The sequence below is a fragment of the Aedes albopictus genome, chromosome 3 (genome assembly GCF_035046485.1).
Source record: "Aedes albopictus strain Foshan chromosome 3, AalbF5, whole genome shotgun sequence".
NCBI lineage: Eukaryota > Metazoa > Arthropoda > Insecta > Diptera > Culicidae > Aedes > Aedes albopictus.
Window position 1 is genome coordinate 181,427,526 of NC_085138.1, and position 121,896 is coordinate 181,549,421.

A 121,896-nucleotide genomic window follows, 5' to 3' on the forward strand; every position below is an offset into this window, starting at 1 on the left:
TTACGTCCATACGGGGGCAAAGCCTGATACTCAGCTTAATGTTCTATGAGCACTTCCACAGTTATTAACTGAGAGCTTCCTCTGCATATGATCATTTTGCATGTGTATAGCATGTGGTAGGCACAAAGATACTCTATAACGAAGGAAGCTAAGAAAAAATCCTTTACAAAAAGTTCCAGTACCGACCGCGAATCGAACCTGTCACCATCAGCATGCATATACTGAATAATCACGCCTTCACAACTGTGGATATACAGATCGGACTCGATTATCCGGGGATTCAATTTACCGGGGGCCCGATTATCCGGGGCTCGATTATCCGGAAAAAATGGCTCGATTATCTGGGGAAAAGTTTGTTTTTGCTTTGTTTACAAAATTTTAGATTACAATATGTCGAAAAATGTAATAAACATCAAATACAACACCTGCAAATAGGATTTAGCCTATTTAAAAATTGTTTTGTTTTTTTCACATTATTCATCAACAATTTTATTTTGAAAAAACATGGTTATAAATTATAATAATAACTTATAATAATACCAGACGTTGAGTTTAAGTACTACAACGACATACATGTTAGCTGCTATGTTTAACGAACAGTTTTTAATTGATTCGATTATCCGGGGTGGAATAATTTTAGAGTCACCCGGATAATCGAGTCCGACCTGTAGTGGTTTTCTATCGTCATGATGTTTCATGTACATCATCTTTGTAACTGTGAACAGTGCCAGTCATCTCTCTGGTTAACCTCTGGCCACTGGAATTTGCTCTGAAGAAACCTATTCCGAACACATTTTGCCCATGGCTCCTCATGTTTTTTCACCTGGTTTATGCTAGGTATCACTCAAGTAATTTCCGTTCAGTTCATTATTTTTTCTTTACCGGAATGGTCAAGAACTTCAACACAAAGAGCTTCATTTGATTTGATGTATCTTCTCAGTTCCGTACTGGAGTCAAGAAGAATCAAAAGCTTCCTCATTTCTCGAGCGATTCCTTACCTGAATTTTCCACGCATCGAGATAGGCCAAAAAAGCTTGCGAACTGCGTACTTCTTATAATGCAAGGACGCTGCACAGTGGTTCCACCATAGGTCTAAACCTTTGACTACAATCAACTGTGATATCGTTGTGGTAACATAAAGTTTATTGATTTTTTTTCTAATTCTAGTAATTTTTCAAAAAATGTTTCCCCTTACGATCTCTTCGGACGTTTTTTTTATAAATCTTTCCTATAATATTAAACAATGATTGAACTGACGAATTCAGTAGTAATTTTTATACATTACATTTCACTATTCTCAAGCAGCTGTGAGTACCGTGGATCGCCCAAACTAATATTAGTATACATTCATAACTCGATATAACGTAACAACATTTTTATGCTCGTTACGATATATGAAAGTTACGTTATTTCGAAGCCAAAAAAGATCCCCCCCCCCCAATTCTGTTATTCACTCAACAATGATTTTTAGCCTTGTTTAAATGTTTTTTTTTCATTGATGTATTTTATATACCTATCTTCAAAAGTCAACTTTATAGTATACCTTTTTATATCTAACTATTTGAACCAATATCGCATAAAACAAGATTCTTTTTCATTTTTACATTCCGAACTGCTCAAGCGTCAAACGTTACCTGTTCATGTAATTAAAAGTAACAGATCCCCTAGCAGGTAGCGTTGGAGTGTACATCATTTCATTTTCAGCAGTGGAAAATTCAAAGTTTCCTATACGATAATGCCTCCTAGAATTCCTCTTGAGATTCCTCCAAAATTCACTCGGGAATTCACCCAGGAATCTCTTAATGAAATACCTTCTGAAATTTATCCTGAAATTCTCGAAGGAGTTCCTCTAGATTTTTTTTCAAGGATTCAAACTCCTCCATTTATTCCTACTGGCTTTAATCTGCTAGGATTCCTCTAAAAAGGACTTTGAAAATTACTGACACCGAAAACTATCATATAACTGCGAAAGTGGTCGTATAACGCTAAACTGGTTAGCAGACTTGGTTTCAGGAGGAGCGTTATATCATAAAGACTATTCCGTGAATCACGCTTATTATTCAAATAGCAAAACATTGGAACCATAAAAAAGTTACGTTATATCGAGGTAAAAGTTACGTTCTACTGAGTTACGTAATATCGAGGCTACGTTATACCGAGGTATGACTGTATACAAATCAGTTGGTAACCAAATTCACAAAACAAAAAATTTCGGCTCCGTGAAGCAAAACAAAACTATTTTCTATTTCTTTCTATTCGAAAATTACAAAACTAGATTGGACATATTTTTATACAATACAATAACACTTTGGGAAGCAAATATGTTTCAAATTAACGGATTCACCATGCTATAAGTGAAAATTATAAGCATGACCGCCCCATACAGAGTAGGAACCGTGAGCGCTGGTCTTTTTCACGGTTACTTAGGGTAAATCGCCAATTATTGCACACCTTGGAAACTCGCTAATTGTTGCACACTCCATGCTTTTCTTATGAGGTGTGCAACAATTGGCGAGTTTTTAAGGTGTGTAACAATTGGCGATTTACCCTAGATGATGGATATGGAAAATCATGAAGCTAGAGCCGTCGCATGCCTAGTTTTGGCGTCAAAGCCAAAATGTCCACGAAACAGGTTCCTCCAGGGCACATTCCGGTGGCCACGGGTTGGCCAGGGAGGGCACTGGTCCTTTTCATGGTTACTAAGATGATGGATATGAAAAATCAGGAAGATAAAGACGTCGCATGCCTAGTTTTGGCGTCAAAGCCAAAATGTCCTCGAAATAGATTCCTCCAGGGCACATTCCGGTGGCCACGGGTTGGCCAGGGAGGTCACTGGTCATATTCATGGTTATTAAGATGATGGTTATGAAAAATCATGAAGATAGAGCCGTCGCATGCCTAGTTTTGGTGTCATGTTCAAAATGTCCTCGAAACAGGTTCCTCCAGGGCACATTCCGGTGGCCACGGGTTGGCTAGGGAGGTCACTGGTCATATTCGTGGTTACTAAGATGATGGTTATGAAAAATCATGAAGATAGAGCCGTCGCATGCCTAGTTTTGGTGTCATGGTCAAAATGTCCTCGAAACAGGTTCCTCCAGGGCACATTCCGGTGGCCACGGGTTGGCCAGGGAGGTCACTGATCATTTTCATAGTTACCAAAATAATGGATATGGAAAATCATGAAGATAGAGGCGTCGCATGCCTAGTTTTGGTGCCATAACTGAAATGTCCACGAAACAGGTTCCCGCGAGGGCCATTCCGACACCCGGGACAGGACCAGATCGTGTTGACCGGTTCCACATGTCCACTATCAGACGCGCATTATCCAGTTGGACATTTTTGCTGAAGACACCAACATTGTATCTAGTAAAGCATATAAACCATAATTGAAAGCGTATGCCGTGTACTGAGTACACGACGCGACCGGTCGTGTAACTTTTTTTGATGCGACTGATGGAGGGTTAAATGCAGACGAGTGCACTTTGTTAGCACAAAGATGGGTGCCGAAGTGATTTCCCATTTGATTTTGCTGGTAGTTCGGCAATGGTGCCGGGAATTTGCGCTGAACTATGTGCAGTAAACTCGTTCAAAATCAACTTTGCCGGCAATAGGGTTACCAGACGTACTCTTTTAAGAGTACATGTACTCTTTTACAGCAAAAAATTCGGCGTACTATATACATATCAATAAAAATAACCTTACAAGTAGTAAAAAAATCAGTGTGCTACAAATTAACGATAGGTCTAATCTGCAAAAGAAAGGCCATCTTTATTTTCCCTTTCTTCCATCGTAATCACACCAAATTATTCAGATTATGATTTGCTCCTTGCTGAAAAATGTTGTTAAAATTGTCGTTTATTAACCCATATCCGCCCAGCGTCCTATTTATAGGACAGATGCCCCGAACGCCCAGCGTCCTATAAATAGGACAGTCCTTTGGTTGTGAATATCTTCAGAATTATGCAAAATGTTAGAATACTTTCTTCAGAGAAGATGTTCTCCACACCCATACCTTGCTCATTGTGGACAATATAGTATGTGACTGGTTCACTAGGTGGCGTAAACGATGCTGCAAAGAATGCACATTGTCACGATCTGTGAGCATCATTTCCAATGCGAAAAAAAAAGTTATTTCCCTGAAATCTTGACAATGGTTAATAATTTACAGTTCATTTCTTCGGCAGAGTTGTTAATCACACATTCCTTAGGATGTGGAGGTGGTAGTAAGGATATTTAAATGCAAGATGGCGGCTTAGGTTCCAAAATGGCGGTCAAAACTCCAGAATATATGCTTTTTAACGACAATGCTGCTTCGGATACTATGCAATATGGGTATCTATCGATCTTCACAAGTAGAACTCAAAAATGAATATACGACGCCATTTTGGAATCAAAGATGGCGGATCATATTCAATATGGCGGCCATGAAATGGCAGTTTGATCTATAATACCATGCGATATGGGTATCTATCGATCGGGCTTGATGAGTAGAAGTCAAAAATTGATATTTTTGAATTCCAAGATGGCGGACCATATCCAAGATGGCGGCCACGGAATGGTAGTTTGAGCTATGATACCATGTAATATGGGTATCGATCGATCGGGCATGATGAGTAGAAGTAAAAAATTAATATTTAACGCCATTTTGAAATCCAAGATGGCGGACCATATCCAAGATGGCGGCCACGGAATAGTAGTTTGATCTATAATACCATGCAATATGAGTATCGATCGATCGGGCATGATGAGTAGAAGTAAAAAATCGATATTTAACGCCATTTTGAAATCCAAGATGGCGAATCATATCCAAGATAGTGACCACGGAATGGCAGTTTGATCTATAATACCATGCAATATGGGAACCGATCGATCGGGCTTCAGGAGTAGAAGTCCAAATCGATATTTTACCCTATTTCGAAAACCAAGATGGCGGACCATATCCAAGATGGCGCCCATGGAATGGTAGTTTGAGCTATGATACCATGCAATATGGGTATCTATCGATCGGGCATGATGAGTAGAAGTAAAAATCGATATTTTATGTTATTTTGAAATACAAGATGGCGAACTATATCCAAAATGGCGGCTACGGAATGGTAGTTTGAACTATGATACTATGCAATATGGGTATCTATCGATCAGGCTTCATGAGTAGAAGTCAAAAAACGATATTTGACTCTGTTTAGAAATCCAAGATGGCGGCCCATATCCAAGATGGCGGCCACAGAATGAGAGTTTGAGCTATGAAACCATGCAATGTGGGTACTATCGATCGGGCTTCATGAGTAAAACTCAAAAATGAATATCCGACGCCATTTCGAAATCCAAGATGGCGGACCTTACCCAAGTTAGTGGCCACGGAATGGTAGTTTGAGCTATAATACCATGCAATATGCGTATCTAAAGGGTAGATGGTAGGGTAGCGGGTAGGATAAAAGGTGGAGCAGACGGTCGGGTAGAGGGCTTGGGTGAATGATAGAGTAGAGGGAGTGGAGTAGAAGGTAGGGAGAAGGGTAGAATAGAGAGTAGGTTTGACGGTAGGAAAAATGTTAGTTTAGATAGTAGGGTAGACGGTACGATTAAGCACAATATAGACTAGAGGGTACGGTAAAGGATATGGCAGTGGTTATAGTAGAGGATAGTTTAGAGGGTAGCGCAGATGGTAGGGTTGAAGATTATGATAGAGCGTAGGATAGAGGGTTGGAATAGAGGGCAAAGAAGACAGTAAGGTAGAGGCTAGAGAATAGGGTGAAGAATTGAGATAAGATTAGAAGGGCTGAGGTTCTTTTTTTTTTAGATACCTTCAGGGATTCTTTCCAGGATTTCTTCAGGCATTCCTTTCGAGAATCTTCTCAGGTTTATTCCTTCAGATATTACTTCTGAGATTGCTGTATGGGCTACTCCGGAGCTCTCTTCAGGGATTTTTGCAGGCGTTGTTTTGGAAAATCCTTCAAAGATTCCTTCCATGATTCCTGCTGTTATTCCTTAAGGCGAAACTGGAAGCATTTTCTCATTTTTTCGGTTTATGATTTTTATTAAATAACAAAACAATATTTTCAAAATTGGATTTCGTGCACATGTAGAGCATGGATCAAGGTATCTTCTGAATTTTTTGTGGTGGAAAAGGTTTTCCATTTTTGCAGAAACCATTTTTTTTGTGAAATTTTGTTCAAAAATGATTTCTGCAAAAACGAAAAACATTTTCCACTACAAAAAATTTCAGAAGATACCTTGATCCATACTCTACATGCGCACGAAAACCGATTTCGAAAATATTGCTTCGTTATTTAATAAAAAATCATAAACCAAAAAGTGAGGAAATGCTTCCAGTTTCGCCTTAAGGAATCCCTCCCGAAAAAAAAATAAAAATATATGTTTCTTCCGAGATTGTTTTCAGGCAACCCTAGATCATAGACCATAGACATCTTCTATGGTTCTTGCAGGAATGTCTGCTCAGCTTCTGGCCGGCATTGCTGTCATGATCTCTCTAAGGCATACATCAGGTATTCTTTACGGGATTCCTTCAGGAATAACTACAGCGATTTATGCCATTGAATTGCTTTATAAAATCCTGAAAGGATTCTTTCAGAAATTTTACCCAGCATTCTTTCACGGATTTCTTCTGGAATTACTTCACAGATTCATTTTAGTATACTTTCAAAGTGTTCTGTCGAAACATATTCAGGGAATCCTAATAGAATTCTTTCTATGAGCCGGGATCCTCGCTCGGGATTTATACAGCAATTCCTCCTGGGATTTCTGAGCATATCTGGTTAAAATTTTATATCAAAACATGGAATGATGATGAAGCTGGGCGTGTTAGTAGAATACCTGTAAATACGAGACACCGGAGGCGACCATATAGTTGAGGTCGAAATACGTATCTGTCAAAGGAGACAAATTAAATGGAACATTGCTTAACACGATTTTTTTTTTAAATATAAAAAAACTTCTGAAAAGTTTACGTATGGTGAGTACGTAAAGAGAGTTTGAGGGGGGGCTGAAGGAAAAACTCAATTACTTTATTAGAAATAATTATCTGTGTAAAATCTAACTTCTAAAGTATTTTAACGTTTGCTTATGCCACACATAGTGAGCTCTCTTTATTTGATTTGTGTAAAAAAATGAGAAATGTTGAACACTGCAGTCGAAACTACATGAAACTATAAGAACCATGCATTGCATACTTTTAGGCGTTAATCGGGTTATATTTCTGCCCCAATTTATAAGTCCTTTTTCTATTGTTTTTGAGTGGTTATCATCTCTCTCATTTGTTTAGAGCTGCATTTTGTCTACGCGGATCAGAATATAACGATAGCGTAGAAGTTGTGCTGAAGTAGAACTCAAAAAAATTATCAGATATTGAGGACCTACAATGAAGAATCTTTTTGGAAGTACACCATAGACTTCCATTTTTTTCATCAAATCATGCTTATTTTATTGGAACTTGACCTTTGATAACAAATTTATTTGAAGATTTAAATTGTGAGACACCTTGGGCGTTAACGGGTTAATTTGCTTTGCAAAAATGGCTCCACTTTGACGTGCAATAATCGGAAGAGTAAATAATAACGAAAGTATTTTGTTTCTGTAATATGTTAGCTTTTGAAAGCAGGCTCAATTTTTTAAACTGTCTTAAACGAAACAGTGAGTTACATTTTCCATTGAGTTTTTTTTAAGAAGTTTGTAATCTGTAAACGAGATTTTAGCCCTTTCGAAGAGAGAACTCATATTTTGCGAGTTTTTCGGGATTGAAATTCGATCCTAAGTCCTCGGCAAAAGCGTCACGTGTTTTAACCATTACACTAGGTTCGTTTCACAAAAAAAGATAGAAAAAAAGTCTTAATCCGAAACCTATTGCACGAAATTACAGTTCTCGCTCATTCTTAACGAAAGGAATTTGAAAACAAATTATTAACACACAAGTATTTGGATTGGTTAATAGTTGGCATGAATACTGAAAAATTGTGAGATTGGAACTGCTGTAATAACTATCCAGTGATGTATTAAGTAGACATAACTTCAGTTTTTCACTTCGTTAGAAAATTTACCTACCTTTAGGTGTCAAGTATGGTTGACATAATTTAAACATTAAAAACTTCAAGAGTGTCAAATTAATCGAAAAAAAAATCAATATTTACACAATGACTGTACTCTTTTGTACTCTTTTATCAGAATTCTTAAATGTACTCTTTTCATGTGTGAACAATATGGTAACCCTAGCCGGCAACAAGTTCACGCAATAAGGTATTGTTAGATTTCTTGAAACGTAAACACCGCGCGGTCGTTGAAATGTTTCAAAAAGAGGCTTTGCACAAAAGTTCACGCAGTCTATCGTTTTCAAAAGGAACAGCTGCATCGTAGGAAACGCCGTAATGTTATTTCCCATAAGGATGAAGTAAACAGGGAGTGAAAACCGCGACCGTACCTTTTGGAAGCGATAGGCCGCATGCTCTTTTGTGCAAATTCCTCAATAGCTAATTCAGACGAAAGAAGTGGCCGAAAACGGTCCACAGTGGCTGATTTCGTCATTTTAGCGCGCTTAATTAATAACTTTTTAACAATGATGTTTAGCGTTATTGTGTCTTCGAGAAAGTTTTTTGCTATAATAAGGAGCTTCTTTTGAACTATTGTAAAAAATGATCAATCCCCCTAAAAGTGAGATAGAAAATTTATTTTTTACATTTTTCAAGATACAAGGTTGGTGTCTTCACAAAAGTTGTAGAAAATGTTATTTGGAGCAACTTTGCCAAAGACGCCAAGTTTGTAACTCCGTTACTTTTCAAGATACGTTACGTTTTTTATCATCAGCCCCTTGAAAAGGGGTTTTGCGCAATAACTTTCGAAGAATTGATTCTACATTTTTCGGATGTCCTACAAAGTTATAGATAATGGTAAAACGCATAACTTTGCCTTACACGACATTCCGCTAATTTCAAAAACAAAATAGTTATAACGGTTTTTGAAGTTTTTTGGGCCATATTTCAAGCATGTATAACCTAGCTATAGGCAATTATATGCAAATTTCCTTTTACGCATGTGAATATACAAGTAATTGCCTCTCTTAGAAAGCCAAAACCATCAAACTGTAAGAAACTGTAAGATGGTTTTTGTACAGAAACTTTCAACCATCTATTTTACTTTTATATGTGATTTATTCATATCTTCAACATATTTTTTTTGAGAGTTCATGACAGCTTACATTTTTATTGTTTTTGTAAGTGTGTGAATATATAGAAAGGATTGTGATGCATTCTGCAACATTCATGAAGTACGTTACATGAAAACTTACCATCTACTTCTATTTTGTAACTAACTGACAGTGCTGCACGTAGTCCACGAAAAACGCATAAAGTGTTACTTTTTTTGTCAGATCACGATTAAACAGCACCTTACTGTAAAGTAAAATGAGATTTATAATTAGCTATAACTATTGTAGACATGTACTAGAGGGAGCGTTCACAAAATATGTCACGCACAAGTTAAGGATTTGAGAAAAAATGGCACTTCGTTCACTCTTTTCGTGGACTACATGCAGCACTATGAGTTAGTAAGAAAGTATAAGTAGATGGTAAGTTTTCGTGTAAACTACTTCATGAATGCTCCAAAATGCACCACAATCCATTATATATATATTCACACACACGTACAATAACAATAAAAATGCAAGCTATCATGAACTGTCAAACAAATATGTTGAAGATATGAATAAATCCCATATAAAAGTAAAATAGATGGTGGAAAGTTTCTGTACAAAAACCATCTTACAGTCTCTTACAGTTTGATGGTTTTGGCTTTCTAAGAGAGGCAAATACTTGCATATTTACATGCGTAAACGGAAATTTGCATATAATTGCCTATAGCTAGGTTATATATACTTGAAATATGGCCCAAAAAAGTATAAAAACCGTTATAACTATTTCATTTTTGAAATTAGCGGGATGTCGTGTACGGCAAAGTTATGCGTTGTACCATTATCTATAACTTTGAAGAACATCAGAAAAATGTAGAATCAATTCTTCGAAAGTTATTGAGTAAAAACCCTTTTCAAGGGGCTGATGATAAAAAACGTAACGTATCTTGAAAAGTAACGGAGTTACAAACTTGGCGTCTTTGGCAAAGTTGCTCCAAATAACATTTTTTACAACTTTTGTGAAGACACCAACCTTGTATCTTGAAAAATGCAAAAAATAAATTTTCTATCTCACTTTTAGGGGGATTGATCATTTTTTACAATAGTTCAAAAGAAGCTCCTTATTATAGCAAAAAACTTTCTCGAGGACACCATGACGCTAAACGTCATAGTTAAAAAGTTATTAATTAAGCGCGCTAAAATCACGAAATCAGCCACTGTGCGGTCGTTTCGTTGTGAATTTAGGTAATGCACAATTTTGTTTACCTGTAGTGCCAATTGTTTACCTGTAGTGCGTGTCTATAGGGTAAAAAACCCTATAGACACGCTTAAATTTCCATTCCATTTTATTCAATCTTACGGTCTCATATTCATCCTATTCGAAAACAAGCAATTACGACACCGATTGATTCCGTTCTTTTTGTTTTTATGCGTGCTCACTTCCAACAAAAAATACAAAAATAAGAAACAAAAAAAACAGCGCTTCAATCCTTTGTTTTTCGTAGAATGAAAATGGGAGCCACATTCTTAATAAGGGAACCAATACCTTATTATAATTTTTTAAACTCAACATTGTAAACATGCTCTATATTGCAGTATACTGCAGACAACCTGTAATTTTACAGTCCGATGGAAAATTTTGTTGAAAGCGATGGAGGTCATTTTGTTACAGCTTCCCGATGTAACAATTTTGAACTGTGTAGTACTCAAACAGGTTCAATAACAATACTTAAATTTGAAACGTTACTCCACAGACAAACAAACGTAGCACTTGGAATCGTTTCCGTGAAAATGCATCGTCCCGTACAACAACATCGATAGAAGGCGCTAGTGTGAAATGTCAAACGTGAAGAGAAACGATGCGCCCGCCTTTGGTTGTGAAGGCTACAAAATTTATCGTTAGAAACATGGTCTCCGGAAATGTTGCTAGTGTTACGTCTGATTGTCGTTTGTTATTATGTATAGCGGATATGGAGTTCCGATGGGAAGCTCGGTTGGGTCGCGTTTTACGATGGGAAAAGTGAAAAAGTGACGCGATCGTGTGGCAGTTGTGGTCTATTGTCTTCGATGCAGACAATTTTTGATTAAGTGAAGGCGGGGTTGCGGTCATCTGACGAAATTGGGTGAGATCATTCTGATTTTTTCTTTATAGAAGGAGTCGAGGTAATTTTACCAATGCGGTTTCATTAAACTCCTTTAAAACCACATAGAGTGCCGTAACAACTACAAATTTATCCTGCAGCTCTTATATTGACTTTATATTGAAGCAATAAAAATGTAAGAAGAAAGTTATTCAAGTGCACAATAATTTAGAAAAATAATACAGAATTGGCAAAATGACCTCAACGTCTGATCACAATATCCACACTAGACTACTTTCGTTCGAACATGATGATAATACGTGAATAGTAATCTAAGAATGAAATGCTCAAATTTGAATGTATAAAACTCACAGCGACGAAGATCAAGTTTGTTAAGTTTTGCTTTAGGTGATATGCGTTGCGTTGCGTGGTAACGGAGTAATTCGTAGATTGCATACTGAAAGTTATCATGCTAAAACTTTAATACTCCTTTTCCGATGGCTATGCTATTTGGGAAGGAACAGCTATCCAATCAGAGGTTGAAGTAAAAAAGACATGAAAACTTCCATTGCCGATCACGCCCATCTTCTCCGTTACGAGGATAGGAAAGAATGTGATGATATGACACCTACTTTATGAAAGGCCAGCGACTCACCGACGCCTCATAGGTGTCAAGGAGTTGGATATTTGGATTGGGTTGATTTGGGATTCACTTTAAGCGAGCGATAAGATTCAGATTGTGTAAGTGTATTTGAATTGATCATGTAGATGTATTGATGGGAGTGTAAGTGATTTAGTATATTTTAACACCAACGTTGGAAGTGACGTAGCAAAGAAGTTTTGTCATTCCATGGGCCTTTTTGCTCCCAGGAAGGGGGCACAGGCATTTACACTGTGTCCTGGCTAACAAGCCTAGGCTTAAGCGCCATTGATCGCTCTCTGAAACGATAAGAAACACGTTATGTGAATGGGAAGGGATAGTAGGGAAGGGATAATATCTATTTATCGAAGTGCCAGCAATCCACCGACGCACAGTGGCGGGGCTCCATACAAAGGTCGGACAAAACCTCAAATGTTAACCGAAATGGCTTAAATTCACAAGATATGATGATTTTTGTGCCCTAAATCTATTTCTGATATGGAATTTTTCATATATTTTGATTTTACTATGTTAGGGTGGTCCAAAATTTTGAAATCTGCTGATTATGGGAAGCATGTAAAAAGTTATCGATAATAAGCGATGTGATTTTTGAACGTAGATTTTGATAAACCTTTTAATTTGGGGGTTCTTAAATCATGTAATGGTGTTAAAAATAACTGTAGTTGTGTATTTTTCGCCGTTAGTGTGGTCCAAAACCTTTAAAACTACATAAATCATTAAAAAAAATGCGATCACCCTCGCTTTCTTTCAATGAATCAATTCAGATGCACACCAATGTTGGCTGACAAGACGCGGTCTATTCTCAGGGACCGTCCATAGACTACGTGATGTTCTACCACCGACGAAGTTCTACGGCGGGTACGCGGAGGTTAATAAACGATTTAAAATGGGGTCAGATAGTGACATATAGTGATCTGCGTAAAATTTGAACTGCTTTTCATCAATCTCGTTTCAACTTTTTCATATATGCAGTTGGTTGTAATATACATTGATTTCTGATATCACTTGTCAAAGCAACCAAAACAACCCCATCTATAAAGAATTGACAAAGGTGTTGTTGATAAACGATCATCAGAGATGGATAATTATATTGATGAACAGTAGAGCACCAGCAAATATTTTCAAAATCTATAATGTCGTTCAGTTGAAAGGTGTTCTACGAAAACGCATGAATAACATACAATAAAACTTTAAGTTTTTAAAAAAATATAAGGGTTTTCAATAAGAAGCGTTTTTCACGATTGCTTTTGCCTTTATTTTATTTTTAAGGTTAAAAGAGCTAGTTGTATTTGGTGGTCTTTAACAATGCGGGATGTGGGTAGTGTCTCAGTAAATAAAGGCTTAATCAATCGTAGTCATCATTCCCCTCCTCTCCAGCTGACTGTTTTTAACTGAAGCACCCACCTTCTTGTGTTTTTATGTAAAAACTAAAACATATTTTTAAAAAAATAATAAAATAAATTTCAAAAATGCTGAAGCTGTGGCCATCACATTTATTACCCCCACCCCTTATTCCGCTCCCTTCCCCCTATGACCACGTGACTTAGTGAGATCTCTTACTAGAATGAGGATTACACTAATTTGTTAGTATTCTGAAGTCAATTTGAATTATGTTAAGATAAAATATAAACTTCAAACAATATCACTTCTTCCTCAACCATGCGGCTCCATCGTGACTTGATAGAAAAAAAAATCGCGCTTAGCGCAGAAAAGCGCAAACAGTGACTTATATAGCCAAAAACTAGACAAAATTACACGTTAGATCCGGGATACGGCGTCGTTTTCTGACGTTTCCTAAACAAGTACTGGATATCTTTAATACGAAGTTTTTCTCCAAAATTTCATAAAAGTCAATATTTTTGCATGCTGTTAAAACATAATAATTTTTTGATTGGATTCCAAAAAAAAACTATGAAATGTAGTGGCTATTCATGCTCAAAAACACCAATAGTATTGTTACATTATCAAAGTCTTCCTAAGTTTTACAACGAGCTCATGAAGAAAGCTCAAAAAATAAAATCATAAACACTAGTAAAATACCACAGAAAACCTCAAATTTGATAAAATCTACAAGACTCAATTTTTGACCAAATGACTTGAAAATTTGGGGTTTTCTTAGTTGAAGTTTCCTTAATGGAAGAAAAATATCAGAAACATAAAAAATTGAAGTCGATTTTTGAGGTTTTGTCCGGCTTCCGGCCATTGTGCGACGCCCTCGTAAATCGAAAGGAGATGGGATTTTGTAACGGGAATGATCTGGAATTCAGTATATATAATAATTTTTTATCTGTATTAACGAGATTGTTAGCCCTACCCAAGTAACCATGCCGTTGAAGCTGTACGTATTGCATATTTAAAGCGCATATGTTGATATGCATTGGCCTACATTAACCATTAAAGTTGAATTAAAGTAGCAAGTAATGCCACTATTGCTGACTCACGATTATACTGGTATAATCGTAATTCAACAATACTGGCACCACTTCCCACTTTAATTCAACTTCAATGGTTTATATAGAGTAATACATGCCAATATATGTGCGTTATTTATGCAATTAGTACAGCTTCAACAGCGTGGTTACTTGAGTAGTTCATCTCGGGGCCCACGCTTTACTTCCCTTCCGAAGGAAGAACTCACATTTGTGAGTTTGTCGGGAGTAGGATTCGATCCCAGGTCCTAGGTGTGATAGTCAAGTGTTCTAACCATCACACCAGGTCCGCTCCTCTACAGTATAATTGTGTTATGCTGGAATTTGTATGGAATGTAATAGACACATTCTACCGTGACGTTACAACGTTTTGACGCATTCGTAGTCAGATTTTCCACTATAACTTATGAAAACGAGCGTAAACCTCTAAATATTTTTTCATATTCGGATTCCTTGTAAAATTTCTGATATATTTGACCTATTGAACATTTAGTTTTCATTAGAAAAACGTGTTCAAAATGCGTATTTGTAGCGTGACGTTACAACGCGCTAGAATCCGACCCTCTCTAACGCGCTACCAACATCTTGAAAAATCTGCTCGGATTTTTATGATATTCTGAATTATTTTTCCACCATTGAAATTTATTGGTTTTTTCTTTAATTCAATGGAATAAAACATTTAAATTTCGGATTTGTTTTTGGATAATCGACTTTTACATTTCGTGACGTTACAACGCTCGTTCAGTTTCAAACAGGGTTCTGCTCGCGTTGTAACGTCACGAAAATGCACATAATGTTAGAATCAGAATAATCAGCCAAATTTACCAGAATTTGTGAATACATCATTGCATTATCTTCACTGCTTCAAGGGGAACTTTATTCTACTGAAAATCCGTTTTGTGATAAATGGCTCGGAGGGCCAAGTTATTGCTATCAGTAGTATGAATACTCCTTCATGAAGGTTAATGACACCGGCACCCATCTTCGCTTTAGTATCACCCATACTCTTCTAGTTTTGTCCCAAAGACTGGCGCGCTGAGATCCACTATTTTACACCGCCAGGTATTTAAAATTTTCAGCATATAACTCATCACGCCGTCGAGATAAGACACATTCTACCGTGACGTTACAACGTTTCTACGCATTCGTAGACCGGTTTTTCATAATAATTCATAAAAACGACTGTAAATCTCAAAATTTTTTTGTCATATTCAGATTCCTTGTAAAATTTCCGATATGTTCGACCTATTTAACATAAAGTTTTCATTAGAAAACCTTGTTTAAAATGCGTATTTGTAGCGTGACGTTACAACGCGCTAGAATTCGATCCCCCCCTACCGCGCAACCAACATCTTGAAATATTTGCTCGGATTTTTATTTTAAACCGAAAATTTCTCCCACCATTGAAATTTAGTGGTTTCTTCTTCAATACAGTGAAATGTTTTACATATACATTTCGGATTCGTTTTTGGATTTTTACATTTCGTGATGTTACAACGCCCGTTCAGTTTCAAACAGGGTTCTGCTCGCGTTGTAACGTCACGAAAATGCACATCATTTTAGAATCAGAATAATCAGCCAAAATTGTCCGAATTTGTGAAGATATTATTGCATTATTTTCACTGCTCCAAGAGCAACTTTATCCTATTGAAAATCCGTTTTGTGATAAATGGCTCGGAGGACCAAGTTATTGCTATCAGCAGTATGAAAACTCCTTCATGAAGGTAAATGGTACCCATCTTCGGCCTAGTACCACCCATATTCATCTAATTTTGTCCCGAAGACTAAACCGTTGATATTCATTACTTCGCACTGCCAGATACTTGTTTAAATTTTGCAGCATAAAACTAATCACGCCGTCAAATTAAACATTTTTTCAATAATTTATGCAATGTCATTGATTCAATTAAAAACGCTTTAAGATGTGCGAGCAGTTATTGCACCAAAAACATACCTGAGGATCTGCATACCAGTTAGGAGCATCAATTTCTGTGATTCCAGAGACAAATAGACCTAATTCTAACAAAAAAAAAACAATCCTATATATGTCAGAGTCATAATTACATAGAGAGTTAGTGTCTTTGGCAAAGTTGTTTGATAATTCAAAAACTTACAGCTGATTTATTATTGGATGTGAGATTCTGACACATTGAGCGACGCTAATTAAAAGTTAACAATAGTTTAGAAATGATTAGAATTTCTCAAAAAGTTTTCATCAAATTTTGACTAGTTGAGAAACTATTTTTTGGCAGAATTTTTGGGCACTTTATTAAAAGTTACAACATGTTGAATATTTTCTGAATAAATATAAAGTGCATGATTTTTTAAAATTTCAACTACCACTAGTCAGTTAGAAACTTGAACCAAACGGCTTTTAAACTGGCTGGTCAAGAACTTTCAATTGATAGGCCGTATGATTTCATTTCAAATCCTTCCAATAGGATGCGCTAGAGGGCATACACATTTTTAGTTTTACTTATCTCAGGATCGTGATTATTTGGAAAGATGGTTGCATCATTAAAGTTGTTTGGTAGATCAAGGACTTTCAGATTAACAGCCGTATGGTATTAATTTCTGCCACACGCAGTGGTGGTAGTTGCTAATTTTCAATTTTGTATTTTTTTTAATTACCCAAAACACATTCAACTAGCCGTAATTTTTTATAAAATATATCAAAAATTCTCAAATCTTGACTAATAGTTCCTCATCTTGTTATCTGTAATTTCTACAAATTGGACTTGATTGATAAGCTCTACGCAAAGATGGAGCGCTTTAAGCAGAATCATATTTTTAACTGTTGTTCTATTAACTCTTATATCTTAGGAATAAGAGAATAAAATCAAATTAAATTTTTAAAGTTAAGAATAATATATTGATCTTTGATTACTATTTCATTTGAATACAATACGTTAAAAGTGAAAAAAGTTCCAGCTTGTAGAATACTTTTCAAGAAATTCTAATCCCTTTCCTGCTTTTGCAAAATGAAAACTAACGTCTTCTAGTGGCAAAATCTCGCATTTATTGGTTAATCAACTGCAAGTCCTTTACTTACCAAACAACTTTGCCGAAGAAATCGTATTTCTATATAATAGGGATCCTGAGATGTATGAAATTTAAAATTTGTAATGAAAATGAAATGAAAATCCAACAATCCATCAACTGTAAGTCTTTGACCAACTTAATAACTTTGTCAGTGTCAGTGTCGTCAGTGTTTCGTCTGTTGGCCGCTGATATTACAGAAATTTTCGGTTTGAGTGGTGTTAGATTACGATTTCAATATTTTACAATATCACAGTACAATTACATCGTAGATTTTGGCCAAACACCATCTGCCCCGTCCTTCAAAAATCTACGTAATTTATGAACGGTCAATGGTACGCAATTTATAAACGATATCTTGAAAAAGAGCTCATACACAGCGAGAACGAAGCTGTTTTGAAAATAGAACTACGTTTGTCCAATTCAGAAGCCGTCCAAGCCAGAAAGATCTGGTCTTTCCCACAGAACTTTTTTTCGTGACGTTACAACGCAAACTTCAACCAGGTGAAACTCAGGCTTCCGTGAACCGATTTTCTTTCTTTTAGTCTCATTTGAAAGATCTTTTCGAGTACAAAGAGCATACAAAATTTCATATTTGTAACGTTTTCCGTATCTGAATAAAATTTAAAAATGTTGATTTTTCGTGACGTTACAACGCAATAAAAACTCATACTATGATCAGCCATATTTCAGAGTTGTAAGATCTTCCGATTAAAAATCTTTTTATGTTTAAAAATCCACATACATTTATCTACAAATGATGGAAGACTTTTGAAAAATCAGTGTGTTGGTGTTTAAAATACGACAGTTTGGATGAAAAGTGTGCCTAAAAGACTTAAAATCACGATTTTAATGTTAATCTTAATCGTCGTTCAATTTATATTTATTGTCATACTAATATTATGCCGAGTACATTTTTGGATGGCCAAAGTAATGTAGAATGTAATAAAAATGTCAAATATGCCATAACTCAACTTTGAAAAATTGGTATTGAAGATACGGGGCCCGTAGAATGTGTCAATAAGTGAAAAATAAAGTTTCAAATACATTATTAAAAATAATTTACCTTTAATCGCTGAAATAGGAATTATTAGGAATAAATTTTCAATGATGTCATTTTTATGACGTATTTGAGTTCAAAACAAACGAAATCAGATGAATATGATGCAATAGATTTAAAAACATGATTGTTATCTTATTCGGCAAACTTTAATGTTCACTACTTGTTCTAATAGCGGAACTATTGATTAGCATTCAAAATACTAACCCAATCAATAAGAAATTGAAAAAAAATCGATTCGATCAATTTTGAAAAGCTAAAGCGTCGATTCAGAACATCGATTCTGCGCACATCTATTCAAAAATTCTTATTGCTGATTCTTAGGAAGACTAGTTGTTTCAATAGTGGAACAATTGATAAAAAAAAACTTTTCATTCACAACTACTGTTTTACGTTAATTTCGAACAACTTGGCCAAATTGCAATAACTTTTGTTCAAGTACCTTTTCGGGAAACACTTTCTTGGTATAGAAATAATAGTCGTTGACAGTCGTGAGAAGAAAAGGATTAAACAGCTCAATGGATGAGGCTAGTCCCTCCTACAATTCTTATGTCGTTTTTGTTTTTGATTCAGTTCCAACCTGGGTTGGAACTGGATGAGATCACAGTTTCAACCCCAACCCGACTTCGGTTTCGCTTGTACTAAAGTTTGTTTGTTTACACATTTTTCGCCAATCCAGTTCCAACCCAGGTTCAAAAACGAATTCGACATTAGTTTCGTTGTATGGTGAAATTACTTCGCCTGACGATCTGGTCACGGTCACAGCAAGTTCCTGGTCAGTCACGAGTAACATCGGGACACGGGAGCAATAATCCTTCTTAAGTTTTGCTTTAAGTGATATGAATGCTTAATTGAAAATAGTTTGAAATCGACGCAAAAAACTCAATAAGTAGCTTAATATTATCAAGATCGTTATGGTATTACAGTGTACGGATGATTCAATGTTGTTTTCATGCATCTTCAACCAACTTTCAGGCGACCAAGTTAGGTGATTTGCGTGACAAAACAAGCGACAAGTATGTAGGGTTAGTTTCGGAAGTTTATTTTGTCACAACAGCGTTCTTCCCGAGCAGAAGGGAATACCTTGCTCATACCGTGCAAAGAGCAACCTGAGCTCTAATATCTGAAATTGTTATTTCTATATTATTCTACTACATTTTATGAGAACTTCATAATAATAACTGGAGGTATTTGAGCAATGTATAGTATTGATGTGGTTTTGTTGATTTAGCAGTGAGTATAACTCAATAACAAGTTTTGTTGTTACATCATGGAGCTATCGAAAAATGAACTTAACATAATCATAAGAAACGTCATCACTTTGTTATTCAATACATTTCGGATAAAAAATATAGCACATGAAATTTCAGGTCTGCGTTCGTTATTGGAATAACAAGACTTTTTATTTTCTAGGTGTGATTCATACAACATTATGTTATTCGTTTTTGTTATTTTGCCTCTTATTACCACCTAATGTAGGGCATGTTGAAGTATGATAGTATTTAGGAAAAATACCTTTATATGTTATTCATAGAATAGACTTGTGACAAAATCATGCGACGTGCGAAGGACATCAAAACTTCCGCCATATTTACAAACTTAAAATCTCTTCTTTTGAGATTGTTAATCAAGTGCTCCGCGTAGCAGTTTGTTCCCAAAAAGTGCACCGCGAGACAAAAGGTCTGAAAACCCCTGTTATAGTTGGTATTAAAGAAATATCGGGTGTGTCTTCTTCAGGTAAACGAAATTCCTGCAACAGTCTTGTTTGGTCGGAGACGAACCAGTCTCGAGCTGAAAGTCTCGATAATAAAGACAAAAAAAAATGTTTGGTAACTGCCGAGTATCCTACTGCACATCCCATAGGAATTCCGACAAATGTTCTGAGCTGATCTTTAATACCAGTACCTACTTTATCAAAATAATTTTGTCAGCATACATAGGCTAATTTCGAAAGGTACCTACATAGTAGCATTTTTCTTTATTTTAGGATTCGATCGTACAACTATTGGCATTTTTAATAAAAAAAACGGAACCTTGTAAACAATATTGCATGGTTTTCTTGCAAGCAATATTTAGTACAACGAAAAACTCCACAAGATGGCACTCGTTAAAGTCTATGCTTAAAAAGAACAGAACATATCAGCTTAAATTTTACTCTTTATATATACACTTCAAATAAATACTACTCAAAACTCAAATTAAAGTTCACACGAAGGTCTACCATCTACATCAAGCCACTCTGTTATCTTTATTATTTTCTTCAAAAGTATAGAACAATTTTTAGTTCTACTCTGACTAACACTTGGTGTCAGTTATTATTGACACTGAGGAACACTGAGGATAACAAGTTGTACCGTAATCCGGGGTCAAATTGATCACTTTAAAACAACTTTTACGGATAACATCAGTGCCTGTTCAAATATTGCCAAAAGAATTTCTGTAAAACCAGTACCCGGTGGATCTCCATGGAACCATGTGACAGAATTTTGTTCAACAAATTTACACTTCAAGTTAAATAACTTCAAATATCAAAATATTGGAAATGCCACTTTGGGGCGAAATTGATCAGTATACAATTAAGCATCGGTTGGAAAGGAAAATTTCCTTCTTCGCTTAATTTTGCTCTTCTAAAACCGAATAACGCGTTTAAAATCTTACAACTAGTGAGTTTATTACTTTAAATGCAAAATAAAATTTTGAGATTTCCCCTTAAACGCCTAAAGGTAGGCAATTTCATTTAAAATAAGTGATTTGTAACACAAAAAATGACTATTTCTTCATAAAATGAACTTTTTATAACTATTTCATTTTCTGATTAGCTGCATTACATCCCTACCAAGGCTCCACAAAAATGTTAAAACAGAGAATTCACGGGAAGTCCTATTAGCAATTGATTGTTTAGTAGCATTGATTTCAGCTAAATGTGAAATACATTGCAAATTCCTTGAAAAATTAAGGCAAAACTAACATTTTCTAAAAAATTAAAAGTCTACACTCATCTCTAGACATCTACGAATCAGATGACGTTAAAAGTTTAAAATCATTACGACGCTTAAGAGTTCCTAGTATGGAATTACAATGTAGTACTCGAGTGATCAATTTCACCCCGCTGATCAATTTGACCCCGGTTTACGGTACTCGAAATACGCGTATCTGAATAAGCATAAAAAGGCGTAATTAAAAGGTTCAAAACTGATTATATTCATTCGAACATTTTGCCGTTAGATAGTTTACAGTAGGTGTTAAGTAGCATAAAAAAGCCAAAATCCCAGAGCTATGGAAAATCATGGACAAGAACGGTTTCTCCGGAAAGCTCATTAGACTGATGAAAGCCACGATGGACGGTGAAAAAACTGCGTAAGGATTAGGGGCGATCTGTCTGGTTCGTTCGAATCTCGCCGGGGATTGCGACAAGATGATGGATTCCCATATGCCTGTTGCTCAATATCGCCATGGAAGGTGTTATACGTCTAGCTGGACTCAACAGCCGACATGAATATTATTGCAAGAATATTTGGAACGGTGGCAGAACTATACACTCGCCTGAAACGTGAAGCAACAAACTGCCGTGTGTAGCATAGTTGTCCCATGTTTTATAGGAATCCCTATTAACATGGGACAATTATGCTGCACACGACAGCAAAGATCGGACTGATGGTGAACGCGGCAGAGAGAATTGAGGACTGCTATTAACTATTTGGACCTCAAATTGTTGCTGTGTTCAAGTGGGACTATCTTTCACATTACTAAATAAAAACAATTAGCTTCAGGTTTTCGACTGTTTATTTCAAATATTTGTTGGATCTTAAATAACATAAGCACAGCTATTACAGATTTCGTTTCTTGTATGAAATATATAAGCTTTCGTTTCGGAAAAAGGTGACCATAGTGGTTTTCAGTTATTTGTTTGATCGGAAATATTTGTCGATTGAGCGACAGTTTGTTAAGGTGCCGCAGCTTGTACAGGTTGTTTAGGGACATATTACTGATTATAAGTGTTTGTGTGTGCTGTTAGGGGTCCATATAGATACGCACAGAGGTTAAACCTGCTGCTAGAAATTTGTAGTTTTGGAAAATAACGTTCCACGCACGCGGGAACCGGTTCAAGATAGTGTTCAAGTCTTGTTTTTGGTGCGTTTATAACGTCACAATCATTATGGCATCTACATTTACTCGTAATCTGTTCACCGGAACGAATCCACTTTTGTCCAGCCTGATCAAAACTATTGTTTATATGTTTCTCGTGTGTTTTTGTGTACTTTTAAAGTGAGTTTTACATTACTTTTGGTACCATGTCTCTACCGTGCTATCATTACTTTGTCAATTGTTATGAGGTAGTATTTTCGACCAGATTCCTATTTCCAGTGTACACTAACTCTAGTGACAGATCACTAACAATCTGTTTTGTTACTCGTTTTCGGCATACAGGTACCTACAATATGGTTTTCGTAAAAATATTTAATGTTCTCTGTTTCATTCAGTCCATGCGCCATGTTTGTTTCACCGCTGCTATCTCGTTTGGCTTTACTTAGAGGGGAAAATAGTGTGGAGGATAATAGATATTTAATAATGGATCAAAATACAGAGTGAAATGCGGGTCCATAGCAATACGAGGCTAGCTCAGTGAGCGAAACACAAAATCGTAGCATAAACTGTAATGATTAACGATTCGATAGTCGAAAGTGAAGCGATTCGGATCGGATAACTTTGAGGAACCTTCTACATCATTCATCTTCGTCGGTATTGGTTTCAAAAATAGAGCCAAGTGGTTTTGAATTTAGTAAGCCTAGTCTTAACAATATGCAAACATTTTACGAAACTAACCCTACTTCTATAAACGGGAAAACAAAAAGACACCCACTAACAAAGATAATCACAGATGTTGTTTATAAAGAAAAAAAAATAGAGGTGGAAACATGAACAAAATGACTGTTTATAAAAATGTTTACAGCTTTTGGAAGTGAGCAAAGTGTTTCAGCAGCACATGATATCATTAAATGCAAGGTGGAACTGTTGAAAGGTATGTTGTGTATTGTTTGTGCCAAATGGGTCTACCCCGTTAGGCATGAAGTCATTTGAAAATTTAAGCATTTTAAGACGTTTCAAGCACTGTTGTAAAAATAATAATGTTCACAAAAAAGACTGTTATTTCGAATGGACATTATGCCAACCAACTATATGTATACCAAATGGCATTATGCCAAACGGCATAGACCCGTGTCGAATATGCGGAAAATTTCTGCGTCTCCTTTGAATGGTATAGCAAAACCATGAAACCGAGAGATATCACTGCAAACGAAACAACTTCCTCCTAGCCAAAAACGCATTTCCAAAAAAGTGAAAACTGTCCTTCGCCCTTCCGTCGCACTCCGTGTTTAAGCAATAATCGTTACAACTTTAATATTAGCTCTCTGTAATTTACAGAACAAAACGCATCATTTTCACTTTTTTGAAGTAAATGAAATTTTAAAAACTACTTATCTACGGTATATGTTCAGAACTTTGATTGCGTTGGATATTTTTTTTTTCAACAAGTTGACCAAATAAATGTGAATATCAATAGTAGTAATTTTCGCCAACTCTGTAACACTCGAACCAACTGTGCTTAAACTTATCACTCGGGCTTGGTTAAAATAAATCATCTTATTGTTATAATTATACAAACTTGATACTTAGTCATACTTCATAATATGAATATAAAAGGTACATATGTTACCATCAGCAGTTTATCAATCGTCATTCCTATTTGGAAACTTAGAGGTCCACACCTCAGCGATGCATCATCCGTTCAATACAGTAGGTTATACATTGTTACACAACGTTATAGTTTGCAATATTTTCGAGCATTTAATCTCAACAAAACGTAAGGAGCACTGTTTGCCTGTCTTTTCATCTTTACTCGAACGTGCAGAGCAATCCTGAGCTCGATTCTACCACAGTTTTCTGAATTTATCACCCGGTTGAACCGCTACCAGATATCACCTCAATCGATCAGCCAGTTACACTGACTCGTAGGGACACGTTGTTGGCTCTCGATAGAAAATAATGTACTCATTCCCTGATATTGGCCACGTCAACGCTTCTCCGAGGAGAAGCGTATCCGCTACTATGGCCGCGTTGTGCTCCTCATTGCGTCGTACAAAAAGAAGGAAGTATCCAATATTATCCATAAATAAGGGGCAAATGGTCTTCTGCGATGCTCTCGCTCTCTACGCTAGTGATTACAAGTTCTGTAAATGATCTGTTGCCTTAACGTCTAGTATTATCTTACAGTCTCATCATTCAAATCGTTTCATCGCGTCTCCCGTCGTCGTCGTCAATCAATACCCTCTAAGGCGAATTTAGAATTCTTCCAGCACTTTGTCGATATTGACGCTGTTTCCAGCTTTGATGACCTCCAGTATTTTGTTGACGAATTCCGTTGAGTTTCCGGCAATTTTCAGTTCTGAAAAAAGTCATGAATTAGGATATAGTCAAGAGTATGTTACCTTTTTGTAAATTTTGTTGTAAAGCTTTCTGTCATCATGAAAATTTAAAATCCTAGTTGACGCAAGACGGCCGAACATCATATGGCAACATGATACCAAAAACTGGTAGAGAAAATCCAACATTCGACCTAATTGCTGAACTCTCTAGTTGTCGACCTAATTATCGAATCCACTGGTGTGCAGGGGCGTACAATTTCGTTTCAATGATACACTTTCATGCAACATTTGAATGAGTCACTTCAAGTGTTTCATACATTTTTCTAATGACTCCGTCGTTAAAAAATACTTTTCCACTCATCGTAGCACTCGGTAGTCTCCCACCCGGTCGCATTGCTTGTGCTTCACCCGTCAGAGCATAAGTGTCTCACTGGTGCGCGCTAGTCTCTCAATGGTTGCGGGCGCCTGTTAATTCGATTTAAGTGGTCGAATTTGTTATCCTCTTTCATAAAACATAATTATCATTCTATTGGCGTGCACCACTATTTAAAAATGTGGTTTAAATAGTGTTTTTAGCATGTTGAAGTATTTCAATGACTCATAAATGAAACGAAAATCCAAGTGTATCATCCCATGTTTCATACACATTTGTTTCTGTAGTAGCAACGAACGAGTGTGTTGCTGGGTGAGAGATGAAGCATCACAGCAGTCCGTTCGCATGGGAAACGATTTGCTACAGTCGTCGTACGTCATGTTTTCCTTTCGAAATTGCACGACCCTGCTGGTGTGCATGTTTTGACATTCAGTTTTGTCGAAGACCACGTTATTAAAAAGACATGCAGCTGCAGCTGGAAATCGGAAGTCACTGTTGGCAGCGCTGCTCACGGATCAAGATGGGACTATTCATGATGGTGTGAGTAAATTTTCATACTAGCAGCAACACCTTTTTATACAAAAGAACCTTCTTAAGTCAACAGGCAGCGGTGCCGTCGGTGACGCTTATCGTTACTGTGGGAAAATAGTAGAGTTCCATGTTTTCTTGATAAAGTAGTCTTCGGTTTTGTCCACGTTTTACCAATACAACAACGAAAGTTTTTGTTTTGAAACTATAGATTTGTGATGTTTACAATCAATAATGTTTATCGCTTGAATACGTCACATTCGACTTTTTCTCCCGCATTTCCATTGTCTATGCACTTCGTCTAACAGGTTATGGGCCCAGTGAAAGTTGCGCGAATAACGGTATACCGGATCGAAAAAAGCATTGAAAGTGACACCCGTTTGACTGGTGCTTGTGTAATTTTCCACCAACAGTAATAACCCTGCAATAATGCATGCGCAGAACAGGTTTGTCCAGTTAAACAACCGCAACTGGCAAACTTGGAAGTTCAGAATTTCTGCTGATAAGGGAAGAATTGTGATACGTGATAGATACTCCGAAGCCAGAGGCTAATGGGAGAAAGATGGCAAGAAGGTTCACACGATGAAAATCGAAGAAAATCAGCATGGTTTGATGCAAATAGAAGGATCAACCTCATGAGCGTAACCAGAGGGGACATGGGGTCAAAATTTTAGCCAAATCAAGATTATCAATAATTCAGGATTCCCGAAAAATTCACTCAAGAAATGAAATCATAATTATCAAACTTTTTTTCCCGAATCCTACAAGAAATTTTGTCAAGTATTTCTCTATAAGCACCCCTTAAATCTTATCATAGAATTTAACCAAATAACAAGCTTGGATGAATGGCAAAATTTTATGATATATTTAGAGGTTCCTCCAGTGATTGCTCCAATGACTTTTTTTTTTCGAGGGTTTCTTCAGGATTTTCTCCAGGGATTCTCAAAGAAATTTCACCATAGATCCTTTTAGGTATTTCTGCAGGTATTTTCTTCGAAAATTTCTCCCGTTCTTCAAGAATTCCGTGAAAGGTTGTTCCGATAATTCCATCTGGAATTATTCGAAGCATTTCAGGAGGAATTTCTTTCAGGAATTCTTTCAGAAATTTTTATCAGAGATCATACAGACATTAATCCAGAAATTCCTTCTAAATTTTGTACAAAAATCCTTTAGAAGTCCATCCAAGGATTCGTTTATTAATTCGTTCTGAGTTACTGAAGTTATGGATTCCACCAGATCCACGAACAGAATTTGTTTAGAAAGCTCTCTTGGAATATCCAAAAATCTTTATTCTATTACTACCAGGATTCGTCCTGGGGTTTCTTCAAGTATTTTTCCAAGATTTCCTCCCAGGGTTCCCTCAGGATTCACTCTGGTTTTTTTCTGGGATTCTTGCAGGAACAACTCTAGGGATTTATTTTAAAAAATCCTTCAATGATACTTCCAAGAACTCTTCCTGGGATTCCTACTGAACTTCCTTTTGGAATTTATTCAAGAAATTCAAGGAATTCCTACAGGAATTCACTTAGCAATACCTCTTGAGATTGCTTCCGGGATTCATCCGGGGGTTTCTTCAGGACTTTCTTCAGGGATTCCTTCAGGAATCGCTTCAGGAATTCATCTAGGAGTTCCCCCACGGGCTATACTAAGGATTCCTTTAGGGTTTCTCCAAAAATTCCTTCTGCGATTTTTGCAAAACTTTCTCTTCAGATTTCTTCAGAAAATCTTTCTGAGATACCTTCTAGGATTCCTTCAGAGATTGCTCCAGGACAGGGATTCCTCTCAAAAATCCAAAAATTCCTAGAGATTATTGCAGGGCTTCTTCCAGGAATTCCTCTAAAGATTCCCCCAGAAATTCCTCTAGGAATTCTTTTAAAGCAATCCTCCAGGAATTCCTTCAGAGGTTTCTCAAAAAGTTCCTTTGATATTCTTCTAGGAACTTATCCAAGCATTCCTCAAGAAACCTTTCCATGGATTTTTCTAAGAATTTCCCCAAGGGTTCCTCTCAGATTCGCTCCAGAGATTCCTTCAGGGATTACTCCAGGAATTCCTTCAGGGATTCCTCCTTAAATTCATCTAAAGATCCCTCCAGGAATTGCTCCAGGGCCTCCTTCAGGAATTCCTCCAAGTATACTTCCAGGCATTTCTTTAGAAATTCCTCTACGAATTACTCAGAGGAATCCTCTAGGGATTTCTCCAGGGATTTCTCCAGGAATTCCTCCAGGTATTCCTCATGGAATTCCTCCAGAAATTTATGGAGGGATTCCTCCAGGAGTTGCTCCAGTGCCTCCTCCAAGAATACTCCAAGAAATATACTAGGGTTTACTCAAGGGAACCTTCTAGGGATTTCCCTAGGGATTCCGCCAAGAATTTGTCCAAAAATTTATGAAAGGATTCCTCCAGGATTTCTCCATGAATTCTTTCAGGGATTCCCCTACGGATTCCTCCAGGAATTGCTCCAGGGCTTTCCTCAGGGATTTCTTCCGAGATTCCACCAGAAATTGTATCAGGGATTCCTCCAGGGATTCCTTCAGGTATTCCAACACGAATTCCTTCAGGAATTCCTCCAAATATTCCACCAGGTATTTCCTCGAGCATTCGTCAAGAATTCTTTTAGGCATTTCTCCAGAAATCCCTTCAAGATTTTTCCAAGAAATCCTTCTGTGATTTCTTCAGTACTTCCTCCGGAAGTTTCTCTTAGAAAATCTGCTTTGGATTCCTTCAGAAATTCTTACAGCTTACCCTTTAGGAATTTCTCCAAAAAATCCTCCATGAATGCCTTCAAAAATCGTTACAGTAATTCCTTCAGGAGTTTCTCCAGGTATTTCTACAGGAACTCCTGCAGGCATGGCTCCAGAAATTCAACCAAGAATTTTTCTTCCAGGGGCTTCTCCAAGAATTCCTTAAGACATCTCTAGCGATTCTTCCAAGGATTCCTGTAGGAGTTCCTCCAGGATTTTCTTCAGGAATTCCTCCCACTGGAGATACTTCTAGAACTTGCTTCAGGGATACCTCCAGGAATTCCTACAGGAGATTGTCCAGGAGTTCCTCCTGGAATTTATCCAAAAATTGCTTTAAGGATTACTCCAGGAATTTATTCAGGCATTCCACCAGAATTTTTTTCCTGGATTTTTTTTCCAGGAAATTCTCCAGGGGTTTCTCCAGTAATTCTTAAAGAGATTCTTCCAGAAATTGCTTCAGGGATTCCTCCAGGAAATTCAACAGTAATTTCTCCAGCGATTCCTCCAATAAGGCTGATACAAATTAAATTTTGACTTTTTGTCTCCCCCCCCCCCCCTTCAAATTTTTTTGGCTGGATTTTGCATTTTGAGGGGGCAGATAAAAAAATATTTATCAAATTATCGGGTCTTGCCAAAATATCTTTAACAAATCCGATGAGTTTTTAATATTTTTCAGAATAAATGCTTTATTATTTTACCCCCCCTCGACCAGCCAAAGAGTGGTGGGACAAAAAGTTAAATAAATATTAGCCCAGTCAACCAGTGATCGTATAAGATGTTGTATAAGATGTTAAAGTGGAGGCGATATGCGTACATTTGACATGCGCCTAAATGGAGGCATGCACGTATATGGCCTCCACTTTATCATCTTATGCAACATCTTATACGATTACTGGTTGTTTGGGTAGTAATGGCCAATTGCAGTAGGAATTCATCAAGGGATTTTTACAGAAGTTTCTTCAAGGATTCCTCCTGGAATTCCTTCGGGCATTCAATCCGAGATTCCTCCAGGAATTCTTTAAGGATTGCTCAAGGAATTCATCCAGGTATTTCTCCATAGCTTTCTCCAGGAATTCCTTCAGGAAGATTCAGGAAATCCTCCAGATATTCCTACAGAAATTGCTCCAGTTCCTTTCTGGGATTGCTCCAGTGGTTCCTATAGGAATTCCTGCCATGATTCCGCCAGGAATTGCTCCAGGGATTTGTCCAGATATTACTACAGGGATTATTCTGGGTATTTCTTCAGGAGTTCCTCCATGGATTCCTCCGTGAATTCCTTAAGGATTTCCTCCAGGGGCTTCTCCAGGAGTTCCCAAATAAATTCCTCCAAGATTTTTTTTTCTGGTATTCCTACAGGTGTTCCTTCAGGGATTCCTCCAAGGATTCCTCTACATATTCCTCAAAGATTTCTCCAGGAAATTCTTCCAAGAATTCTTTCAGGCATTCCTGTGGTAGTTCCTTCAGGCATTCCTGTGGTAATTCCTTTAGGCATTCCTCCAGGAATTCCTGCAGGGATTCTGCGTGGAATTGCTTCAGGGATTTGTCCAGATATTTCTCAAGGCAATTCTCCAAGCATTCTATCAGGCATTTCTCAAGGGATTCCTTTTGGAATTTAAAACATTCCTCCAGGAATTCATTCAGGAATATTCATATCTTCCTCCAGGAACTCCTCCAGGGATTTTGCCAGAAATTCCTCCAAGGAATGCTCCGGGAATTCTTCCAGGAATTCTACTTTTCATTCTTTCAGAAATTTCTCTCGTGATCTCTTCAAAAACTTATTCAGGGATTTTGAAAACTTTAGAATTTTAAAAATTCTTCCATCATCACCCAAGAATTTCTCCTGAAGCACCTGAAGATTTTTTAAACTACTTTTAGGATTTCTAATAAAAATTTCTCCAGGGATTTGTATTTGAATTCTTTATGATAATTTTAGAAGAATGCATAAAAGAGCCAGGAAATTTTCCGAGAAGTCATCCAGGAGTTCTTTCACAATTTTCGCCCAGAAATCCTTTAGAAGTTTTTGGTTGTTCGAGGGTTCGATTGTTTGGAAATAACGATTGGTGGGAGTTTGGCTTTGCAGTTTAAAGTTTTCTAGAACGACCGTTTAGGACTCGTCCCTACGTTTCGGCTATTGTTGGTGCCTTCTTCAGGGGAAAAATCATGAATATCGTTCACCGTCTCATGTCTTTGCTAATAGTGTTGTCGTGTTATTTTGTGGTAGTCCTAAACGGTCGTTCTAGAGAACTTTAGACTGCAAAGCCGAACTCCCACCAATCGTTAATCTTTTGGAAGTTCATGGACGGGTTTGTTCAAGAATCCATCCATGAATTCCTTCAAGAATGCCTCCTGCAGCTCCTGCAAAAGGATTCCTTCAGAAATTCGTCCTTCGATACTTTCAGGAATATATCTTAAGATTACACTAGTTTACAGCATTTTTGAACTCGGTAAGCTGATGATCGTTTTTGGTGTAGAATCATGCCCTGAGTTCGAAAACGTGAAGGAAAAAAATTACAGTAGAGCGAAAATTTTTTCGACTTTCCATACAAGATTGATGATTTGAAATCGATTTTTGTTCTATTTTTAAGCAACGTCGCTCACTTCACACATCTCATTCTCCGTAATCAATGCTCCAATTGAGCTGAATTTTTTACTGTAACTCGCCTACATATGGTATGTCAAATAAACGTTGAGAAAGAATTTTTAGATTGTTTTTTTCTTATTGAAAAAAATACATATTTTCAGAAATTTGGCTAAAATTTAAGGATATCGTCCCTAAAACTCGCCAATATATTGAATTTCATCAATCTGACGCAAAACCTGCATTCAGATGATCTAATGGTACCGTCGTGCGGGGTTACTTTTGAAATGCGGGACTACTTTGGACACTTTCGAATATGGATTTTTTGAATTCGAAATATGGTTCAAATCTGTTTGATGTCTTTGGGACTATTACGAAGCAATAGTTTTCCCTCCATTTGGTTGAAATTATTTTTCAAACAGACCGTTTATTGCTTGGCAGGACGCGAAAATACATCGAATAAATCAATAAAATATACATAACGTATCAGAACATTTGGTCTGTAAGCATTGTTTCTACAGTTCATAAATTTCAAAGGGTTGATCAATTCATTCAAAATATATCAACGTAGCATATACAATCGAATATTTGTATCGTTATACATTATAAATGACCATTTGACCCAAATAAAGGATTGATGGTCCTTTTTTTCAGGCTATTTATATAGCAATATCACGCTGCTCATAATACCAAAGGTAGCACGGAACCATCTTCAAACGCATAAATTTATTGAAATCATGTCTGATATAGTATACTACAGTATTGGTACAAAGTAGTTTTCTAAATAAACCTAGAATTTGAAATGCAGATTTGTTTTAGATAAAAATGTCCAAAGTAGCCCCCATCTGGTTCTATATGAGATGTGTCCGATTGGTGTATGAACAACTTTTTTGTTTATTGATGGATTTAGTTCAAATTTTGCATACATCCTACATACATACTCACAATTATTATGTGTAAAAATTGTGGAAATCCATTCACTACTCTGGGAGTTATAATGTCATAAAGTTGAAAAAGCATGAAAAAGTGTAAAAAGAAGCCCCGCACGACGGTATTGTATTCAGCTTTTAATTTATGGAAAAAGGTTTGAAATTGGTTGAACAAAACGCAAGATATTTGAATTTTAGTAAATTCCATATTTTTAAAAGTTGTAAAACTCGATATTGAGCTAAAACTCAAAAACCGCTCCACTTAAAATTTTTTGAAGCACGGTTTCGAAATCAGTGCTAAATTATGCTTCAAAAATGTTGGTCGTTGACAGAAGTTCACGACTTTCGTTTTATTTTGTAAACTAGTGTTATTTTTTCCATGGTAGTTATCCATAGATTTCTTCAGGAGTTCCTCGCACGTTCTTTGGAACTGCAGAATGGCATCATAATGGTGAATTGTCGAGAGGGGAATAAACGAAACCAAGATTTAGGAGAAGCAAGCAGTGCAGCATAAGGTTCAGGCAGAGCACCTGGAACCCGATGAAGAATCTTGCGGTTGGGAGGCTGAAGAGGAAGTTCTTGACGACAAAATCAGAGGCCACTTCGAATCACAAAAAGTGTGCATCCGGGGCATTTGCGCGATATTGGGGGGACGTTATTATATGGCTGTCAAGCAAGAACCTACAAGCTATGAGGACATGGTCAGGAGTTCCGAGAAAATGTTGTGAAAGGTTGCCATGAAAGAAAAGTTCGACTCGCTCATGCAGAACGGAACATGGAAACATGTGGAGTAGGATTGAAACAGAGCTTCATGTGTCGAGTATCTTTTCTTCCATCTTCAATCGCGAGGAGTTCAACCATCTTGTAAACATCAATCAGCATGCTACACACCGTAGTTTAGAAACCCACCACCAGAGGAACTGGTTACCATCCATGAGGGTGGCGTATTGGGGGCTATTGAGAAATTTAACGGTAGGAAAGAGCAATGGACGAGGAACGAGGACATGAACCTCATGGCAATCAGCGGCTTGGTGATCATTCACTTGCCCAGACCACAGAGTTTGTCGACCAAGACAATAGAAATCTAAAAGTTTGAAGTAGGCGAAAAATTTTGAGAAAAGAAGTTGAAGTTTTAGAGAAGTTTGTGGAAGTGATCAGAGCGAGTGCCAAGTGGACTCGATTAAGAATTAAGAAAGTAGGAGATAGAGAGAGTAAGGGGCTGTTCATAAACCACGTAGACCAAAATTTGGCCATCTTAAACAACAAGCTACTTAAACTATCTTAAACGACAAGCAAATGTTTTTTTTTAACTTGTATCAACTCACTTGTCGCAGCGCTGACTAATGTGTCCATCTTTTTTTTCTGATCCTCCACTGGTTCGGACGGTACCTGGCTGCATTTGGTCACTAGTATATGCTTCATCTGCTTGATGCCACTCAGCAATCGCTCTGGAATCAAATCAGAAGTTTTAATATATAGATGCATTATTGCCACCATACGCCGCACTCACTATGTTCCGTTTCCAGTCCGTACAGTTTGATCTTGTTGGCTTCGTGCTGTGCCTTCTTCTTCAAGCGACAAGCCCTCGATGCCAGTTTGTTCTTCTCCTTCCTGGTTTTCGGCCGTGCGTTGAACGGCAGCTCGCTGACCGGCGTCATGTCGTTGATCACCCGTCCGAGCTTGTCCAGCTCCTTGCCGATGCTGTGCAGCTTTTTCGGATTCGGTGTCAGATCGTTGCCGTCACCTTTGCGTGCCTTGCCACTGTGCTGTAAACGAAGGTTCTTAAGAGAATTATCAAAGAAAAAATAGTTTTAATTGGCATCGGATCCCCAGACAGCGCGACGGTGGCCATCAGCGTCTAGATGGGACGACGGCCATCGGATGCGAACACGTTGTGTGTGTGCCGGTTCAGGCTACAAACCTTTATGCCGCGTACAGAGCAGTTGGGGCTGAAGACCGGATCGGTGACCTCGTTCAGGAAGTGCGGATCCTCCGTGTGCGTCTTGATGACCAACCGCTGGCCCTTGGGGCCCTTTGCTTGCACGTTGTACTGCCAGAAGTATCGCTTAGCCTTGGAGCTGCTTGGACCGCTGCCAGATGCCTGTCCCATGTCCTCTAGATCGGATCCCTCTGCAAAAGATATTGGATGGTTTTCAGCAGGGTTGCCAGAAACAACACATATAAAATGTATTGTTAAGCTGTAAGGAACAGAGTGCAGCTCCCGATAAACTCCATTCTACCGATCGTTACTTCTTAAGCAAAACTGTACAAACTCATAGCATTCCGAGAAGTATAGAGGAAGGAGAAGTAGTCCGTTGTCTAGTGTTGTGCTTCCTTCAAAGAGCGAATAGCTCACCGTAAGCCGTAAACGTGTAAGTATTTTCAAGTATTGAAAGATAAGAACATAGCACGCTCGGTATTGCTGCAGTATTGAACCCGACAGCAACGATACAAACAGAGGAAAAAGCAGCAGACCTTTTGCCAGAAGCTCAACAAGTCCCGCGAAGACAAAATCTGACTTTGTCGATACAACCTGAACTATTTAGCTTTAAACTTCAGGACATGGTCTGAAATAGCTGCACTCTGTTCCTTGCATTCCTATGAGTTTTGTTCCCTGCTATTGCGTTTCTGCCAATAACGACGAAATTTGAAGCTTTTTTATCTTACTCCATAAATCATTCAAACCCCCGAAAAGGCGTTAGTTACGCTCACGAAATGTATGTAAACGCCAAACAAAATCAAACTAAACCCCAACAACTTACCGTCTCCGCTAGAAAAGTCTTCGTAATGGTCGCTATCGTCGGAATAGCCCTCGTCGTGCGAAAAATCCGGTGCCTCCGGGCTGAGCACGCTTCCGGTGCTGAGCGACGAAGTGGAGCCAGCCTCCGCCAGGCTTCCCGTGGACAGCAGATGCGGACGGGGTTCCCGACGTTGCCACATCAGGACGTCCATTCCCATGTGGGTCGGTGCCGAAGAGGACAGCCGTGACATGGTGCCACCGCTCGTGCCACCACCGCTGCCCGCCCCACCGATACCCGAATGACTAGAGCCGGCCTGGCCGTGCATATGGTGTAGCATCCTCCGTCCGCTGAAACCTCCCGGGCTAAGCGAAGCACCACTCATCAGTACGGACGATGAGTTTCCCGGCACCGATTGTCCGAGCAGCATGCCGCTTCGGTCCGCGGTGTTGCTCATCAGCAGCTGTTGCAGCGTGGAATACTTCGGATTGTACTGGACTTGGCCGACGTTTCCCGGATTCCTGCTGAAGTTGTTGTTGGTCACATTTTGGTTTTTGGTCTTGTCGGTGGATTCCAATTTTAGCAAACGATTGTTGTTATTCATGGCATTCATCTGGAGCTGTTGGTGTAGCCTGTTCTGGAGTGGAGGGGTTTGCGCTTGAGAGTATCCCAGCGAGGGGCTGGAACTGTGGCTACCCGGAGAGAAAGTTGCAGGCGAACTGATATTGGTGTTGGTAGCATAGGGAGAAGTTGAAATTCGAGTTTGTTCATCGTAGAGTTCGCCCATATTTGGAACGTGTAGGTCATTCACATGTTGCATGTTGGTTCCAATCGTCATTATCATGTTGTTGTTTGCATTGGAATTTGGATTGGAACGAAGAATTTGCTGGGGTAGGCTAGGTGAAAGGTGGATTGCACTGCCACTGCCACTGTCGGCGCTGAGGTTCGGCGATGGCTGACTCAGAGGAGGATTTAGTAGCATCAGGTCCTCATGTAGCAGATCGTGGGCAAAAATGTCACTTAGCGTTGGGTCACCAATGAGATCGTCCTTTTCGAGCTGGTAGATATCGTCTTCATCCATGTGAAACTGTCCTTGCTGACCGAGTGCGTTTGTGGCGGAAGAAACCGTTGACGAGGGTGAGATGATCTGTCCGAACGAATCCGTATTCCATATCTCTGTGTTTCCGAACCCGTTGATGTTGATCGTGCCGATTTGGATTCCTTCACCGACGAGACCAGCGTCTGAAATATTCTGCAGTGTGAAAATCGTGTCCACCGGCGTCGAAGCGCTCAAGTTGGAATTGGTGGACGTGGTTATGAAACTGATGTCCTGCAGCATGTGTGGCGATTGAGATTGGTCGATTTCGATGAAGTAATCGGTCGGATCGGTAATCATCCGTTGGTTTGCATGGCGCGAAGGAATGGGAACGGAAGCCGTGGTCAAGATCGGATTGTTGCTCAGTGCGTCCATCATGGATGTGTTGCTCGAGGACGGACTGGGAGAAACGGACTCTAGCTTGATGGTGCTGGTGCTGCTCACGCTGGATTGATCGTAAAACTCCGGAATGGTGGAGAAGCCAACATTAGTGCCTTGAGCGTTTCCGATACCGCTCATATCCAGGTTTATATAACGGGAACTGCAGCAATGATCGTTTTATGATTTCAAAAATTGATTCTGTAATGACATAAGAAAAAAAAATGAGACAAATGATTAGATGTGTTAAACTGATGTTTAATTAAAGCTTCTAGAAGAATGTTTACGATTGTTTCTGAAAAAAAAAAACCAAAAAACCATCCACATCAACCTCGGGGTCGAACAGTGAGCGGTACAAAGTGATAACAAAAAACGTGTTTTCTTCATGGAGGTAGTATAATTGCTGAAGTGCGAAATGTATGGATCCGAACGATATGCGCAGGTTTTGTGCCACTGGCAATAATACGCTGCATAACATTGCGCGTTTACTGCTTCGAAAATTACTCGTTGTACTCACAATAAAATATTGTGAAAGACGCGTCTGTTTGTCTAGGATTGCCCACAAATTCTTCAAACAACATTAGCGCGCATTCTTTCTTCGCAACAGTAGTGCTTTGAAATCCACTACTTTCGTTCATCATTCAACCTCTGATCTCACTATTACATAAATTCATCGATCACGATATGAATTTCGAGCTTGAATAGGATTAGTAGATTCTCTCAAAACTACCTCCACTCATCGTTATGGTAGTGGTGCTAGAACTCGACCAGCAGCCGGCGTGCTTCCCCATCATGTAATGGTAAATCCGTAGGTACCATAGCCCAGCAGCGGTGGAACACACGCAAGCAAAAGCCTTGAACTTCACCAGCTTCACATATGGCCGGACGACGACGCGACGGGTACATTGCGCCTACCCAGCAAAGTGGAAAGTGACTGTGCGGGATGTTTTGGTAATAGGAAGTGGCGGCATCAACCCCGTGCCTAGCTTCTTCTATACCTATCGACCGACAGACCGCACAAAGCACGTTGTGTAATCACCACAATCAGTATAGAGTGGTGCCGCCGCCACCACCGCCGTCGATGCGATGCGATGAGGGTATTTAAAAGAACACGCGCCTCCATCAAACCCACAGCAATGCAAGTTTGTTTCAGCTGATGGTGTAGCGGCGGCGCAACGCGGCAGCGTTTTTGAGCTTGAGCATTTCTCGCGCTCTGGTCATAACTATTTATTTACATTCACTGTAGGAGCGCGTGGCTGGTGGATTTGCTTTGTTTCCGTACACTACTAGCAGCGGAATCAGAACCGGAGTGCAATTTTTCTCTACGGATGAGTACGGCGGTTTTGAGTTCGTGCCAATTGGCGATCGCAAAGAAAGACATGAACGGCAAGCATGAACATTACATTGTTGATAAACTTATGCCGTTTTTCTTTTTGAACCTGGGTTGGAACTGGATTGGCGGAAAATGGGTAAACAAACAAACGTCAAACAAACTCAAACAAACTTTAGTACAAGCGAAACCGAAATCGGGTTGGGGTTGAAACTGTGATCTCATCCAGTTCCAACCCAGGTTGGAACTGGATCAAAAAGAAAAACGGCATTAGAAAGTTTGTGATGTCAAAGGTAAACTATTTCACTGCACTCTCGATACTATCATAGGATAAAAGTTGAAATATATTGGCTCTGGATCTGCACTGCAAATGTGTTCGAAATCTCCAGCAGATATATTTCCACAAGAGTTTGGTCGGAAACAACCGGAAGAGTTTCCCAAATTTAGACAAAAAAAAGTCAATACGCCTATTAAAAAGAAAAATATGAGTTTCTTTTAGAAACGGCTACGCTGTCTTTTAACAGTAAAACGATGTTTATTAACTGCCCAACGTTTCTGCCGTTTTTCTTTTTGATCCAGTTCCAACCTGGGTTGAAGCTGGATGAGATCACAGTTTCAACCCCAACCCGACTTCGGTTTCGTTTGTACTAAAGTTTGTTTGAGTTTGGTTGACGTTTGTTTGCTTACACATTTTTCACCAATCCAGTTCCAACCCAGGTTCAAAAAGAAAAACGGCATGATAAAGTTGAAACCCAACAGTCGAGCCTCCAATAGCATCAAAAATATGAGCATGTGCGTAGATTCCCGTACAATTCGCTGTTGGTACTCCGTGATTTACCAGAACAATCAAGATTGCATAAGGACCCGACAAACGGAGCTTAGAAGTGGCTTACCGACTCGATTGTACATGTACACCTTCGAGAGTTTTAAACTTTATTAAGTCAATAACTGCGCCAGCCACGCCCTTACGGGCATCGAAGTAGGGAAGGAATGTTAGTATGACGTGCGTTGCTACAAGATGCCGCGATCACCTCTGCATTGGTGCAGAGGAAAGGAAAACCACATGCTCTGGATTCACTTAGAAAAGTGTTGGAGTTGAAGCAATCCGCGTATTTAAGCGTCTAATGAAATTTGTCATTCCACTATCGTTACTCAACCTATCAAGACGACCTTCAATTCCGACAGGTTTTAAAGCAGTTTTGTTGTAACAGATGATCTTCTAAAGAAGTGCTGAAGCTCTTTCCGGGATCATAGCAGGCCATGCACGCGAGCGGCTGCGTTTTCAAAACTGTCACACGTTTTCTTTGCTCCGCGTTGTTTTGAACATGGCCGCACAGTGGTCCAGATTTGAAAATACCTGGCAAAAATTTCCAAATCATAGTAGTCTGCTAGTTTTAGCCTAAACGAATGTATTGGAACATGATTTAGCGCTCAATTTCATTTTAATGACATTTTTATTATTTGTCGATTTCTTCGAACCAAATCCGAACAAAATGAATGTTTTCCATACAATTTGACTATACACATATCATCATGGCGCTATTGTTTTGGCAGCTCTTGGCAGTTGCACTTTTTCTTAACCGATTCTGCATACATAAACGAGCATTTGAACGGAATATCCCCGCGGGGAGTAGTGGGGAGCGATTTGTAAGACACTTTGAAGTCAAAGTGTAAGAATTTCTCGTACTAATGGCATGCAATGGCAATTTTGAAGCCAAAAGTGTTGTTTTGATCTCTTGCTCAATTGCAGATGTCTCATACACACAAGAACATACAAATAAACTTTTGAAAGCAATTGAATTACTTATATTAACATAATTTTGTAGTGGTTGAACATACAAAATCAATATTTCCAATTTTTTTAAGCGCCAGTCAGTGCCCCTGTTATTAAGGGGATGAATGCTCGATATACTGTACCCCATTGAATACATGTTCAAAAATTGAGTTTCTGCCAGCTTTTCTCAAAATTGGACCATTGTGGGCCGGCCGATTTGAGGGTGCTATGCCTTTGGCAAATTTCACCTCGGAAACTGTATGCAAATTGATCATCGGTGTTTAACATATTTCTCTTACCCTACGATATAGCGGGTCGCGTAGTGTTGAGTAGGATAATTCACGATTGTGTTTCGCATGATTTTCGTGTAATTTCTAGTGATTTTGCTGCCATCCGGAAAACGCAAATGGAAGTCAACAATTCCATCTCGAGAGCACTGGAATCAGTATATTTTGGTGAGTTTGTTCCTGTACCCTTGAAGAAGATTGAATATACAATCGAAACGTCGGGCGTAGAAAACATGCTTTAGTTCTGACCGCTCTAAAGACTGAAAGCCGAAAAAGTCTCCCGGTACGAACTCCCAGCAGTCGAAAGCATCCAAGTTATATCGTTTTGGTGCCTAAACGTTGACCAAACGTATCCTTTCCCGTGCCTCCTAGGCCTGAGAGGACGTAGAGGTCTCTACAAATCTTTCTTAGGTGTCTAACTAATCTTCCTTTCTCATCCCCCAGCTGTCGCAAGGACGTGCCCAGGACAGCTTTCGTCCGTTGGAGGATTACATCAATTTTGTCTTAAAGTCAGTAATTAGCCCCAATGCTCTGTGCTTTGGTTACGGACGGTAAGGAGGATATTCTCATAACAGCGGCCTGGAATTGTACCACGAATTTGTGCGACTTGCCTAATGCTAATGCTAGGTAGTGAAGCTCTTTCCATGGTGGTGAATTCTGAAATCATAGAAGCTGGTAGCGGAACAGGATTGGGAGCAAGCGTAGCGGCTTTGGATTACCGGGTAGCGCGAACCGGCATTAGCAGTGTTGCCTTGACAGATCGCTGATGCTGAAATACTATGCTCCCATGGTACTGGTAATGGAAGGAGCAGCAACGATAAAAATATGTTCTACAGCGGCGAACACCACCCAGTCAACCAGTGATCGTATAAGATGTTGCATAGGATGTTAAAGTGGAGGCGATATACGTACACCTTTCATGCGCCTGAATGAAGGCATGCACGCATATGGCCTCCACTTTATCATTTTATCCAACATCTTATACGATTACTGGCCTGGGCAAAGACGCCTTAGAGGCGGCGATTCGAGCAAGGGTAAGGACGATTGCTATTACACTCCGGATTGCCCGGGCAAGCCTGGATCGTCAAACCGCAACAATGCAATGTGTGCAGTTTTTGGCGAACTGTCAACCGTCAACCGAATTGAAAGAACCGTCAATTTGGAATGTGTTGAAGGTGACGTTGCGGTGCGAGATGTACTGGAGGTACCAGAATTGACGACAAACTTGTTAAGTTATGTATGAATAAAATTAGTAACAGGGACTTCAGCGTGCTTTTCATCAAGGTGTCAAGTGATAACTCAAAACGGAGAAGTGTTCGCATCGGCTGTTACGGAAAAAGGTTTATAACGACTCAACCGACGGGAAGTCAACAAGACATACACAGTCACTGGTACGACAATGTGACACAGGCGAATGGGGCATCTTAACAAGTTTGGTTTGAAGAAGTTCCAAAAGTTGGCGGATGTAATTAAATTCAAGAGTTCGGAGGTGTATATCCAGAAAAGCATTCACGGGATTCGTGTCCCTGTAGTGACGGGTCGAGCCAAACATAAGCAGGAGTTGGTGCACACGGACGTGCGTGGGCAGTTTTTGAAGTTCCCTCGATCGGTGGTAGCCGACGATGCGACAAGAAGAGTGGTGATCTACACATTGGAGACGAAAGATCAAACGCTAGAGGCATACGAAGAGTTCATGGTTATGACGGAATGTCAGACGAATAATAAACTGAAAATTCAGCGATAACGGAAGTGAGTATGCCTATTCCAGGTCCAAGTGATGCGACATCAAAAGACATGCCCATACAACCCCACCATATTGGGCCAAGGACGAAGCATACTGAACGACGCAAATCTACCCAAGAGATTTTGGCGGTTCACCTCATCAACAGCAGCCCAACACGAGCGTTGAAAACAGCAATTACTCTTGAGGAAAAAGCATGGACAGACAAGAAATCGTACTTGGGTTATTTGAAAGAATGTGGAGCAACAGCAATCATGGTCCAACCGGAACAGAAGCGAGTTTCTATGGGATACGCTGAAGATACGAAGGTCTATGGGGTGTAAGACTCGAAGGCCTTGTCGGATGTAGTAGAAATTTTTGATATGTAATATCCCGTGCAGATAAAAGTGGAGCAAACAACTGACCGAGGAACCGATTTCGGGAGGAGGAAACTGGATCTGTGAACAACTCAGCTGACCAGTTCGCTAATGCGCTCCCACCGCAATCTGTAGACCCAGCTAATCTAGAGCATGAGTTTGAGCACAGCGGCCGGTAGCGCCGATTTTCAGGCAAGTATAGTGATTACCTGTCATATATGTAGCTGTAGCACATATAAACTAACGAAACGTTTCTCGATAAACCAACCCGATCCATGAGATGAGCAATCCAACTTCGTACAATGAGTTATTGGAGCGATCGGACCGGGACCTATGGATAAACGCTATGTGTCAGGAGATCAAAACCCATGAGACCAACGGAGCTTGGGAGCTTCATGTACTACCGAAGGAGCAAAAACCCTCCGTAATAAGAGGGTATTTACCACCAAACGAGGCGTTGATGGACAGATCGAGCGGTACAAAGCCCGCTTGCCGATGCGCTCTAGCGTCTGGGGATACCGGGTACCTGTACAAGATTCTCGAAAGCTACTTTCAGAATCGTGTACTAGTTTGCGACACGGAGGTGGGTCGGAAGTGCTTTCACATAACCTCAGGAGTCCCGCAAGGTTCCATCCTGGATCCGGTGTTATGGAATGTCATGTACGATGAGGTGTTGAGGTTAGAGTACCCAGTGGGAGTGGAGATTGTCGGATTTGCCGACGACATTACGCTCGAAGTCTACGGTGTAACGATCGAGGAGGTGAAGTTGACTACCGACCACTCGATCAAGGTTGTGGAGGCATGGATGCGGTCCAGGAAACTGGAGCTGGCTCACCATAAGACAGAGGTGACGGTTGTTAACAACCGGAAGTCGGAGCAGTAGACGGAGATCAGTGTAGCAGAGTGCACTATCCTGTCAAAGCGCTCCGTCAAACACTTAGCGTGATGATCGACCATAAGCTTACCTTCGGTAGCTACGTCGACTATGCCTGTAAAAGAGCCTCCCCAGCTATAGTGCCACTGTCCCGGATGATGTCCAACAGCTGTGCGGTGTACGTCAGTAAGTACAAGCTTCTGGCTAGTGTCGCTACGTCCATACTAAGATATGGCGGCCCGGTTTGGGGCACGGCGCTAAGTATCGAAAGCTACTTAGCTGGAACGTACTTATAGGTTGATGTGCCTGAGAATTACAAGCGCGTACCGTGTCACACGACGCGCTCTGCGTTATCACTGGTATGGAGCCTATTGCATTGGCATCTTTAGCAGGGAGGACGAAATGCGCGGCACAAGAGGCATACGCAGGACTGCCAGGATGGCCCTCATGGTCAAATGGCAGCGCGCGTGGAACAGTTCCACCAAAGGATGGTGAACCCATAGGTTGATACCGAGGGTAGATATTTGGATTAATAGGCGCCATGGGGAAGTTACATTCCACCTAACACAGGTCCTTGCAGACCATGGTTGCTTCCGACAGTATCTACACCGTTTCGGGCATGCGGATCCTCCCGAATGCCCAGTGTGCAATGGTTTAGAGGAAACGGCGGAACACGTTTTGTTCGTGTGCCCGCGTTTTCGCACAATGCTTGACAGCATGCTTGCCACATGCGGGGAGGACACAACTCCGGACAATTTGGTCCAGAGGATGTGTAGGGATGAGTTTGGCTGGAACGCCGTTTCAACGGCTATCACCCATTACGTCTGGGAGCTACAGAGGTGGTGGCGCGTGGACTCGGAGAATGGCTAGTCCAGATGCAGTACAAGAAGTGGTCCAGGGGTTCGGAGTCGACTTCGTAGGTCATACCGGAGCCCTGCGGTCGAGATCGACCCTTACAGCGATTAAGTGGCCGCGGAGAGGAAGTCCCGGTAGCGGTGTTGTCGTGGCGTCGGTCTATTGGGTTTGATCCGAGCCCGCGGTTGGAAAGGGGTTTCCGGCAAGGGTCGGGGCAGGTGGAGACTCTGCTGTCAGCAACCTTCTGGTGCAGCTGATAGGGCCTGGAGGGTAGTGATACCCTTCCTTACGGGCAGGTCAGATCGGGTTGCACGTGGGCATCAGTTCTTGATGTCTGCAAAGCAGTTGGGCGCGGGTGGGGTTGACCTTGCCCGCCTTCCGAGGACAAAGGGAGTGGCGAGGATCACTCGGGAAACTGGCTAAGCGCAGCATGTTACCGCGATGGACTCTCCAGAGCGAGTCATCGATGTTCGTTGCTGCTAGGCTACGCAGCTAACCTTGAGGGTGCGATGTGCACTAGCCCCTCTCTGAAGCAATACCTTCTTGGTGGTTCCGGAGAGACGTAGGGTTTGGCGACCATAGGAATGTGTTTAGTGGGTACGAGGAAAGAGTAGTCCTGGCTTTTACTATTGTTGTAGACGGCCTCTGCCCCACACTATACCCTATCCTTGATGTTAGGGTGTCTGTTTGCAGATTATCCCCCTATGGTTTAGAAGAAAAAAAAAGCCCGGTGTGTATACTAGTGTCGCTTCGTTCATACTAAGGTATTACGGCCCGGTTTGGGACACGGCGCTAAGGTACCGACAGCTACCGTAGTGAGCTGGAAAGTATGTTTAGGCTTATGTATGTGCCTCAGGGTTACGAGCGAGTACCGTACCGTGTCACACGATGCGCTCTATGCGTCATCAGTGGTATGGTGCCTATCAGTCCCCTTATCGAGGAGTACACAGAGTGCTTCTAAAGGCACGGTGCAAGATGGTCAAATGGCAGCACACGCTTGGGACAGTCTCACCAAAGCACAATGGTTTATTTTCCCATTTTCACGCTCTTAATTAATAGCTCGAAGGATTGAGGAGATAGAGCAATGATGTCTTCGGCAAAGTTGACGGGAATGACCAGCGCCATCTTTAGACAGTTAGAGTTTTCGGATCAATCCCCCTAAAAGTGAGATACAAAACTAATTTTTTTAAATTGTTGAGATAGAGGGTTGACGTCTTCGGCAAAGTTGTAGCATTTTCAATTCCAAACAACTTTCCTGAAAACGTCAATGTTGTAATTTTCACTCCAATGGAGATAGAGGCCTGTGTTTGAAAGTTAACCCCAAAATCACGTTTTTAAGTAAAACATACATCTGTTGAATTTTTAGACCCATACAATGTTCTGCAAAGTTGTATGAATCAATAAAATACGCAACTTTGCAGAAGACATCGAAGCTGTAAGAATTAAATGAGACGAGTTAAAGATGAATTTATGATTTTTTTCATCCACTTTTAGGGATAAATATCTTTTTTAGGGGCAAAAAGGTGCAGCTGAGGATACCCTTATCAGAAAGTACTTCTATAGAGCTTTTAAATAAGGGTTAGTTTGTCCGTCCACGATCGTCTACTGAGGAGATATGGCCATAATAAAAAATCGCCTTACTACGATTTAACTGCATTCAAATCTACGTTGACAGAAAAAATCATGGCTACTATGATCAAATAATATATAGTCTTCTCTAAACGAGTTTGCGCAACAGTCCTGAATGTTTTCAACACCAAATTTGTTCTAAAAAACGTTTTCCACTGCCTTTTTATAAGATTTCCACTATTTAGGACGAATCCCATTCATTGAATAAAATATTAGGATTTATCGGGGTTTAATACGCTCTCACAGAGCCAACAGAATTCTTCTATAAAGCAATTTGAAATTTTATACGAAGAAAGTCAACACAATGAACTTTTATTAAGATAAGACGAAAGTTGGTTTAATTTATATTTCATCATAGTAGCCATGATTTTTTCTGTCAAAGTAGATTTGATTGCAATTCAATTGTATTAAGGAGATTTTTTATTATGGCTATATCTCCTCAGTAGACGATCGTGGACGAACAAACTGACCCTTATTTGAAAGCTCTATAGATGTACTTTCTGATAAGGGTATCCTCAGCTGCACCTTTTTGCCCCTAAGAAAGATATTTATTCCTAAAAGTGGATGAAAAAAATCATAAATTCATCTTTAACTCGTCTTATTTAATTCTTACAGCTTTGATGTCTTCGGCAAAGTTGCGTATTTTGTTGATTCATACAACTTTGCAGAACATTATATGGGTCTAAAAATACAACAGATGTATGTTTTACTTAAAAAACGTGATTTTGGGGTTAACTTTCAAACACAGGCCTCTATCTCCATTGGAGTAAAAATTACAACATTGACGTCTTCAGGAAAGTTGTTTGGAATCGAAAATGCTACAACTTTGCCGAAGACGTCAACCCTCTATCTCAACAATTTAAAAAAAAATAGTTTTGTATCTCACTTTTAGGGGGATTGATCCGAAAACTCTAACTGTCAAAAGATGGCGCTGGTCATTCCCGTCAACTTTGCCGAAGACACCATTGCTCTATCTCCTCAATCCTTCGAGCTATTAATTAAGAGCGTGAAAATGGGAAAATAAACCATTGTGCAAAGCAAGGTGGACCCACAGGTTGTTTTCGAGGGTAAGTAACATTCCACATGGCGCCTTTTGGGCCATGGTTGCTTCAGACAGTATCTACACCATTTTGGTCTAGCGGGTTCTCCCGAATGTGTGCACAATCCCCTACCTCACACTGGATGAAGAAGAAATATACATGGAGCAGCACAAGGAATTCACCGTGCATCCTACGAAGCTCTGAAGATAGCCATGTTAAAACAATCCCGCCGGGTATCGATGCGACCCTGTAAGAATTTGGACGAATCTTACTAAAAACTGCGACAAATTGACGGACTTTCATGCCTAATCTTCAATATCGCTCTGAGAGGTTAATTTCGACGAGCAGGACTCAACATTTGGGGTCCAATTCCTTGAAGTGTTGTAATAGTAGAATGACTCTAACTCATTGATACGAATTTCACTACCCTGAACGCCGAATGGTGAAGTACACCCTCTAGCAGCAGTTCATAATTTTCTTCCTCGTGACAATATACAAAAGACGGCATACAAAAGAAAAAAAAAACTAAGGATCTCGCGGAAAATGTAGATCCAATGACGCCTGGCTAGAACTATCAATGCAAGGAAAAAAATGTCAAGGAAACTTTTCCTCGGTGTCGCCTACTCACTAAATATATTGTCACCGTTTTATTTTTAGCCCTCTGCTTAAATGTGGAGCAAAGAAGAGTATGGGCCGCATAGCAAATCCATTGTGAGTAAATACACCCACGGTACTGTTAATGAGCTAAATGACAACTACGACGATGACGAGGATGACGATAATAGCTTGAGATCTTGCCGAATGTGAAAGGTTGAATGGTTGTTGGAATGAAATTTGGTGCAGTTCTAGGTCCAAAACTTTACCAATATCACTCAATTATTCGAGTGAATTCGAGAGCTTACAAAACAATTAAATGTTCGTCAAAGCCAACCAGGAAAACAAAACACAGAATAATCTAAGTCTACTGCTATCAAACAGAGTTTCATAAGGTCCTCTTATCAAAGATAAGGCACAGGAACGTTGCATCACGTAAAATCAGAAAAAAATAAACTAGGTCAACAGAAGCCTGACTCGTTCGCACCCATTGTTGTGCGAATCTGTTGTGTTTGGCAAATTCCACAAGAGAAATGTATGCAAAGCGACCAGTTATGCAAATGACACGACACGAGTTTATAATAAACTTGTCTTCTTTGCAACTATAACAGAAATGATCCCAGTATTTCACTGAATTCACCCAACACCTGCCACATTGGAAAGTTTCCGATTCGTCCTTGATACAGTTTGTTAGCACCTTCATCAGTCCACCCGCTAGCCGCGCTAGTGCACACTTGCTGATCTTACGTTATAAACAACTCTAATCAGCGCTAATCTAACCGTCGTCGTCGTCGTCGTCGCCGTCATATGATGTTATGTGATGGCGATCAGCATCCCCCTCCCGCTCCTGCTCCCACCAAAGAATATGTAGTTCAAATTAGAACGTCTGAAATTCCAATCCTGACGCCACACCACCACCACCACTGCCATTGTTGATCATAACACCCCACTTACATCAACGGAGCTACTTCTGGTCCCCAAAACACGTCCTCCAATACAAATGAGCACGCTTGTGTGGCGGCAGCCAGCGGCTATCCGTTGGGGCTGGTTTGACTTGCCACTTAGTATTCTTCTCGATCTGTTCGTCGTGGTTCTTGTTTTGCTTCTTTATGTTCTCGGTTGGGTTATGTACCCCACCTCAGTATATGTATATGTTCATTCACTTGATATATTTTTTCACGGGTTTCCACTTTTCGCAAGGGGTCACTCTATTTCCGCATTTACTTCATGTTCTATTTTTAAAGATTTTCGTCTCGAAACAGTTGTAACATTTTACGATTCTGTTTAGTGGCACAACGAGCAGTACTTGTGCGAACTTTCAAAACAAAAACAAATTAATCACTCCTCACTGGGCTGGCAATTGAGCTTTTGCACTCCTTCACGTTCACTTCTGCCTTCTGCCGCGGGCTGATAAGATAAGCTGACCGTTGGTTATCAGTCGTGGCATGAATTGGCACACATCAGCTCATTCAGCTCTTCAAACGTTTCCTCGGGCGGCCTTATTTATTCAACTCACAAACACTCTTGCTCGGGTTTTTTTCCTTTGTCCCACAAGTCATCCGAGTCTCTACTTTTTTTATTTGCTAATCAAATTCGAAACGATTCGAAACTGCGCGAATTCAAATAGTCACTCGCCAAATCGCGCGAACGCCTGTGCAGCTTTCCAAAATTCAAAACCCACAATTCCGGCTTGGACTGTCGCACACTTTCAAAAATATCGAACGCCCGAACACGTGCCCTCGCGGGCCAATCGATAGCGCTCAAACAGCTGTGCAAGGCTGCTAATCACCCCCAAATGGCAACACTATCCAGATCCTTAAAACAGCGTTCAACTTGCTTCAGCACCACAAAATGTCTTCAACTTATTAGCAAGCACTGTGCACTCCACTAGTTCGTATACGCCAGAAATAAAACGCGACTTGTGTTTATCAACGCCTCAGCTCGACTGATTGACGGACGACGAGACGAGCTGAGCGAAACCGATCGCGAATCTTCGCGGTCAACCTGCGCTGCCTGCCAGCAGCAGTACACACACAAACCGCGGCAAATCGACCAAACCGACAAGCGAAGCCGCGTGTTCTGTGGTGGTGGTGCGCGGCTGTTCTGAGGGGAGAGCTCTAAAATGTTACTTCGGGAAAAAACGATAAGCTATTGGTCGATTTTGGTGTCGGAATCTACTCACGGAATAGGGGTTGTTACCGGATGATTTAGGAATTCAGTCTACGCTAAATTTCGATCGAGAGCAAATGAAAGTACTTGATGTTCATTGGCGACCAGGGCTACTGACGTGTCAAGCCTCACTGTTAACGGACAGTGGACTTGGAGCAAGGTGTAATCCATCATCGCTCAGCTGTGGGACCCTAGCGGTATAACGCCTAGAGTCATTTCGTGGGCCAAGTTACGGGTGCAACTTCTGTGGGTAGCAGTGCAAAGATGGGTGAAATTGTATTGTGCCTAGAGCAGCCAAAATCTACCAGGCAACTGTGAAAATCTTGAAGATGGAAGATGTGGAGACCTGGTTGTAGTTCGATTCAACGGTGGGCGACAAGGAACGCAAGGCCGCCGTCTACAAAAATCTGACGGAAGAGATCATTGGCGAGGGCGTTAAGGTGAGGGTTCTTACAGTGGAAGTGACTCTGAGGTGAAAAACCTAGACATGATCACTAAACGTGGAAGAGCTTGTTTCGGCATTGCGGCAACAGTGCGAGGTGCAGGCGGCCACTGTACTGCAGCCGTCAGTCTACGGAAGGGCCCGGCAGGGACATAGGTGGCCTTGGTATAGTTACCTGTGGCGGACGCTAACAAGTCCGTTAAATTAGGGAAGCTCAAGGTGAGCCGATCAGTATGCCAACTGTCCTTGCCCGAGCCACCGGAGGTTTGCTTCAGGTGTCTGGAATCAGGACACAAGTCATGAGATTGGCAAAGGCTTTGACAAAAGCAAGCTGGGTAGGCGATGAGTTGGCGAAGGCCACAAGACACAAGGCTGTACGTCTACCCATGTTTTTGATTTTTTTTTGCGGGGAATCCGTGAACAGCAATCACCCAACGAGAGGTCCATGGTGTCCGGCCGTTAGAAGAGCCGCAGCTTACAAATCACAGTGCAGGTAACGCAGTTGAACCTGAACCACTGTGACACAGCCCAACAACTGCTTTGTCAGGCAGTTTCTGAGTGGGAGACTGATATCGCCATCATACCGGACTCATACCGAGTACCCGCCGGTAACAGCAATTGGGTCGCGGAGATCGGAGCAAGCAAAGAAGCCTTCTTCGAGGATCTCTGTCAGAGTACCAATGTGAATCCGTGGGGTGATGCCTACAGGATCGTGATGGCCAAGACGAGAGGTGTAATGGCTCCTACAGAGCAATCTCCAGAGATGTTGGAAGGGATTATCAAGGGGCTTTTTCCCCGTCATGATCCGATGGAGGCGTGTACGCAAAATATGCCAACGCAAGCGAAAAATAGGCAACAAAGAAGGCACGGCAACAACGCTTTGTTTTTTCGTTAGCAGATAATGACAAAATCGCTCCCAAGTTTGTTCACAACAAAAACGGTAGGAATATTTGTCTCGTTCTATTCACATCGTGATTTTCGCATTGTTTTACAACTGAAACTAGACTCTGAGGTTTGCAAGAGTCCTCTTTCGTCCAAATGTTTATGAATTCGATAATGTGGGTCGAAAATTTCAGCAGAAAAAACGAAATATCAGCACACGCACGGCAAGCGATGTTTGTTTTATTGCTCTCATCACCTGACATGCGTTTGTTGCGGAGCGCCTTTGTTACCGACATGCACCGCTTAGACCAAGCCCACTCGTGGGCTTAATACTACACACGCAACAGCACGTCGTTAACGATTTTTAATTTCGTTACCCACCCATTTTCGCACCGGTCGTTCGTTTCCATGTGAGTAAAATAATGATCGGTCGCCTTTGCGCACCGGTGGTCTCTATTCTATCCGTACCATCGGTTTTTTGCACTTCTGTAAATCATCGCAATATTTTGTGTATTTCTATGGTGTTATTGCAAATCTTATTCAGTATAATCATCTGTGCTCATATTTTGAAAGAAGGGGTTTTGGATAAGACTGAAAACAGTTAGTAAAAATTGAACTCAAATAAATAATTCTCTTGGAAATTTGTACCAGTTTTGGTGCATTTAAAGATATTATTTTCTCAATAATGTATGATTGTATTTAATCTCGGAATTCAAGCAATCTTTTTTTAAATTATGTGTTTGTTGCTTACTGACAGTAAGCAACAAACACATAATTTAAAAAGTTACTGTATGACTTGTAGGTTGATTTTTTATCTAAAATAATATCCATCTCTTCGATATTCATGTTGCCTTTCTCGCAAGAAATTTATCTGAATTTGAGATTTTGAGCATCTTTTTAATAATTAGGTTTATTGAATAATTACATCCCTTGCATTTCCAACACATTTATAACGTAGTTGTCTCCTTTACAACTTTGCGTAGGTTAAGATTTTTGAATACTGGTCATACACACTTAATTTTGATTACCGAGTTCGGTAATTTTATGACGAGATTAAAACTGCTGAGCACCGAGCTCGTTCAGCAAAAATGCATTGTTTACCTTTTTCATACGATTTTGACAGTTGTTTTACTGAACCTCAGTAAAATCGATTACCGAAACTACCGAGATCGTACTGCTGTTATAATCTCGTCAAAAAAGTACCGAACAGGCAATTCAGAAATAAGTGTGTAGTAGAAGCTTTCTTCTAACAGTCTGCGAAATGTTTGCGCAACCTTTTTTCATTAACGTGTATTTTAACTTCAGCTTGTTCTATACTCAGTCACAACCTTTTAGTTACAAAGCATCAATCGGAAATCTTAATATATATTGCGATCCTTTGGATGCTGGTATATGAATATTTTGTTGGAAGCAGATTCTATGCGCTTGAAGTAGACTGCGTATTTGTCAAAGTACATAATGAGCCCACTATCCTTTTTGGCACTTCATACAACAATTGTTGTATTTTAACATATAACATCTTGCTTTTTCTATAACGAGGAACCTACAATATGGCAGCAGTGTACGCAGAATATGCCACCGCAAGCGAAAAATAGGCAACAAAGAAAGCACGGCAACAACGCTTTGTTTTTTCGTTAGCAGATAATGACAAAATCGCTCCCGAGTTTGTTCACAACAAAAACTGTAGGAATATTTGTCTCGTTCTATTCACTTCGTGATTTTCGAATTGTTTTACAACTGAAACTCAACTCTGAGGTTTGCAATAGTCCTATTTCGTCCAAATGCTTATGAATTCGATAATGTGGGTCGAAAAATTCAGCAGAAAAACCGGAATATCAGCACTCGCACGGCAAGCGATGTTTGTTTTATTGCTCTCATCGCCTGACATGCGTTTGTTGCGGAGCGCCTTTGTTACCGACATGCACCGCTTAGGACAAAGCGTTTGTTTTTCGGCGTGATCCGTTTTTCGTACCCTGTATGGCAGTCCTGCACACCGCCTATTTTAATTGATGAAACTTGGCAGCTCGACTACATTTTTTTAGATTATTATTGGTATGATTAGAGTTTGTTTTTACAAAAAAAAAAAATACTGAAGTGTTTCTATGATATCTGAATTGAGTTAGGTACAGTCAAAGCATCTTTGAAAAATCGTAACTACTCTTATCCAATCTTATACATACGCAGCCAGTACGGAATCACCCTGGAAAGCAATCGTGTTACTTTTCTTGTCAATATTGGTGCTTGCAGCATATCATAGATATGACACATGCATCAAAGCGGCCAGGTCTACTGCGTTGTATTTCCGTGCAAAGATGATTCTTCGAAATACTTGCAGTACACAATATTTTCTTTCGGCAAGGTACTTCTTGAATTTACAGGGGAGGAAGGATGCGTGGACATATTGTACCAAACGATTCAGATAACATGTTGATGAATATGTTTTAAATATATGAAAATGTGGATAAAAGAGCTGTGAATAAATGTGTAATATTGGAAAGATCTCCCCAATTGCTGGGTTGTTTTTATAAATTGCTGGGTTGTTTTTATAGATCTAATGTCGAACCTCCTATTCTGTATGATCGGTGTTATTCGCATGGGGTCTTCGCAGATTTTTTCTGCTTTGCCTTATTGTTTCTACAAGGGTGAAGTTACCCATTTCGCAAACTTTCTTCCTAATGTCTCGTTTGTTTAATTTATATTTTTAAATTTATATTTAATAAACCACCCATTGACCACCACCATTTTTAAAAACAGCAATCAAACCAAAACACCTTTGCCTTTCTCGAAATATTCACGACAAAACGAAAGGCGAGGCACAGCTCTTTCAAAGCGAGGGATCTCAGCCCGGAAAGTGAAGAAAGAAAACCTTGTGGTCACTTATTACCGTCAAATGGTATCTTTTCGGGTTAGAAAATACGCACATCTTCTCACCGGAATCTGCGGCAGATGACGATAATTTTGGAACTTGTCGGAACAAACTTCGCGAGTTATTTATTTGGACATTTTTCTAAATGTGCGAAACCAAACTTTACTTGCTGCGTAGCAACCCCGGCTCAAACATGTACGTGTTAAAATAGCAAAACTCACTGAATCACTATACATTTCTTCAAATATTAGTTTCGAAACGAATACGGCAGCCAATTAAACGCCCCATAATAAATTCAAAAGTTTCCATAAATAATACGAAAATTGCCAATAGATAAATAGGGGTGGAAGCAATAATAAACTATAAAAGTTCCATAAACAAATCAAAAAGCGCATAAATAAATCAAAACTTCCCATAAATAATTGATTTTCGAGCAATAAAAAATGCCAGAATCTCCACAAATAAATCAACAATTGCAATAAAAAACTACATTTTTTCCAACAAAAAATTTCGAACATACTACATTACAGAACTATTATGCTAGAAAGACTGAAACTATGTGTGCAATTTAAAAGACAATCGCTTGCTGTCCGAACTCGCTAACGCTCGTCGGACTTTAAAAAGGGATAACATCTCTGTTCGCATTCTACCGGGCAAATTCTTGGATCTGTGGACTGCCTAGATCCGAATCGACGCAGCTACGGCGCGTCGCATTTCGGAAACTTCGGCGGCCTTCTGCCGCCTCAGTTCCTCAATCCTCTATGCGGCTTCGCCGCATGGCTCGGCCGAAATTTTTACTTTACACATTGTTTCGTATATATGTATTGCTAAATTTTCAATTGCTTTTTTGATGTTTTCCGATTGGGAATTTTTGAATTATTTATGGAAAAATCAGATTTATTTATGGAAAATTTAAACTTTTCTGGTGGAAAAAATGTAGTTATTTATTGAAATTTTTGAATTATTTGTGGAAATTCCGACATCTTTTATTGCTCGAAAATCAATTATTTATGGGAAATTTTGATTTATTTATGCACTTTTTGATTTGTTTATGGAAATTTTATAGTTTATTATTGCTCCCACCCTTACTTCTTTATTGGCAATTTCTGATTTTGGTATGGAAAAAGATGAATTTTCTATGAGTCGTTTATATTTTAGCCGATCGGCTGAATCAAAAACTAAAGGTGTGATTATGAACAATCGTAACTATTTTTATAAGAAAATCAATACATTTTCGTTATGCATGATCCTAAAATTGGCGAAGAAGGGAAAACTTTATTCATAACATACTTAAGCAAAGCTTGTCAATTTAAACCTATTATTTTTCTGCGTTTGTATTGTCACTCTATCACAATTGTATGTCAGACAATTTGTTGTGTTATTCGTGTAACGATCTATGTTTTGGTTGAAAATTTCAAAGCAAGTAAAAATATTTTTTTTAAATATTTGATGCAAACTAAAATAAACTCCTACCTATACAAAACAAGAAAATCATTCTCTAGAAACTATATACATACCTGGCAACAAATCCATACTCATGTTCTTTCGTCTCCTCTTTACGCTACCCAGAGAGCTAAACGCGAGAGAGCGCACGAGCCTACGGATAGAGACCGTACTTTGCGTGTCTCTATATTCTAAGCCCCGCTACGAACCGTACGTAAACTTTTCGCTTTCGAGCCCTACTTAGCAACGACCGGTGCGGTTCGTTTCTTTGTTCGGGGCTCTACTTAACGTTAAAACGCTTGATTGAGCCCATGAGTGGGCTTGGTCTTAGAGGACAAAGCGTTTGTTTTTCGGCGTGATCCGTTTTTCGTACCCTGTCCTCAATAGAATGTTGAGGCACACCGAGGGTGCTAATGGTCTATTGGTCTCTCGAGCAGCCAGTTCGGCTTCCGGAAAGGGAGGTCGACCGTAGACGCTATCTTGTTGGCTACAATGACCGCCGAGATAGCGCTCCAGCGTAAGAGGAGGGGGATTCGCTACTGTGCACTAATGACTCTGGATGTAAGGAACGCGTTCAATATTGCCAGTTGAGCGGCCATTGCCGATGCGCTCCTACGTTTGGGAATACCCGGGTACCTGTACACTAGAGTGGGTCAACGTTGTATGGAGAAACTTTAAATTTGACCGCATCAACCCGGAACAAAGCTTTTTTGACTCCTTTTTGCGTCCAAAACAACTGTGCAGAATTTGGGAGCGATTGGTTGCGTCCCCGTATTCCGCTTTGCGATTGAAGTTTGTATGAAATTTAGTATGGGAAAACGTGCTTTTTTGCATTTTTCTCATAAATTGAAATTTTTCGTCTAAAACTATCTAACTAATGATGTTGAAGCATAGCCTAGGATATGCCGAAAAACTTTGCCGAAGACTGCAAGGTGATCCGACACTTGTGAAAAAAGTTATTCGTTTGGTAACTTAGGCCAAAAACTGAGATTTTATTATTGATGTTATTCCTTTACATGTTAAATGATAAGCACCACAAGGCAATCTGTGCGTTATAACTTTTTTCACAAGTGTCGGATCACTTTGCAGTCTTCGGCAAAGTTTTTCGGCATATCCTAGGCTATGCTTCAACATCATTAGTTAGATAGTTTTAGACGAAAAATTTCAATTTATGAGAAAAATGCAAAAAAACATGTTTTCCCATACTAAATTTCATACAAATTTCAATCGCAAAGCGGAATACGGGGATGCAACCAATCGCTCCCAAATTCTGCACAGTTGCTTTGGACGCTAAAAGGAATCGAAAAAGCATTGTTCCAAAAAATCGACTTTGTTGACCCAGTCTACTGTACACCCAAGTAACACACTTGTCACCGATGAGTAACGGCGGCGCAGGTTTTTGTTGCGCAGAAGTCACTGTGACTTACTTCTAGCAAGTAAGTGTTTATTTGTTAGAAGTAAGTCACAGTGACTTCTGCGCAACAAAAACCTGCGCCGCCGTGACTCTTCGGTGACAAGTGTGTTACTTGGGCCAGATTCTTGGAAGCTACTTCCAGAATCTAGAACTAGTTCACAACACGGACGTGGGTCGGAAGTGCTTTCACATAACCCCTTTCACATAAGTCCCGCAAGGTTACATCCTGGGTCCAGTGTTATGGAATGCCATGTACGATGAGGTGACGACATTACGCTGGATGTCTACGGTGAATCGAAGAAGTGGAATTGACTACTACCCACTCGATCGTGGTTGTGGAGGAGTGAATGCGATCCAGGAAAATGGAGTTTGCTCACGGAAAAACTGAGAAGAACTGTGAACAACCGAAGGTCGGAGCAGCAAGCGATAATCAATGTAGGGGATTGTATTATCACTGCGAAGCGCTCCGTCAAACACTTCACAGTGATGCGAGGGCGGCAAAAAGTCAAAAAATCAACTTTCAGATACGGGTCCTGTATTATTTTTGTACTGTTTCTATATATTTCGAGAGCTTATTACCAAAGTTTTAAAAAGATTGGACCGAAATTGATTTTTTTACAGCATTACAAAGCATGAGTTGAAAAGTGTTGCATTTTTATTTACTTTGTAAAATGTATGGGGAAACAAAATAAAAATCAACTAAGTTTTCAAATATGAGGACGCAGTTGGACACATTTCACGCTATGCTTATTTTGAAGATTTTCATGTCGTCTTTCAGAAAATCAATGGGTCATCTTGCGCAAACTTGCGCAACATATGTTTTAAGTCTCTTGAACATAGAGTATGATACAATATTTAGTACAAAATAATACCGTCCGTGCCTGGACTTGGTATGCATATCATTGTAGTCAGGGCAAAAGCATCTGTTAAAATGTGTACATTTTTCATTTGTAGCTGAGATTAGCGATGCTAAAACGATTTCATTGAATTTCTGTGATATTCACTTGAGCCGTCCAAGCTCACACGTCCTAGAGTTTAACGGAGCCGTACATGCAGTTCGAATGCAGGCAGAGTTCAGTCGTTAACTCTATTAGTATACTAGGATCAATATGACCCAAAATCGAATATAAAACAGGCATATCTTAATTATTTATGCACGGAGACTTATTATTCTGGGGTAACATAAAATGGCATCAATTCGATAAAATTTCGATAAAGTGTAAACCGTACGAGCTGAACAAAAAACTTACAAATATACAAGGGTCATATATAAAAGCGGAAAATCAAACCCTTACAGCCCAGTGACATTTTAACCAAACAACACCATTTTATATATCATTCGATTGACAATTTTGTTAAGAACTCGATGTTGAAGTGAAAAATTTATTTGTGGTACATACAATGATCACCGGGAATCGACTACAAAGTATATGGCAACATAACACTTACCGCATCTTCAACCATTTAGGTTGTATAGGAAACCTGGTTTCAAGTAAAGTTAAAAAAATATGTATTGATCCCATAGTGTATTCTGCTGGCTGAAACATGGACAAATCATCGATAGCGGTCGAATGGACAAAAGGCCGAATGAACAAAAGGTCGAATGAATAAAATTTTTTAGTAAAATATGCTCTCAGGGGGACAAAAGGTCAAAGATCAAAAAGTCGAAGGTCAAAAGGTCGAAAGGTCGAAATAAATTAAATAACTAGAAAAAAAGGTCGAAAGGACAGAAGGACGAATGGACTAAAGGTCGAATGGGCAAAAGGTCGAATGGGCAAAAGGTCGAATGGTCAAAAGGTCGAATGGACAAACGGTCGAAACAAACAAAATAGTACAAAAGTTTGAAAGGACAGAAGGACGTATGTTAAACTGATAACATAAAGAAAAGAAACAATGCCGATGCGACCATCTTTTTCCTGCTTCATGTTCTCACTGCAACTTGACCTGCATCTCTTCAACTTAGAGTTCTTTTAGTACTTCCACAATTATTGAATGAAGGGTTTCTTTTGCTTTCCATTGTATTGTATTTGTATATTGCATAATAAGCATAATACCACACTATATCCAGGAAGTCGACATTTTTTTTTCTGATCGGAATCGAACCGCTAATCTGGGCTTATTATAATAGTTGGTGTTTACCTGGTATAAGTGTTTTGACGAACTTATACCTCTTTTGAATGATGGCTGTTGTCTCGAGTAACTTGTTTTTACAGTTATTGGCATGATTACTAATACTTTTTTTTAATAGTATTCCATATTATTTTAAATAATATTCTTTCTAGTAATGTTCGAAAATAATTAGCGTACTTAAAAATAATACATTTGTTTCTTATATTTGTAATCTTGAATTCTGTCAAGCTATATAGTCCCAGAGATTTTTTTTAATTGATCTGTCAATATTTCCAAAGAAATCTCCTTGAAAGATCCTCCTTGAAAACCTTCAGAACGCGCGCGAGTGTGCTTCTTAAACTGCACCGCGCTCACGCTATATACGATGGGCGGGGTTTTTTGGTAGTGCTGTACTTTTTTTTACAACGCCACGCGTCCTGAAGGGTTGGATAGATGAGCAGTTCCTCCACATAATACTTTATATATATCCTTCTTTAATTCATAGCCTGTTCTACGACATTCTTTGTCATAGTAATGGTTGGAATTTAAAATGGCAATATTTCAATTAAATCTTTTTTCTTTAATCCATAGGCTACCTTTCAAGTAATATGGTTTCTGTCTCGAATTGCAATGTAGTACCTTTTGCCTTTTCTACCCTTTGTCCATTTAAAATTTTATCCATTCGACCTTTTGTCCTTCAACCTTTTGCCATTACATTTTTTGTGATATATTCAACAAGCTTCTTCATAATTATCATCGTCATTAAAAATCGATTCAGCCATGGATATAAGATGAATATTATTCTTATTTTTTCTGTTTTTTATTAGGATAAGTCAAAAAGAAAAATTAAAAGTTTGAAAACAATTACTGATCAAACGAAATGTATAACTAATTTAAATGTTATTGTTGTAATGATTAATTTATACCACACCAACTGATTTATATTTCTATAATTTTAAAAAATCAAGCTTTGTTTTTGCTCAATATAACACAAATATTAACAATTGTTTTATAAAGCCCCGATTTAAGAAAATAATCTTAGACTGTTTCGTATACTTGCACATGTTCATCCATTTGACCTTTGAGTAGAGTTTTGTTTTTTAGATGGCCATCTAGAAAAGGTGCTGAAATGACTACTAATGAACATATTTTTAAAATTCATGAAGAATGGTGTGTCGCAGAATGGTATTCAAAAACATTCAAAAAATGTCCTTTTCCCCCAGGGAACCAGGATTCCGCAACGGTCCTGAATGTGGCCAATCTGGCCCAAAAGTCCGTAAATGCCTGCTACTGGAAAATCATGAAAAATAATGTGTCGCAAGATGGGTTTCAAAAATATCCGAAAATTATCCTCTTCCCCAAGGGAACTAGGATTCCGGAACGGTCCTGAAAGTGGCTAATCTCGCCCAAAATCCCAGAAATGACTTCTAATGGAACGTGTTTTCCAAAATCTTGAAAAATGATGTGTTGCAAGATGAGTTTTAAAAACATCAAAATATTGTCCTCTTCCCCAAGGGAACCAGGATTCCGGAACGGTAGTGACCAATCTCGCCCAAAAGTCCGGAAATGACTTCTACTGGACCTATTTTTCAAAATCATGAAAAATGGCGTGTCGCAAGATGGGTTCTAAAAATATCCAAGAATTGTCCTCTTCCCCGGGGGAACCAGAATTCCGGAATAGTCCTAAAAGTGGCCAATGTGATTCATGGGATGTCAAAATGTCTTCTTGATAACTAATTCTAATAAATAACAAAGTTTGATCAGCTGTGAAGGTATATAATTCATGTTAAGACTTTTCGCCACCTTTTGTATGGAGCCGCATCACTGTGACTTGGGGTGATGATCGACAATAAGCTTACCTTCGGTAGTCACGATCATCACGCATGTAAAAGAGCCTGTACAGCTATAGTAACACTGTCCCGAAAGATGCCCAATAGCTCTGCGGTGTATGCCAGTAAGCTGAAGCTTCTGGCAAGTGTCGCTACGTTAATACTAAGAGGTGGAGGCCAGGCGTGGGGTACTGCGCAAAGTACTGAAAGCTACCGTGGTAAGCTGGAAAGTACTTATAGGATGATGTGCCTGAGAGTTGCGAGCGTGTACCGTACCGTGTCACACGACGCGCTCTGCGTCATCACTGGTATGGCGCCTATCAGCATCCTTATCAGGGAGGAATTGGAGAGGCATACGCAGGACTGCCAGATTGGCCTCCATGGTCGAATGGCAGCGCGCGTGGGACAGTTCCACCAAAGGAAGGTGGACCCACAGGTTTATCCCGAGGGTAGATAGTTGGGTTAACAGGCGCCATAGGGAAGTAAAATTCCAGCTGACTCAGATCCTTTCAGGGTTGCTTCCGACAGTATCTACATCGTTTCGGTCATGCAATTTCTCCTGAATGTTCGGTTTATGCAGGTTTGGAGGAAACGGTAGAACACGTTTTGCTCGTGTGCCTGCGTTTTTGCACAATACGTGACCGCATGCTTGCTACATGCGGGGAGGACACAACTCCGGACAATCTTGCCCAGAGGATGTGTGGGGATCAAGGTTGCAACCATTCATTTGCGAAAATTTACATTCATTTGCTATTATCTCAGTTCAGAAGCATGCTATCGAAAAACAATGTATGGATGAATTTAACCTTGTAGTTTTTTCTGAAGGTTTGCCGAATAACATTGGGGTCGCACATGCATTCAAAAGTCGTGAACGAGCTGTGAAGGTAACTTTCCACAGCGTGAATGAAATTTATATTCACCGCGTGGAGAGTTGCCTTCACAGCTCGCTCACGACTTTGGTATACGTTTGCGACCCCAATGTTATTCGGCAAACTTTCAGATGAAACTACAAGGTTAAATTCATCCATACATTGTTTTTCGATAGCATGCTTCTTAACTGAGATAATAGCAAATGAATGTAAATTTTCGCAAATGAATGGTTGCAACCTTGGTGGGGATGAGTTTGACTGGAATGCCGTTTCAACGGCTATCACCCACATCGTCTTGGAGCTACAGAGGAGGTGATACGTGGACTCTGAGAACGGTTAGTGCAGACGCTATACAAGAGGTGGTTCAAGGGTTCGGAGTCGGCTACGTAGGTCATACCAGTGCCCTGTGGTCGAAATCGACCCTTATAGCGATTAAGTGGTCGCGGGGAGAACATCCTAGTAGCGTGGCTGTCGTGGCGTCGTCGGTCTACTGGGTAGGATCCGACCCCACGGTTGGAAAGGGGTCCTCGTCAAGGTCGGAGCAGGTGGAGGCCCCATGTCGGCACGCCCTTCTGTGTGCTGACTGATAAGGCCTTATTTGCGGGAAGGTCAAATCGCTGTGCACGCGGTATCAGTTCTTGATACTTGCTGTTCTGTTGGAAGTAGGCTTGTTGTCGGCCCCACCTGCCTTCCGAGGACAAAGGGTGTGGCAAGGACCACTCGGGAAACTGGCTAAGTGTCAGCGTGCTACCTTGTTGGACTCCCCAAAGCGAGTCATCGATGTTCGTTAGTGCAGGCTACGCAGCTAAACTTGAGGATGCAATGTGCACTAGCCCCTCTCTGAAGCAATGCCTTCTTGGTGGTTTCGGAGAGACGAAGGGTTAGGCGACATGGGAATGTTGTTTAGTGGATCGAGGAAACAATAGTCCTTTCTTTCATTTTTATACATATTTTTTTTGTAGAAGACGGTCCTTCATCCCACACTATCTTGACCTTCAGTCCTGAGAAGGGAAAATAGATAATCTATGCCCAAGGGACACAAAAAAATTTCCTCTATGAAAAGTTTCTAGACCAACCGAGAATCGAACCCCGTTTTCCGCATCCCAAAATTTCAAAAAATGCCCTTAAACCACGTAATCAAGAAAATTCCCTTAAAATGCCTTCAATTTTTTTAAAAGGTACAGCCATAAATTCAACTGATTTTCAAAAGATGACAGCGGGTTTCATTTTTATGATTACTTGACAAAGAAAAATCGTCATAAATGAAAATCATGGGCAATTTACATTATTGGGATGAAACAAGTTAACCCTCTAATACCGAACTCCGCCTAATGACTTGGTATAGTTTGAACATTTCAGTATTGTTACTTTCTGGGGCAATCAAAAATTTTAAATTTTTGACTGATATTGAGGACTTTTTGTATATCTTAAAATGATTTTTGGTGTTCATTGAAGCGTATTTTTTTATCATTGAAAAATTTATGTGTGGAGCGGGCCTGGTTGGATGGTTAAAACACATAACTATCACGCCGAGGACCTGGGATCGAATCCCATTCCCGACAAACTCGCAAATATGTGAGTTCTTCCTTCGGAAGGGAAGCAACGCGTGGGTCCCGAGATGAACTAGCCTAGGGCTAAAAATCTCGTTAATACAAATAAAAAAATATGTTTTGGTCACCTTTCAGATGTTGTTTTTTCTTTTGTATGGAATCATAATAATTAACATATATTAAAATTTTCCTCGATCATTCCAATTCAATTAGAGTAAAAAAGTTTAAAGAAGTTTAATATACTCTAAAGTTATTTCCTCAAAGTAACAAGGAAAATAAAATTGTTCATAAAAAAAATAAAAATTAACATATTTCAACAATAAAATTTTAAATTATTTTATTTAAAAAAATCGGTTTCCCAAATAGGTTTCCAGGAAAAATATAAAAGTTTAGGGATGTTCAGATATAAAAGTTAGAAAAATCACAAACCAAATTTAACAAATTAGCGAATTAAAAAGAATTGAAGATGTTTCAATCAAAAATGAAATTTTGATAAAAATGAAAAAATTTTAATATTAGAGAATTGAAATGCACTCGTGCCTCACTTGTGGAATCTGACCCCTCGTTCCCCAATCGCGCATGTATACAATTTATATTCATTCATTCGTTTGCCTACAATCTCACTGTTTGGTCTCTGGCAACGTGTTTATCAGTCAATATTTTTTTCTTTCTCCTGCCTAGGGACGACGATAGACTTCACGCGATAGGCCGGACGAGTTAGTATCGACAACAAGGGATTACTACTCACACCGACCGCGAGCAGCTCAACCTGCAATAAGCTGTGTCAGCCTCACCGCCACGGTTCGATGTCGTAGTCCACTATATTTGCAAATACCTTAACGTGTTGGTGGTATTGAACACGAAAACATTACACGGACTGAAAATGTGTAAACAAAACTATTAAGAAAGTAAAAACTGAGTGCTGCTCTCGATTTTGCGAAAAGAGAACCAAGCGAACGTTGATGATCAATCTCCACATACCTAGAACAGGCGGATCGGATATGTACCACGGCACACATTAGACACTTGGTTGGTTGGTTGGATGTGTTCGGGGCGTTCTCGATTGAGATCGTTTGGGTATTTCCCACTTTTTTTCGCATTGAATTGCTAAATGGCATCGTCAATTTACTGCAGAAAGCGTCTGTTGATTTGAAACTGATTCCTAGAGGGTGGTGAGATGCGAATGAAAGGAAGCGTAACAGCACATAAGTGTTTATATTTTTTTTTCCAATTTTGTACATCCAAATATGGTTTTACCAAATTATCCCGAAAACCATTCCCAGAATACCATTCCAAGGAAACCCAGTTTCCAGTATTGATTTCCCCTAAATGAAACCAATTCTCGGAAATCAATTTTTCAATAAATCGATGCATTATTTTTAAAACAGACTTTTACATCATGGTTTTTAGAGGAATGGTTTATTTATTGTCATTCAATTATTTAAGAGATCTTTAGCTCATGGCTGTTTCATCTCCTACACGAAAAATGAAATGGGTAGGTATCGATACCATGCTGTCTTCTTTAAAATATAACATTTCATGCTCAACAGTTTTTGGTGATCGAAGCATGGTCTAAGAAGGTGGCTTCCAGGAAAAGCAAATTGACCACCACTTGAGCAATTATTGAGCTACCAATCCATTCGCACAATCTTAAATCTATGAGTTTCCTACGTAGTTCTTACATAAAACTTGTCAAAACATCTTGTTAAGGAATTTATAGAAATATGCTAATGAAAAAATACCTTCCACTTATTCTTCCACAAATTTCTGCACAAACCCATACTTTTGGAAAATTATCGACGCATTTCAGCTGTTACAGGGGATAGACAAAATGATCGGGACAGGCAAAATTTTCACTTTTCAAAAATTGTTCAACTAGCATTAACTATTCGAAAAGTCCATCAAATATTCTCAAAATAAGTTCATCAATTAGTTGTGTATCAGTGGTCCAAATTTGGAAAAGATCGGGCTATTTTCCATGAAGTTATAAAGATTCTTGGAAAAGGTATAATTATTCGATAGCCAACTTTGAGCTGTTATATCTCCGGATTCAATGAACCGAATGCAATGAAATTTTGACCATTTATGACTTATATATTGAACTCTGAAAAACATTTGACTAAACTTGATTTTTTTAACAGCAGAAATAGTAATAGCGAATTCTTTTGTTTCACGATTTTTTAGTAAATTGGTCAATTTTTAATATGCATCCCATTACTTTTTCAAATTAATTGGCGGCTGTGTTGTTCTTTTTTCTTCAAAACACATTTATAAGTCAATTAGAGGGAAAATAAATAAACTATAATTTGCATTTTGAATTTTGAAACGATGTTGAAGTTTTGGATAATTTGGTGTTTTATTAGAAAAATAATGTAACCGTTATAATTTTCTTCCGTGTTAAGAATTTTAAGTTAAGTCAAAGGATTTTCATAGCTCATTATATAAGTCATAAATGGTCAAAATTTCACTGCATTCATCGATTCCGGAGATATAACAGTTGACTATAGGATAATTATGCCTTTTTCAAGAATTTTTATAATATGGTGCCAAATAGCCCGACCTTTTCCAAATTTGGACCACTGATACACAACTAGCTGATGAGTTTTCAGTGAAAATTTGAGAATATTTGATGCACTTTTCCAAAAGTTACAGCTAGTTGAACTTTTTTTTAAATGAAAATTTTGCCTGTCCCGATCATTTTGTGTACTGTTTTGCCCAAATTTTGAGCATTTTTCCATAGTTTTCATAGGGTGACGCTAGAACGAATCGTTTTATCGCTTATTACTTTTGTGTTTCAATTTTCTCATCAAAGCTTTCAAAAACGCACATTTTCGTGCGCTGAGAATGTTGCTACGTCATTCCGTGCAAAAGGCATTGATGATTTTCTAGAAAATATAGGCACTTTTCAACTATTTTTTTTTCTTGAGTTACAAAAATAACACCCCTCTAATGTTTTGATATGTTTTCTTCTTTCGAATGCTGGAAAAAGATTTTTTTATCTTTGCCCCAACCCGTAATATCGCTTTTTGAATAAACTATGAGTTTTGAAGAAAAACGCTCATAACTTTTGAACCAAAAGAGATAACGATCGTCTCACGAAACGACGCGTGTTTCTTGGGCGACTTTGATGAGAAATTGAAACTGAAAAAGTTAAGGCTAGAAAACCTGTTTACCTGAATCACCCTAAGCTAATTCAAAAATATATCTCTAATTCGGTCAATTTTAAAGCTACAAAAAAACTGTCTTCAGCAAACTTGCTCAAAATTGATAGATCTACAACTTTTCCAAAGAATGTATATAGCTATTCTTGCAAATAAAAAAGTTTGGTTTCTAATTTCGTAGAAAATTTGGACCACCCTAATTTTTATATACATTGGAAAGAGGGCATTGATTTGAGGAACAACTTTTAGAAGACCAAGTCCACGCTTGTCCACGGAGAGGGGGGTTGGGGGTTCGTCAAATGTCCACGTGGACAACATTGACATAAGAGTTAAGAAATAAAGATTTACAAACGAAATAAATTATGTCGCATTATTAATGAGATTTTCTTCAACAACAGTTCCTTACATTTTATATTATTATACATGATTTTTTAGTTGGACGTGACTTCTTCAAGGAAAAAAAAATCATGATATTGACTCATTATTATTAAACATTTTTTTGAGCTTCCTTTAAAATTTAAGATGTTTCTATAGGTTATTGAAGTCTAAATCTCAGAAATATAATTAAGTTTTGACTATACTCTATGCATTTTTCGAAAGTTGCTGTAATTCTTGTTTTTGTAAGATACCGTGATTTCGGGTGAAATTCATCAGTGGGGTGAAATTGATCGACGTGAGGGCAATTTTTATTTGTCAAAAATAAAGCTTTGAACTTAAAACAATTTGTAGATAATGACCATCATCTGGCTCAAGGGTTATTGAATGATGAGTTTACATGTTTTCCAGCTAATTAGTCACATATTTCGGTATGAAATTTAATATTTTCCGAAACTGCGTGTTTGGCGAAATTCATAGACACTTTCAAACTTTTGCTACCGTAGCTGTATCGCACATGGAATAATTATTCGAATGAATGTTCATAGCTGCCGAGTGTTCGCTAAACCCGATTCCGTCATCAAAAGTTCTATAAATATTGATATTTACGCATAAAATTGTACTTTTGCTAAAGTAATGACTTGCTTAGCCCGTTAACGCCCAAGGTGTCTCACAATTTAAATCTTCAAATAAATTTGTTATCAAAGGTCAAGTTCCAATAAAATAAGCATGATTTGATGAAAAAAATGGAAGTCTATGGTGTAGTTCCAAAAAAATTCTTCATTGTAGGTCCTCAATATCTGATAATTTTCTCGAGTTCTACTCCAGCACAACTTCTACACTATCGTTATATTCTGGTCCGTATAGATAAAATGCAGCTCTAAACAAGTGAGAGAGATGATAACCACTCAAAAAGAATAAAAAAAGGACTTATAAATTGGGGCAGAATTATAACCCGATAAACGCCTAAAAGTATGCAATGCATGGTTCTTGTAATTTCATGTAGTTTCGACTGCAGTGTTCAACATTTCTCATATTTTTAACAAATCAAATGAAGAGAGCTCACTATGTGTGGCATAAGCAAACGCTGAAATACTTTAGAAGTTAGATTTACACAATTATTAATTTTTTTTTATTTTAATTATTTAAATTATTTCTAATAAAGTAATTGAGTTTTTCCTTCAGCACCCCACAAACTCTTTTTACGTACTCACCATACGTAAACTTTTCAGAAGTATTTTATATTTAAAAAAGAAAATCGTGTTAAGTACTGTTCTATTTAATTTGTCTCCTTTGACAGATACGTATTTCGACCTCAACTATATGGTCGTCTTCGGTGTCTCGTATTTACAGGTATTCTACTAACACGCCCAGGGTCATCATCATTCCATGTTTTGATATAAAATTTCCACCAGATATACTCTACTCGGCTTCTCCACTTATGTTTGTACTACTCCATGATTGTTTATTCGTGAACAATATGTGAATTTTATGGTGTTATTCTGGGCACTATCTAAGTTACATCGAAAAGATAATGTGAAATCCCCGAATAAATCCCGGGAGGATATATACAGAAGGAATTCTGAGAGTCATATCTGGTAGAGTTCTGAGGGAATCTCAACTGAAAGCTTGGTGGGAATCCCTGATATAATCACAGATGAAATCCTGGGAGGAATTGCTGTATAAATCCCGAGCGAGGCTCCCGGCTCATAGAAAGAATTCCATTAGGATTCTCTGAATATGTTTCGACAGAATACTTTGAAAGCGTACTAAAATAAATCTGCGAAGTAATTCCAGAAGAAATCCGTGAAAGATTGCAGGGTTAAATTTCTGGAAGAATCCTTTCAGGATTTTCTAAAGCAATTCTGGCAGAAATCCATGAAGTTATTCCTGAAGGAATCCCGTAAAGAATACCTGATGTATTCCTTAGAGAGATCATGACAGGAATGCCAGCCAGAAGCTGAGCAGGCATTCCTGCAAGAACCATAGAAGATGTCTCTATGATCTAGGGTTGCCTGAAAACAATTTCGGAAGAAACATATATATATATATATATTTTTTCGGGAGGCATCCCTTAAGGAATAACAGCAGGAATCATGGAAGGAATCATTGAAGGAATTCCAGCATAAATCCCTGAAAGAATGCAGAAAAGAAAAACTAACAGAATCCTTTTAGGATTCTCCAAAAAAAACGCCTACAAAAATCCCTGAAGAGAACTCCGGAGCAATCCATACGGCAATCTCGGAATAAATATCTAAAGGAATCTCGGGAATGACCCTGAGAAGATTCTCGAAAGGAATGCCTGAAGAAATCCTGGAAAGAATTCCTGAAGGTATCTCAAAAAAAACCCTCAGCTCATCTCAATTCTTCACCCTATTCTGCAGCCTCTACCTTACTGTCTTCTTTGCTCTCTATTCCAACCCTGTATCCTACGCTCTATCATAACCTTCAACCCTACCATCTGGCCTACCCTCTAAACTATCCTCTACTATAACTACTGCCCTATCCTTTACCGTACCCTCTAGTCTATATTGTGCTTAATCGTACCGTCTACCCTACTTTCTACCCTAACATTTTTCCTACCGTCGAAACTACTCTCTATTCTCCCCTTCTCCCTACCATCTACCCTATCTTCTACCCTAACCTTCTATTCCACTCCCTCTACTCTATTATTCACCCAAATCCTCTACTCGACCGTCTGCTCCACCTTTTATTCTACTCGCTACCCTATCATCTACCCTTTAGATACGCATATTGCATGGTATTATAGCTCAAACTACCATTCCGTGGCCACTAACTTGGGTATGGTCTGCCATCTTGGGTTTCAAAATGGCGTCGGATATTCATTTTTGAGTTCTACTCATGAAGCCCGATCGATAGATACCCATATTGCATGGTTTCGTAGCTCAAACTCTCATTCTGTGGCCGCCATCTTGGATATGGGCCGCCATCTTGGATTTCTAAACAGAGTCAAATATCGTTTTTTGACTTCTACTAATGAAGCCCGATCGATAGATACCCATATTGCATAGTATCATAGCTCAAACTACCATTCCGTGGCCGCCATCTTGGATATGGTCCGCCATCTTGGATTTCAAAATGGCGTAGAATATCGATATTTTACTTCTACTCATCATGCCCGATCGATAGATATCAGTATTGCATGGTATTATAGATCAAACTACCATTCTGTGGCCGCCATCTTGGATATGATCCGCCATCTTGGATTTCGAAATGGCGTAAAATATTGATATTTTACTTCTACTCATCAAGCCCGATCGATAGATACCCATATTGCATAGTATCCGAAGCAGCATTGTCGTTAAAAAGCATATATTCTGGAGTTTTGACCGCCATCTTGGAACCTAAGCCGCCATCTTGAATTTCAATATCCTTGCTACCACCTCCACATCCTACGGAATGTGTATACCAAATTTGATTGAAATTTCTTGACGCATTTCAGAGTTATGCCTATGTTCCGGCATACATATATACTTACATACATACATATAAACATACAAATAGACAAACATACAAACATATAAACATACAAGCATATAAACATACAATCATACATACAGCGACTTTTGTATGTATTGATTAACAACTCTGCCGAAGAAATGAACTGTAAATTATTAACCATTGTCAAGATTCCAGAGAAATAACTTTTTTTTTCGCATTGGAAATGATGCTCAAAGATCGTGACAATATGCATTCTTTGCAGAATCGTTTACGCCACCTAGTGAACCAGTCACATACTATATTGTCCTCTATGAGCAAGGTATGGGTGTGGAGAACATCTTCTCTGAAGAAAGTATTCTAAAAATTTGCATAATTCTGGAGATATTCACATCCAAAGGACTGTCCTATTTATAGGACGCTGGGCGTTCGGGGCATCTGTCCTATAAATAGGACGCTGGGCGTTAACGGGTTAGTATGAAAATTGCATACTTTAAGGCGTTTTCTTTAGATTTATTAAACTTTAAATTTAAATAATTAAGAATTTCCTATACTCGTATAAGTTTTGCATAGCTTTTCGCATTCTGGGGTGGTCAATTTAGATGGAAAATTTATTTTAAACACTTACAAAAATATTTTCCTAACTGATCAATTTCACCCCGAAACTAAAATTTCTGATTTTTAATTTTTAATGATATTTATTGCAATAAAATGATTTGCAGTAAAAGTTTCTACCTCGTTGACTGATGAAATCCGTGGCCGCACTTGTTTAAAAGTATTGAGTTTGACCATATCGATAACTATTTAAAAAAAATTAGAAGCCAAAAACTGTGAAAAGTGATCAATTTCACCAGAAATCACGGTACTGAGAAATATAATCTTATCTCAACAAAAATCTAAAATAAATACTTTACCTTAAAAGTTAGGTTAAGTTAAGTTAAGATTCTCAACATAAAAAAAAATATTTTAAAAACCACCGTCTTCAACCAGAGATTGAACAGACTGAGCAATCACTTACATTAGGCGATGGACATCACACGAAACATCCAGTGCGGAATTTTCCGTTTGACGAAAAATTTTCACCGACTGGAGCGAGAATCAAACCCATACTCCCACAAACATTAAGCTCAATTATAAACAATGTTGAATTGAAAACTTGTAGCTACCTGTTTTGTTCCTCATTGAGAAAGACTTTAAAATGAAGTCATTCAAAAAGTTTTCTTCCTGATTTTTTTATTTTTTGATGTTTGTATTTTATATAACTCTATAGAATATTTGTTATTCATAAAGTAATTAACTATAGGTATTTAAGACCATGTTTACGAAGAAAACAGAAAACATTATTCAAAAAAACTTTTCAAAATAAATTTTCTGTTTATTTTAGATATATTAATTAAAACATGTTTTTTTCGGAAGTCCACGTGGACATTGGGGGAGGGGGGTAGGGGTCATTGAAAAGTCAACGCTTATCCACGGGGAGGGGGGAGGGAGTCAAAAACCATGAATTTTCTGACCACGTGGTATATGGACGGCCCCATATTTGTCTAAAAAATCATTTGAAGGCGCTGAATGCATCTTTCCTCGTAAATCTGGTTCGTGGACCACTGTGCAATGTTCATTTATTTCATGTTAATTTATGTTCGTCTTTTCCCTCTGCCCAAGAAATTTGTTTCTTTCTGTTCTTAGCATTATGGCCCAACTGGAATACGACCTGGTGTTCAGCTTCTGTATAGAACGTGTGTAATGAAGACTTCCACAACTATTAACTAGAAACTGTCCTTTCCAACGTTACTGAAATTGTCAAAATCGGTGTTGCAAAAATTCATCTCATTCATTTGAACACTAACCAACAAATCTTTTCAGTCATTTTTCCTTCTATTCATGTTCAAAACGACTTTATTCAATCAGAGCACTAATCAAATGAGAAGCGAATCCTTGTCAATTGATTACCTGTGCATAATATTGAGCATAGTATTGAGGAGTGACCCCAAACTTCTGGCCGATGACATCGAGGGTTAATTTACCCAATAACATTCTTTTCTAGATTGCTTAAGCTAAGTTCGTTAAAAAGCAGATGAAAGCTAATAGAAAATAGGTTATATTACCGCCTTCATCTTAAAATTTAGTGAATCCAATTTCCAGCGACACTGCCGTAAGTTTGTATTCATTTTATAAAACATTTTACAGGTTTAGGTTAAGGTTTCATACATTTTTTTTCTCTAAATTATGTTCAAAATTTCTTTGATTTATTAACTTTTGAATGAGATGTAGGGTTTTGATATTGGACGCAAATTGGCGGAGATATGGGCCTAAAAAAGGACATGTTTTTTTTACTTTAGATCGGGAGTGTATATGAAATTGAATTCAAAGTCCCTGTTTTTATTCATCAATAACTTAACCTAATTTACAGCTCTTTTGTCCACTAGGGCACTGCGTGAACGATTCCAATTGGCAGCTGCACTTACACTTTGTACAGCGCCTAAATGTATTCTATTCTAATTCTGTTATAAGAACTGGTTGCTTTTGCGCTTCTATCACCCTGTCCATGGCAGAATGATGAGCAAGAGAATATTGATGGGTGGCTGTTGGTTGTTCCTCATTCCAGTTCGGTTGGGGGTCCATTGTGAGTTCCCGTTCGCCGATGCCTAAGCATCCGGGTACGTTTGAGCCATGGGCTCAGAAGAGGGTCAGTGTCCGCTGCTCTCAGGGGGGAAGAGCAACTGGCATCGAACCCATGACCATCTGCTTATGAAGCTAACGTGTAACCATTTGCGCCACGGGCTCCGGCTATAAAATCAGTAATACGGTAACGGAATATTGTTCCCTAAAATAAAAATAGAATAGTTTCCTTAATAAAGAACATCCTCTAGGTAGATCAAGAGATATCTATGTCCAAAACATTTTCCAATTTCAGGAGATTGTCTTGAAAATGGGTTGGGCCTAAAATCTGAAACATTGACTGAGTCCAGAAGAAAAGATCCCGGAGATGTTGGAGAACTAATCGGATAAAATTGGCCCAGAAATTTAAAGAAAACTCTTTGGTGTATGTTTATTATTTGTGCCAAATTACATAAAAATCGGTGGATTACTTCCACAAAAATGAGCTGCATTAAAGATTGTTTGTACAAACTTGACAAATGTTCATACGCATGACAGATGATTCTTTTTCGCTACAGTACAAAAACAATATGAATGAGGATGAAATATCGTAGGCAGTTATGATACACATACAGACACTAACTTGCAAAATTTCATATATTTTGATCAACTGGTTTGAAAACCATCAATGTTGGAGGAGTATTTGTAAATATTTGCCATACCTTACCTGTGAAATATATGCATACAGTCAGGTTTTTTTACGCGTAAAAAAAACTCAGTTCAAAATTCGAAAAACCGCGTAAAAAAAGTCTCACCATTTCTCGACGAATCATGCAAAAATAAGACGATGATTTTTTTTTTGTATGGAGTTTTCATTTACGCAGCCGCGTATAAAAAGACCTGACTGTATTCATAACGTTTGAATGTGCGAACCCAACAAGCAGAAAGTGACTTAAGTCAGAAGCATACGGTGGGCAGGGCATGTTGCAAGAATGCCGGATAACAACCCTGCAAAGTGGGTGCTTGCGACTGATCCGGTTGGCACAAGAAGTCGTGGAGCGCCTAGAGCACGATGCGTTGACTAGGTGGAGTGTGGCTTGGCGAGAATTGGGCGTAACCGAGGATGGAAAGCGGCAGCCTTATACCGAGTATTTTGGCGTATCATTGTTGATTATTTCTCATCCTAAATGTTGCATTTATTGCAAATAATTGTATGTACTAAGTACATTGTACTTGTACTGCAACCTCCATTAAAAGTTATCATCAAGTCCCAACAAAACTCCATAACATGGAAACGCATGGTCGTACACAGCTCAAAATGCACTGGGTCAAATATTTGACTAGGAATGAAATGAAAAGCAAACAAGTGTCTTTATTTTCTCCTGTTAAATGTCAAAACGCAATATTGTTGAATGCTGAACTTTAAAAAGCTTTAGCAGAAAATAATGTACCCGCCACATATTCATTCATCAACATTCGTCAAGTCCCACCTTCTATTCTTCCCACGCCCCAAGTGCATACTTTCACTATCATAGTCATCGGACGTTGGACGGGGCAGGGGCATTCTCCGACAAGACAACATCGTCAACGCGTCTATCGTCTAGTCATTTGTTTTGATCATCTAATGGACGGACAGGACACCCACACACCGTTGCAAAATATGAAGTTATCAAGTCTAAGAATCTCTGTCGCATTCATTTATTCCGCTTCTAGTTTTCCCCCTCCCAAAGCTCACGGAACCGTCGTCGGAACCCACCACCAGTTGAAAGGTTGTTTATGCTGCTGGCTGGCAAATAACGCCGCAGTCGCACCCGATCTGTGTGTTATTTTGTTTTCGCACAACCCATATACGCCGCGCGACTGACGTCATAGTGGTGGTAGAGAGAGGGGCGCGCGCGTGGTTGGTCCTGCTGAGTGGTGCTAGCTGGCTGGTTATTACACATTGAGCCGCTCTGCACACACAACTCGACGCGCCAGTTGTTGTTGTTTTGCTGAACTTATAGAAGAAGAGAAACAAGGTGTTTTTTTTTTCTGGGGATTTTGTGAGTGTTCAAGCGTGTCCAGATAGTAGGAAATTGTTTTGAACTTCGTTACAGTTCTTACGGGTCCAGTAGGGTGAAGAAAACACTGCAATATCTGACGCAAACCTTTCTTCCTAGTTTTACAGTAGGATCTAATGAGCTTAACAAAAACCGGAACCAATTTTAATAATTATATATGTTAAAGAATTAAGCAGCGCAAGTATAAAGGTGAACCAAATTTGTTTTGTTTTCGCCACTTAAAAAAATTGAAGTACACATTGACACAACACACACACATTCATTCATTGTCTCACCATGAGTGATAAGTTTTCCACACATGTCACGTGTTGATTGCAAAAGATTACTTGGGGGCTCGCTTCGTTAGTAATAAACAATTTGCGCTTTAAAGAAATTTCAAAACTAGATGAACGGCATGGGAGATTATTACATGTTTACTTTAATATTTTGTCGATCGTCTGAAGAAATGCTTTTAACATAGGACGGAACATAGGAATAAACACCGTTATAAGTTCAAAACGCATGCGTGTTTAAGTATGTGTTACTAAATCCTTAGTATAACTCGGCTTAGCTTATCTTGTATTGACTTTATATGTCGATTTATTCGAAATGTTCAATTCTTTTAGAGAATGAAAACATTGGCACACTTCACTTTTTTCTCAAAGCTGAAGTAGCGTCAAATGTCATTTTTTGCTTAGACATTCGTTTAGCCGAGGTGAATGAAAAATTGGTTTTCAATAGAATTTTTGTAATTTCGTGAAACTTTTTTGAGGATATACCCTATGTCTTTTAGTTTATGACGTGTTAGCAAGATAATTGACCTTAAAGTTTATTTATTTGTGAAATATTACAAAAATTTGTCCCGATAGGGAGAAACCAGGCTTGTCCGCACTGAGCGCGTGAAAATTCTGCTCTTTTGATTTACACCACCAAAACCATTATATTTATGCAATCTTCCTATCTTACCAGATAGAAGGATGTTTGAATATCCTAAATGTCATTTCGAACTGTCAAAAAATCGCACCACAGTGCCGCACTGAGCGCGCAAAGAGAAATTCACTGGGGTGAATTCACCCGGGTGAAATTCTCTTTGCACGCACAGAGTGGCACTGCGGTGCAATTTTTTGACAGTTTGAAATGACATTTAGGATATTCAAACATCCTTCTATCAGGTAAGATAAGAAGATTCCATAAATATGATGGTTTTGATGGTGTAAATCAAAAGAGCAGAATTTTCATGCGCTCAGTGCGGACAAGCCTGGGAGAAACGATGATAAATTAATTTATTTGAGTAAAATGCTTTCTTTAAACACTCCAATGTAAGCTAGATTAGTTGTTTTTAAAATATGACAGAGAATTATTGTTGGAAATGTATGAATTATTGCATAAAATGTCGTGAGAAAATAAAGTATATAGGTTTTCGGTTGGTTAAACATAAAAATGGGATTGATGAAAGCTAAAATAAATAGTTTTGTGTAGTAATAAAGACGTATCCTAATGCCTCTGAAGTATAACAGTATAATACTAGAATGAATTCTAAGACTGCCAAGCGAAAGCACTGCAAGAAGAGTAGGAATTTTTGAACCCTGTTTATTTTAAAGCAGATGTTCATACAAAAATGCATGACATGGTCAAAATATTGGCTTATTTCATTCAATCTGAAGAAATATATTACACTAGTTTACAGCATTTTTGAACTCGGTAAGCTAATGATCATTTTTGGTGCAGAATCATGCCCTGAGTTCGAAAACGCAAAAGAAAAAAAATACAGTAGAGCGGAATTTTTTTCGACTTTCCATACAAGGTTGATGATTTGAAATCGATTTTTGTTGTATTTTTTAGCAAAGTCGCCCTCTTCAAACATCTCATTCTCCGTAATCAATGCTCCGATTGAGCTGAAATTTTTACTGTAATTTGCCTACATATGATATGTCAAATAAACGTCGAGAAAGAACTTTTAAGTTGGTTTTCTCTTATTGAAAAAAATACATTTCTTCAAAAATTTTTGGGAATTTTGCTAAAATTTAAGAAGATCGTCCCTAAAACTCACCAATATCTTGAATTTCATCAATCTGACGCACAACCTGTATTCACATGATCGAATGGTATTGTATTCAGCTTTTAATTTATGGAAAAAGATTTAAAATTGGTTAAACAAAACGCAATATATTTGAATTTTAGTAAATTACATATTTTGAAAAGTTGCAACACTCGATATTGAGCTAAAACTTAAAAACTGTTCTACTTAAAATTTTTTGAAGGTCGGTTTCGAAATCAGCATTAAATTGTGCTTCAAAAATTTTGGTCGTTGACAGTAGTTCACGACTTTCGTTTTATTTTGTAAACTTGTGTTATAAATGAGTCAAAGATTTGAACCACATTCATTGATTTGTTTGAAAAGAACGTCTAAATTATGAAACAAGTAGTTCATGCTATAAATTTGAACACTTTGGGTGCCATTTCTCAAAATGTGAGGCGTCCAATGTATGTTATTTCAGCCAGAAGTCTAGCAGATATTGGTACTCTTTTAAAATCTCCCATTGATTGCCATGATTCTTTGAGAATTCCTCTAATGATTTTTCAAAGAAAATCTCCATGGATTCCAATTGAAAATCCTCCCATTTCCGTCGGAAATCCCTCAACCGGATCTTTTGGAAAACCTTTTAGCTACTTCTGAAAATTTTCCAGCGATTTCTTTAAAAGATCTTCCAAGGCTTTTTAAAGAAAATCTTCCAAAGATTTTTTTTTGAAATTTCGCTTGAAAAACCTTTAGAAACTCTGCCAGGGATTCTTTTAAACACGCAGAAAAAAAGCATGGTAAAATCAAAAATATTTCAGGTAAATTCAAATAAATTGTCAATTTGTTCTGGCAACAAAAATAAAACTATTTGGAGCAAATCGAACGTCACATTTGAAGCAACCCGCATAAACGATAACCATAAGATTTGCTTAACCGCCTATTCGGGATACAGTTCGAACAGTATGCGGTATTGTTGAACCGTCTAAATTACGGTGCGTGTATTGTGTTACAGGGCCCATATAGCCGAGGCGGTAAACGCACGGGTATTCAGCATGACCATGCTGAGGGTGACGGGTTCGATTCCCGGTCGGTCCAGGATCTTTTCATAAAGGAAATTTCCTTGACTTCCTTGGGCATAGAGTATCTTCGTGCCTGCCACATGATATACACATGCAAAATGGTCATTGGCAGAGGAAGCTCTCAGTTAAAAACTGTGGAAGTGCTCATTGAACTGAGAAGCAGGCTTTGTCCCAGTGAGGACGTTACGCCAAGAAGAGGAGAGGAGGAGGTATTGTGTTGGTTTATTAGGGAAATTCAATCCATTTTTGAAACAAACATGCATCTTCTGACAGGTTATGTTAGAAACAAATGTAAAAAAAATGTTTTTTTTTTGTGGCAGGTCGGCCCTACGGAAATATTTGTTTTCCAATTAATTTTACAAAGTCATTTACTTCTCTAGGAAAACCCACTTCCCGTGTGGCACTTTCAATGCCAGCATCATGTAGATAACATACGCTCTCGAAATCAATGAGACTTCGTGGAAACTTTTGGTGAAACTTGACTTTTTTTGCAAGAGGAAATCTTGTTTGGTGCTGCAGCTGGAACTTGAGAGTTTTGTTTATGTTCTCGACGGCGGAACGGGGGGCTCTTCAATGGGTATTGTAGAAATCAATATGTAATTGAGTTAGTTTTAAAAATTAATATTTTAGTTTTAAAAATTTTATCAGTTTACCGAATAAACATGAATATTTTTGTTTCAAACGAACGAAATTTGTCTCCGTGAATGATTTCTTTTTAAATTCCCCTTGCACTTTCTTCAAAAATTCTTCCACATATACATTCAAAAATTTATGCAAAATTCCGGTCTCCTCCAGAAACTCCTTCAGGAACCACTCCAGGGATTCCATTGGAAATCCTCGAAGAAATGTCTCCATGAATTACTTCAGAGATTCATCCAGAGATCCACGCATGATTTCTATCAGAAGTTCATGCATGAATTCATTCATGGGTTCCAGCAAAAAATCCTTTAGAGATTCCTCATGAATTGCTCCGGGTATACCCTTATGTATTTCCCAATAAATCCTCCAAGATTTCCTACAGGGATGCAACTGGGAATTTCTCTGCGGATTCTTTCAGATTTCGGAATGTTCATTTCACATTTCGGAATGTTCATTGAAAATATTCACCCAGCCAACACATGATCGCATATGCTGTCAAATAAGATGCTAAAGTGGAGGCGATATGCAAACACTTTACACGCGGTTAGATGGAAACATGTACGCATATGGCCTCCACTTTAGCATCCTATTATACGTCATATACGACTTTGTGTTGGCTGGGCAGCCTCATTCTTGTTTACGGGCATATCGACTTTCGAACGTATTTGGCTATTTCCAATCCGTATCGAAATTTTCCAGATAACTCAAGAAAGATCTACAGAGGCTCCTCTAAAATCACTGTAAAATACAAAAAAAAAACATGTCAATACGTCGGAATGTTCAATCAAAAGTAGTCACGAAAACTTATCTGATTTGTCAGATATCACGCGATAAAAGCTACAGTTGAAAATCTTCAAAAACTCTACTTTTTAATAGGCCTAAAAATATATAGGCCTTTAAGTTGAAGTGGAAAATGCCATCTTGGGTTTGGTCACCATTTTGGATTTTATCATGATAACGCGCTCTTCACAATCTTTGCAACCACCGATCTTACACCTGAACTTACTATTAGAAAGCTGAAAGTTTCAGCTTATGGATTTTGACCGAGAGATTATGCGATTATCTAATAATGCGTTAAGATTTAACGTTTATAGCTCCGTTCCATTCTAATAAACCGAAACAACTTTTTTAAATACCGTTTTTGTATAAGAGTTCATCAGGATATGTATCATCAACTACCATGCGTCTCCTTTTCCTTCTATTATTGCTGCTGTAAAGAGTTCGATGGATCTTCCACGTATTTCATTAAAAGCAAGAAGGGAAAATTCCAGCAGGCGTATCGCCTCACGCTCACGCGCTTTTTTTGCTTATTTGAATACGAATTTTGGATTAAATGCAGGTAGCTCAAAGCCAAACTTGCAAATATCGGAGGCACCCATAAAAACAGCAGATTCTAATGACATAACTAAATATATTTGCTTAGACAGCGCGATAAGTATCAATTCCTTACATGATACATGGTCATAAAAACAAAACTAAAACTGTTAACAACGACTTTATTTATTTACTTACAATAGTATGTTAAGAAATTGCTGCAGTCGTCATCTCCTGTGAACTGTAAACAACTATGCTAAATTGGATAATTTAATTGCAGTATTCCGGTATGTTATTGTAAAACTGAAAATGATACTGCAGAATAACAGCATCATTAGTTGCAAGTAACGCAAACAATTTAAATTTAGTCTAAACAAATCATTACTGCATAACAGTAGTAGGCACGAACAAACATCGCATTAGTGCTCCATCCCACGTAGACGTGGGTCGCGAAGTTCATCAATGACATACACCACTAACGATAAGCCCGCCCACGGTTATGAATCCCTATGACGATGTCTGGCTGGCACGGCGGCGCGGCCAGGACAATACAGTTGCACGTGTTCTAGTATCCTTGAACACGAACCCCAATGCTCACGCTTCATCCCATTCCAACCCCCATCGAAACGCCAACGCACACCTAACAGCCACCACGCTTTCTTCCGTTCCGTTTCGTTCGGTTCAGTTGCGCATGTTGTTTGCCTACGTCAACAAAAGGCCATCCGTATGGTAAACTGTTTGTTTTGAGAAATCATCCGTCCATATTCATGTCGGTGATTGATGGGACACTACATCCTAACAATAACCACCGCCCAACCGACCAACCAACCAGTCAGTGCGAAATTCGAACCCAAAGAGTGTCCAAAACTCCAAACGTGGCCCAAAAGTAACCGGACCGCGCCGCGTGCCAATTGCAGCGGCAACGTGCTTGTCGGTTAACGGATGGCCATGAACTTGGTCGTTCACCCGATCAGAAAGGCATAACAAAAATCTAACAAAATTATATCAGCGGTTGATAGATACATCAACGTTTGTTATATTTAGATATATTTGACAAAAATTATTTGAAAACCTGATTTAATTATATCAGAATTATAACAAGGTCAGTTATAATACAAAAAAAAATGATTTTGATCATCTTTATATGAACATTATAACAAACTCAGTTATAGTTTTGAAAATGCAGTTTATGTCAAATTAATATTTTATAGGTGGTGTTTGATACGCAATTCAGCCGCTGTTTTGTGCTACCGCGCTTGTAAAATATAGGATTTTTGACAAGTTCGAATCGTGATCCAGACCTTTAAGAAAATTCAGGTTATTCATTAAATTTATTTATTGACATACTTGTATTTAGATTCAGGGTTATCCCTTATTGGAAGTTCAAAATCGATTTTTTGATAATCTGTGCACCTTGGCTAAAACTGTTTTTGCAGCCGCCGGGTGGGAGTTATCATGTATAAGCCGCCTTGTACAAATCAAACACGCGCAATATTTCCGCAATAAACTGCGGCTGGTTAACGTTGAACAATTCGTCATTGAAGTGTAGAATTAGCTTTGTGTTAAAATACACATTAATAAAAACAAAAAAAAGTCATTTAAATCATCGTCATCATTTGAAAGCAGTTTTTTCGATCAAAACAAAAGTCTTTGCCATGAAAATATATTCACTGTATTCCGCATGAGGAATAGAATGCAGTGAATATATTTTCATGGTCAATATTTTGATTTACAGCGCGAAAACTGCTTTTTATTTTCCGAAAAATGATGACGGATGCTTAAGCCTTAAGATCATCAGTATCTTAGTGATGTTGCCACAATATTTAGGTCCTTAGCGAATGATACTATATAGCATCGCACAGCAACGTAGTTAAAAAAAATAAGAAATGAGTATCCCAGCAGTTGTCATTGTAGGTGAGCCACACTAGAGTATCTAGTCAAATTTAATGCCCAAGACAAAATGGCTATAATAGTTAAAAAAAAATTAGCTTTAATTCGATGAAAAACCAGCCCATACTAGTCCAGAGCCATGTAGTTTGACATACCAGATGAAATAAACACATATAAATGATGGTATTGTAGAGAAAATTAAAAGTTTTATTTTATCATTTATGAAATTTAGCGACCTGTGTACTTTTCAGTGGTTTGAAAATTTTGATTGTCTTCTGTATCAGGCGCCGTCTTTAGAAGGTTTGTGACCAAAAAGGGTTTTTTTTCGAATAACTTTTCAGAAAATTGGCCTGTTAGAGATCATGGAACGTTGAAACATAGATTGGTTAACGTCAAATGGACGAAAATGAGGTTTGAAGCTGAAAAACACTTTCGCATTTTTTCCTGCCGCATACTGTATGCAGTGATTTAACCCTCCTAATATGTTAGGTTTTTGCACCACGAAGGCGTAGTGTACGTTCAGCGTGCTTGTCTGGGTCATATTGACCCCAACTTCCTACTAGGGTTAATGCAACTCTCAAACGGTCACATGAAGCTATGATAAGTGAGGCAACAAAATGGATATGAAAAGGATGACTTTCATTGAAACTGTTACCATTCCTGAAGTTAGTTTTAAGCTTCACAATCCTCCATAGGTTTTGCAGTTTGTAGTCCCATTCAAGATTATTTTAATAAATTATTCAGAAATTTGCAGTTTTATCATTGTTATTGAATTAACATGATACAACTGAAACAATTAGTCGTCTGCAAATGAAAATCACCTTAGTTTTTGAAGAATTGATTAATAACAAAATAATTTGTGGAGCTTTGAAATTAATTTGATCACGCCATGTCGTTAGTCACGTTTCATTGCCATGCAATTGACATCCATATTAATTCAGAAGAAATACAGCTTCTTGTTATCTGCAAATATGTGGTGTGGATATTACATACTCAAAGATGAACGAAGGCCGTTAATGAATAAGGCTCACATTAATGGTCCTGAAACCGATCCTTGTGGCACTCCCGATAGAGTACCGATCGGGCTTCAATGATTTCTTTTAACTTCCACAATTTTAAAGCGGTTATTCAAATAGGATTTACTCAATGAAACAAATGCCGAAGCAAATGCCGAACACGTGCTTTCAACTAGTGGGGGAATTTCTTGTTTAAACTATTTTTGCTGAAAATAAAAACATTATATGAGATCACGAGGCAAAGCAAACGCCACGGAATTGCTTTATTATGCCAATTCTTGTACCAAGTACCATGTAATGTTTAAATTGTGCTTTAAACACTTCATTTTTTATTTCACAAGCCATCTAAATCTGACAATCTCCAGAAATACACACTAACGCCACGAAGCGGTGAAATTTGCATAGCTTTGCCGTAGGCAGGAACTTCCTTGATGGTGAGGAACATTAGATAATTATTTAATAACACATGTCGAAATGTTCTGATTTAATTGCTCGCTAGAACCAAGAGAAGGTGAAATTGTATACCACTCTTTTCACTATATAAGAGCTATTAACTATCTCTACAACTTTGATGAAGATACGACATTTATTTCTGGTCTGAATCATGAGATAAAGCATGCCAAAATGCAGAGCAAATTCTTGAGTTACATCTATAACCAAATTATATCCTGTTTTGTTATAATATCCTAAGATGACGTAATTGCGATCAACTGTATCGAGAACACTTTTATGTGACGTCATATTTTCTCTCCACTGTATGTTGGACAAATGAGTCTACCAGCTGCTAAAACGAAGAACCACTTGATCATATACCGCCCTCCACTTCAAGTACTGCAATGGCCTCATTGATAAAGGCGCCGGATTGCAGATGAAGATGGCGTCCTTGGTTCGATTCCCGTCTGGGTGAGGGTTTTTTTATATACTAAAACTTCTCGCTAAAAATAAATAACACTCTTAAAAATATTACCCAAAAATGAGTTAAAATTTACCCAACTCAATTTTTACCCAATATATTTATATCTAATTTATAACAACATGTGTTATAATTTTTTGATCATTCCAATTTTTATTATATCTCACGTTGTTATAAATTTGTTAAAATTGTATCAACACCTGTTATAATTATGTTATGGCTAGAGCAATTTCAGTTATATTTTTTGTTATTTTAACACCTAACCGGCGAATTTTATAACTCATTCTGTTATGAAAAATCTTTGAAATAAATAACTCAATCGGTTATAATTTTGTTACGCCTTTCTGATCGGGCACTTTTGCGGAGGTTTTGTTTTTTTGACGAAACGATGTCCCCAATCTGTCTGGTAGGCTTTCGGGGATCCGTAGGGCCTCTGGCCATGAAATGCTTACCGGTGCGTACTCACATTTCAACGGGCCATTTTTGTAATTGTTGCAAAAACAGGGAAAAAAAATCGAATCATGTCCCCATTTTTAGATATGAAGACAAAGGAAAAATAAGCTGCGAGCGATGCAATTTGAGCGCTAACTGTACTCTAATTGGTTTGATCGGGGACATTTTTTGCTATGACTGGTCGCAGACTTAACAGTGGCGTTCATAAATTGATCATGGTGTCTACATTTTTTGATCGAATGTTCAACCCTAGTAGGATGTTGAGGTCAATATGACCCAGACAGGCACGCTGATCGTGCACTACGCCATCGTGGTGCGAAAAGCCTAGCATCTTAGGAGGGTTAAGAACAGCAATCCCCAGTTGAGGAAAGTGTTTAAAATCTACCGATCATCTTCAAGAAGCAAAACACGTACTAAATGTTGTTATTAACAATGACGGATCATGAAAAAGTGAATAAAATTGATCTTAATACCCAATCAAATAATAGCTATTTATGCTACAAGTTGCAAAATGACTTGCAAAATAATGATTTTTTCGGCACAAGTCGTACATTTATCCAACGAGGCTTGCCGGTTTGGATAAATATGACGAGTGCAGAAAAAATCGAGTTTTGCAACGAGCTGCATACAACATTTTTTGTAATTACGAAAAATACCCATTAAGTATAACATTTCTCGCAACACAATCATGTATCAGGAGGAATCACGTGCGAGCATCCATGCGCATCAGCGCATCAGTGTAGTTTTTATTCAATCAGATAGGCTATGGTATAGCATTTGATCGAGCTCCCGTTGTCAAACAGTTGTTTGTTGACAAAGGCAGAAGTCGCTAAAGTACCTCCACGCTCCACCAGCTTCGTTCTCACCTGATCTGCCATCGGAATCGGAATAAAAGTCGTCTAGATTCGCAGTCATGCTGTAGAGTAGATGTAGAATCACCAGTCGAATCTACGGATAACATGAAATTTAGTGCAAAGTGTGTGCTGGCAAAAGTGCCGAAAAGTACTACTTTTCGACACCCTTAAGAGTGCCGAAAAGTAGTACTTTTCGGCACACTTGCATGAAAAGAGAAAAGTAGGCCTTTTCATGACACTTCAGCCAACTGAAAAGTGATAATTTTCAAAACGTAATTGCAAAAAGTACTTATCGATCGCATAGGTATATTGTATATCGCTTTATTTCTTCCCGATGGTCCTCCGTCTTCTTTTGGCCAGCAATGGATGCATATAAAATGGTGAGTTTGTTTCATTCTGTATTGTTATTCGATGAATTTGATACAATAATCCTCTGATGCATATCTTGCAAGCCGCTGGCAAAATAGCCATTGTGATATACGTGGATGGATATGTATCGATAGTGCATATTCTTAAGAACATAGTTGCAGGAGCTCCAAAATGACAGCCAGTATGGCAGTCATTTGTCCCCCTATTCCTTCCTACCCTCGCCACTTGATCAATGTGGCACGGTAGTAGGCTAACAAATTCTTCAAATTAAACTAGCTTACCTGCTTAAAATGCACTTAGGTTGCTACTTGTGGTAGGCAACTATGTTTCACGCCCGTAGGAAGGTACTGCTAATAACTTTTCACAGTATTTCTTCGATTTTGTGCCAAAATGTAGCACTCGCTGCACTTTTTTCTTTAATTCGAGCACAGACCACTTTTTCAAAATCACTTCAGTTTACCTACCAAATTATCCCAGCAATAGGAAAAGTTCCGCTTATCGAGAAAAACTACGCGATTCTCACATTTGTGGTAAAAAAAATCGATTTAATTGCGGTTTGCGCGAACGGAAAAGCCTCCCGAGCAAAGTCTGATAGAAAATTGAAAACTAATTTTGATGTTGTGATATTGCAAATTTTGATAACTCAGGTTGCTGTCGTTTTGGTCGTTTTAACGGTTAAAACATCAAAAATGAAAGCAGAAAAATGTTCCTGTAACATCAAATTGAAAAAAATTCCTGCTATCGATGATAGCAAGTTGATAACTGTTTTTGTTATCAGCGCGAAAAAATGAAAAATCCTTAAATGTAGCGTTTTTTTCTGTTAATATCAAATCTTGAATGCAATAATACAATAACATTTATGATATATCCCTAGAATTACTTTACAAAGTTTACTAAAACATTTAAAAAATAGTTTAACATTCAATATTTACATTAATTTAAAATGACAGAAAATCGAAAACAAAATTTGAAATCAAATAAAGTATAGATAAATTGATATCAAAATGTGATATCAATTTGATGCTGAATACAGATCATGTTTTCGATTTGCTGTAATTTTGTTATTGGACTTTGCTCAGGCTACCGTTGAACTGAGTGGTGTTATACAACGCATGATGAAATTGATCAACTTGCTGTCCACGTTTACCATCGAACAAGGCTGTTTTTACATTCATGACAACTTTTCCGAAAATCGTATTGCCATCGTGATATCAATATGTAACAGAACATTTTTTTTTGCTGTTAATGAGATGTAATTGCACTAATCAATTCTACCCCCCACCACGGTAGTTTTCTACGGGTAGATAGAAGGCAAGCGGAGAGCAGAGAGGTGAAAGTTGTCAAAAAAAACCTAAATAAAACGACGCACAGTGAAATAAATGTAGAAAATACTGGACACAGCTTGGAATTAAATTAAGTTTTGAAACGTTTTTTTTTTTTTTGATAATGAGTTTTGCCGGTAAGCTGAAAAACTTAAATGTGTGTAAAAACAACCGAAGGCATGCTCAAAGTTGTGACTTCATACTTAGTATGATTTAGTTTGGCAGATTTGTGTTTGCTTCTTTTACTAAGTTAGAATGCACTGTGCGCCGTGTAGTTTGTTTTGTTTGAGTGGGTGGTTGAGAGGGTGATTTGCGTTGGAGGCAGGCTTATGATCTCAAGCAACCTTCACCTTAAAAAATAATTTGCAATCCGCCATAACAAGTATGGGTCGAAGTTCTACTCGGTTACAAACATTGCAAGATAATTCACGGAATTCATGAAAATCTTTATATGGTTCGCCACTAAGGTGATGAACTGCTTAGGTAACCACTATTTGAATAAGCCATACAACTTATTACAGTTCCATTTACTGCCTAACAAAAGCAGCTCAAAAGCATAACTGCTTTGAAATAACATAAGCGGTGCAGTTCAAAAGTTTTCGATACTTGCATTTCAACTGCTTGAATTGTCTTTGCTGTAAACATGCAAACATATTGAGTTAACTCCGAGTCGTAAGTTTAACCCCAGATCACTACTGAAATAATCAAAGCAGTACCACCTAGCACTAGCTGGAGTGTGGAAGGACGCGAAAGCGATGGGTTGAGAGAACCAGAAGCAGACGACAATCTATGTTTGTTTTGATTTGCTCGATTTTGTTACGATTCTTTGACATTTCGCGACGACCTTCCTGAAGGTGTTGCACTAAGACAGCCCGTTATTTTGGCAAAACCTCCTGTAAGCGAGTACTGTAGGCGTATATACGGCCAACCAACAATAAACGCCTTGTGCTGTTCTAAATACTTACTGGATGCTTGGATAGTTAGTTACAAAATCGTGGAAACATTCCAAGTATCAACCGATTGTTTTTCTTGGGAAATTAAGTCATTTATTTACTGCTATTTTTATTTTGTTATGGTTTATTTGATATTTATTTACTGGGAAATTTCAAATTCGTTATCGCAGTTATTTATAGAAAATACCATGTTTTATGGGAAAAATACATATTCGATATTTTTTTTATTGCATGGAAATCATTCATTTATGGGAAATTTAGATGTGTTCTTACATGTTTTTTTTTATTTGTTTATGCAACTTTTGTTATTTATTACTGATTCCACTCTTATTTTTTTTGCTGGCACTTTTGGAATTATCAATGGGGAGTATGTTATTTATTATGGGACGTTTAATTGTCTGCCGTGATTTCATTCATTCATTCAGATATGTTCCTGAGAATTTTTGCAGGATTCCTTTAGAAACTCCTGCTAGAATTCCTTCCGAATTGTTTACTGGTATTCCTGCAGGTCTTCACCCAGGAATTTCTACAGGGACTCCACAAGGAATGTATCCAGATAAGGTGGCCCACACTTGTATGAAAAACAAAAATTTCGAAAAATGCCAAGTCTTACCTCCTCAATCAGTTGTTTCGGACTCGCAGAAGCTACGTTCAAAATTTGAGCAAAATCGGTTGGGCCTAAGGGGGCGCTCAAAACGCTTGAAGTTTGTATAGGAAAACATGGCCAAATGTACGCAGAAATTTTAAATTTTCGAATTTTGCCGCTAGGTGACTCTGTAAGCGTTCAATAATCAAACCCTTAGGTATTTTTGTAGGTGACTATATGCCAAACAATATTGTCGAAGACCGCAAAGTGATCCAACGTCTGTGACAAAAGTTATACTCTAGGTAAAGTGATGATAAACTTTATTGTTGTTTTTCTAATACATGTAAAGGAATAATATCAATAATGAAATCTCAATACTTTGCCTAGGGTATAACTTTTTTTACAGACGTTGGATCACTTTGCGGTCTTCGACAAAGTTGTTTGGCATATAGTAACCTACAATAACACCAAAGGGTTTGATTATTGAACGCTTACAGAGTCACCTAGCGGCAAAATTCGAATATTTAAAATTTCTGCTTACATTTGGCCAAGTTTCCCATACAAACTTCAAGTGTTTTGAGCGCCCCCTTAGACTCAACTGATTTTGCTCAAATTTTAAACGAAGCTTCTGGGAGTAAAAAACAACTGATTAAGGAGGTAAGACTTGGCATTTTTCAAAATTTTTGTTTTTCATATAAGTGTGGGCCACCCTCCAGAAGTTTCTGGGGGATTTCCTCGGTAATTCCTACTACTGCGTTATGAATTTATCTAAGGATTTTCTTCTTAGCATTCCATCAGAAATTCTACCGGGGATTTATCCAGAGATTTCCCCGCAAATACCTCTAGAGATTTCTTGAGCCAAATTTCTATGGATGTCTTTAGTTATTTCTCCTGATTTTAATCAAACAATTTTTAGGGAATTTTTCCAGGAATGCTCTATAACCTTCCATATAAGGCTTTTTCTATGTATATATTTCTCGGGGGTTTCCCGAGGGATTCCTTCAAGACTTCAACGTGATATTCCTACATGTATATCTCTTGCTATTACTTAGGAATTTTCTCTTTTGATTTTTTTGGAATTCCTGCAAAAACTCTCCTAGAGTTTATTGCTAGGAATTCTCTTGGAACACATTCTAAAATTTGTAAAGCTATTTCTGCTGGTATTCCTCCAGGAATTTCTCCAAAAATTCCACCAGAATTTTTTTTCAGCAATTTTTGTGTATTTTTTCAAGAAATCATTTAAGGAATTCTCCAATGAATTCCTCTATGGATGCCTTTAGGAAAGACGATAGGGATTCCTCCAGAAATCGCTCAAACAGTTCATCTGGAAATTCCTCTAGAAGAGGTTTATAAAGAAATTACTAGCGGGAATCCTTCCAGAATTCTTGTAAGGTTTTGTCCTGTTATTCGTCGGCTCATTTTTACATAAAATATTCATCGGGTTCCTCCAGAAATTTCAACTGAAATTTCACCAAAAATTTCTCCAGTGATTCGAATTGGGATTCTTTTAGTTTCCTCGAGGGATACTTCCTAAAGGTATATACCTTCAAAGTTCTCCGTAAATTTCTTAAAAGAATTGCAGCAATTTGTATAGGAATCTAGAAATAATGTTGGAATTCTGAGGTTTGATTGTACTCAGCAAACTCACCACATATTCAAATCGAATCCCAGAACTGCTAAACATTTACCCCATCATCTGCGCAACTATTTTTTCTAGAATTTTCTCGAAAATTCCTGCTAGAATTTTTTCTTGAAATTTATCTTAAGGCTCTTCACTGGAGTAGCCAAGGTTCCCGAGCAGAAGGGCATACCTTACAAATACAATGCGAAGAGCGACATGTGCTCTAATACCTAAAATTGTTATCGCTGCGTTATTCTACGAAATGTTATGAGAACATCACAATAACAGTTGGAAGTTTTTGAGCAGAGTTTGGTATTGATGTAGTATTTGATGGTATAGCAGTGAAAATAACCGAAGACCAAGATTTGCTATTACATCATGAAGTCATTGAACAAATGGAACATTCAATAACAAGAAATGTTATTAGTTTGTTATTCAATAACTTCGGAATAACAAATACAGCACTTGAATTTTTAGGTATGCATTCATTATTGAAATAACAAGACCTGTTATTTTCTAGGTTTTATTTATACATAATTTTGGTATTCATTTTTGTTAATTTGCCTCTTATTACCACCTAATGAAGGGCATATCAAGGTATGGTAGTATTTAAGATAAATACCTTGATATGTCACTTGTTATTTTCTTCTGCTCGGGTTTTGAGTACCCGGTCCAGAATCAGATTTATGCCCCCATGAAAAAAATACATTTAATTGTGATAAAAAAAACTTATGAAAATAGAGTATCGTGCCACTTGGGCGGTGGCTTCTATATTCGTCTGTTTTCCACTATAAATCAGTCAATTTTGAACCAATTGACTTGAAATGTTGTACACGGGTAGATACTATACCTATCTCACTGCATTCCAAAAGTTGTGTCAATTGGTTCAAATTTGACTGAGTTATAGCGGAAAACAGACCAAAATATAAGCCACCGCCCAAGTGGCGCAGTTCCCTACTTGTTCTATACACTGAAGTTTGTTTAACGACGGTAATGGTACCACGTAAAAAAACCGCGTAAAAAACGTGTTATTTCAAAAAACGTCGTAAACTGACTTATTTTGTATGTGACACGTTAGGAAGCCATCCAAAAATTTAGAATTTTGAAAACTCAAAGAAGAAACCCCATAAACACATTCTGATGTACTTTGAGCAAACTATTAGGGAAACATAAAAAAAAAAAACTAAATATTTTCTGGAATAAATTTAGAAAATTAAACACTATTAGAGTTCAACCAAAGTAGCTTTCAAGTAAACACTTTATCTTTGAAGAACTGCACAAGCAATTTGTCGGAAAGGCGCGCAAGAACATTTTCCTCGAAAATCCACAAAATATCTGTTGTGTGAGCCCCAGAAACATATTCTATGATAATTTTCTGAAAGTATCAGCGAAGTATTCTGAAAATATCATCTCAAAAAAGCATTTTTTAGATTAACGGAGCTTTGACAGTTTTTTTAATGCTTTTAAACTTTCTGGAAATCTTACAAAACAGTGAATGAAGAATCTGGTAGTACCAGAGGGGATACCAGAGAACATGAAAAACATTATTCAAAGGATGTGTGAAAAACTGGCAAGTAAGATAAAATTCGCGAATAATATAAGAATGAAAAAATGTTCTACGATTCTGGATGTTTATAGAAGTACTGATCGAGGTACATAATAGCCTTAAACTCATACGATTGAGGCCCCAAAAGTTAAAAGTTTTGGTATCAAGAAGTAAATACATTTAATATTGTTCTAAAATATGTTTTTAAAAATGGGTCTCCTAAATTTGAGCCAACGAGGTCTTCCAAAAGCTTAGGTATTTCAGTTCCATTCTGAAGTTTTGGATTTCTATAAGAGATAATAGTTAGTTATTGATATTAATAAGACATCTATGTGCTCTATACCAATCATCCTAAGTAGCCCAAAGAGTAATCAATTTTGAAGTATTGTGCAAGTTTCTGAGAGTATAGATACAGAAAAACATGTGTGTAACCAGTCTAAAAAAATTGTATGCGTTATTGTGAGAAACCTTCACTAATAAACATTCTTAATCTAAACTTAATTCAAACTATAGTACGAAACCTTCCCTGATTCGGAGGCCCCCTGAACTCAGTGATGCGAACCTTCGCAAATAGCATTTTTACTTTTCTTTCATCGTTTTCACACTAGATTTTTAAATCTAAACCTTTGTTCTGAATACATTGTAAGTAAATTTTTAAATAGACTTAGTAATTTACTTATTGCGGAAATTTTGCGAGAACAATTCTTTCACTTTGCATAAAACGTTTAGTTTAAAAAATGCAGAATATTAATTCTGAACTTTAGTTTTTAAGATTTAGGAAACATTAGTATCTCGGAATGACAAAAAAACGCGTGTCAGATTACTTTTGACTACCACTGTATCCGATCTGGATGCATAATAGTGACACAAGCAATTTATTTTATTAACAACAGCAGAATTGGTTTGATACTTTTGGCGTAGCGAGTCGATGGATAGTAAATTGACTCCAAAATGTTCAAACGAGATAAAGTGATAGTCAATGTTTCAATTGATAAATTTAAATTTGGGCTTGGAGTTCACATGGCATAATAGATGAATGATATCAAGAAGAAACAGAACTCAAAGACACCGCAAAACATAGGGCATCGACCTACCCGGCTTCAAATAGGGATTTAACCTTAAAAATTGCATAACCTCATCCCTCCTGAAAGCGTGAACAATCCAAATTCCCAATTCATTCGATACAGAAAACCAGAACAAAAAAAACTAAAATAAATCTTATCACCCTTCCGAGTGCAATTCCTGTTAGAATAGAATACAGAGGGGTTGCCGAAATTCCTGTGCACTTACTTCACCCCAGCAGGAACCTAGCGCAATGTTTAACCTGACTGTCCCATCAACCCAGTTTCCGAAGACCCCTCGCGATTTTACCTCCACGCGCGCTGCTGCTATGAGAGATTTCTTTATACTGTTGTACATCAAAGGAGGGGTTTTATAACTTGCAATCAAAGGGGTGCTGCTTATTGTTTTCCTAAAGAAAGCAAAGTTTTCAGGGAATTCAAGCTGTATTTTTTTTTTTTTGTGTAGTTGGACTGGTTATTAAAAAAGACAGGTAAAAGTAATTATAACCTTAAAGATTACTGCCTTTATGGTGTGCCTACAGATCTATTTTTGGAACTCGCCCTTCCAGTGAAACAGCGGCTGTCGTTTTCATATTTCGTTTACTGCATAACAGGAGCAGACAGTTATGCAAATTTTAATTGAAGGAGATTTATGTGTTGGTTTATTCTACTTTCTGACCAGAATTACATAACACGATTATAACAGAGTTTCAACTGAGTTGGAAATGAAACAATAGAATTTTGTTCTAAGGATTCTTCTCTGGAAATACAGGTCGGACCCGATTATTCGGAGTCAAATTTGCGTTTGAAATATTTCAATAGTAGATACTGTATGTTAAATAAATTTTTCAAAACACATTATAGTGATATCTTACATATTTTACATTTTTCGAGCTAGAAATTTATTAAAAATGTTTATGCAATTCAGTATTATAATTCCTTTTTTATTCTACCCATTTCAGTATCATAATGACCTATTTTTCCGTACCGGTTCATAATGCAACTGAAATGAATTGCATAATGAAAAATAGTTGCAAAATGTTCATAATGCAACTCATTTGAGTTGCGTTATGAACATTATGCAACTTAAATGAGTTGCATTATGAAAAAAAATCATTGCATAAAATGTAGTATGGAACTCGTTGCAAAACTCGATTTTTCAGCACTCTTCGTATTTATCCAACTCGGCAAACCTCGTCGGATAAATGTACGACTCGTGCTGAAAAAATCAACTTTTTGCAACTCGTTACATACATAACTATTAACTAGTTTGCTATGCAATAACCAAAAATAGTTTTGATTGTGTTATATTAAAACATGTTTAATTAATAAAATTTTTGTTATAATCAAGTTAGAATAAAATATAAATTATATCAATAGTTCGCATATAGCAACCTTTGTTAAACAATTCATAGTAACAAACTCACAACTTGCCTTAAAATGACATTTGGTCACCTAGATTCTTAATCAAATTACCTTTGTGATTGAATCATATTAAAGAAAAGTGAAAACCAGTGCTGAAAATGTCATTTCGACATATAGAACTTGAGAATATGGTATATGAAAAACTTGTGCGTTTAGAGAGGTTCTACAAGAAGGTCACGGAAAAACTGCCTATTTCAAATATTTAAGGTAAATGTCACGGACTACCTTCGAAAATGCCAATTGTTATTCATTCACTTTTTCCGTGACTTTCTTGTAGAACTGGTCTAGCCGCACAAATTTCCCATATATGTACTATATTCTCAGGATCAGCTTCCAAAATGAGCTGTAGGTGGTTGAATTTAGATATGTCAACATGACATTTTCAGCACTGGTGAAAACTACATTCTAGTTATCTATGACATTCAAAATTTTCCCTTCAAATGCATTTCCCTTTTTTATCCTTTTTGCCTCCTCCGCCAAACAACAAAGAAAAGGGATGGCATGTCGCGACGTTGACGGGTCGGCTGGCTGGTGGCAGCGAACGATGATTTGTTTCCAGACCGTCCCACAGAAGGCGAAAACATAACATTTCAGGAGTGGAAACAATCAAAACATACGCATGCGCGGTGATTTTCCATTGTGTTCAAGATGCGACATGGATTTCTCCGAACGGCCTTAGTGGGCTGGGGGCGGGAATGCCACGTCCTTGTAACTTCTAATCAATGTAACATAAGACAAAAATGAAAAGTTTAATCTTTTCTTTTAATTGTGGATATCGTCCTGCAAAATCAACGTTAGCACCTTTCATTGCACTGACGGTGACTAAGCCTACTAGGTATGTCCTCGGTTTCCTGCAATAGGAGTAGATACAGCTAAAAAATGTGATTTTTTTTTTCTGCAGGTTCACGTATTTAACACAGCATTTGGCAAAAGTAAACGAATTTTGATTGTCGTATCATGGGACAAGTCTGAAGGACTATATGTTTCATGAATTATGGATTACATACTATTTTTCAACGATCATGGAAAGAGTTGACTGATTTTATTATTGTTATTAATATTTATTAAAGACACTTTACCACTTATGTGGCATTCGTGTCTGTGACTGATTTTAAGTTGTGCCTTAATTACACAAAATTGATTAAAAAAGCCATAAATTGGAACTGGTCTTTGTGAAACGAAAGTTTTTTTTTCTTCATATACCATCAAAATCTCAAAAATGGCCAATTCCGAGAAGTGCCTCTATTACTGGAAATCGTCGATATATTAATCTCAAGCACATTCTCCTCCATTTGAGAAATTTGTGCCATCGATATTATGATGGTAAAACAGCATCCGTACAAAATTTGTTCTTAATAATATACGGTGCTGACGCTTGACTTGAAATTAAATGAACTTTGAGTGTCAAAGTTGCTCAAGTTGACTTATTGATGCTTTCCATGTAACTTTGGAAACCGCTGAAACAGTGGTCCACTTGATCGGGTAGCGTCTTCAGGTTTTGGTGGAGTGTTTGGTTTTGTTAACAGTAAGCAGTTAGCAGTGATGTTGAATAAGATGACGAAGTAGAATTCTTGGAGGAATTCCAAATGAAATCTGTAGAAATGTAGGAATTCATGAAGCAACTATTAGATGAACTCCGGAATGAGCGTAGGGAGAAACTCTTGAAGAAATCCTTACAAAAATTTCTGAATAAATTTTCAGAAAAAAATCTTGAAGGTAGCTTTGGAGGAGTTATTGAAGAAATCTGTGATAAAATTCGTGATGGAATCCATGAAAGTAATTCTGGAATGAACCTTCGGAGGGTTTGTCAAAGCAGTTCTTGGAGGAAGTTCTGCAGGGATCCATGAAGAATTTCCTGAAAAAAATCTGGAGGAACATCAGAAGGAATCCTTGAAGCAATTCCTGAAAGATTCCTTGGATAAATTCGACAGGCAAACCTCAGAGGAGCCAAACTTTCGTAAGAGAAATTTCTAAACAAGGGCGAGTTTCTGCAGAAATCCGTTGAAAAATTTTGAAAGAATCTCTGAAGCAGGGGTTTTAGTGCTCTAAGGAATCGATAGAAGAATGTACAGGACTTAGGTATTCTGATTCAAAATTTTCGATGGAATTGTACCTACCTTGATACCTTGTTGGCTACAAAGTAACTTTACTCCAATGCCGAGCGTATAGTAGAGCACCATCTTCGTCGGTCTTGGGCGATGTTCCTCCAGTTTCCCCGAACGTGTAGGGATCGTAGATCTTCTTCAACCGCGTGCAGCCAGCGAGTTCGCGGCCGCCCACGAAGCCGCCTACCTCTACCGGGTTCTCTGCTGAATATTGTTTTCGCTATTCTTTCTTCCGACATTCGCACTACGTGTCCAGCCCACTGAAGTCTGCCGTATTTTATACGTTTCACAATATTCGCATCTTCGTACACTTGGTACAACTCGTGATTCATGCGTCTGCGCCACACTCCATTTTCTTGTTTCCCACCGAGAATTGTCCGCAGCACTTTGCGCTCAAAAACTCCAAAAGCTTTTCGGTCTACCTCCTTTAACGTCCACGCTTCGTGACCGTAGAGGGCAACCGGAAGAATCAGCGTCTTATACAGAGCGAATTTTGTTTGCGTTTGCAAGTTACGGGACCTAAGCTGGCTACGCAATCCGTAAAAGGCCCTATTCGCAGCTGCAATACGCCTTTTCACTTCACGGGAAACGTCATTGTCACATGTCACAAGTGTTCCAAGATAAACAAATTCTTCAACAACTTCAAACACTTCCCCATCAATCACTACCTCAGCACTAACACCACTAGGCCTGCTTCTGTCTCTACCCGCTATCATGTACTTTGTCTTGGTAGAGTTAATCGTCAAGCCTATCCTCGCTGTCTCTCTCTTCAGAGGAGCATAAGCTTCCTCCACTGCCCTACGATCGATGCCGATGAGATCAATATCGTCCGCAAAACCGAGGAGCATGTGCGACCGTGTGATGATAGAGCCATTCCTCTGCACGCCTGACCTCCTAATCGCTCCTTCGAGTGCAATGTTGAACAATAAATTTGAAAGAGCATCCCCCTGCTTCAATCCATCCAAGGTCACAAACGACGTAGACACTTCGTCCGCGATCCGAATACTTGATTTTGATCCATCCAGCGTTGCGCGTATCAGCCTAATTAGTTTCGCCGGAAAACCATGTTCTGACATTATCTGCCAAAGCTCATTTCTTTTCACTGAATCGTACGCTGCTTTAAAATCAATGAACAGATGGTGAGTCTGCAAGTTATATTCCCGAAATTTATCTAGGATCATCCGCAGGGTAAACATTTGATCCGTCGTTGATCGGCCCTCACGAAAACCAGCCTGGTATTCGCCGACGAAGGACTCCTCAAGAGGTCGCAGTCTGTTGAACAGGACACGCGACAGTATCTTATACGCCGAATTTAAAAGGGTAATCCCTCTGTAATTGGCACACTCCAGTCTGTGCCCTTTCTTGTAGATTGGGCATATGAGGCCATCCAACCAACTAGTGGGCAATTCTTCATCCTCCCAAATCTTTATAATAATCTGATGGATTGATTGATGTAGCTGCTCGCTTCCGTGCTTAAGAAGTTCGACCGGGATCTCGTCCTTCCCAGCAGCCTTGCTGTTTTTCAGCTCCTTAAGGGCCTTTTTAACCTCATCCAGTGTTGGTGGTTCCACTGCTTGACTGTCATCCATTATGTTTATCCTGTTCCTGGGTGCTCCTTCGCTGCTACCATTCAACAAATCTTCGAAGTGCTCCTTCCACCTGGCTGCCACCATTGTTTTGTCTGTCAGCAAATTTCCTTCCCGGTCATTGCACATGGCGGGCACTGGCGCAGTCTTGTGCCGCGCGCCATTGACAGTTGCATAAAATCTCCGCATATCGTTCCTGTCCATACTTTCCTGCGCTTCAGCAATAACACTCTCTTCGTGTTGCCGTTTTTTCCTGCGGTGGATTCGTTTCTCTTCTGCTCTTGCAACCCTGTACCGCTCTCTGTTCTGCCGGGTACCGGCCACTAGCATTCGACTTCTGGCGGCATTCTTTTCGTTCGTCGCTCGTTGGCAGTCCTCGTCAAACCAACCATTACGTTGGCGTCGCTGAGCGGTACCAATCACCTCTTGCGCTGTTGTTGTCACTGCTTCGTGGATACTTCCCCACAAGCTGTTGACATCTCCAGATCCGTTGGTCTCTCCTATCCTCTCGTCTAGCTTCTGATGGTACTGTGCAGCAACCCCTTCGGCTGACAAGCGCTGGATATTGAAACGCATCGTCCTGTTGTTTCTTGAACTCGTGACGCTGGATAATCGCGCCCGAATTTTAGCGGCTACAAGATAATGATCCGAGTCGATGTTCGGGCCTCTGTAGGACCTCACATCTATGACGTCCGAGAAATGTCGCCCGTCGACCAGCACGTGGTCTATCTGGGAGCAAGTGTCACCACTCGGGTGTCGCCAGGTGTGTTTTCGGATATTCTTACGTGCGAAGTAGGTACTGCTGATTGCCATCCCTCTAGCAGCAGCGAATGTCACAAGGCGCAGACCATTATCATTGGTAACAGAATGAAGGCTTTCCGTTCCAATGACAGGCCGAAAGAAACTTTCTCTGCCAATCTGCGCATTTGCATCTCCGATGACTATTTTGACATCTTGTTTTGGGCACTCTCCGTAGGCCTTATCAAGGCTCTCATAGAACTCATCCTTCATGTCATCGGGTTTGTCGTTCGTTGGCGCATAGATGCTGATCAGGCTGTAGTTGAAGAACTTGCCCTTCATCCTCAACACACAGATTCGGTCGCTTATCGGCTTCCACCGAATAACTCGCTTCATCTGCTTCCCGATCACTATAAAGCCAACTCCACGTTCTGCCTTATCGCCGCCGCTGTAGTAGATGTGGTACTTGAATGAAGTGTTGGCGATGGGATCTGTAGGAATTCTTCTCGTCTAATCAACATAAACGCACTTTTTTAAATTCTCATTATTTTTTTTTATTTCGCATACCAGCGGAGCTTCGCAACAACTGTTCAACACAACATCTCACACAAAACTGACTCATTCAACGTCTTGTTCATTCTCGCTCCCTTGTTGTCGTCATCGTCGTTCTTCTCGTCATTCAAGCACCCGGATGCCACACACACCAGCGCACCAAACCGAAGCATGTTCCCGTTATCGAATTCGTTCACAGCATGCTAGCGCGGCTTGATTCCGCTCTCCCGTTGTTTGCCGTAAATGTAAACACTGATGCAAATCCTGTAGCTTTTTCTACTTGAATTGTTATTGAAGTATTTCCAACAAATTAATTTATAAAGCATCTAATCTTGTACCAAATAATTCATTTTATCTATCTATCTTCCTACATCCTCCTTCTCCCCTACTCTTGAAAACAGATGTAATATGATGAACTTTTTATGATTTTGCTCAATACTGTTACAAAAGTCCTAATTTGAAACATTTAAAATTTGAAAGATATAAAAAAATAAAAAATAAGCTGCAAAATATATGTTAATAAGAACGGAATCCTGAAAATAGAGAAATAAAAGAATTAAGTATAGTTCAAATTTAAAAACGAATACCAACCATTTATTATTTTTGCATATCATAAATCACACAAGATTGTTATAGGACAGATCTTAATAATGAAAAATCAAATATATGTAGTTACAGTCCCGATTCGTTCGTTGAAGGCTCGTTAGATGGGCTGTTACGATGGTTGAATGTTCAGACACATTTCATGCCATCTTTCAGACATATCTAATGCCATCTTTCAGACACATCTCATGTCAACTTCCAGACATATCTAGTGCCATCTTTCAGACACATCTCATGCCATCTTTCAGACATATCTAGTGCCATCATTCAGACACGTCTCATGCCAGCTTTCATACATATCTAGAGCCATCTTTCAGACACATCTAGTGCCATCATACTGACATATCTAGTGCCATCTTTCAGACTCATCTCATGTCATCTTTCAGACATATCGAGTGCCACCCTTTCAGACACATCTCATGCCATATTTCAGACATATCTAAAGCCATCTTTTAGACACATCTCATGCCATCTATCAGACATATCTAGTGCCACCTTTCAGACACATCTCATGCCATCTTTCAGACACATCTCATGCCATCTTTCAAACATATCTAAAGTCATCATTCAGACACGTCTCATGCCAGCTTTCATACATATCTAGAGCCAACCTTCAGACACATCTAAGGCCATCTTTCAGACATATCTAGTGCCATCATTCAGAAATATCTAATGTCATCTTCCAGACATATCTAGTGCCATCATTCAGACAGATCTCATGCCATCTTTCAGACACATCTCATGCCATCTTTCAGAAATATCTAATGTCATCTTCAAGACATATCTAGTGCCATCTTTCAGACACATCTCATACCCTCTTTCAGACACATCTAGTGCCATCTTTCAGACACATCTCATGCCTTCTTTCAGACATATCTATTGCCATATTTTAGACACATCTCATGCCATCTTTCAGACATATCTAGTGCCATCATTCAGACACGTCCCATGCAGGCTTTCATACGTATCCAGAGCCAGCCTTCAGACACATCTCATGCCATCTTTCAGACATATCTAGTGCCATCTTTCAGACACATCTCATGCCATCTTTCAGACATATCTAGTGCCACCTTTCAGGCATATCTCATCTCATTTTTCAGACATATCAAGTGTCATCTTTCAGACACATCTCATGCCATCTTTCAGACACATCTCATGCCATCTTTCAGACACGTCTCATACTATCTTTCAGACATATCGAGTGCCATCTTTCAGACACATCTCATGCCATTTTTCAGGCGTATCTAGTGCCATCTTTCAGACACATCTCATGCCATCTTTCAGACATATCTAGTGCCATCTTTCAGACATATCTAGTGTCATCTTTCAGACACATCTCATGCCATCTTTCAGACACATCTCATGCCATCTCTCAGACACGTCTCATACCATCTTTCAGACACATCTCATGCCATCTTTCAGACGCATCTCATGCCATCTTTCAGAAATATCTAATGTCATCTTTCAGACATATCTAGTGCCATCTTTCAAACACGTCTAATGCCAGCTTTCATACATATCTAGAGCCATCCTTCAGACACATCTAGTGCCATCATTCAGACATATCTAATGCCATCTTTCAGACACATCTCATGCCATCTTCCAGACATATCGAGTGCCACCTTTCAGACACATCTCATGCCATCTTTCAGACATATCTAGTGCCATCTTTCAGACACATCTCATGCCATCTTTCAGACATATCTAGTGCCACCTTTCAGACATATCTCATGCCATCTTTCAGACATATCCAGTGTCATCTTCCAGACATATCTAAAGCCATCTTTCAGACATATTGTCGGGCCGCCACCAAACCGGACTTCGCACAATCAAGTCGCGACGCGACCGAACTCGCGACGTTTTTAAATCATGTCAAATGTAGTGCGCATCCTTCCCGTTGTTGTCAGCAATACAGCGCACTAGATGCGAAACAGTTGCGACACTTGGGGACCAAGAAAATGGCAATTTTTGATTGAATGTCGGCCTTGATTCCAACCGGATAGACAATATCTTAAGCCATCATTCAGACACTTCTCATGTCAGCTTTCATACATATCTATAGCCATCCTTCAGACACATCTAATGCCATCTTTCAGACACATCTCATGCCATCATTCGAAAATATCTAATGTCATCTTCCAGACATATCTAGTGCCATCTTTCAGACACATCTCATGCCATCTTTCAGACATATCTGGTGCCATCCTTCAGACACAACTCATGCCCTCTTTCAGACATATCTAGTGCCATCTTTCAGACACATCTCATGCCATCTTTCAGACATATTGAGTGCCATCTTTCAGACACATCTCATGTCATCTTTCAGACATATCTAGTGTCATCATTCAGACACATCTCATGCCATCTTTCAGACATATCTAGTGCCACCTTTCAGACACATCTCATGCCATCTTTCAGACATATCCAGTGCCATCTTTCAGACACATCTCATGCCATCGTTCAGACACATTTCATGCCATCTTTCAGTCAAATCTAGTGCCACCTTTCAGACACATCTCATGTCATCTTTCAGACATTTCCAGTGTCATCTTTCAGACACATCTCATGCACTCTTTCAGACATATCTAGTGCCATATTTCAGACACATTTCATACCATCTTTCATACATATCTAGTCCCATCTTTCAGACACATCTCATGCCATCTTTCAGACAATTCTAGTGCCATCTTTCAGACACGTCTCATGCCATCTTTCAGACATATTGAGTGCTATCTCTCAGACACATCTCATGCCATCGTTCAGACACATCTCATGCCATGTCTCAGACATATCAAGTATTATCTTTTAGACACGTCTCATGCCATTTTTCAGACATATATAGTGTCATCTTTCAGACACGTTTCATGCCATTATTCAGACATATTAAGTGCCATCTTTCAGACACATCTCATGCCATCTTTCAGACATATCTAGTGCCATCTTTCAGACACGTCTCATGCCATCTTTCAGACATATTGAGTGCCATCTTTCAGACACATCTCATGCCATCTTTCAGACATATCTAGTGCCATCTTTCAGACACATCTCATGCCATCTTTCAGACATTTCGAGTGCCCCCTTCAGACACATCTCATGCCATCTTTCAGATATATCTAGTGCCATCTTTCAGACACGTCTCATGCCATCTTTCAGACATATCTAGTGTCATCTTTCAGACACGTCTCATGCCATCTTTCAGACATATCTAGTGCCTTATTTCAGACAAATCTCATGCCATCTTTCAGACATATCTAGTGCCATCTTTCAGACACGTCGCATGCCATCTTTCAGACATATCTAGTGCCATCTTTCAGACACGTCTCATGCCATCTTTCAGACATATTGAGTGCCATCTTTCAGACACATCTCATGCCATCTTTCAGACATATCTAGTGCCATCTTTCAGACACATCTCATGCCATCTTTCATACATTTCGAGTGCCCCCTTCAGACACATCTCATGCCATCTTTCAGACATATATTGTGCCATCTTTCAGACACGTCTCATGCCATCTTTCAGACATATTGAGTGCCATCTTTCAGACACGTCTCATGCCATCTTTCAGACATATCTAGTGTCATCTTTCAGACACGTCTCATGCCATCTTTCAGACATATTGAGTGCCATCTTTCAGACACTTCTCATGCCATCTTTCAGACATATCTAGTGTCATCTTTCAGACACGTCTCATGCCATCTTTCAGACATATCTAGTGCCTTATTTCAGACAAATCTCATGCCATCTTTCAGACATATCTAGTGCTATCTTTCAGACACGTCGCATGCCATCTTTCAGACATATCTAGTGCCATCTATCAGACACGTCTCATGCCATCTTTCAGACATATCTAGTGCCAACTTTCAGACACATCTCATGCCATCTTTCAGACATTTCGAGTGCCCCCTTCAGACACATCTCATGCCATCTTTCAGACATATCTAGTGCCATCTTTCAGACACGTCTCATGCCATCTTTCAGACATATCTAGTGTCATCTTTCAGACACGTCTCATGCCATCTTTCAGACATATCTAGTGCCTTATTTCAGACAAATCTCATGCAATCTTTCAGACATATCTAGTTCCATCTTTCAGACACGTCGCATGCCATCTTTCAGACATATCTAGTGCCATCTTTCAGACATATTTCATGCCATCTTTCAGACACGTCTCATGCCGCAGAGAATTTTCAATCATTGATTTTATCATTCATTCCTTAAGGTTTAATTTTCCATCATTTCTCAATCCCTGAACATGGTTACTATCTTGAACTGAGGTTTCCAAGCTCATTGTGTCCAATCAAGCACCAAATCACAGAGAATTTTCAATCATTGATTCCATTCTTTATTTCTAAAGATTCCGTTTTCCATAATTTCTCAACCCCTGAACATGATTACTATCTTGAACTGAGGTTTTCAAGCTCACTGTGTCCAATCAAGCACCAAATCACAGAGAATTTTCAATCATTGATTCCATTATTCATTTCTACAGATTCCGTTTTCCATTATTTCTCAACCCCTGAACATGATTACTATCTTGAACTGAGGTTTTCAAGCTCAGTATCCAATCAAGCACCAAATAACAGAGAATTCCCAATCCTTGATTCCATTATTTATTTCTGAAGATTCCGTTTCCATCATTTCTCAACCCCTGAACATGATTACTATCTTGAACTGAGGTTTCCAAGCTCACTGTGTCCAATCAAGCGCCAAATCACAGAGAATTTTCAATCATTAATTCCATTATTCATATCTAAAGGTTTAATTTTCCATCATTTCTCAATCCCTGAACATGATTACCATCTTGAACTGAGGTTTTCAAGCTCAGTGTCCAATCAAGCACCAAATTACAGAGAATTTTCAATCATTGATTCCATTATTCATTTCTACAGATTCCGTTTTCCATTATTTCTCAACCTCTGAACATGATTACTATCTTGAACTGAGGTTTCCAAGCTCAGTGTCCAATCAAGCACCAAATCACAGAGAGTTTCCAATCATTAATTCCATTATTCATATCTAAAGGTTTAATTTTCCATCATTTCTCAATCCCTGAACATGATTACCATCTTGAACTGAGGTTTTCAAGCTCAGTGTCCAATCAAGCACCAAATTACAGAGAATTTTCAATCATTGATTCCATTATTCATTTCTAAAGATTCCGTTTTTCATTATTTCTCAACCTCTGAACATGATTACTATCTTGAACTGAGGTTTCCAAGCTCAGTGTCCAATCAAGCACCAAATCACAGAGAGTTTCCAATCATTAATTCCATTATTCATATCTAAAGGTTTAATTTTCCATCATTTCTCAATCCCTGAACATGATTACTATCTTGAACTGAGGTTTCCAAGCTCAGTGTCCAATCAAGCATCAAATTACAGAGAATTTTCAATCATTGATTCCATTATTCATTTCTACAGATTCCGTTTTCCATTATTTCTCAACCCCTGAACATGATTACTATCTTGAACTGAGGTTTTCAAGCTCACTGTGTCCAATCAAGCGCCAAATCACAGAGAATTTTCAATCATTAATTCCATTATTCATATCTAAAGGTTTAATTTTCCATCATTTCTCAATCCCTGAACATGATTACCATCTTGAACTGAGGTTTTCAAGCTCAGTGTCCAATCAAGCACCAAATTACAGAGAATTTTCAATCATTGATTCCATTATTCATTTCTAAAGATTCCGTTTTTCATTATTTCTCAACCCCTGAACATGATTACTATCTTGAACTGAGGTTTCCAAGCTCACTGTGTCCAATCAAGCGCCAAATCACAGAGAATTTTCAATCATTAATTCCATTATTCATATCTAAAGGTTTAATTTTCCATCATTTCTCAATCCCTGAACATGATTACCATCTTGAACTGAGGTTTTCAAGCTCAGTGTCCAATCAAGCACCAAATTACAGAGAATTTTCAATCATTGATTCCATTATTCATTTCTAAAGATTCCGTTTTTCATTATTTCTCAACCTCTGAACATGATTACTATCTTGAACTGAGGTTTCCAAGCTCAGTGTCCAATCAAGCACCAAATCACAGAGAGTTTCCAATCATTAATTCCATTATTCATATCTAAAGGTTTAATTTTCCATCATTTCTCAATCCCTGAACATAATTACTATCTTGAACTGAGGTTTCCAAGCTCAGTGTCCAATCAAGCACCAAATTACAGAGAATTTTCAATCATTGATTCCATTATTCATTTCTACAGATTCCGTTTTCCATTATTTCTCAACCCCTGAACATGATTACTATCTTGAACTGAGGTTTTCAAGCTCAGTATCCAATCAAGCACCAAATTACAGAGAATTCCCAATCCTTGATTCCATTATTCATTTCTGAAGATTCCGTTTCCATCATTTCTCAACCCCTGAACATGATTACTATCTTGAACTGAGGTTTCCAAGCTCACTGTGTCCAATCAAGCGCCAAATCACAGAGAATTTTCAATCATTGATTCCATTCTTCATTTCTAAAGATTCCGTTTTCCATTATTTCTCAACCCCTGAACATGATTACCATCTTGAACTGAGGTTTTCAAGATCAGTGTCCAATCAAGCAACAAATCACAGAAAATTTTCAATCATTGATTCCATTCTTCATTTCTAAAGATTCCGTTTTCCATAATTTCTCAACCCCAGAACATGATTACTATCTTGAACTGAGGTTTCCAAGCTCAGTGTCCAATCAAGCACCAAATTACAGAGAATTTTCAATTAATAATTCCATTATTCATTTCTAAAGATTCCGTTTTCCATTATTTCTCAACCCCTGAACATGATTACTATCTTGAACTGAGGTTTCCAAGCTCAGTGTCCAATCAAGCACCAAATCACAGAGAGTTTCCAATCATTAATTCCATTATTCATATCTAAAGGTTTAATTTTCCATCATTTCTCAATCCCTGAACATGATTACTATCTTGAACTGAGGTTTCCAAGCTCAGTGTCCAATCAAGCACCAAATTACAGAGAATTTTCAATCCTTGATTCCATTATTCATTTCTAAAGATTCCGTTTTCCATCATTTCTCAATCCCTGAACATGCTTACTATCTTGAACTGAGGTTTCCAAGCTCAATGTCCAGTCAAGCACCAAATCACAGAGAATTTTCAACCATTGATTCCATTATTCATTTCTAAAGGTTTAATTTTCCATTATTTCTCAATCCCTGAACATGATTACTATCTTGAACTGAGGTTTCCAAGCTCAATGTCCAATCAAGCAACAAATCACAGAAAATTTTCAATCATTGATTCCATTCTTCATTTCTAAAGATTCCGTTTTCCATAATTTCTCAACCCCTGAACATGATTACTATCTTGAACTGAGGTTTCCAAGCTCAGTGTCCAATCAAGCACCAAATCACAGAGAGTTTCCAATCATTAATTCCATTATTCATATCTAAAGGTTTAATTTTCCATCATTTCTCAATCCCTGAACATGATTACTATCTTGAACTGAGGTTTCCACGCTCAGTGTCCAATCGAGGACCAAATCACAGAGAATTTTCAATCATTGATTCCATTATTCATTTCTAAAAATTCCGTTTTCCATCATTTCTCAACCCCTGAACATGATTACTATCTTGAACTGAGGTTTCCAAGCTCAATGTCCAATCAAGCATGAAATCACAGAGAATTTCCAATCATTAATTCCATTATTCATATCTAAAGGTTTAATTTTCCATCATTTCTCAATCCCTGAACATTACTATCTTGAACTGAGGTTTCCAAGCTCAGTGTCCAGTAAAGCACCGAATTACAGAGAATTTTCAATCATTGATTCCAATATTCATTTCTAAAGATTTAATTTCCATCATTTCTCAATCCCTGAACATGAGTGCCATCTTTCAGGCACATTTCATGCCATCTTTCAGACACGTCTCATGTCGCAGAAAATTTTCAATCATTGATTTTATTATTCATTACTTAAGGTTTAATTTTCCATCATTTTTCAATCCCTGAACATGATTACTATCTTGAACTGAGGTTTTCAAGCTCACTGTGTCCAATCAAGCACCAAATCACAGAGAATTTCAAACGTTGCATTTATAATTCTTTTCGTATGATTTTGTTTGTCATCATTCCTCCATCTTTGATTTCAAAGTACTATTTATCAAGCAACGAATCACATAGAATTTTCAAACATTGCATTTATAATTATTTTCTTTGACTTGGTTGAAAGCTTAATAAAATCAGCTTCGAATCTTATTGAAACTCGTACAGCAAACTTTGTTCACACATTTCTCAGTTAAATTAGCAACTGCTAATTTAGTTTTCTCAGTAGCTTCGAGCTGATATTCAGAAAATGTGTATTTGAAATTTAAAGGCTGTGAATCCCAATAGAAGTCGTGGCCATTGAAATGCATAAATGCTATAGCATAGATGAAAAAAAAAAAAAAAACAACTCACAGATTTAAAACAGTATTGTAAATTATGTGTTTTATACATTAACATCGATGAATAAGAAAATATGCAATTGAGCTGTGCGAAATTTATTTTTCGCCTACTTAGGTATGTTGCAACTTGGTTCGGATGAGTGCATATTGTACTTCTTAATTGTTTAATGATGCGCATTATCAATAATCATTTCAAATTTACTTCGCTTCTACAATTTCGCATGTGTCTAATCTCGCGATTTCGATTTGAGGCTTTGATCATAGAAAAATTATCAACACATTCGAATGGTTTAGAAGCCAATTCTGTGTTTACAAAACAGCGCACTTTTATGCATAGATTGGTTCATATTTTGGTTTAAACACACACACACAGAATAATATTTTAACCCAGCAAATATGTGAAAAAAAAAGTTTGGCCAAACAATTGTAAGTTTTGTTTACCGCGATCAAACAAAAACTCATTACGCACTCAGCACTATCGCTGGTGGACGCATTTCAAGTAATTCCCCGGAAGACCGATGGTATTGAGTCAAAACAACTTAACAAACGGAACTTGTAGCTCCGTGCGCAGAAACTGTCCAATCAGTACATAAAGCTGTTGTAGGTAAACATAACCGTTCTTCCAATTAGAAAAATATACCTTACCTTACCTCGGCACATCATATTCGCGACTACGAAGGTTGATGAGCCGGGAAACACTCTTTCTCCCTGCGGGGTTTCTCATGGGAGTATGAATGAAAAAAAAGCAAAAAATCTTTCCTCCTTCACTTTCTCACAGAAAACCGCAAACAAAATCATCACCTTCGTAGTCCCCAATAGCGTTAACCAATCCGTTCAGATCAATACTTATCTCCGCTGCAATTCGGAGCGACGCCTTTCCAATGAAGCCAACCCAACACTTACCACATTTTCGATTTTTTTCGTTTTGTTTGCTGCACCATACAAAGCACACTTAAATCCTACCGGCTGTGCCATTGTAGGAATTCTTCTCGTCTAATCAACATAAACGCACTTTTTTAAATTCTCATTATTTTTTTTTATTTCGCATACCAGCGGAGCTTCGCAACAACTGTTCAACACAACATCTCACACAAAACTGACTCATTCAACGTCTTGTTCATTCTCGCTCCCTTGTTGTCGTCATCGTCGTTCTTCTCGTCATTCAAGCACCCGGATGCCACACACACCAGCGCACCAAACCGAAGCATGTTCCCGTTATCGAATTCGTTCACAGCATGCTAGCGCGGCTTGATTCCGCTCTCCCGTTGTTTGCCGTAAATGTAAACACTGATGCAAATCCTGTAGCTTTTTCTACTTGAATTGTTATTGAAGTATTTCCAACAAATTAATTTATAAAGCATCTAATCTTGTACCAAATAATTCATTTTATCTATCTATCTTCCTACAGGATCCACCGCTCGGAATTCGCGTTCTCCAGTTTTGGGCCAGCGTATCTCCTGGATAGCGGCCACATTAACGCCGACATTACGCAGTTCACGAGCCAGGAGCCCAACACGTGCGGGTTCATTCAAAGTTCTCACGTTCCAAGATCCGACTTTCCAATCGTTGTCCTTTATTCGTTGCCGGGTCTGTTGCCGTTGAATCAATCCGTTTACTCTACTATTGCTTTTCTGGGTGTTTGAAGGTTTTCAGCAGGCTACCTTACCGGGGCCGCGCTGCCTACATTGCGTTGAAGGGGCTGCCTTCTTAGGTATAGCTGACGCAATACAGCATTTCATACTCAGCCGCTGGATGCCAGAACAGACGCTGTTTGAGCCGCACCTCCTTGGTGAACAGACGCTCGGATCGTACCTCCTCAATCTAGCTGAAGTCAGAAGGACAACAGTGCCCAGGCTGCACTACCAGCTAAGCACACAACTCTTAGCTGGCGGTCTTTGTCATCGTTTGACCCGTGGAAGCATGAGGTAGGAACTTGTGAGGACCAGAGCTATGTTGGATGCTCTCCTTATCGACTCACCGTTTTGCAGCCCATGGAATTGTATTTTTCTAAAAAAAAACTTATCATGGATATTCATATCACCAAATATCCTACAAGGAATGTATCTTCAAAAACTAAGCAAAATATCTCAGAAGCAATCTTATGTGCTATTTCTGCGGTTTTTGTAGCACATGAGAAACGATCTATCTATGATCTTGAAATAAGTATACCATCAGGAACTCTTTTTAGAACCTGTTGATGATGCCAAAGGAAACTTCTTGCGGTCACATAAGTTGGTCAGAAAACCAAGAGGAAAATTACCTAATCTTGTCAGAAATATGCTAAGTTGTGAAAATGAAGCATTCAAGGTTTTGCCTTTCTCGTACACTAAGTGTACTGGAAAGGCTATATGTTCACTCCAAAAATGACTTTTTGATAGAAGGCCCGGAGGGTCAAATCACATATACCAATCGACTCAGCTCGACGAATTGAGGTGATGTCTGTGTGTGTGTATGTGTGTGTATGTGTGTGTACAAAAAAACTCACATCACTTTTTGGCAGTAAACCTCATCCGATTTCAATGACCGGCGGTTCATTCGACGCGGAATCTGGTCCCATTATTTCCTATTGAAAATGGTTCGGATCGGTTCAGCCGTTTCGGAGATATGACCATTTAGGTGTTCCGGAACGGTACCCCAGGAAGGGACCAGATATGAAAATGCATCAAACCCATGCATGCGACACATCAAACCACGGCATTTTCGATAACTTGATGAGCGGTAAGCAGAAAAATAGTCTAAGACCATATCTGAACCGGTAGTGTTCCCGAACCGGTTCTGGGCGTCCCGCTGGAAGTGGCCAAATATACAATTGTACCAAACCTATGCAAGCGACACATCAAACCACGGCATTTTCGATGACCTTTTGGACAATGAGCAGGAAAATCATCTCAGACCATATCTGAACCGATAGTGTTCCGGAACCGGTTCTAGGCGTTCCACTGGAAGTGGTCAAATATACAATTGAACCAAACCCATGCATGCGACACATCAAACCACGGCATTTTCGATGACCTGATGGACAATGAACAGGAAAACCATCTCAGACCATATCTGAACCGGTAGTGTTCCGGAACCGATTCTAGTCGTCCCGCTGGAAGTGGCCAAATATACAACTGAACCAAACCCATGCATGCGGCACATCAAACCACGGCATTTTCGATGACCTGATGGATAATGAGCAGCAAAATCATCTCAGACCATATCTGAACCGGTAGTGTTCCGAAACCGGTTCTAGTCGTCCCGCTGGAGTTGGCCAAATATACAAGTGGACCAAACCCATGCATGCGACCATATCTGAACCGGTAGTGTTCCGGAACCGGTTCCGGGTGTTCCGCCGGAAGTGGCAAATATCAAAGTGAACCAAACCCATGCATGAGACACATCAAACCACGACATTTTTGATAACCTGATGAGCGGTAAACAGGAAAATAGTCTCAGATCATATCTGAACCAGTAGTGTTCCGGAACCGGTTTTAGGCGTCCCGCTGGAAGTGGCCAAATATACAATTGAACCAAACCTATGCATGCGGCAAATCAAACCACGGCATTTTCGATGACCTGATGGATAATGAGCAGGAAAATCATCTAAGACCATATCTGAACCGGTAGTGTTCCGGAACCGGTTCTAGGCGACCCGCTGGAAGTGGCCAAATATACAATTGAACCAAACCCTTGCATGCGGCACATCAAACCACGGCATTTTCGATTACCTGATGGATAATGAGCAGGAAAACCATCTCAGACCATATCTGAACCAGTAGTGTTCCGGAACCCGTTCCGGCCGAAGTGGTTAAATCTGAAAGAGAAACAAACCCGTACATGCGTCACATCAAATAGCGGCTTTTTAGATTACCTAATGAACGGCCAGCAAGTGTTTCGGAATCGGTTTTGAGTGGCCGGAAGAGGTCAAATGTAAAAGTAAACCAAATCCAGGCATGTGACACATCAAATCGTGGCTTTTGCGATAACCTGATGAACAGTTAGCTAAAAAAAAGCCTTACGTCACACTAAAGACAACTGGTAGTGTTCCGAAATTGGTTCCGAGAGTCCCGTCGAAATTGTCAAACCCTGCATGTGACACCTTCAATTTGCAGGTTTTTGGTTAACCGATGAGCAGTTAACAAGACAATAATGTTAGACCATATTTGGTTCAGCCGGTAGTTACCCGGAATCAGATCCGGGTAGTAAAATGTAAAATTTAACCAAACCCATGGATGCGGTACATCAAATCACGACCAGTCTTGTAAACATTCGACACTTTTTACTATGTACCTTCATTTCGTTGCCGCAGGCGTACACACTAAGATTCTGATTTTCCAGCTCAGTAAAATTTTCGCTGAGTTCTGTAATTTTTTCATCTTTTTACTGAGTTTTCAACAGCAGATTTAACTCGGTACACTCGGTAATCAATATTTACCGTTCATCAGTAACGATATTAACCGTTCATCTGTAATTTTTGACAGTTCATTTGCAGAACTCGTTAACTTATTTACAGAGTATTCAGCAAAAGGGATAACCGAGCGTACCGAGTTAAATCTGCTGTTGAGAACTCAGTAAAAAGATGGGGAAAATACCGAGCTGATCTTAATGTGTAGAGCAAGCATGGGAAAACTCATTCGCTCACCCGAATGCAGGCGATGCAAACTAACAAAAAGAACGCCAACAACCCAATAGGGTCTGGGACCATTTGGGCAGGTGGACCTGTTTTGGGCACTTGCTGCTATAACTCAGTCAATTTCAATTCGATTGACTTGAATATTTGAACAGTAACAGATGCGGCACGTATCTGATCGTGTCCCAAATATCAAGTCAATCGGTTCAATATTGACTGAGTTATAGCAGCAAGTGCCCAAAATAGGTCCTCCTGCCCAAATGGTCCCAGACCCTACTGAGTGAGAGCACTGCGCACTAAGAACGAACGCAGCACGAACGGCTCGCCACCGACGCCAACGAAACGAATCAGGAGAGAAACAAATAGAGAGCGAAATGTATCAGCTTGCATCGGTGTATACGAAAAGAACGTTCGCTCTCTCAACTACCGAGTGGCATTCAGCTGATTGAATCAAAACGCGCTCACTGATTCAATTCCCAGTACTGGAATGCTTCCACTGAACGCTAAATGAACGTTCCAAAACGAATGCTCTCGCACCCGACTCAGAACTTCAATATTGGTTCGTTCGCCTTCGGCACTCAGATTCGGTAGCGATTCATTCGGCCGCCGTTGCTTGCGTCGCCCGGTGCTCGGCGATTAGAAAGAATGGGCAATGAAAGTGGAAAGATTTTGCTTGGCTGGGGGAGAAGCACACTCGCATCAGATTGTGCGTGCACCCTAAAATGAAACAACACAGGCTTGTGTACAATGTACACAGGCTTGTGTACAATGTACACAGATTTGTGTACTACTAGATCAGCCTCCACCCCTGTGTCAAATGTACACAGTCACTATTCTGGCTCTAGCGCTGGTATGGGAGCAAAGTTCATAACTAATTTTCTCTGAACGATGACATGCATTATCAGGAATCGATCAGTGCAAAAATAATTGTTAATTTTGTTTTCATGCCAGCGCTGGAGCCGGAAAAGTATCTGTGTATATTTGACACAGCGGTGAGGCTGATCTAGTAGTACACAAATCTGTGTAACTTCTGTAACCGTGTGGATGTGAGTGAGGGATACGCAATAAATTAATGATTTTTTCCCATCCTTGGTGTAGAGACGAACCAGCCAAGGGCTGAAAGTCTTTTTGATAAAGACAAATCAATCAATCAATCGTTGCCGCAGTCGGGTGTCAGTCGGCTTTGTTACATTCGTGCGCTATCGTTACCTCTTACCTACACACAACACGAGCAGTAGAACGAAGATCAATAAACATAAGAAAGGGTCAAATCAATGTCATCTGACCAGTGCTGCAATTTTTCGACAGGCCTTTATGATAGCGATATTTTGCTTTTTTCATTTTCTCCGTTTTGGTTTTCCTGTCAAAGTTGCTTTCCGATCAGCAACACGGGAGCGAAATGAAATAGGTACTCACACTCGCGCGCAGCGTGCTGAAAGCGAGAGCTGACAGGGCTAAATTTCCATTCAATTTTGTGTAGTTGAGTGTTTTCACCCGTGCTTACGTATAGGGCACTCACTCTCACAAGCCACCGCTTGAGACGAATGGCCTTTCAGCATGAGTAGTGTGTGGATGATTGGGAATTGATCTTGTTGGGTCGCTCACGAATGGAGCTCTCGGACTCTGTCAGTTCTCACATCGAGGAACTGAAAACGACCGCCGCAGTCATTCATTTTCGGCTGAAAAACATGCACTGAGACTGATATTTTGCAGGACTGTCATCTGACACGATGAAATGTATCTAATTCTAGCTTTACGCATAGATTTTCAGCCAATTGCGATTATGAATGATAACACTAGTTTACAGCATTTTTGAACTCGGTAAGCTGATAATCATTTTTGGTGTAGAATCATGCCCTGAGTTCGAAAACGCGAAGGAAAAAAATTACAGTAGAGCGGAATTTTTTTCGACTTTCCATACAAGGTTGATGATTTGAAATCGATTTTTGTTCTATTTTTAAGCAAAGTCGCTCACTTCAAACATCTCATTCTCCGTAATCAATGCTCCGATTGAGCTGAAAATTTTACTGTAACTCGCCTACATATGATATGCCAAATAAACGTCGAGAAAGAATTTTTAAGTTGGTTTTTTCTTATTGAAAAAAATACATTTCTTCAAAAAAATTTGGGAATTTTGCTAAAATTTAAGAAGATTGTCCCTAAAACTCGCCAATATCTTGAATTTCAACAATCTGACGCAAAACCTGCATTCAGATGATCGAATGGTATTGTATTCAGCTTTCAATTTATGGAAAAAGATTTAAAATTGGTTGAACAAAACGCAATATATTTGAATTTTAGTAAATTACATATTTTGAAAAGTTACGAAACTCGATATTGAGCTAAAACTCAAAAACTGTTCTACTTTAAATTTTTTGAAGGTCGGTTTCGAAATCAGCACTAAATTGTACTTCAAAAATGTTGGTCGTTGACAGAAGTTCACGACTTTCGTTTTATTTTGTAAACTTGTGTAATATTAGTTTATTTTTGCATGTTGCATTGAATATGACACACAGATGGGCAACATAGCTCTTATTATGGAAGAAGACAGGAATAACAAAAGCCGAACCGTCTCCCGAAGCCGCTATCGTGGTGAAGTGCATTCGTTTGACATTTTTGTTTCGAACAGTAGTTTGATTGCTTGTGTTGCGAATGTCGGACACAAAGGAGGCCGAATATCGACGAAAAGGTTCAAATGACTGTGATCTCTAACAAGACAGATCACGACTTATCGTCAACCTGATGGAAAAATAGGGTCAGACCACATTAGATTCCCGGTAGTGTTGCAGGTTCAGCTGTGGCTTCGAAAGTGGTTAGAAGTAAAAGTGAAGCAAACCCATTCATGCGATATATCGAATAGCGGTGATTAGGTAAAGGTGAATAATTAGCAATAAAATATTCTCAGACCATAATTGGGACAACCGGTAGTGTCATGGTCCATGACTTATGGAATCAGATCCGGCTATCCCACCGGAAATTACCAAATATAAAAATGAATGAAACCCATACATACGACACATCAGATCGCAGATTTTTTGATAATCTAATGAACGATTAGCAAGAAAATAGCCTTAGATCACATTAGAGACTAGCTGTTGTGTAGCAGAACCAACGTTCATGTGAAAAATTAAATCGTGGCTTTATTTAATGGCCTGATAAACATTAGGTATGAACAACAGTGACGAATAGGTCTAAGTTCTCATATATGAGAATAAAATTTAGACAAAACTAAAGCGATCTCATCAAATCGTACCATTTCAGATTCCTAAGGTGTAAATTTTGAAAGGATATTTTAAAGCACGAGAAAGGCACCATCACCGCTAGGTGGATTAATTAGGGTTTTTTTTTACAGAATTTGCCATCATAGAGCACTTCAGAATTTTAGTAATTGTCTCTGAATAACGTTTATCAAAAACTAAATCTGTAATCAGCCAAGGGGCTTACCACTGATTTGAGAGGAAAATCACTATGAATCTGCTCAGGATTTTTCTCAGCATTCTGAAGAATCTTGCCCACAAACTTTTCAGAAATATCCACAGAAAAAAATATTGCATGGTCGAACAACTATGTCATACGTAATGAAAACAAAATGCAAGTCAATGTCGTAATCACATCAGTGTGAGATATATTTCCATCTGAGCGAAAGTTTCTTTGTACAATTCTAGACAATGACAAACAGGTGCACCACACCACGTATAATTTTATTTCCAAAAAGTGCACGTCGAGCCAAAAGGTTTGAAAACCCCTGCTTTGGAGTGGTTCTAAAGGTATCTTGGGAGAAAAAAACCCGATTCTTTTTTTTTTGCAAGGGTCGGGTTTTTGCTGTTCAGTCAATTTTGAACCAATTCTCATAAAACTCTGTACACGTGTATATGTAGTATCAAGTCAATCTGATCAAAATTGACTAAGTTATAGCAAAAAAACACGGCCAGTACAAAAATCATATGCATCAGCTGGACTCCTACGAGGAATTCCAGAAACAATCTATGGAAGGTTGCATAAAGGAACCACTGGCGATATTCCTAAAGGAATCATTGATGAAATCCCACGAAGGATCAATCCTTGGAGCACCCTAGTATGCCTTCAAGTCAATTCAATTGGATTGGATTCAATTTGTTTATTTATTGTATGAATTCTTGGAGACACTTCTGAAGAAATTCATGAAACAATGTTCATAGGATCTCTTATAGAATTATTGAAACACTCTATGATGATCCTCGGAATTGAACGAAAGCTTCAGGAACTTTCGGAGAAATAATTAGAGAAATGTCTCGCAGAAATAAAGGAGGATTGTCTGAAGGAATTTTGGAAGGAATTCTTGTAGAAATTCCAAAAGGGTTCCTTGGAGAATTACCCAGAGATATACGTAAAATAACTTCTGAAGGATTTTTTGCAGAAATTTCTGATGCAATGCCTAAAAAGGAGTCCTTGCCAGAATTTTTGGAAAAAAAAAAATCCATAGAACATTTGCTGTTTGTTGTTGAATCATCGTCCTGAAGGAGCTCTTAAAGGCTACAAATAAATTATTGAAGAACTCCCTGATGGATTCCGTGCAGAATTTTTTAAAGAATTTTTAAAGAATTTTAAAGAGGAAACTTGTGAAACCCCAGGCGAAAATTTTCTGAATTAATTCGTGGAGGAACTCCTAGTAGAATTGGAGATGAAATTATTGGAGGACTTACCGTAGAAATTCGTGAACAAATCGTTGGAAGACTTCTTTATAGGAATTTCTGATGAATCCCTTAGATCCTTGCTCGAGTAATATCTGGAGGAACTCCAAACGTAACTCTTGCCTGAAGAAACTTCAATAGAGATCTCTTTTCGGACTTTTTGGAAAACACCAGAATGTTTACCTGGAGGATCGTCAGTAAGAATTTAAATGGTAACCGTAGAGAAAACTCTCAGAAAGAAATGGAGGAATCCCAAGTAATATTCTCAAAAATGTTTATTTGTGATACATTTTTTTTATAAATGTAAAAAGGTCATTTATAAAAAAAAATATCACAAATTTTGGTATAATGAAAACATGCTTTCAAATATAACAAACGCTTATACAGGTATTAACATTTTTGATTTGATATGGTTTTGTTAGATTTTAATTATGCCTTCCCGTACCCTAATACTACGAACCACAGCGTCAAGATTTCATATTTAAAATAATTCCACATTTTCATTTTTTTTTTATCAGTTAAGTAGCCGTTCGAATGCTGCAATATGTTTACGGATCACTAACGAATGAAATTCGATTAAGGAGCATCAATTTAGTTCGTCACGCCCCACCCCCCTCGTACGGATTTTTCCTATAATTAATACAATGACTGTTACAGTTTTGCAACCCCCCTCCCCTTTATAAGCGTGACGTACTTTATGGATCACCCCTAACTGCAACAACTGACAGATGTCAAAGAACTGCCAGTGGCTACATAATGCAGGCAATGTGCATTCGTAAAACATCAAACTTCAACAAAAGTGTATATGAAAATCACATACATTTTTTGTTTTTGAGAATGTACGGTACTGACGCTCGCCTTGGATGCTTGAAGAGTTTGCTGAAAAAATATTTCTGGAGCAATTCCAGAAGTAATCCTTGGAGAAATGCCTGAAAGAATCTTTGGATAAATTCGAGAACAAAATCTTACAGGAAGAAGACCTTCGTTGGAGAAGTTTCTGCAGAAATCCATTGAGAACTCTTTGAAAGCTAAAATTTTGACGAATTCTTGAGGGAATTCTGTTAAATTCCTAGGAATAATACTGGGATGTATTCCTGAAGAATTCTATGTCGGTTATGGTTGAGGAATCACTGGAGATATTGATAAATGAAGCATTGGAGAAATTCCTGAAAGCTTTCCCGAAGCAACTGTTGGATTAATTGTTGTAAGAATCCTTGGAATAACTTCTGATAAGTTGGTGGAATTCTTAAAGCAATGTTTGCAGCATTTCCAAAAGATTTCTTGGAGGACTCTCTCAGGAAATTCCAAAAGCGTTTCTTGGGTAATTACCCAAAATAATACGTGATAGAATTTGTGAGATACTAGAATTTGTGAAATTCCTGGACGAATCGTTGGCAAGAATTCTAAAAAATCCTCCCAACATTTGTTATAGGAATCATTGTCTTGACGAAATTCTTAGAGAAAAGTAGAAAAATTTGAGTACTTACTGAAGGAGTTCCTGTAAATTTGTTTAAAGAGTTCATTTCCTCTTCAGGAAGTACAAGCATAATTCCTGGAGGAATTCTTGACGGTATCATTGATCAATTTTCTGAAAGAATCCTTGAAGAAATTTTTGATAAAACTGCAGATGAAAGTCTTGGAGGACTTCCTGAAGAAATCTTTGGAAGACTTCTTTGTAGGAATTTCTGAGGAATTCAACCCTTGGATTCTTGCTGTTATATCTGGAGGAACTCTAAGCGTAACTCCTGTTCTCTTTTCGGATTTTTGAGTAACTACCAGAATGTTTAGCTGGAGGATCGTCAATAAGAATCTAAGTAGTATAATCTTAAAAGAAATTCTCAGAAAGATCATGGAAGAGCCCCATGTACCTAATATCCCAAAAAATGATCATTTGTGATATATTGTATTTAAAAAAACTGAGATACATTACATATGAAGATAATCAACATACATTTTAATTCTGGTAATGAAAACATGCTTTCAAATATAACAAGCATTTTTACCGTTGATATAGATTTGATACATTTTTGTTGTGCCTTTCCGGTAGGGTACGATACTACGAACCCCTGAACTATTTTTTTTTTCATCAGTACAGTAGCCGTTCTATAATTGCAATATGTGTATGTTTAACTAACGAATGAAATTCGACAACTACAACTGCTGACAGACATCAAAGAACTGTCATCGTTAGGATAAGTAGGAGGTACTAACACTTTCACACCGTAAACATTAGAATTAGAGTATGGCGTCCTTGGTAAAAATTGTAGGAAAAACACTAAATAATATACAAGTTTGCCGAATATCACATTTTAATATTAGGATTTTGAGCTGAATTATAGGCAAATGAGTCAAACGTTTACCCGGGTATCGAAAAAATCCTCGGATAGCTGTGTGATAACTGCAAAATTGTTGCTCTTAGCGGACTTGTTTGTAGTTTAAAAGTATTGCGGTTAAAGCATTTGCACCGAGCAAACGCCTGCTGTGGTGAAAAAAAATCTACCCTTGAACAAGTGGTTTGGGTGCTTTCCGCTGCTAGGAAACTTTTGTTTTTTTTTTTTACTTTTTCCTTCAAGCTCTGGGATGAGAACAGTAAAGCATGGATCGGAGTGATATGTGGAGGATTTATGCATCTGTCAATGGTATGCAACACAAGACTGTGTCAGTGCGCGACGTGTATAATGACCGAGCAGTAACTGAAAATGTGCTAAACAGTATCATTGAAGATGTACTAAGAAACAGTATTAACGTCGATTATGACGGACAATCAGTCGGACCACAAACACTGGATGAGGATAAGAAGGCCCTTAAGGAGCTTCATGGATTTAAACGCAGGTACGATTCAGTTTAACCCACATGTGGCCGGCAGGGTACCCTGGTACCCAGCACCCATTTAAAATACACGGTGTAGAAAAAAGCAAAAAGTTTGCCGGCCACATAACGGTAAAACAATAATGAACTTTAAGAAATATTGCGGAGATCCCACCTGTTTAGACTCCTACACGAAAACGAATTGCGTGGGTTTTTCTTGCGTGAGTCCACAGATATAAAAACCGACCGTGGCCTGGTGAACATTTGACGTTGCGTTGTTGACTACACTTTTGGCGATAGTTTTGCATTGTAAATAAACAATAATAATGAACAATCGCTGAAAATGAGCACAATCATGTTTTGCGCTGGAATCTATAAATCTCCACAATGGTCAAAAATATCAAAACATAGTTTTCCGGTGGCACCAATTACGCGCAACGCTGGACCGTGAACGCTGAGACCTGATAAGTATGAACGTTTGGAAAAATTGGAGGATTGTCGTTCAAGACTGACGAAGATGACATTCTACTAAATGCTCGGCACTGGAATGAAGTTACGCTTTAGTCATCAAGTTATCACGGTAGGATTATTCACCAAAACCTAGAAAGCACATAATGGTCTGTTATTTGAATCTCTCGTTTCCCAGTATAAATTTTACACACACCGAATGATTTTTCGCATTGTTAAAACTAATTTTTAAAATTTAATTGTCTATTCTCTATACGTCGTCTTGATTCTTTTTTGTTGAGCGATATTGTGTAATCTTTATTTTATCATGCATTTCTCCCCTTATCAATTAAGCTAATATAAAGAATTCTTTAAAAGCAACACAATACTTGTTTTTATTCTTCTAGTAAATCTTTCATGTATCTACACATAGAACCTGCACCACCACAGCCATTGCGCAACAAAGATCAATATCGACTTGCCCAGGTTCCAGCAGCAGCAACAACAACAACATCAACAACAGCGCTGACTAGTAATGCAATCGATAAAGAGAACCAAAACATTCCACCCATCTTGCCCCCGCTGACATCAGCGTGGCTTGAGCTTGCTTGGGGTGTAGCGTAGAAGATTTCAGCGAAATGTTTTGATCACCAGTCCAGTCGCTGGCGATTTTCTACCCTACTCAACTCAACTCATAAACAGACCAGAGTCGTCGGTATTGGTATGTTTACCAACCCGATAAATACAAATATCGCATGTTTTTGTAGACTTGAAGCAGCAGATGGAAGACTATAGTTGTTTTGCCCCGCGGGACTAAAATTCATATTCGAGTATTATTGTAATATGTACTTCGAGTACTACTAACAAGTCATATGTGTACTTACTCAGCGTTTAACACCGACTTAGGTGGACGATGATGATGATGAAAAAAGTAGCACGATTATATCATCTACTTTATGTGTTTCACGTTCAAACTTGTCCGAGGATGGAAAAAACAGATGATTTCCTTTGTTTTTATTTTTAAATATGGCTCCCCGGAGCTGGGATGCCCCGTCGATCACTTCCGCCAGCAGGTGCACTAATTGTTTTTGGTTCAGCAAATGTTAATATTTCACAGTAGAAACTGTTCAGAGTTTTAATTATTACAAGCTAAAATGATATTTATACAGTATTTGATCAAACTCTATCTTTTTCAAAACAATGTGTTTTCGTTAAGAAGTGACAAATAAGTTCAAGTTCAATATCAACAGTATGTTTTCAAAACAGTTTGATACCACTTTCAATAGCCAAATATAAGCCCGTCAATCAACTTGAATGTTTCTAAACATTCGCTCGGTGCTGAATTTTCACTTTCAAGCTTGCACTTTTCCACGCTATCACTTGCGGAGCACAAACATTATACGGCCATCTTTGAATCGCACAGACTTTGGTATGAAAATGAATGACTCGATGTTTACGATTCTGATGAATATAAAAATATTCTTTTATTCCGAACTTAACCGAGCGTGCAATCGCACAACTACACACGCTACACGGAGAACGTGTTTTTACTTCGCTACTCTACGACACGAGTGAATGAACTCCAACACTAGCAAACGATTGGACGCTGCAGTGTGCGTGCCGCTGCCTCAAAATGCTTCTTTTATCAACAACAACACTCAATTTGTGCAAATAATTCATACAAACAGAGGCAGAGTGTGCGCATGCGTACAGCGCAGCATGGCGTGGACCCCGATAAAATCGAAAATAATAACAAAAACAAAGGTATTTTGGTTGAAATAAATTATTGAACTACTCACAAATAATATTTTGTAGCCATTGTTGAGAATTGGTAATGCTTTTTATTAGAGGAAAATATTTAAAAAAAAAATCAACATTTATCATGTTACAAAAAAAAATTCCAGAACTTCAAGCAAGTCATGTTTGCAAACAATAATGTATGTCATATCGATAAAGCGCAGATGAGGGTGCTCCCACGTTTTTCCACGTTGCCATTGCGGCCCGTTCACTTCGGGTTGTTTTGATCTGTCCGTCCGGTCGCCTATTCCATTCCGTAGGTATCGGTATGCAATGTGCGCTTCCTTTTCCTCTTTGTTCTATGGCTCGTTCGAGTTAGCTCACCAACACTAGGAACACACTACATTGAAACCGCATCCAAACATCGCATCATGTTCTATGTTTTTGTAGCTTTTAGAAAGCTTTCAAGCACGTTTGGAAGGTATAAAAAAGTTTGCATTTGACTCAAACAAATGCTATAATACTGTTTCCGTTTATATTAGGCATGCGTTTTAGAACTTTGACACTTTCTTGTACAAATGTTGGATCACATTTTTAAGTTCACAAAGTTACAAAGTTGAAATTACATACCACATATCACGCTTTACATCAACAAGTAGGAGAAAAAAATCCCAAAGAAAACCCGGGAAG

At 38.6% G+C, this 121,896-nt stretch overlaps 2 protein-coding genes across 5 annotated transcripts; both read right to left on the bottom strand.

Annotated features, from left to right (window-relative positions):
• Positions 1-22,168: 22,168 nt before the first annotated feature.
• On the bottom strand, positions 22,169-120,908 carry LOC134289694 (uncharacterized). 4 transcript variants are annotated; one of them, XM_062855973.1, is made up of 6 exons: positions 120,354-120,908; positions 34,740-36,390; positions 33,899-34,107; positions 33,488-33,743; positions 33,303-33,425; positions 22,169-24,848 (listed from the first exon to the last, which is right to left on the bottom strand). In XM_062855973.1, the coding sequence occupies exons 2-6, from the start codon at positions 36,328-36,330 to the stop codon at positions 24,745-24,747; spliced, it is 2,283 nt and encodes a 760-aa protein (XP_062711957.1). In that variant the 5' UTR covers positions 36,331-36,390; positions 120,354-120,908; the 3' UTR covers positions 22,169-24,744. The 4 variants fall into 4 exon arrangements, with proteins under 4 accessions (XP_062711957.1, XP_062711955.1, XP_062711956.1 ...); XM_062855971.1 differs by having other exon boundaries at positions 33,488-33,758; XM_062855972.1 differs by lacking the exon at positions 120,354-120,908 and adding an exon at positions 47,624-48,691 and having other exon boundaries at positions 33,488-33,758.
• LOC134289693 (uncharacterized) lies at positions 77,474-111,612 on the bottom strand. Its single transcript, XM_062855970.1, has 2 exons — positions 107,836-111,612; positions 77,474-98,449 (listed from the first exon to the last, which is right to left on the bottom strand). Exon 2 carries the CDS (start codon positions 97,758-97,760, stop codon positions 95,082-95,084), a length of 2,679 nt encoding a protein of 892 aa, XP_062711954.1. The 5' UTR covers positions 97,761-98,449; positions 107,836-111,612; the 3' UTR covers positions 77,474-95,081.
• Positions 120,909-121,896: the final 988 nt, after the last annotated feature.

Coding starts and splice junctions, on each gene's coding strand:
- LOC134289693 (XM_062855970.1), bottom strand. CDS start 97,760: ATGAAGCGAGTTATTCGGTGGAAGCCGATAAGCGACCGAATCTGTGTG.
- LOC134289694 (XM_062855971.1), bottom strand. CDS start 36,330: ATGAGCGGTATCGGAAACGCTCAAGGCACTAATGTTGGCTTCTCCACC. Junction 34,108..34,739: donor AGACTTTTCTAGCGGAGACG/GTAAGTTGTTGG, acceptor TATCTTTTGCAG/AGGGATCCGATCTAGAGGAC. Junction 33,759..33,898: donor GCTCTGTACGCGGCATAAAG/GTTTGTAGCCTG, acceptor AATTCTCTTAAG/AACCTTCGTTTACAGCACAG.